Below are 120,497 nucleotides of genomic sequence, written 5' to 3'. Positions count from 1 at the left end.
AAAAAGCTCTGGACCCAACCACTCCATCTTGTTACATGGCCTGCAACCGTTTACCCAGAGGGAATGCAAATTCGAAAGGAAAAAGGTTCTCTACCCCCCTTTTGTGCAATGAAGAACTTAATTCTGTGATGCTTTAGCATTTTAAGCTTAAGGCAACATGAGCAGCCTCAGCCTAAGTCAGGTGATTGTCTGTTGGGTCAGAGTCGCCTCTTCCAATTGGCAGCCTCTCTCTAGGGTCTCCTGTCCTAAAATCAGTTGAGGACATAACAAATGAAGAAAATTATTCTGATTTCTCAGACAAGAGAAATAGTGACTGGTGGTTTCAGTAACTGGGGTGCTGCTGTGGAATTGATACTTTGCCAATATTCTTTGGCTCCTTTGGTAAGCAGGCTGTGTGACTACACCCATGGTCTTTTTTCACCAAAGCAGATTGACGTAGTTTAGGGATAATCATAGAAAGGAAGAGTGCCCTCTGAAGAGTGTATGGATTTGGTGAATTACTGGAGCTAAAGATACTGTAATTGCTTATTCAAACAGGCTGGTGTGGATGTGACCAGTCTCTGGGTGAGCACTAGTCCTGTGGAATAACTCCCACACTGCACTCTTCAGAACCCCAACTGTTATATTTTAGGTGTATTTAAAAATGCATCCTTTTTTTGCCCTTTCTCAACAGGCAAAACTCCCTAATTCTTTTAATAGATTTTTTTCACCCTGTAATAGTTTTTGTAATTGTTGTAAACTGCTGTGAATAAAAAATAGTATCCAAATGTTTTATTTGCCAAGTAATAAGCTAGCATCATCTTTAAATACAGATTAGGGAGAAAATCCCTAATGGGCCTAGCTGAAACTACACTAAGTCAAATGATGGTGTGAATTGGTAGATTCTGCGAACTGTATTGATGGTTTCGAATTATGTATGTACAATACTTTCTAATCCAAGAAACATCACTTGGTCTCAGTGGAGACTGCTCCACTGGAGACTGTACTCTGTTTCTAAATTTTAAATATAGAAGTAAAACTATTTTTTATTTAATTTACATTTGATTGGAATCTTAAGGGTTGGATATGGCCTGGAAACTCAGACTGTGCCCTTCTGGATGTATTTTGCCAACCCACTCAACTGTGGTTGTCACTATGATTAAAACAACACATTCTAACTGGTATATGAACCTTGGCAATATGTGACTATGGAATTGGAGCCATGGCCTGCCCAATTCATAGCTGGTTCTTTTAACTGTAAGAGTACATAGTGGAAAGCTAACAAGATCCTAGTTTCAAATTACAGAGAGCAAGAACACCCTCAGAGGTTTTTGGGGGGGGGGTGTGGCGGTGTGTAACTTTGCTTTCTTATTATATTGTTGTGTATTAATTTCACCTTGTAACTATTCTTTAGCTTCCATTTGGTAGGACGATCCAAAAACCATAATACGAGTGGTTTGGTTTTGATTCAACAAAATGTATGAACCACCATGGTCAGATAAACCTAAATGTCTGTTAAATGTGAATGGAGTTTATACATGTAGTGAACCCAAATGAATGAATGAATGAAGACCTGAAGGGTCAGTTTGAGGACAGAACATTCTGGAAAAGATTTGTCTATGTGGTTGCTAAAAGTCAATAGACTTTGATAGGACATAATCAAAACGGTGAAGAGTTTTTTGTCTGTTGCTCCCAAGATTTGACAAATCTGTAATAGCTCGGGCTACTGGCTGCAAACACACAGAAGACCAGTAGATTATAGCAAAAATTAGTGGCTGCCCAGATTTCTGCAGCTGAGACCTGGTACCTCTGGTTAAACAAAGCCATATTTTAACAAAATGATCCATGGGGTGACATCCAGGATTGCCAGTGTGTACCTTGACACCTTCCTTAGAGCCCATACAGTTCCATGGGTCATCTGACAATTTTTGAAAAACCATTTAATTAAGGTAATGCACAATGGGCTTGCTGCATAGCAAAATGCCAGCTCCAGCAGAAAAGATGGCAAATTGCATTTGCATGACTTAAATCCCTCATGTCACCTATTTTGTGCGTAAGCAGCCTCTTCCCCAAAGTCATTTTGTGAGAACATGTACCATATTCAAAATGTGCTCTAAAAAGTTAGAGAGGATCCCTTGCTTAGCACAAGATAGGAAGCCAGACTGCTTTTAGTTGGGTCAGGGTCACCAAAGACTCTTCTAAGCAGGTGCAAAGTAGGACTCTACCAAGACATGATTATACTTCTAAGACAGCCAGTTTGGTGTAGTTGTTAAGGCACCAGGCTAGAAACTGGGAGATGGGGAGTTCTAGTTCCTCTTTAGGCACCAAGCCAGCTGGGTGACCTTGGGCCAGTCCCTCTCTCTCAGCCCTAGGAAGGAGGCCAGGGCAAACAGCTTCTGAAAAACCTTGCCAGGAAAACTGCAGGGCCTTGTCCAGGCAGTTGCCAGGAGTCAAGACTGACTCAAAGGTGCACGCGCACACACACTCATACACTATACACACATACAATCAGATTACACTTCAGGAGATAGAAAACTATTTTTAAAGCCTCCAGCCTTACTACTTGCCTAAAAAAGTAAAAATTTAAGGCAGTGGCTGCTTTCACACGCCATAATGTGCCATAATTTCAAGCCATAATGTGGCTTGAGTTCGGCATAGCATTTTCTGTGGACCAGCCAAAACTGAGTCGCGCTTGTACTAAACCACAATTTATGTAACGATATGTTGAATAAACCACAATTGATACGTTTCATCAGATATGAGCCCCGCTCCCCCCCATCACTTTGCAGTGTATCTTTTGAGTACCGCAAAAGTTACCAGTGAGGGCTTTGCGTAAATAAATGCTGAACCTGTTGGTGTCAGCCCCACCCTACCCCACTTATTCCTTTTGTTGAAATATAGTTTTATTGCATTTCTGCCAAATTTACAAAAATATGACAAAAATAACTTAAAAAGAAATTGAGATTCTCCCTCCCTCATTGTCTCCTTACTCAAGTCACATAAATAAATTAGAATGCAGCAAATTAATAAATAAAAACAACAGTCCCCTTTGCTTTCCTCCCATTAAAAAAAAATCCTCTGGTACAGTTAATTGCTCAGAAGAGCCAGACGTTAAAAAGACCAGTGCTTATATAGGTACTCTGAGATCAATATCTGAGTTGGGCCCTAGGTGCTGCAGAATTGGAGGGGCATGGAAAGGGAAGGGCGCCTTCCTTCCCACCTCATCTCCAGCTTGTGAGGATTCTTGGTGCATTCACATGGTGCCTTTCTGGGAATTTCCCCCGCTTCACTAAGCTTTGGTTGGCTGACATGGCAAATATTAATGAAGGCTGGGTCACCGTGAAAACACATTCCATGGTTAGGCAATGAAGAAGCAGGAGAATGGATGGATTATCCCAATGACCTCTAGTATTCCAACCGTTCGGCAGAATGGAAGTGGCCCATTTCAGCTAGAGAATGAAACTGCAGGCGTGTAAGTCAATAAACAGAATAATCCTTGGTGCCACAGCTAAGACCTGCAGGTGGGATTCTCTTCTGCCAACTTGACAAAAGACAGAAAAGCCATGTTGAAAAACCCACATGCTTCCAGGACAAGTCCAAGCCAACATACCAGTCTTTCTCCCATGGCTATTTCCTTGGCATCCATCGATGGAGCTGGCAAGCCGCCGGCAGACAGAAGCTCTCCCTGGATTGCTGCTAGCGTTGTGTTATTGCTCTTGCGAAACAGCTTGAAAGTGATGCCACCGCAAAAAAAGAGAAAGCTTTGAGCATCAAAGCCATGCAGGTCAGTCCCGCTTTTGCATTCTGGCGTGGGTGAAATTACAGCTAGGCCTTCACTTGGCTTCACCATCGGACAAAGGAGTGACTTGGATGACAGACATCAGAGCTTGCTTCCCCCCACCCTTCCCTTGGAGGATTTAGTGGTTGAAAATCCTCTGAGGGGCTTTTTCGGGAGCAGGCCAGAAAGTTGGCCAGCACCTGTTGCAAATCCCTCTCAAACCTTATCACTGCAATGGCTTTGAGGGAGCAAAGGTACTAGCAGTCAGTTATGGATCGAGTCGACGCAAATTGCTCCGCAGAACGACAGTATATGAGATAGAGAAATCCCTTCCTTTAGAGTCACTTCTTTTCCATCCTGCAAAGCGACCGACTCCTTTGGACTATTAAAGAAAAGACAAAGCAGTTTTTCTTTAATTTTGGGAAGCCAACAAACCCTGAGATGCTGCCGGGGAACTGTGGTGCTAAGCTTGCCACTTCCTGTTAGGTGAAGGGGGGAAGGGGCCATGCCTGTTCTCAGCACTGCCTCCCCGCTTAGCAAAACTACATTCAAGGATTCTGCAAGCTGGAAATCAAGGGTTGTTTTTTTTTTGCTGGGGGGGGTGCAGTTGTTTTTTTAAAGGAACAAAATAAGACACAGCAGGTCTTTTGACAGTGATCTACATACTAAAAGCTGCTGCCAGATCAAAGGAGGATTTTTTTCCCTTTGCTCTCCAGCCCAGTTGTGAAAGATTTTGGCCACCAGGCAAAAATACATTGCCTGATATGCAAGCCCACCCACCCCATTTCCAAACTGTTAAAACACTCCCTAAGATTATAGCTATAGCTATTACCTACTTGGAACAAATCAATGGCAAAATTCCATTCTCCCTCCACCCCCGCCTTCTATTTACTCCAGTATGAATTCTGGATTTTTTAGCTCAAACTCTTCCCCTTATCCCAGCAAGTGGATGCACCTAAAACTGATTCTGATCTTTAAAATGCCAAGCAGGGCTGAACTGGTTAGTCCTTGGGACAGAAATGACCAGGAAATCCCTGGTGTGCGAGCTAGACTCGGAATTTGTAAGAAGTGCTTCAGAAGGCGGTGGCAGCAGCAAATCACTTCCATGTTTTCCTCCTTCCTCCGCGGCTGGTCCCAATTGGTGTTGATAGGGGGCGAGAAGTCCAGCCTGCGGCCCCTGCTTTACAGGGTGACGCAGAGCTAGGTGCTCTCTCCACTCTTTTTAACGTCTACACGAAGCCGCTGGGTGAGATCATCCGTCCCCCCTCCTGGATGAAGTATCATCAGTATGCGGATAATACTCAATTGTACATCTCCATCCTGGGTGAACTAAGTGATGCGTGGATGTTCTTTCGTGGTGCCTGGAGGCTGTGGGGGTCTGGATGGGGAACAACAGGCTTCAACTGAATCCTGGTAAGACAGAATGGCTATGGGTTCGGGGCTTTTCTGTATCTTGGGGCTTACCACCTTTGGTCCTCGATGGGGTTGCACCGCCCCAGATGGACCCAGTGCATAATCCGGGGGTCCTCCTGAACTCACGACTCCTGCTCAAGGAGCAGGTGGCAGGTGTGGCTAGGAGGGCCTTTGCTCAACTTCGAGTTGTGCACTAGTTGCACCCTTTCCTGGATCAGGAGGCCCTCCTCTTAGTCACTTATGCCTTGGTCATCTCCTGTATGGACTATGCAACGCGCTGTACGTGGGGGCTACCCTTGAAAAGTATCCAGAAGCTGCAGCTGGTGCAGAATGCATTGGGTGAGCTGCTTTGGGTGCCGGTTTGCTTCCGGGTCCAATGCAAGGTGTTGGTTATGACTTTTAAAGCCCTTCATGGCATGGGCCCAGTTTACCTGAGGAACCATCTCATCCTGGTTACATCGACCCATCCCACCAGATCTGGCAGGAAGGGCATGTTAAGGACCCCATCGGCTAGACAATTTTGACTGGTGGGATCTGGGAAGAGAGCCTTTTCTGTCATCACCCCGCCCTGTGGAACATCTTGCCCCCTGAGGGGAGATTGGCCCCCACTCTTCTGGCCTTCCGGAAGAGCGTCAAAACCTGTCTCGGTCAACTAGCATCGAAACCCAACGGGGGTTCACAGTACTGGGGGTGGTTGGTGGCTTGAGGATGCTCCCTCCATCTTTTAGCTTTGTATATTTTTGTAAAGATTTTTTTTTATCGTTTTTATCACTTTTACTTGTAAGCTACCTAGAGTCACTTATACAGTGAGATGGGTGGCATATAAATCTGATTAATAAAATAAATAATTAAATAAATATTCTGGCCAAGACAACTACATGGATTTGTCCATGCAGCCATCAAAAATGAGCTCAACTTCTCTGCTTTCCCCATTAAGCAGCAAGTTCAGAAAAATCTCCTCCTTGGCGCAGGCCATCACAGGACAAGGTCCTTATTGCAAGAAAATAATAATAATAATAATAATAATAATAATAATAATAATAATAATAATAATAATCTGTTCCAAGTAAAACTGCCTTTTGCAACTGAGCATTGACAAAATCACCATCCGTCAATTGCAAAAGGCAGCTTTACTTGGAACAGCTTCCATCCTGTGACGATACCTTGAACACCATCAAACAACAACTTCTGACTATTCCAGGTCCTTGGGAAGGACTCGATAGGTGGATAAAAATGCCAAATCCAGTCTAAACTTCTGGCTGACCGTGCTAATAATGATGATGATGATGATGATGATGATGATGATGATGATGTCCCCCATCCCTTTATTTCTTGTTTTCCCAACCACTAATTTTTGTAAAAAGAAAACATGTGACAGATCTTTGTTTCAAGAACTCTTAATGATACTTGCCCCAATTCTGGTTTTTTTGAGCAACGACTGCCACGGCTTTTGGATCTTCGTGTCTCAGAAACATGAAAGTCACCATGTTTTCAGTTTTAGTGCAAGAAATGTCAATCATGCACGGACAATGTTGCATCTTTCCCCCACCCAGCCTCCTCAAAATCCTTTGCTTTGCTGCTACGTGAGGCTGTTCTTCAAGCAGAAAGGAGGTTGGATGGGGAGCGTCTTTGATTTTAATGGGAGGAGGAAAAAATAATACAAAGCATCCTTGCCTCAAATTCTAGTATTTACGGCTCTCTTAGAAATATTTACATCTAGGGAAAGACTATACTAGCTATTGGTAAAATTGTATCCAACACCAATCTGAAGGGGCTCTTGCTAACCAAAACTCTGGAGGAAAAATAAAAACACTCCAGTGAAGATTAGGGATATTTTCAAAAGGTTGTAAACAAGAAATTGCACTAACTTTACCAGTGTTATCCATCCATGTTAAAGACAGATGAGCAGCTGGGAAGGGGATCAATTCTGAATGTGTGTGAAAATTTAGAAAACCAATCTGGGCTAGGATGTTCTCCTGGTCCCAGCTCTGATAAAATAAGGGAAAAGACAGTGGGGAGGAGAACAACATGTAACTCAACTTGTTAAAGGTTAGTGGAAGTCACCTTCACCTCCTGCCCCGTATCCTTCACTTCTAACTTGCTCTTCCTTTGCTTTCCCCATTCTTGGAGTTCTCAATTTGAAATGTGACTTAGATCGATGGCCACCAATTTTGGAACTGGGTCTCCAGGTCCAAGCCATCAAACGCCTCTGGAACCATCTTCAACTTCCTTTTTCCAGACGTAAATCTCAGCAAGGGATTATCTTGAACTTGCCTTGAGGAAGGCTGATAGACCCAGCAGACCTCTCCGAATTAAACATAGAGGCTGCCCCAATTCTGCCTGAAGAATCAACCAGCAGCTCATGCCTTGCTCTCCATCCCTCCCCAGGTCTCACACTCAACCAGGGGGTTAGAGTTTGTGGCTTGGCCCCTCCTCCTCCACCATTGTTCGGATCTCCAGTTGCTCAGACACTTCCTCATCTGCCAACCCGTTGAGGTGTGATCTGCTGGCCAAAGGCTTTTCGCCTGCATCTGCCGAAGGGCCGGGCCGAGGTGGGGAGGGCGCCCCATTGCCCCCTTCGGATTTGCTGAAGTTGAACAGTTTGCTTGGGTTGAAAGGCTTAGTGGGCGACTGCACCTTCTCAGTGTTGGCTTCCCGTTTTGTCTCTGGGGACTTAAGGAACTTGAAACTAAGGAACCCAGGTAGTTTGTTATCAGTACTAATGGGGGACTGGGGTGAACGGGCTGTCCCAGTGCCAGCTGCCCCCGTGCTCCCTGATAAAAACTTGCCCTGTAGAGGGATGATCTGCTTGAGCTTCATAACATTGTTGGTGGCCAGGAGGGAGCTGGGCCGTTTGGGTTTCTCGGATCCATGGCTTGACCCTCCTGGACCCTTCCCTTTGGGCTGACTCTTCTCGTGTCCAGGATCCTGCCCACCACCATTAGCCTTGCCTTCCTCCCGGCTGCTCTCACGTTCTTTCCGGGCATGATATTCAGCGTGGCGCTGACGCTCCTCTTCCTCCCGTTTACGACGCTGTTGTTGTTGGAAGTGGTGCTGCGCCTGTCGCTCGTGTTTCTGGGGTGGAATAATGACACAAGAATTAATTATCCTATTTACTGTGGTCTCCAACAGCTTCCCCTTTCTTCTCTGAAGAATCTGTGTCCTTTTTGACACTGTAAACTCACGGGCATAGGCCTCTGTCCTCTTACCATTATTTTTAATAATAAATTATCATTCCAGAGGATGAGCTTGTGGGGCAGGGACACATCCTTTCAAAAATATCATGTGCACATGGATGCCATCATATAAGCAGCCATTATGCTCCCTGCTTTGCTGGCTTGAATTGTTTTTCAATGTCATATTTTTAATGAAACATAATGATGGGTATTTTGCAAATAAACAAATGGAATTATCTGGGAATGGGAACAGCTATTTGCAAAACACTGCAGGGCTGGAAGAAATACACATTCTTTCTCTATCTGGCAAGTTGGAGGCAATATCCCCCCTGCATCAAGAGCCAGTTAAAGAGAGATCAAAGAGGATCCACCTTAGCATACTCACTGATAAATGGAGGCTAAAGTACACATTTCCAGTTTCTAGGATTTTTTAACATAACTCTTTTTTCCTTTCAATAAACCTGACTACAGGTAGTCCTCAACTTACGACCATTCTTTCAATGACTGTTTGAAGTTATGACAGCACTGAAAAAAAATACTTAGACTGGTCCCCAAAGTTACAGCCCTTGCAGTGCCCCCGCGGTCACACGATCAAAATTCTGGTGCTTGGCAGCCTATCCACACTTATGACTGCAGGGGCACTTCAGCTCCACTTGCCTATCTCCTCCCATTTATGCCTTTTGGCCACCCTGCACAGCGGGACTCCTCGGCAGCAGCAACAGGGCTGGGGCTAAAGTAGGGCCTGGGGCCTTCAGCAGTGTCAGGCAGCTGCCACTGCCCCCAGGCTTCTACTTCAGCCCCAGCCCTTGTATAAGGCAGGCCAGATGTGCCTCGTCAGCAATGGGAAGAAGATAGTGGGCGCGGCAGGGCCTGCGGAGTGCAGGGCGGCAGGGCAGCTGGGGCTTTGTGCTGTGGCACTGAGGTGGCTGACTGTGGCGTGGGGCTTGAGGTGGCACTCTTCAGCAGTGGTGCCAGCTGCACTGGGGGTGAAGTAGAGGCCTGGGGCCAGTGGTGGCCGGCTGAGACTGCTGAAGGCCCCAGGCCTCTAATTCAACCCCAGTGCTGCTGCCGCCACCACTGAGGAATGCCGCCGTGCAGGCCAGCCAGAAGGGCAGAGATGAGGGGGAGATACAGTAGGTGAGTGGGGGGAGTTGAAGCGGAGGCAGAGGAGACAGTCCAGAGGAGGCTCTGGGCTGGGAGGGAGCAAGTGGAAATGACTTGGATCGGGGTGGGTCCTTGCCTAACGACTGGCGCGTCTTGGGGTTATGATGGCAACCAGGATTCCCCGGGATTACTGTCGCTAAGCAATGTGGTCATGTGACATCACGCTTCACGACTGCATCACTTAGTGATGGAAATTCCAATCCTAATTACCATGGTAAGACAAGGAATAGCTGTAGTGAGACTTTCCAAGAATCTAGCTTTAATTATGATTTATTTCAGTAATAAATCTAGCTTCAATTATTATTTATTTATTTATTTGAATGTATTAGCCGCCCAGCTCCAATGGACTTTGGGCAGCATATTTGAAAAACCATAAAAAACAGATTAAAAACCTTAAACCAAATGGACAGCTCAGACTAAAATAATCTTACAGATAATAATCAAACAGGGGCCCTAGGCAAACCCTAATCCATTAACCCCAGGCCTGGGGCCAAAGCCAGGTTTTCAGAGCTTTCCGGAGCCCTAGGAGAGAGGGGGCCATCCTTACCTCTGGGGGGATGCTGTCCCAGAGGGTGGGGCTTTTCTTGGTTGGGAGTCACTGTTGGGGCGGGACAGCAACATTTGCACCAAATATGGTATAAAAGCTCTAAAAAACTACCTTACTTACCCTGACCTTGTAAGGTAGGCTGGCATTGGGCTTGCAGGTCACATAAGGAGAGCCAATGCATGTTTATTCAAAAACGAGAGCCCCAATTGTGCGTCTCTGTTGTGAAACTCACCTTAAAGGCCTCCCGCCTCTGGTATTCAAGCTTGGCCATCTCTTCCGCGACCCAGGCTGGGATATCAGGAATTGCAACTTGGATGATATATTTGAGCAAAAGGGCAAAATGCTGTGGAGAGAAGAGAGACAGGCTGTAAAGAGTAAGGAAGATTACCTAGAGATATTCAAGCTCCGTCACCCAAACGGGGGGAAACATAATTTACCGCATAGACTTGTGCATAAGCTGAGAATTTTAGCTGCTAAAATGCACCAAAAAATCAAGTTTGGCTTATCTGCAGATGGACTTATCTGCAAATATATACAGTAATACTTTTTTAAAGGACCCTCAAATTTTTAACTAAAATACCATGAAAAATGTGCCATCCGCAGATAAACCAACCCTGGAAATGTTCATATGTTTTAATTTTCACAATTGGCTTATCCACAGGTGGTGCATTTTTCATGGTATTTTGGTTAAAAATTTGAGGGCCAGCTTATACACAAGTATATATGGTAAGTCCACCAGAGACAGATAATATTCGGAAGAGGCTTAGACAGACACCTCCCTAATTCACAGGAGTATAAGAACGGGGCAGGGGGGGAGGTACAGTACATATGTTGGACTTGCAAGATTCTGTTATTACAGCCAATCTCAGTCAAAGTACTTTCAGCCTTCCTATGGAGCTAATTTCCTGGTCTGGTCTCCCTAGGGGGTTGAACAGGGGCAGAAAGCAAGTTGTGTTCAGCACACAACTACCCAGAATACCATTGAACAGATTCTATTAGAAGAAATTAGTTTTTTAAGATAAACTGTTATCAAACTAGAATCAACATTTTTGTTCCACCATAAGAGGTTTTTTTTTTTAAGTTTTAAGCTAATTTGCTTATATGGAAATTTACATAGCAAAATGAGCTAGAGGAAATAATAAAAATGCATGAGCACCTACAATAAAAGGTCACCAGCAGACAGTACCTGCAGGCACCAGGGCATCGGTTACACTTCCAGATAATATCTGTATCCCTCAAAACGGCCTTCAATGAAAAACCATACATGTAATTTTAAAAATGGGCTAAAACCTTGCAAGGTCTCAGACAAGAACACTGACATTTAATTAATTTCTGTCTCTTTCAACTTTTCAGTGTTATCACATGAGATCTTATTCTAACTCAGCGTGAGACTGCTGAACTCAGATCTGGGGATAATGCACACTTCTGGGACAGGAAGCAGATGGTTGTTGAGTCGTTTCTGACTCCTCGTGATAGAACAGATATCATTTCACCAGGGCTGTTTAGTACTAACTGCGACTTGGAGTTCTTGTAAGTATGAATCATCAGTGATCGTATCTAGTCTTCCTGTCTTCACTGGCCTCTTTTTCTGTTGCCTTCAATGTTTTCAAGCATCAGAATCTGGGACACATCATGACTGATGTATCCCAAATATTCCCACTTTCCAAGTCTTCCAGAAGTCTCTTAAGATCTGGCTCTGTTCCCAGGCCTGGGGTTAGGGTGTTTCTGGGGCTCCTGACAAATCTTTTTGAATGTTATTGTTGTTGTTTTGTCAGGGAGGTTGTATATATATTTTTTAAAAGTGTGTTTAAATACTGTAAGCTGCCCAGAGTCTTTGGAGATCTGGCAGCCTCAAAAAAAATTGAATTAATTGGCTTCATTCTTACTGCTTCCAGTAAGCAGTCTGATTCACTGAATGATTTGTTCTTCTTGCAGTCCAAGGTATTCTCAACAACTTTTCTCCAGCACCACAATTCAAAGGTATCCGTTTTAATTTGTTCAGCATTTCTGATGGTTCAGCTTTCACGGCTGTGTCTTACAAATGGGCAAATTACCGCTTTGACAATATGTACCTTTGTGTCATTCCTGTACTTTTCTTTGTCCAGATCTCATAATCTTTCTCCCAGGTTGTAGCTACTCTTTATTTCATGGCTATCACACCCATCCCTGTGAATTTTGAGCCTATTAGGAAGGTAATGTCCATTATTACTCATTTTGTCAGCTTACACTGGGTTGGTTTTGCCTTGACATAATCTTGTTTGTTAATAATGAGCAACAGACCACCTCTTCTTTGACTTTCAACAAGAGAATCCTTACATCTTCTTTGCTTTCAGCCCTCAAAGTGTCAGCATATCTGAGGATGTTAATGTTTCTCCTAGTAACTTTAATTCCAATTTCTCTTTCTTCTACTCCAGCATGTCTCATATAGCCTGTTTATAAGTTAAATAAGATAGCAATATCCAACTTTGGTGCATTTCTTTCCCATTTTCAAAGAATTTAGTTCTTCCATGTTTTGTTCTAACTATTGCTTCCTGATCTCCACACAAATTCTTTGATAGGCAGATGAGATGGCTTGGCATGCCCAAGTTTTTAAGGACCATCCATACTTTGTTGTGGCCTAATCTTTGTATAATCAATAAAAAAAGACATCGTTTTAGAACTCCCTTGCCTTTTCCATTATCCAATGGATGTCAGCAATGTGATCTTGGGTGTCCTTGCCTCTTCTGAATTCAGCATGTACATCTAACAGTTTTCATTCTATGTATCGTTGATTGTTGCATAATCTTGAGTGTTAAATTAGTAAAATGACTGAGTGTTAAATTAGTAAATGACTGTTATTCCTTAGCACTGCTCTTGTTTGGTACCATTATCTATCTATCTATCTATCTATCTATCTATCTATCTATCTATCTATCTATCTATCTATCTTGATCTTTTCCAGTCCCTTGTCCACTGTTGCGTTTTCCATATTTGTTTACAAACCGCATGCAACACTCTAACTGCATCATCTTACACTGTTTAAAAACAGTTCCCCTGGTATTTCATCAATTCCTGCAGCTTTCTTGTAAGGAATATTTTCTAGGGCTAATTTAATTTCACTTCCCAGAATGTCTGGCTCCAGTAATGAAACATTTGTACAATTTGGGGACCTTTTTTGTACAGTTCTTCCATATATTTGTGCCATCTCTTCTCTGTTTTCAGTAGATCTTTATCTTCCTTCTCTTTTATTGTGCCCATATTTATATAAAAGGTTCCTTTGATTTTTGTAATTTTCTTAAAGAATTCTCTTGCTCTTTCCATTTGTTATTCTCAACCTGCTTATTTAGTTATAATTCCTTGTTTTTTTCTTGCTTTTCTCTGGAACTCAGCATTTGAGGAAAAGTTCCTCTGAAGCTATTGTCTTTTGCTTTCCACATTTCTTCTATTTTCAACATGTCAGCAGACAGCCATTTTTATTTTGGGTTACTGCATTTTGGGATATTTTTGTTCGCTTCATCTTTAATGATGTCATGAATTTCAGGATAGAGTTCTTCAGGCACTCTATTTATCAAATGTAATCCATTGAATCTGTTCTTTATCTTCACTGCTTTACTGTGGAATGCTACTCTGGTTGTATCTTGTTGGCTTAATACATTTATATCTTTTATTTAGTTTGTGTTATACTTTTGCAAGGAGTTTGTGATCTGAGCCACAGTCAGCACCAGATCTTGTTACTGCTAACTGAATAGAGCTTTTCCATCTCTGCTTGTATATTGGCAATTTGATTTTGGTCTTGTCCAGCTGATGAGGTCCATAGAAGATGCTATAAACATTGGATCTGGGTTGGTGAATTTTATTATACAGTGCTTGGTTATTGTACTATATTTAATGTTAACTTTGTTTTCAGTTTGGCTTATAGAGACTTTATTATATTGTTTCTGTTGATGTTAGCTACCCAGAGTCCGTACGTTAGATGAGTAACCATACAAAATTCCTAAATAAAGAAATACATTTTCTTGGCAGAACTCAATTAGTCTGTCTCCTGCTTTGTTTCATACTCTCATAGTCGTAGTCAAATTTTCCAGTTAAACCTGATGCTATTTTATTTCCAACTTTAGTTTTCCAGTTTGCTGTACTTTGTCTGATGTTTCTTTCTGATATTGTGCCAACAAGGTGTTGCACGTTGCCAAAAAACTGCTCAACTTCCACGTCCTCTGCATCTGTGGTTGAACATAAAGTTGGACTACCATAATATTGACTGGTTTGCCTTGGTTTCATATCAAGATAATTCTCTCATTTGGGGGGTTGCATTCGAGCACTGATTTGACCCCTCTTGTTAATAATGATGTCTACCCATTTCCTCTATGATATTCTTATCTGTAGTACAGGTAGTCCTTGACTTACAACCATTTGTTTAGCGACTGTTTGAAGTTATGATGGTGCCAAAAAAGTGACTTATGACCAGTCCTCGCACTTACAACCGTCGCAGTGTCCCCATAGTCACATGATCAAAATTTGGGCACTTGGCAACCAGCATGTATTTACAATGGTTGCATCGTCCAAGGGTTATGTGACTGCCATTTACAACCTTCTTAGCTGGCTTCTGACAAGCAAAATCAATGGAGAACTGCATGATTCACTTAAAGACCATGTGATTCATTTAATGACTGTGGTGATTCGCTCAATGACCGCTGCAAAAAATGTCATAAAATTGGGTGTGGTCACATGATGCCTTGCTTAATGACTGCACCACTTAACAATGAATTTTCCAGTCCCTATTGCGATTATAAGTCGAGGACTATTTGTGAAGATCTGATGCTCCTCTGATGTGAAGCGACTCTTGCCAGTATGTTGAGTTTGCTGATTCTCAAAAGATCAGTGTTCAGTCTTCACATTTTTGCTCTGACAACATCAGGTTGATCTTGGTTCATGGTTCTGATTTTCCACATCCCAAAAATATTCCTATCTTTGCAGCATCAAGTGTTCCTTTTGCCAGCTGGGCATCCTTTTGGCTTTAATCCAGCGACATATAAATATCAGTGCTACTTCTAATTGTCCTCTGTCCTTCCTCAGTAGTTGGTTGAATATGAAATATATAGAAAAGAGAGTTGAAAAATGTAAGTACACCAAAGAAATAATAGAGGAAGAGAGGAATAAGTTGATCGCACTCTTACCTCTAGCACCACCACAGATATAATAGCGCCTTCAGGACTGAGCCAGGGAAAGAGGCGCTGCAGCTGCCCACACTGGCCTATCAGGTAGCAGTTGACCACAATGGCCAGGACACCCATTGCCTCCATCACTTTCTGCAGAGGGGGGAAAAGGCCCTTTTAAAAAATGAGGCACTTTCAGTGACGGACTTAAGAAGAATCATCCTGTTTTAGCAACTTAGGAAAAAGAAGCTGTATAATATAGAACATCACAAAAGCAAGCCTGAGGGAAGCAACAGGAGTGAGAAGCAAAAGGAGGTGTCCTTCATACAATGGATAGTTTGTTTGTTTGTTTGTTTGTTTGTTTGTTTGGCTTGTCCCTGCCCATCTCCCCACAATGGGGGACTCTGGGCGGTTTACATCAAATTAAAACCATAAATACATAATTAAAAGTTATAAAAAAAGAACCACACTTACACAGATAGAAAAAAGATAAAAAATCCAAGAGGCCGATGGAGGCCACACCAGGCCACTAAGGGGCTAGCCAACCCCATTTCTGACAACCTCCCTCCCCACCCCAGGCCAGATGGCAGAGCCAAGTCTTCAAATCCCTCCGAAAGGCCAGGAGTGAGGGGGCCTGTCTCACCCCGGGGGCAAGATGTTCCAAAGGGCTACAGAACTCACTGCCGCATGATATGGCAATGGCTACCAAGCCAGATTACTTTCGCCAAAAGGGAAAAAAAATACTAATTAGTGGAAGAGGAGCAGCGAGCTGTCAATTAATGGCTATTAAATAGACCTTCCACAATCAGGTGCAATCTACCTCAGAATACCGTTTCCCCACGGCAGAGAGGGAGAAACGTTGCCTTCATGCAAGTCAGAATGCATCTATTAGAAAAGCCAGGCTTACCTGCCATTCTCCGATGCTTTCCACCCGCTGCCCAAAGGGCCGTTGAAGCCCTGTGCACAATTTGAAGGCATCGCTCCGGATTTCAATGATATTGTTGATCAGGGCACACATTGCAGCCAAGGGAAAAGCTGACGAGAAGAGGACCACGTAGCCAAATTGGATGAACATCTCCTGGTAATCTTGAAAAGTGTCCTGAATTGGGACAGGATCAAAATGTTGGGATGTCTTGTGTCAGCATGTGCAAGAGAGAACTAAAATGCCCATATCACACTTCATTCATTTGTTCTTTTCTCAACTTTTATTCTGAAGTTTAGTGCTTGCTCTCTGAGGTCATATTGTTTTCCTTTGCATGAAGATGTTCCAGAGATAGAAAACATGATTAGCTTCTAGAACCCACTGTTGGTCTTTCACTTGGATAGTGTTTTAAAGAAAGGTCCAAATGCCAAATAATTAATTAAATAGACTAATTAATTAATAACCACACTGATAACATGCTTGTCTAGTCACAGCAGCACATATGGGGCTTACCTCATATTTTTTCATGCAGCTCTCCACCTCGGCTTGGGCAAGCTCCGTGGTGTAGTTCTCCTCTGGTGGATCGATCCAGGAGGTCCTGGCATGTCTTCGATTCTCATAACTGTCTTCCTCTTCTTCCTCACCTTCTGTGGGGTTCTTGCCTGCCCGTGGCCTCCGAGTCCGCATGATAACAGCTGGCTCCTTAGTTTCTGGCAGGTCCTTAAATGGGCTCTCTGAGGCTTCGTCACTCTCATCATCATCCTCACACAGTTCAAAGACAGAGGACGGGTCCATCCCTTTTTCCACCATGGTGGGACTGCCTTCTTCCAAGAAGCGCACCTCCTCTAAACTGGGCTCCCCCGTCTTGCGGTCAGCCTTTTCAATAAAGCTCACTTTTTTCAGCTTCAGCCCACAGTCAATGATGCTCTCGTCTTCAGAGTCTGATTCTTTCTTCTCCTCTTCCTCTTCTTCAGGCACTCCACACCCTCCATTGAGGCATTTCTTCTCCCCCTTGGCTACCCCCTCTGGGGCCTCATATACCTCTGGCCTGTGGCCCGCCGGCGAGTCACCGTGCCTGGGATGACGAGGGTTGGTGCCATACGATGTGGTGAATGTGTACTTCTGGGTCAGCAGGCGGAAGAGGGTGTGGGTCACCTCCCGAAGGTTTTGCATACTGAAGTCACCACGCTTGAACTTGCTATATAAGTGGGGCTGAGAGACTTCCTTAATATTCTGCAAGAACTGGCGGGTAATGAGGAGTGTAGCCAGCATCTGAAAAAGGCAGGAGGGAAGAGAAAGGCATCCGGGTGTCAGCCCTTCAGAGTAGACCAGACTAGGAAACCAAAGTCATGCAGGTCAATATTACTTTTATTATAAGGTTATGGTAACAGAATCTTACAAGTCTGAATGCGCTTCCCCCCTCCTTCCCTTTATCTTCATGAGAGAACCAGGGAGGGTCTGAGAAGTTTTCTCAGATTACAGTTCTGCCTCGGACTCAGGTTTCTTTTATCTGACTGTTGTCTTGGTAACGGCTCTTCCTCTTGTTCTCAATATTATTCCTTCTGCCCATTACACCTGGAGAGAACCCTGAGATGGGTCAGTAAGCTGAATACACCGAAGCATCCATTTTGGCCAACAAGGTGGGATAAGGTGCTTCCTGCCTGTCATTCTCTTTCATTCAGTTGTTCCTCAGTAGCAACAGCTACTCACCCTCTGGAGCTGAATAGCTGGCCACTGTATAAATGTCACCCTAAGGCAGTGTTTCTCAACCTCAGCAACTTTAAGACGTGTGGACTTCAACTCCCAGGATTCCCCCAGCCAGCATGCTGGCTGGGGGAATCCTGGGAGTTGAAGTCCACACGTCTTAAAGTTGCTGAGGTTGAGAAACACTGCTCTAAGAGATCCTTGATCCTTGGCCACATTGCAACCTGGCCAAGACAGTTGCCTGGGCAGACGGTCAGGGAGAGAGCAAGAGTCTCCAATCTTTTTGTTCTAATGGACATATCTCAAATTTTGAGAGCGTGTTGTGGATACGGTTACAAAATGGCTGCTGTGATGGCCACGAATAATCATAAAATATCAGAAGACAAAAGCAGTGAAGTTGCCCCCCCATTGTTTATAGTTTCCCACATGTTCTTTACGACCTTAGCTTATCTTTCTGTTTCTCTTTTGTCTGAATAAGTGATTCCACTTCCAACAAAGTTGTGACAACTCACCAATTTTTAAGAATTCCTTTGGGGACTACGTGGAGTCCAGGAACATTGTTGGAAATGTCTGCCTTCTTGTTACTTTGCATCCTTATCAGTCGTAAGAAAGTTTTCCTTTGTAGCTGGGGTCTCTCTAGATACTTGCGTGTTTCAACTCCTTTTGATCAACATTCTACATAAGATCTATATAGCTCTTTCCTTGATCCAGCTGCATGCAAGAGACCAGTGACTCCCTGTAACTTACTAGCTTTGAAATAATAAAACAATCCTTGGATCCTCACCAGTTGATGGCGTTTCTTGGGCAGTTTTCTACAGCAGGAAGGTATGATGCTTGAAGTTGGTGCTTTGCTCTGAAGCATACTAGTTTTCTATTCACTTTTTAAATTAAAAAGTCAAGAAAGGTGTTGACAGATACACTAACAACCGTGGGCCTTAGGTTGAGAACTCAGAGTGAAGAGCAATGCTTAGAGGGCAAGTGGTGAGATGGGAAGCCACTCTGGAGAGTTCTGGGCATTTACTATAATGGAAGGACATTAGGTGGGAATAAATAAATCCCCCCTTGTCTTTTTGTGGCCTTCAGAGTCCCCTTTACCGTGACTATTGAAAACTGATGGCAAAGTTCTTAACAAGTCAAAAAAGTAAAAAGGGCAGGATTGAAGCCCTGCCCTCTTTACATGTGTGATGCATGTAAAACAAGGGTGGGGCTTCCATTATGCCATTGCAGCCACTGTATTGATTTTATGGACCTCTCCCCCTGTGACGGCTCTGGTTCCTACCTATAAGGAATAGATAAAAACTGTACAACTTGAAGTAGGCCTATCACAATTAAGAGTGAGCCCACAACATTTCTCCAATTCTAGTGCTGTCCACATATGTGATGCAGCCCCACCTCTTTTGTGGCCCCTCCCTTTGAATGCCCCTCCCTGCCCTAAAGGGAAAGGCAGAAGTTCGTTCAGCACACCCAGTAGACCAATTTTCACACCCTGATCCCCTTGAGATGCAGGGAATGGTGGACATTGTAGACCAATGTTTGTCAACTTTGACAACTTGAAGATGTGTGGACTTCAACTCCCAGAATTCCCCAGCCAGCCTGGGGAATTCCCCTGCTGGCTGGGAAATTCTGGGAGTTGAAGTCCCTCCATCTTCAAGTTGCCAATGTTGAAAAACACTGCTGTAGATCCAGTGCATCTGGAAATCACAAGTTTAGGGAACCCAAGGGAAACTTTTAAAGATAAATAATTATCATCCAAACTATGTGAGAGATTCTTGCCAAAACAGTATACCCAGGGAAACAAGCGAATTTTTCTTGGATTAAAATTTGGTATTATTCCCGCTGAACTATATAGAATCTCTCAGCTTAGTTTTGCAAAACAACTGCTGACGTGATTTATATGGGAGTACAATATAACAAACATTAAAAAATGGAGGAAAATAAACTGTATGAATAATCATTACTTTTTCTTAAATTAAAGGTTATATTCATGCTGAAGGGATAGCACAGAAAAGATGAGGCAGAATTGTTCAGTTGCTCCAGAAGACAGAATTTGAAACAGAAACTTTAAATTACAAGGAACAAGAATTCAGTTGGACATTGGGAAAATTTTCCTAATGGTAAAAACTGGTCAGCAATGGAACAGACTGACTTAGGAGGTGGTGGAGTATCCTGTCCTGGAGGTGTTGAAACAATAGATGGATGGCCTTGGGGATGCTCTCTAAAAACCTTCCAACCCTTCTATGATTCTAAGCTTCAGAAATAAAGAAGTCAAAATAATATATTTGTGAGAAATAGCCAAACGTTTATAAATTATTTAGACGCTGGCTTCACTTGCCTGTTAAAAGTAACTGTTTAAATAAATTAAACATCAAATGCTGATGTTATTTTTCTAGTTTCCTTTCATCTATGTTTGTATCTGAGGTTGTTTGCAGATATAAATCTATTATCATCATCTTAACCAGGCTTCATCATTTGGAGAAAAAAGCAAGGTTATAAAGTTTACTATTCACAAAGAAGTATAAACAATTTTTTTTATGAAAAAGATGCAATGGTCTGAAACTAAACTCTCTCAGAGTCCGCACTACTTAGATATAATAAAAAATAAAGCAGGAATTTAAATAACAGGAACTAGATGCAAGTCCTAGGATTCTAGTTTAGTTGAAACCAACCTGTCCTGTCCTTTGGAAAGTCAAAGTAAATCTAATATTGAGCATGCAAGTTTAGGAACTTTCTTACTTGGTCAAACCTATTCATGATGCCCTGCAATCAAAGTTGCAATCATGATCCTAATCTTCATTCTGATGGTTTGGAAATACAGTGGTACCTCTACTTACAAATGCCCCTACTTACGAAATTTTCGAGATACGATCAGCTCCGGCCCCAAAATTTACCTCTACTTACGAACTCGCCTCAACTTACGAACCGGATCCGCGGCCATTTTCCGCCTGTTCCACGTGGTCCGTGGCCATTTTCCGCCCGTTCCATGTGGTCCGCGGCCATTTTTCCGCCCGTTCCACGTGGTCCGCGGCCATTTTCCGCCCTGCTGCGTGGTCCGCGGCCATTTTCCGCCCATTCCACGTGGTCCACGGCCATTTTCCGCCCGTTCCACGTGGTCCGCGGCCATTTTCCGCCCGTTCCACGTGGTCCGCGGCCATTTTTCCGCCCGTTCCACGTGGTCCGCGGCCATTTCCGCCCGTTCCACGTGGTCCGCGGCCAGTTTCCACCCGTTCCACGTGGTCCACGGCCATTTTCCGCCCGTTCCACGTGGTCCGTGGCCATTTCCCGCCCGTTCCACGTGGTCCGCGGCCATTTTCCGCCCGTTCCACGTGGTCCGCGGCCATTTTTCCGCCCGTTCCACGTGGTCTGCGGCCATTTCCGCCCGTTCCACGTGGTCCGCGGCCATTTTCCGCCCTGCTGCATGGTCCGCGGCCATTTTCCGCCCGTTCCACGTGGTCCGCGGCCATTTTCCGCCCGTTCCACGTGGTCCGCGGCCATTTTCCGCCCGTTCCACGTGGTCCGCGGCCATTTCCGCCCGTTCCACGTGGTCCGCGGCCATTTTCCGCCCTGCTGCGTGGTCTGCGGCCATTTTCCGCCCGTTCCACGTGGTCCGCGGCCATTTTCCCGCCCGTTCCACGTGGTCCGCAGCCATTTTTCTGCCCGTTCCACGTGGTCCGCGGCCATTTTCCGCCTGTTCCACATGGTCCACGGCCATTTTTCTGCCCCTGACACATGGTCCGCAGCCATTTTTCCACCCCTGACACGTGGTCCGCAGCCATTTTTCCGCCCTGCCGCGTGGGCAGCAGCCGTTTTTCCACCCGACGCGTGGTCTGCAGACGCCAGAACGGATTAATGGTGATTACATTGAACCTTATGGGAAAATTTACTTCGACTTGCGACCAACTCAACTTGCGATCAGAGTCATGGAACGGATTAAGTTCGTAAGTAGAGGTACCACTGTAAATTTATTAGGAGTTGCTCCCAGGAAGTGATCATAAGACTGTAGTTTGATATGTGTGATTTCACATCGAAGGATGTTTAAGTCTTAGGATGGAGTGGCATTTTGGATCAAAGGCAAAAAGATGCTCTAGAGGTGCAGCTCCTTAAACCAGACCTGATTTTTCCCAGTATGCTGTTTCTCTGCAAAGGACAGCCACGCAATCTTGCCAAAATCAGAGTTTCTTGAAGGAGTTGCAGGCAGGTATTTTGTTGAGCACCCAATTACTCCAAAACTCCATTTTGCTTTCCATTCTGAAGGCCTACTCAACCCTAATGCTGGTTTCACGACCATCATTTTTGGCCAACCCTAAGCAACCCTTTCTCTCTCTTTTTTCTTTTGGGTAATGGGGAAGCAAGTCATCTTGCAATACACTGGACCAAATCATGGGATTAAAACTGAGGTTCCTGTAGCCTGCTTATTCCTCCTCACCCCCACCCTCGCACCCTCCCTCCCTCCCTCATTGGGATCCTACTTTGGAGACGCCCAGCTGCCAGCAAAAACTCAGGAAACCCTTAAAGGAGATGAGATAGAGGTGGAGTTGGAGAGTGATGGAGGGAAGGAGCGCGTCTTTAAGCTGACGCACAAGGCTTTGGAAGAGAGAAAAGATGACCAGGAGCTGTGGAGGGCAATACGGACAGACAGAGACAAAGAGAGAGAGAGAGAGAAAAACCATGAAAAATTAAAATAACCCATAAAAAAAAAAGAAAAGAAAGAAAACCATGTTAGGAATGGATTCAAAGTGATTGGTAATCCCTCATGGGATGCAACTTTTTGGATACCCCAGGGACATTTTTAGTGCTAAACTTATCCTGATAAAAATGGCATTTACCTGGCCAAACACTATTTCTGGTTGGAAGGGAGCCCACTGTAATTCACCCCCTTCCCCTCTGCTGTAACCTCCCCAATTCACAAAAGCCATACCTCCTTGAGGCGGTCCATGTCCTTGAGGTAGAATCCAATGTAGAAAAGACTTAGGTATGAATTTACAAATTGAAACTGTTTGAAGAAAGGAGAAAGAGAAGCAATAAGAGAGAGAGAGAGAGTTGATGTAACAAAATAAAGACAATCTTGCTGTTTGTCTCTAGCATTGGGCAATTCACAGATGAATCATTTAACAAAAATAGTCCCGCTAAATCAAAACAAAACGGCCTTCACTGAGAATAAAAATTCCACATAAAAGGAAGAAAAAGCGTACATTTTTGCACACCCGGTCACCATCAAAATTCTGGTGGACAAGTATGATTAGCAGCATTAAATAGCAGCATTAATGGAGAGACTTTCTTGCCAAGGCTCACCAAAGAAAGCCAGTCATCGGAAGGAGTTGGGCCCTGTCTGGAGAAACTCCTGCTGGATTTTTGAGACTGTGTCCTGCTTGCTAGAACTGGGACAGGGGTCTCAAAAAGACTCAACTTACCAAGACCATTTTGATGATGAGGTGTTTTTCGTAGGCACTCTGCAAGCGATAATTTTCTGCAAGGAAAAGGAATGAGAAGGAGGTCGAACGTAGCAGTTCTGGAGCTAGACGGATCTTTTCTAGAACCAGAATAAATTCGCTTCCCAATGGCAGCGGTGCACCTCTGTGGGCACCATGTCTCGACAATTTAGTGAATACTGGTATATCTGGCAAACATTCTCTGAGTAGTAACCTTTTTTTTTTTTTAAACATCTGATGATGTATTTTGTGGCTGAGAATTTGATATGGGCCAGTATCTGCTGTCTACGCAATGGTGCCTAAAGGCTGACTCTCTAATAATTGGCGTGAGGGGGTGGCACGGTAGTGACACTTGACCAGTGTGGTCAGACTTGCTGGATCAGATCCAGGTAGGCTCATCTAGGACCATTTCCTACATCAGGCAAATGCCAGTGAGAAACTCAGAAGAAGTGCGTAAAGCGAGGGTCCTCTCCAGCTTAGCCTTTTGCTAAGGGTACTTTTGATGATGTGCTTCTCTATCTTTCATAACTGAAGTTTCACTATTCTATCAAAGAACCTGCGCTCTACTAAGCCGGAAACAAAAACCCCTTTTTCTAAGAAGCAGATTTACAAGCACTTGGTTACTATCTTCATCAGTTATTGTAAGGTTTAAAATAACCAATACATTGCAACCAAACTGCTGAAAATAATCTCTACTGCTATACCTCTAAAAATAAGGAGCGTTTGCCACAATGAGAGCAATTTTCCCCCCAATTTTTTTTAAAAATCCAGTAATGAGACATGGAGGGGGAGAGAAAATGCCCACTAGCGTGCAAAACTTTATTTTATTTGGGTTCCTAAGCTCAAAACTTCTGAAGTTGTTCCAATCCTAGATTGCAGGGACGTACTGCTGAGGTGCTCAGCATCCTCGGTTTCACAGCACTCAACTGGAGGCTGGCTGTTTTGCCCCTTCTCTGCTCTTCTTTTCTTGCGGGCCTTTTCCTGATTTGGGGAGCAAAGTCATATACCATCTAGACCGCTTCTGCACTTGAGGAACTTAAGAGTTTCCATTGGATCAGAGGATGTACAATGTGGATATTTACCCATGTCGTTTAGCCAGTAGGCAATTTTTCTGTAGACTTCATCGCAGGCAGTGACGATGACGGCCAGCATGATTTTGGGCAAGAAGCGCACGAGGCGTGGCAGCTCCTTGATGCTCAGCACAAATTCCTGATCAAGGTGGGGGAAGAAACAAATTGGATAACCATGATTGCACCCCAAACCGGTAAATACAAATGTCTTTCCATAAAGGCAGAGGTTTATTTCTATCATGACCAACTGCTGTTGCTCAACTATTTCTGTTCCATGAATCTGAGCATTTTCTAAAAAAAATCTCAGCTAATTTGGCTATTAACAAATCTACCCACCCACCCATTCATTCACTCAAGACTCCTGGTGGTGAACGAAATGCATTTAAAACATTGACAGTAAATTGTATAAAAATAAACATCCATGGTAAAGTAATAATGTAATAATGTGTCAATCAATATCGATCAATAAAGTCAATTACTAACACATCTCCACCTGATCAACACTGCCCTTCAAACAAGAACCCAATCAACTCAGATGGTATCAGCTCAGTCTAGAAATGCTCCACAAAAGAGCTCAGTTTAAATGTTTTCCTAAATGACAGCAGGATGGGGGCAAGTCGAATGTCAGCAGGGGCTGTTCCAAAGAGTGGATACACGCCCTAGCTTCAGCTCTTCTCGCTTCCCAGAAGTAGGGCACTGTCAGGTCTAGCCCGAAGAACTCCAAGAGACGATGCAAATTCAGTTCTACTGTGTTTGTAGCTAATAGCTACAACCTCTAGACAGAAAATCTCCCCATACTGAAACCTAGCTCCTAAGCCAGCCAGCCACAACACCATGAATTCCTCAGGGAGGTGCCAGCCTCATCCTCTTGAACTTCCCACGGTCCTCCGGTGAACTAAGAACACGCTTATCTCCCTGAGCCTGGCCTTCATAATTCCATTCCATCACAGGCATTAATTACTGCTTTTCCTGAGATGACCACATCAGCCAGGCTGATCTTAGTTGTAATATGCAGACCATACCTGACCACTGCAAATTAATGGTGTAAACGTTTGCACCCCTAGGACATCTTTAAGATGTATGGACCAACTTCAACAGAGTTGAAGTCCACACATTTTAAAGTTGCTGAGATTGAGAAACACTGCTTTAGAGTTTTGCTGTCTCAAAATATCAGTTTGCTAGGATAGTGATATGCTGCCCTAACTTTGGTTGCTGGCCAGGCCCACATCATCCTCGCTGGGGAAACAAGGGAAGTGCCACTGGTAAGCTAAGAGAAGTTAAATATTCCACTATTGTTTGTGAGTCTCATGGTGGAACTCATGGTGCATTTCAGCCCTTGCTGTAAAATATTAATATAACATCATGGCCAAATAGTGATATATTATCCAGATTCACACTGCAGCCTTGGCTAGCTATCAAAATGCATTGTCCTCATTGGTAGTAGTGGTGGGAAGAATATTCTGAAGATGGTGATTAGCTGATAAGTAGCCAATGGCATTATTGAGGATGGTGACTGGCTGATGAGCAGCCAATGGTATTATTTCACACCCTTCTCATAAGAAATGACCGCCCCCTCTGTGATTGGTCAAGGCTGAATAAGATGAATACATCTTCCCTGAAAATGTAGGAAGCATAATAAAAGTTACACATCATGGCTCTGAGGTGGCTGAAGCACTCATTTTCTTTCCAGAGCATTAAGGGTCAGCATAACATTGTTTAAATCTTGGGCTGGGGCAAGATAAGGCCAGTGTTGTGTGATGAACGGCAGTCCTGGAATTGCCAGGATGTCTGATGTAAACAGCACATGAGAAAAGTCACTTGGACACTTTCACCAGGAACACCTCACCTGCAGTTCGAAGCAGCCCAGCATGGTAAGGAAGACAAAGGAGAGGCAGAAGATGCAGATGGGCAAGCTCACCAAACACTGGAAGAGCAACCGCTTCCAAGGTGGGTAGTAGAACTCTTCCGTGTTGGTCACTGGGCTGATACGCTTCACACCCTACAAGGAAAGGAGATGGCAAAGTTGACATCACAAGAGTTGCCTCTGGGGACTGTCCCTAGGCTCATTACAGGACCAAGAGAACAACTACTGATCTTGTTTCAGAATTAGGGAAGCAGACCAGAGATTTAAAAGTGGCCTGAAGCTGGTTGATATTCAGTACCTGATTCAGACAAAGATGCTGAACCATCTTTGTTATGGACCCTCTGTTTTCCCATAGAGAGAAATTTCCTAGGGGTTTATATATGCAAGTAAATTAAAACTGGACTGAATTCATCACAGAAGATCTCCAGCAGGGGTGCAGAAATTCTTCTCCTTTTTTAAAGAGCTGATTAATTTGCCTTCTTTTTCACAAGTTTAGGAAAAGAAATTGAGGAGTTTTCTTCCTTTGTGGTTTTGCCTTGCTTCCTTGTGATTCACGATGCCAGCTGAGAAGATGTACCCAAACTGATGCAGAAGTAGCCAGTTGCTCTGCCACTTTCCCAAGTCCTTTAGCTACACATTAAATCTGGGACTGATCACACCACACTTGTTAAGGCTGGTGAAATTAACAACCGTCCCAGCTCTGTGGTCATCAATGATCTCAAATTCACCTATTTAACCTTGCTTTATCATTACAGTTAAGAACTGGACTATTACTTTGAAGCGCAGCCTGATGGGACCTTGATGTTTTCCATGCTTCTCTGCGCTGCTGATGCTTTTAAGAGCATCTGCCAGAACGCTCATGCACACTGTGAGGCCAGTGCAGCAAGAGGAAGGAAAAATGCCTTCTGCTGGGCAATTCTACTGCTAGACAGAGAAGGCATAATCTTTCAGGCACAGCTGGTATGGCCTTCCCTAAAGGCATGTCCTTTGGAGTAAGGACATGCTGTGAGGGAGGGCCATACCAGCTTCTACCATTACAGGTAGTCCTTGTTAAACAACCACAAGGGACTGGAAAATTTGTTGTTAAGTGGGGCGGTTGTTAAGTGAATTGTGCCTGATTTTACCTTTTTTGCAGCAGTCATTAAGCGAATCACCGCAGCCGTTAAGCGAATCACACAGCCATTAAGTGAATGATGCAGTTCCCCATTGATTTTGCTTGACGGAAGCCAGCTGGGAAGGTCACAAATGGCGATCATGTGACCCCAGGACACTGCAATCGTCCTAAGTGCAAACTGATTGCCAAGCACTGGATTGTGATCATGTGACTGGAGGGGTGCTGTGACAGTTGTAAGTGCAAGGACCGATTGTAAGTCTCTTTGTTCAGCGCTGTTGTAACTTCAAACGGTCACTAAATGAATGGTTGTTAAATGAGGACTACCTGTACTTGCTTTTGTTACTCCTGCCATCATGACTACAGGTGCACCTGCAATTGCTTGCACTCAATTTTTCCCTCCCCCAAGAAGGATGGGACATGTGAGAAGCAGGAACTACCCAATGTGTTCCCTGATCAAGCGTCACATCAAATGGCATCTGGCTGAGCTGGTTTATCTGATACACATTTCTCTCACTTAGCGGAGGCATATGCCACACAAAGTAGAGAAGAATGTGGGAAAACAATGGCTCCCATTTCCTCCTCCACAGAGAAATGGGAGAAGTCAGAAGAGTAGCTGAAATGATATCAGTTATATAACCTAAGCCTTACCCCCTAAATTTATCAGGCTAACTGGGTTAGATGGGGGGACTGGATCTAGGCCTTTGGGCAAATCTGTCTTCCCAACCTTGATGTATAGAGTTTTCTCACTCCTGCAAGTAATAGATACAATGACTGGTTAAGGCTGAATAAGATGTAAGATGAAAACATCTTCCCTGAAAGTGCAGGAAGCACAAGGAATACCATGTTGGACACAACGAAGGTCCATTTTGAGCAGTTTCCTTTAAAGTAGGTAGTAGGCAGATCTTCTGGGTCAGTGCTTCTCAACCTCAGCAACTTTAGGATGTGTGGACTTCAACTCCCAGAATTCCCCAGCCAGCATGCTGGCTGGGAAATCCTGGGAGTTGAAGTCCACACATCCTAAAGTTGCTGAGGTTGAGAAACACTGCTCTGAGTGATGACTGGCAAAGGTTAGCAATTAAGCAAAGGAAGACTTTCTCCACCTTAATCAAAGCTCCCACAATGAAGACAGGTTAGTATAACCAGGGATCTATTTCTGTTTTGTGAATTTTGAGTTTTTGTGAACTCTTGTCTTGTTCCTTCCTCCCACAATCCCAGGAGTGCCTGGCCACTTCCTCCCATGAAGCAGCCTAACATGGTGAAAGTGAAATGTGAATAATCCTCAGATCAGCTCTCTTCATAAGCCCACTTGAGATGCTGTTCAAGTGATGGCTGGCTGCAGCAGAAAAGCTTTCCTGTGCATAGATGGACATGTGTGGCTATCATATCAGCCAGGACTGTGTGGATGTCTGCAGGAAGCCAATGTCATTGGAGTGATTTCAGAAGAGCTCAGTGCAAAGCCCTGCTCCTCATTCCAGCTATCTAAGACACACCTGCTATTTCCATCTGCAGCATCTTCTCTTTACTCTTCCTAGAACTAAGGGAGGCCCATTACAACTGTTCAGTGGAAAACTACCTAATTTGCACACAGATTCAGCCTCAGACTCAGAAATCTCCAGTTCAAAGAATCTCAGAAATAGGCAGGTGTTTAGGAGAGCAGGGCAGAGCAGAGCAGAGCCTCCTGGGTTAAATGAGAGGCTGACAACAGGATGGCTTTGAATGTCAAAATATCTGTGTGACACTCCTAGATGTTATCCACCAACGCCTCCCCCCCAGTTATTTATTTTTTTTAAACCTGTATTTTCTCCTTGAATTTCAAAAATAAAGTTTTGCTGTTGGTGACTAATGAGCCAAAGTTCACTTGTGGATAAGCCAGGTTTGACATACTGTAAGGGCTACCAGTTGTGGAGTTTCCATCACAGGTCAAAGTTCAGCCTGAGTCTAAGACACAAATGCCACCCCAGCCTAACACCATTTTTCTGAGCTAGATCAGACACCACTGACCCGGAACTGTGGCCGAGGCTCTTCAATGGATTCTGCTGGTGTGTCCAAAGTTCCCCACTTGTATGCAAATTCAGCTCCCCGGCGTTTCCACTCCTCCAGGAACAGCGTGGACCAGATAACATTGAAGATAGCAAATATAACACAGCAGATGTCCCGGCTGGTCTAATTAGGAGGGGAAAGAGTGATTAATGAAGAGCAAAGAAGGGCTGGAAACTCCACTGTTTTATCAGCTTCTAAGTAGGGTTGCCTTTCACAGCTACCCATCAATCAGAAAAATCAACCCCAAAACCAATCATCTTGTTCTGTAATTCCACTCAAAATTCATTTTCTCACAATGGCCAGCCAGATACATCTAGTAAGACATTAAGGGAACAGCCCTCCCCTCTACACCTGAGCAGTAATCTGCAAAACATTTCACTCCAAAACATTTCTAGCACAAAATTTCAGACATGTCCCATTTCAAGTGTGAACTGTGCTGATTGGAGCATGGAACTGTTCTGACTGCAAATGCAAGTGTTTCAAGCTTGCAACATCTTTATTTTTGAACTTGAAATCTTTTCAAAATGTTCCAGACAGCCTATTCCACTCAAATCAGGATGCTGCACTTGAAACATTTCAAAATGGGGACATTTTGCACACCCCTTGGATTTTAACATCTCAGGAAGACTTCCTCTGCACAAAGAGATTCCTTTTGTTGTTAGTCGTACTCACACCTAGTAACTATTAAACAAAAACCCCCAAAACACCCTTTTTTCTCTCTGAAGCCAGAAAATAGGGACTGCCTTAGTGGTAGAATCCTTAGGGTTGGTTGGTGATCAGAAGTACCATGGTGGATCAGAATACAGGAGCTTACCCTAGTAAAGGTAGACTGCCTTTGAAGCTGGAGGGCTGAGTGTTAGCCATGGATCCTGGTGGCCACTGATAGAGAAGATCCCTTCTGAAGAGATCAAATCATCCATCTGATCTAGCATCCTGTTCTTAACAGTGCCCAGACAGATGTTTCCCGGAAGCTCATCAGCGGGAATGAAAACCTCAGCCTTAGATAGCTTTCATCTAGTTTGTTATGATTAATAAATGTTAGATCCATCTTCCATTAAAGTCTGATCATCATTTAAAGGCAATGGACTTTGTATGTGTCCATGGGGAATGGATAGGTAAAACATACAAGAACTAATTAACATTGTAATGGTATGTGGGAAAGAGGGCCAAGAGATGCTGCCGAGGGAATGGTCAGTAAGAGAAAGCATAGCCCACAGCTGGATAGCGGGTGGGGCAAGAGGCTCAGAAGGGACCCTCCCTCATTTCTCGGGCTGTAAAGGAGATGGGGCTGGATAATTGGACTTTCAGACTTGCAACATTCTCTTAATGTAGCTTTACAATAAAGTAAAATTAGCTCATCTGGTGGTGTTTCCTGTCTGGTCTACCTAGTAAAGCTGACACTTATGGAATCAACTGCCACAGATTGAATTAGGGTCCCTTGGTTACATTTAAAATACTGACAAATTATAGAGAAAATGTCAAACGATTAGCCAGGATAGTAAGAAGAATTTCTGTGAATAGAGGTAGGTAATCTGAATACAAGACCCTGAAGGGAAATGGAAAGGACACTTATGTCGTCTTCTTTGTAGAGAAATAAGGCTGTCCGCTGTTAGAATACTACAGAGTGGGCCTTTGATATGATCCAGTAAGCTCTAACTGATTTCAGGCATTCCCTGTTCTATTTCTGCCTAGCTTCAGGTGGTTTGCCAAGTATGATCTGATTTGGAGGAGGAAGATCTTGCCTTAAGTGACACAGGTCTTGATGTTACTGTAACACACACCATGTAATGGTATGTTTAGAGCCTCAGAGAGAGTCACAACTGCACCATTTGTACATTCCTCAGCTATCAGGTGATTGATTAGCCTCCTTGTGTATCCACAGAGGCCGCTAGTAAAAAACTGAAAAAGTCTTCACCGTAACAAGCTGAAAGATAAATTGGATTCTAAAGCAACAGCAATCCAGTTACTGAGATTTTTGTATTTTTATTCCCTTCCTTTTCAATAAATCTCGTAATTGACTGTCAAAAGCTTAATACACCATGGGTGGCTGTCCTTGAAGGTGGTACAAAAAGCTTCATTGGGCAGAATGTGACAGCAAAAGACTCACAAAAGCTCAGCGCTTTGATCATATTACACCTTTTCAACACATCTACATCCACAGTCTATTTAGTTCCAGGCCCAAAGAAAAATGGTTTCAACCTTTATAACCCTAGACAGATGAGGCCAACTTAGGGATCAGTTGCGTCCATCTCAACTTGCCAGAATTTTACCATCAATTGCTGAGACCCACTGGCATCTGTGGGGTGGAAGGAGAGGACAAGGCATGGGTGGTGACATCATGGCCCAAGCCACTGACTTCCAAACTTGCACGCAACATCATGCTGCAACTACAGATGATCATGTTTTCATCATGACATCACAAGGCATGTATCATCATTTTCACATCATCATGGTTTGTACCAGATGCCTATGCTGAGGCCCAATTCTATGGTCCCTCAACAAAAGCCTCTTGAGGTAGTGAGAATTGGCAATAGGGCCTTTTCCAATAAGGTCCCAATTTTCCAGAAATCTGTTCCTGGAGAGTTATGCATGAGTTTCCTGACTTGTTTTTAAGGCAAACATCTAGTTTCTCTTTAATTATTGTAATAGTTTTATTTTTAGGACTGTTTTATCTTCCTTGTGTTTTTCATTATGATTTCATTTATTTATTGTAATTTTATACCACCCAATAACCAGAGTTCTATTAGGATTTTTAAACAAAATTATGAGCTGCCCTGGCAAAGATAACTCTGAAAAGTAGCAAATAAAGGAATGAAAATAAAACAGCAATACAGGTAGTCCTTGACTTACGACCACAATTGGGACTGGAACCTTTGTTGTGAAAGGATGCGGTCATTAAGTGAGTTGCATCCAATTTTACAACCTTTTTTGTCATGGTCGTTAAGCGAATCTAGCTTCCCCCATTGACTTTGCTTCTCAGAAGCTCCCTGAGAAGGTCACAAATGGTGATCAAGTGACCTCAGGACACTGCAACCATCATAAATACATGCTGGTTGCCAAACGCCTGAATTTTGATCACGTGACTGCAGGAAATGCTGCAACGGTTGTAAGTCACTTTTTTCAGGGCCGTTATAACTTCGAATGGTCGTTAAACGAATGGTTGTAAGTCGAGGACTATCTATAAACCATTCTGAAGAAACATATATAAACCCAGCATGGCCAGTGGTGATGAACATGGCAGTTATAGCTCAGCAACACCTGGAGGGGTGAGATTCCTTAACTCAGAAAGAGGAAAAGAAAACTTCTGCTTTTATCTATCCCTGCACCCTCCTTGTACAACATGGGTCCTCATATTTAGAAGATGAAGATGCTGAAAATGCTGATACTAGTATCTTCATCCTCTTCCAGCTTCTTCTTCGCAATTCCTTGCCTAACAAGATTAGGGGCTTCTTGGCAAGAAAGAAATTGAAGCATTAAATGATCAAGAAGCAGGAAATAAGGTGACCCTCGAGGCAGAGGCTCATTGCAAATTTAAACTGTGTGTTCCTGCTCCTTCTTTGTTACCATAGGAATTGGCAACCTTTGCAGGGAATCTAGGGAGTGCATCGAAGTGGCAGGGATAGACAGGCTTATATGTGCATAGAGGTAAAATAGACACAGACAGAGGAATTCCCGTTCCACGCATCCCACCACGAGTCTGCCTGCATTTGGATCTTCAGCTGAGTCTCCTATTTCCCAGTGATTACTAGCAGGCGAATATGGCAATTTTAGGCAGCATCGAATCTGTGAAAAGGAGCTTCTCCGATTCTCCCTGCCTCCAGAACTCTCAATGGAGCTTAAACAGCATGTTTCCCCACCACCACCAACTTAATCTGCATGGACATTATTGGTAGCAAAGACCAAGGAGGGGAATTGGATATTGAAGGTAGAGGGGCTGCAAAAAAAGTTTTAGGGGTTGTGTGTGGCCCACAGCTATCCATCCACCCCTTCTGTAGACCAGCCCTTTCTTTTGCTTTCTCTCTCTCTGCCCTTCTTTCCCCCTAAGTTCTTAACAAGGGCCTTTGTTTTTCCAACTCGGCCATATAATCTGCTCCCTTCGAGGATGCCAAACAATCTGCCTTAGTGACTTTTAAACCCAAAACAGTCTTCCATAGCTTTCTTGTTCTCATAAACAATTCTACCTCTTCTTTCTTTTCCACCCTGCTGACACCTCCAGTCTTCCTTTGCGCTCAGAACCCTCCTTTTCTGTTAAATTTCTGCCCCTTCCTTCTGCTCTTCATTCACACATGAAAACAGTCCCTGAATTCTGGGACAGAGAGTTCCTCAATCAATGGTGAGAATATAATTATAATTCTATGCGTACTTACTTGGGAACAGATGCCACTGAATTTGTTCTACGTCTGTCTAAACAAGCCGAGAATCAGATTTCTTGTAGGTATATGTATATATTCATCTTCGCTCTCTCTCTTTTCTCTCACTCCATTATTTCTTTCCTTCCTTCTCTACATCTCCATCAATAATAACAATTAGCTTGCAAGATATTTGGCTTGTACTGTAACAATATTGACTATTTCTCTGTACTCTACATTTTAGTTCAAAATGTGCAGGATATTTAGGGGTTTCTAATGGATATTGGTGTCTAAGTTCCCTTTGTCCAGAATGCCACCATGCCACTGCTATGCACTTCAACCCCTCACCTGATCATTCTCTGTGAAGGTGTAGAGGAGGGAGCCAAACACAGCAGGGTAAACCATGGCTGACGTGTAGAAGCCCAGCCATGCGAAGTACATGGCAATCTTCACACCAAAATAGTCACATATTTCATCTGGTGGGAGAAGAGGAGCAGTTTCAGGAGAACATATGGATAGAACTTGAAAGAATAGACAAGATCACTCTTTCCTGAAGTTGTGCTACTACAGAGATCTCTCAGTTCAATCAAATAGAAAATTACATTTCATTAATATGTGTTTTGCCACTGTGACAAAGGAACAAGGAACAAGAATGGCCTTCTTCCTCAGGTGTCAGATAGTCTATGCCAGATCCAAGTGACCGTCAACCCAACAATCTTATCTCCGTTCATTTTCCTGACTGTTTCTAATGCCCTGGGGCTACTTTGTCCAAACACTCTTTCTGGACAGGTAACATGAAAGCAAATTCGGAAGTACAGTACCTTATTTACATTCTGTCTGGACTACTGCAATGCACTCTACATGGGGTTGTCTTTGAAGACTGTTCAGAATGCAGTAACCATGCTGTTGACTGCAACCGTTTATATGAAGGATGTGACTCCCACATTACAGCAGCTTCACTGGCTGCCATTCTAGTTTCCAACACATTTCAGCCAGTTAGGTTTTAGAAGAGAAGTTTTTCTCTCTATTCTGTCAATGACTAAAGTGGACTCGGTGAGAATGTGATGGCTCCTAATGTACTTCTATCCAGGAAGGTCCTTGGGAGGGAAAAGATACAGCTTACCTGAAAGCCCAGCTAGATTCTGACAACTACAGGGCTATGTCCAAGTTATTTTCTTGGCAACAATATTGAAGTGATTTGCCATTATGTTCTTCTGAAATATTTTTGGAGTTCCCAATCTAGTCTGTAGAGCATCCTCCATCCAAATACAACCCAGCTTAGCTTTTTTCAGGGTCAACCAAGGTCGGAGAGATGCTATCACCTGCTCTGATCTTCTGACTTGTTGTTTAGTCGTTAAGTCGTATCCGACTCTCCGTGACCCCATGAACCATACTGCGCCAGGCCTTCCGGTCCTTCACTGCCTCCCTGAGTTTGCTCAGTTTCATGCTCATTGCTTCAGTGATGCTATCTAACCATCTCATCCTCTGCCGTCCTCTTCTCCTTTTGCCTTCAATCTTTCCCAGCATCAGGGTCTTTTCCAAAGAGTCCTCTCTTCGCATTAGGTGACCAAAGTATCTGAGCTTGAGCTTCATTATCGATCCTTCCAATGAGCAATCAGGGTTGATTTCCTTTAAGATTGACTGGTTTGACCTCCTAGCAGTCCAGGGGACTCTCAAGAGTCTTCTCCAGCACCACAGTTCAAAGGCATCAATTCTTCGGCGCTCCGCCTTCTTTATGGTCCAGCTCTCACAGCCATACATTACTACTGGAAAAACCATAGCTTTGACTATGCGGATCTTTGTCGGCAAGGTGACGTCTCTGCTTTTTAATATGCTATCTAGGCTTGCCATAGCTTTCCTCCCAAGGAGCAAGCGTCTTTTAATTTCATGGCTGCAGTCTCCATCTGCGGTGATCTTGGAGCCCAAATAAATGAAGTCTGTTACTGCCTCCATTTCTACCCCTTCTATTTGCCAGGAATTGATGGGTCCAGATGCCATGATCTTAGTTTTTTTAATGTTGAGTTTCAAACCAGCTTTCGCACTCTCCTCTTTCACCCTCATCAAGAGGCTCTTTAGTTCTTCTTCACTTTCTGCCATTAGGGTGGTATCGTCTGCATATCTGAGGTTGTTGATGATTCTCCCTGCAATCTTAATTCCGGCTTGTGATTCTTCCAGCCTGGCATTTCTCATGATGTACTCTGCATATAGGTTAAATAAGCAGGGTGACAGTATACAGCCTTGTCGTACACCTTTCCCTATTTTGAACCAATCGGTTGTTCCGTGACTGGTTCTAACTGTTGCTTCTTGGCCTGCATACAGATTTCTCAGGAGACAGGTAAGGTGGTCTGGTACTCCCATCTCTTTAAGAATTTGCCACAGTTTGTTGTGATCCACACAATCAAAGGCTTTTGCATAGTCAATGAAGCAGAAGTAGATATTTTTCTGGAACTCTCGTGCTTTCTCCATGATCCAGCGAATGTTGGCGATTTGATCTCTAGTTCCTCTGCCTCTTCGAAACCCAGCTTGTACATCCGGTAGTTCTTGGTTCATGTATTGCTGAAGCCTAGCTTGTAGGATTTTGAGCATAACCTTGCTAGCATGTGAAATGAGTGCAATTGTGCGATAGTTTGAGCATTCTTTGGCATTGCCCTTCTTTGGAATTGGAACATAAACTGACCTTTTCCAATCCCGTGGCCACTGTTGCGTTTTCCAAACTTGCTGGCATATTGAGTGCAGCACTTTAACACCATCGTCTTTTAGTATTTTAAATAACTCAGCTGGAATACTGTCATCTCCACTAGCTTTGTTGTTAGCAATGCTTCCTAAGGCCCACTTGACTTCACTCTCTAGGATGTCTGGCTCAAGGTCAGCGATCACACCAGCGTGGACATCAGGGACATTAAGATCTTTCTTGTATAGTTCTTCTGTGTATTCTTGCCACCTCTTCTTAATCTCTTCTGCTTCTGTTAGCTCCCTGCCTTTTTTGTCCTTTATCATGCCCATCTTTGCACTAAACGTTCCTTTCATATCTCCAATTTTCTTGAAGAGATCTCTAGTCTTCCCCATTCTATTGTTTTCCTCAATTTCTTTGCATTGTTCATTTAAGAAGGCCTTCTTATCTCTCCTTGCTATTCTCTGGAAATCTGCATTCAGTTGCTTATATCTTTCCCTTTCACCCTTGCTTTTCGCATTCCTTCTTTCCACAGCTATTTGTAAAGCCTCATCAGACAGCCATTTTGCTTTCTTGCATTTCTTTTTCTTTGGGATGGTTTTAGTTGCTGCCTCCTGTACAATGTTACGGACCTCCGTCCATAGTTCTTCAGGCACTCTGTCTACCAAATCTAATCCTCTAAATCTATTCATCACCTTCACTGTGTACTCACAAGGAATATGATCTAAGTCATACCTGAGTGGTCTAGTGGTTTTCCCTACATTCTTCAATTTAAGCCTAAATTTTGCAGTAAGAAGCTCATGATCTGAGCCACAGTCAGCTCCTGGTCTTGTTTTTGCTGTCTGTATAGAGCTTCTCCATCTTTGGCTGCAAAGTATGTAATCAATCTGGTTTCGGTATTGACCATCTGGTGATGTCCATGTGTAGAGTCGTCTCTTGTGTTGTTGGAAAAGAGTGTTTGCTATGACTAGCTTGTTCTCTTGACAGAACTCTATTAGCCTTTGCCCTGCTTCATTTTGTACTCCAAGGCCAAACTTGCCTGTTATTCCGATTACTCCTTGACTTCCTACTTTAGCATTCCAATCCCCTATGATGAAAAGGACATCTTTTTTTGGTGCTAGTTCTAGAAGATGTTGTAGGTCTTCATAGAAGCGGTCAACCTCAGCTTCTTCAGCATCAGTGGTTGGGGCATAGACTTGGATGACTGTGATATTGAATGGTTTGCCTTGGATACGCACTGAGATCATTCTGTCGTTTTTGAGGTTGTACCCCATTACTGCCTTTCCGACTCTCTTATTGACTATGATTGCAACTCCATTTCTTCTAAGGGTTTCTTGCCCACAGTAGTAGATATAATGGTCACCCGAATTAAATTCACCCATTCCCGTCCATTTCAGTTCGCTGATTCCCAAGATGTCGATGTTCAGTCTTGTCATCTCATGCTTGACCACATCCAGCTTGCCTTGGTTCATAGATCTTACATTCCAGGTACCTATACAATATTGTTCTTTGCAGCATCGGACCTTCTTTTCGCTTCCAGATACATCCACAGCTGAACGTCCTTTCGGCTTTGGCCCAGCCGCTTCACTCTTTCTGGAGCTACTTGGAATTGCCCTCCGCTCTTCCCCAGTAGCATATTGGACACCTTCCGACCTGAGGGGCTCATCTTCCGGCGTCATATCTTTTAGCCTTTTAACATTGTCCATGGGGTTTTCTTGGCAAGGATACTGGAGTGGGTTGCCATTTCCTTCTCCAGTGGACCACATTTTGTCAGAACTCTCTGTCATGACCTGTCCGTCTTGGGTGGCCCTGCACGGTATAGCTCATGGCTTCACTGAGTTACGCAAGCCCCTTCGCCACGACAAGGCAGTGATCCATGAAGGGGGATCTTCTGACTACTTTCTCCCAAAGGCAAAAATGCCTCACAAGAGACTACTTGCTACCCACAATCTTTCTGCCAGCATTTGCTCTTAAAGCTTCTCCATCCATTTCCCATCTTCCATAAATATTTTACCAAGGTGCACACATTCATCTAGTTTGCTGCCATTTATGTATAACTTCAAATCATTCTCCCTCTTCCAAAACAACTTTTTATTTCCACTGAAATTGCTCTGCATTTTCTCAGCCTCTTTTGATCTTAACCAGCCTTCTCTCTTTGACTATGTTTTTTTCCAACTATTTTTTTTCTTTCTATACATCTTTCTCTCTTCCTCCTCTTTTGCAGCAATAATTCTCTTCCAGGCATTTTTTTTCCTCATACATGGCCTCTTTCACTTCCACCAAGCATCCTTTTTCATATTTAGTATCAAAGCAACCCCACACACATAGAAAATGATGTGCGGCTTCTAGCTGTCAACTGATAGGCAACTGTATTTGAATTGCAAGATCTTGATAACCAATAGATGGAGGCAAAGAGATCCAGAAAATAACCCTTTACTGCCATCTTGTGTTTGCCTGGATTATAGCAGATCTGGTAATCCTGACCAAGTGCAACTCTGCATCATAAAATACTTATGCTGATCTGACTCAGCATAAAATAAATTTAGTTCCTTTATCACACCTACTGAGAGGTTGGGTTCAGGTTATATAGGAGAGCCAGGGCCTTTTTGCTGGGGAAGCAATCGCCCTGACCCACATATGCGATTTGTGATTTGAAATGGAAAAAAAGAAGAGCAATACTTTTCAACTCCAATAAAGCAAAATGAGTCCCATGTTAAGGCTTGGGATTAGAATGCAGTGAGAAAAAACAAAAGTGGGGCGGTAGGACTCAAATGACTGTTCTACCCCGGGACCTGTCCGAGTCAAGGGGCCATACCCAAAGGCTGGGCTTCGCAAATGGCTTGTACCCACGATTTCATCAGCCGGTTTAGAATCCGTTGCTCGTGGATGGGGAAGACTTGCTGGAGGATGCCACGAGCAGACAGCTCAGGGACTGTGAAAAGAAGGAAGGAAGGAAGAAGAACAGAGCAGAGCAGAAGACCAGAAATCTCTTCTCAGCTCTCCACACTAACAGCAGCCACTTGGGCCCCATTCCTTGGCACTGCCATTGTGGATCACATCCCTGGGCAGATAGCCACTGTGCTAGCAATATGCCACAAATGTACTGAATCTGAAAATGCACTCTGGAGCAAAAGGAGGCCCACCATTTTGAGCTGGATGGCCCATTCAGAATTTGGAGAATGTGCCGTGAGTATCCATCTCAAGCAGCTACGATGGGCTGCGGGTGTTTCTGTTTCAGTCTACAGGTAGTCCCCGGGTTAAGAACGCCCAGTTTAAGGATGACCCATAGTTAAGGACGGAGCCTATTGTAGCAAAATTCGAATTAAATACACAATGATTCGAGTTCATTATACAATACTACTTATACAGTATTATACAATAATAGTGTTCTGGCTTACATACAAATTCAACTTAAGGACAGATCTTGGGAACAGAACTTGTTCTTAAACCGGGGACTACCTGAATTTATAAAAAGGCAATAATTTACTGGAAGTCAAACAGGTGAGGATATTTCTCACTACAGGACCTCTTCCTGACCCCAGAGGCTTCTGGCTTGCTAGGGCTTGCCTAGGCCTTTTTTCTCCCTTACAGGTGTTAACTCTTTCAAAAAAGAGGTTACCCCCCCCTTCTTATTTTCTAACTCTGTTTAAGTCAGGCCCACAAACATGCTTGGTCACTTGGTGGATGTGGATAATCCATACAACTTGAGCTTGTCCTTGAATTTCAACACCACAACGTGAGAAAGGAACAACTGACCTCAGAATGCAAAAAAAAAAAAAAAAAGAAGAAGACATGAGAAAGAATAATAAACAGATGATGCGTTATGGCCCTAAACAGACCATATTAAGGGGCGATCTTTATCAAAAAGTTCCTTTATTTGTTTGCTTGTTCAATTTATAAGCTGCCTCAATCGTCCAAGCAAATCTAGGCACCATGCAACTTATTAGAACAATAAAACAAGCAGGAAACGGTGACAAACGGCAAAAAACAATAGATATATTACTGTACTGATTGGGGAAAGAAACACCAAGAACCGAGGAATAAAATCCCAGAATCGGTGGGGGATGATAAAATTGCTTTGCTCCAGGGCCGGCTGAAAGTGATAAGTTTTAAGGGATTTTCTAAAAGATAGGGTTAGGATTGGTTGCATGGACTTCGAGAGGATAAGCAGTTGTTTCTGCTTAATCTCTTTTATAGGGTGGCTGCTTTAAATTCAACATCATCTTTCTTTCAAGTCAATCCTAATATATAGTTAGGATATATTATTACAGTGATCAGGGTGTCTGCAGAGTATGGCAAAAAAAAAAATCAAGATGAACTTGAACTCTGCTTCTTTTTTATGCGCGTTGACACTCCTGACAGCCTATGAAGACAGACTAAAATAATGTGTGTGGGTCCTAACGCTTAGGCCTCTTATAATAAGCAACACATCTTTATCATTCCTCCTCACATTCGTCCCTCACTTTTATTCCATTTGCATTTTTGAACTAGGTACCGATTCCTGTTCACTTTCCTTCTATTCGGTGCTATCTGCTTTTTTCCTCTTATGATTACAATACTGTAATCATAATTTCCAGTCATTAAAAGACAACTTTCTCTAAGTTGACAGCACCACTCATCTTTCTTCACTGGCCAAGGGTGCTTTAAGCTGCCTGCCCCCCCTCCACCCCACCCTACCCCAAATGAAGGAGCTACAATTCAAGGAAATTTGTATGATTTGATTTCTATTGAATATTTCAGTGGCACCTTAGCTGTCCAGGGGTGAAGGAAGGTGAAGACAAATGTTCTTATGTTAACTTTCTTCATTCTCTTACATTTGCAATTCTATACTTTGCCCTAATTAAATTTTCACTTGATTAAAATTCTTTTCAGCATGATCAATTTCAGAGATGGCTTGAACATGGGAATTGGGGCAGGGAAGGGAAGGAACAAAAGCATCTAATTTGGGAAGCGAATATTAAATGTTCCTTTTAAAAACTGTCTTACTCTAAGATTCAATTTGCAAGGTGCCCCTTAAGAAGGAAGAAAGAAGTGGCAGTGGTGCCCATCCCAGCCAATATGTTCAGCTACAATCCCAATCACAGCAGTTTTATTTCAAGGTTGACAAGTGAGGATCTGAGACTGTCCCTTCAAAGGGCCAGGTTTGGCCCAAGTATTCTAGCTGCTGACCCCAATCAACCACTCTTCTGTTAAAATAGATCACAGATAAGACAATCCAAATTAATGGACATGAGCATGCCTGGATTTACGGAATTAATTATTATTTCAATTTAATGCATCCCCTATATCCTCTGCTGGCTTCTTGCAAGGCCCTGAAGACATGGATTTGCCAACAGGTACGGGGACCTGGGTGTGTGGTAGAGCTGGTGCAGTGGCTGTACTAATTGTTTTGATGAATGCAATTACGGGCTGTGAGTTTTATGTATTTTAGGATGGTTTTTATATGCCTTTATATTTTTTCCTTGTTTTTAAATTGTTGTATTGTTCTTTTTTGTTGTTTTCATATTGGTTCTAATGGTTTGTAAGACAGGCAGCTATATAAATTTGAATCATAAATAAATACTCAGAATTTGCTAGCGCGGAGCAAATGCAAAAGACACGGAACAGAGAAGATTCAGCATAACACAGAAACCTGTGCAAGAAACCAGTTCTGGTTTTAGCCAGCACATGCATGGCACTCGGTACGTTCCACCTCCTGGCCCAGTCCCCACTCACTGATTGGCTGCCCTTCCAGGAAGTGAACGTTGTGCAGCACTTCGCCCTGCTTGGCCCGCAGGTTCTCCAGCCAATACCTGATGATGTTTTGGCGTTCCTGAAAGCAGGATGGAAAAGCTGTGAACGGTGTGGGTCACCAGCCTCTCACGCAAGGCCATGTCCATGACTGGATGGTGCACCTACGGCTCTCTTGGAGGCCATTAATTCTCTTCGACTGGACCGCAATGTTCCAGCCAGCTGTGAACTGGGACACACAACTCCACCCAAAGCAAATACAGAGGACAGACTGTTCCAGGACTGAGGAAATAACTCCAGTCAACAAAGCTGTCCGTGCAGGAAATATTCCTTTGTGCAGTGCAGAACTGATCTGCAGAACTTCCCTCAAAAGATGTGACGAAGCTATTAGCTGGGAGCAGCCAAGTGCAACTATTGGGGGCATGGATAGGGGTGCCCTGTGACCCAGACTGACCCTTTTCTCCTCAGTTCTGCCTGACTTTTGGCACGGTACATTGTATGGGAAAGATCAGGAATTGGAAGGGAAGCCCAAAATGACAACGGGAACACCTGGCAATGAGGGGCTGAGAGGATGCTCCTGGAGGATCCCAGAGGGAGGAAGAAAGCTTGCTGAGACCAAGCAATCAAAAATGGGCCCAGGCCTGAAAGAACACGGGGTAAGAAAGGAGAGCCAGAGAAGGGTGTGTTGGTGTGTTCTCTGTATTCAAAAGTGGGTGAATTTGCCTACTAGGCTAATCAACATATTGTGCTAATTAGGCTGCCAGATTTAGAGGTCTGGATTATGACCAACCTAGCCATGAGGCATCCTTGGCCTTGAATGACATTTGATTTCATTTCTGCTGAATTCTATTGAATTTCAAATTAAATGAATGCAATCTTGTCAATATGATCATCCCTCTGTGCCTTCAGTAAACATTACAATTTGTGGGCAATGTTCGTAGGGACTTTGGATGCCTCGTCCAAAGCTTTGGGGACATGCATGAGTGCATAGCCCTGGGTCTTAACTGAGATCATTGTGGAAAGAGAAACGGAGGGCCATTAGCCACAAGGACTCTATGCAGCCTCCGTGTATAGTAGCAAACTATTAATAAAAAAACAGTTCCTTGGGGACAGATCTCTGTCCTCCTTTTCTGAGAGCACTGAAATAGTAGGTCTTTGTGGACCGTGGAGTTGGTCTGACCTAGCAAATCTTCGGTTTGACCCAGCAGGATCATCTTTAGAGACCCTTATTAATCAGCTGATTTTCTACCAAACAGCAACTAGAACCAAAGGGAAGAAGGCTTTCTTCTGCTGTTTCTTGCCCCAGGGGACTCACCTGAGAAGTGAAAAAATAGAGTTCATTTTCTATGTTCTCGTAGATGTAATCTTCCTCGCAGGAGAAACTGCGCATGCCACCCCCAAATTCAGCCTTCACGGGTTTCCGTAAGCCAATCTCGTCCGCCCCCCGGAGCAAACTGTCAAGAGATGGGCAAATAGAGGAATCTGAGAGAATGAGGTACACCCTGGGGTTTCTCATCTCTCCAGCTTCTGTTTTGTAGAGAGTAAGGAAGATGATCTTGATGGAAGTCTGCAAGAACTGTTAGCTAGGGGAGGGACAAATTCATGCCAGTAAAGTTTTTTATTGACCAAAAGATGGATGGAAAACACTTCAATTCAGCAATGGGGAAAGGCCCTAAGAAAATCCACTTAGAACTAGAACGCAGAACCTGTGGCCCTTCACGCCGTTAAACTACAGCTCCCAGCATTCCTTTCTCTTCGCTATGTTGGCTGGAGTTTCTGGAAGTTTAAAAGGAGGATCACAAGTTCTGCTCTGTCCTGTTTTGGGTTTTGCATTCTATATTTGCTGGAATAATGTGGCTTATCTCATGTATTGATTTTGATGTAAACACATCAGCCATTTGCAAGCTGGTGTCCTTCCATACAACCAGAAGACACCAGAATGAGAAAGATTCATCTACAACATTAAATACAGTAGGATCCACATACTGCATTCTATAACTCAGCAGGGAGTTTTAGCATTTGATTTTCACTTTGGTTAAGGAGAAACTGGACTCAGTGGGTGACCTCTAAGAGACTACCAGAATGTCACAGATTATATTACCTATGTTGCATTCTGCACTCTCTCTCCCACATTAAAAGCCCCAGGAAGGAATATATTTTCAGCCTTTCCTGTAAGTCTCACATTTTGCAGGCTTATGCTCTTGGCTTCAACTCCAAGCCCCCCAATTTAAAAGGTGATAGGATAGAAGCTGTCTGCCTGAGACCCTTGAGAGTTGTTGATGTTTGAGAAGATAACCCTGGCTCAAATGGACCAGTAGTGACTCTGCATACGCCCACACCATGTGGTACTGGAAAATATATCCATTTTCATAGTTTTGCTCCATCTCCAAGTCTTTAGACCCATGTTTGTCACAGGTTTAAACTTTAACTTTAAGATACGTGGACTTAAGATATGCTGGCTGGGGAATTCTGGGAGCTGAAGTCCACATATCTTAAAAGTTGCCAAGGTTGACAAACACTGCTTTATATTATCTCTATATTGCCTCCTCCAACAGTAGTTAAATTACCAGGCTCTCTGAGTCTCTACTGCCCATCCATCCCTGCTGCCAATCCCCAACAGGACTTACCTCTCATAAGTTGCTGTGACAAAGAACGCATAGACCCGGGTGTGCTTGTGGTGCCGAATCTGGATGATGAGCTCTGGGATCCCCAAACGGATGTGGTTCAGCAACCACAGCAATGTGTGGTCATCAGTTGTATCTGGCAGGATGAGATACAAATGCATGCAAAGACTAATTGAGCTTGCACCCTTCCTCCAGTTAGGAGGTAGTGGCATTCATTCATTCATTCATTCATTCATTCGTTCATTCGTTCATTCATTCATTCGTTCATTCGTTCATTCGTTCATTCATTCATTCGTTCGTTCGTTCGTTCGTTCATTCATTCATTCATTCTGTAGCAAAAAACACCCACATTCATGGTGCCAATACCTTTAGGCAGAGGTGGCAACCTGTGACCTACAACTCCCAGGATCCCTGATCATTGGCTATGTTGGCTGGGACTTCTGGGGAATACAGGTCAGCTATAATTAGGAGGCACTAGTTAAGGGAAGTCTACCCTATGTAAATTTAATGTTCAATATGACTTTGGGTAAGATTAACACTCCCAAGAGCAGAAAATAAATGGGAGACATGTGGCGATCACAAGCCTTGGCATACAATCATCATTTATAAAAACAGTCTTACCCAGGATTGGCCCTGCCAAGCAGCAAAACAGAACAATTTGCAATGCCACTTAGGGCTGGAGGAAGGACTCTGCAAAATATGGAGGGCTTTGTATTTATTAGCCATTGGTTGTATTTGGTGGCCACTATGATTTGCTGATGATGTTTCAGTGCCAGATCCAATTAAATACACTGCTACTGTGCCAATAATGTTCAAATAATTGAATAGAGGAACTCAGAATGAGCACCTCAAGGTAAAGATCAGAGAGAATGAATCTCTGTGAGATGTTACAGCTTCACCTGCAGCCCAAACCTATTAGGAAATGCAAGAGCCTGCCAAGGGCGTTTGCCTCTGCGAATAATCTCCACTGGATTCCATAATCGGTGTCCACGTAAACAAGACACCACATTTCACCCATTTAGCTCTTAATGCTTTTAGGCATGGTACCTCCATGTCACCAACCTAATCGGTGGCCATCCATTCATGAGGCAGCACTGTCACAAAGTCTCAAATACTAGAATGAATTAAAAAGTGCTCAGCATGGTGTACATGCGGAACAACTTACAAAACAATGCAGAAAATCTTATTCCCAGTTGACATCAAACGATATCTCCTACAGGTAGCAACTTCCAAGGGTTTGTGCATCAAAATCAGCAAGATGGCAGTGTCACAATGTGATGCTCAGCCCAATTTTGACACATTCACACAACTCTGCAGATGCTGCTGTCTACAGGGGTTCTCTTATATAGATTTTTCTGGGGTTCCAATTAGCCCAAGAACAAAGTGGCAATCAGTGGAATTCTTTCAACAACGGCATTTTAGGATAGCAGCTAGCCACATTGCTTGCTCTTGTTCCTTGCATTCCCTGCAGTTTTCAAATCGTGCATAAAGCAAGTCCCACATCAAAACTGACACAGCTCTTGAATCAGCCAAATGACTCTATCTCTGTCCAGGAATAACTTTAGCATACGTAGCACCCAAAAGTGTGGTGCAGCGTTCAACGTCAGGATCCCCTCTTTTTCAGCTGGCTGGACCTAAGTTCAAGCCTGCCAGACTCTCAACACAGCATGGCCAGGCAGAATCTTTATTGTTCACTAGAACTGAACACCCTGAACAGTTGATTGTTTTCTGACAGTTATGGTTTTGCTACCACATTCTAACCTTCAGCCTTTACCATCTCACCTTTTCCTCTCTCTTTTTCCACAGTTTAGTGGGTGCCCTGCTCTATGCTTCCCATCTCTGTGCAAGGTCACAGTGAATTATTTACACCAGTGTTTCTCAACCTTGGCCACTTTGAGCTATGTGGACTTCAACTCCCAGAATTCTCCAGCCAGCATGCTGTCTGGCTGCAGTAAATATCCAGGAGCAAACCCAACTTCATCATGACATTCATTGGTGGACTTGGGGTCAGTCATTGTCCCTCAACAAAACCAGCCTCACAGGATTGTCGCTGTGAGTAAGAATTGGAGAGAATGCTAGGTTTGCTTTCTTGAGTTCCTGGAGGAATGCCAGAATATAAATCTAATAAGCTTTGTAGGCCTCTAGTGACAATGGTTTCAGGATCATCCCCAAAGTACGCAGTCATGCTGAGGGAGTGCAGCCCAGTTAATGAAGTACTTATTTTCCCAGGACAGTGAACTGCCAATCTTACTTTCCATGAATCATTCTATTTACTGGCTCCCATTGCTGCAGTTTAAAACCTGCACAACCTCTTCTGATGCTCTGATGTAGTACTGTAGAGAAAAAGATCTGGCATATTGCTTCTCATTCCAATTCTCCTGCAAAACTTTGTGTCTTTCTGTCTCGAAGTTTCTAACCGTCATTTGTCTGTGACAGTATCTATGTCCCATTAATTAACTGATAGACCACATAGGATCTTGTTATGAACATAGTCAAGATGGATGCAAGCTTATTTTGGAGAAGGGCAGCTATTAATCTTAATATTAATACAAAGAAGATTAATGTCATTAATTAGCATAAAAATAGTTCAGGGTGAGTATGTGCTTTTAAATAGACCGCAGTTAGCGCTATCAATCATAGGTTATTGTAAAGATATTCCATTTTTCCCTGCTTAACGGATTTTCTGTGTTATGAGGAAAAAGCTGGAAAAAAAACAAGAGGAAAACAGAGGAAAGTTACAGGAGAAGGCAGTGGCATCTGGGCTTCATAAATGAAGCAAGATGATTGTGCAATACAATCCTTGAATACAGGCACTCTGGATAGATTCAGACCACATGCTAAACCAGGATAATGAAACAAGAATGGCTATGCTCACATAACATATTTTGCCCAAATAAACCATACTATGGATCAACATAATGCCTTGGTTCAAATCAAATGTTAAGACAATGAATTGGGGTCCTGCAGCACAATAAATCACAAATCACCAAAGCCCATTTTAGCCTGGTGTAGTGTGTCATGCGAACTCAGCCGCTGCGTTTTCTATCTATCACACTGTTTGAACACATTTTATCGTGAACAACTTGCACGATCTAGTTATAGAGAGTATAGAATTTCCCATTACATTCGGAACAGGGACACTCACATCTCTTCTTTCACAAAAACAAATCCATCAACACTACAACTAGTCTAGTCCTGGAACTCATACCAGCTTTACACATTTGTGTCACACTTAACTCAAAACTATGCGTACCAGCTTTTTGTTACAATTCTTCTGTTCGCGTCAAAACACGTACCTTGTTAACTTGAAAATATAGGAATATTGTATACGCTTCTAAATGGAACCCTGCACAACATTTACATGAATGTAGTATGTTTTTAGAGATCTGTGTTAAACCATAGTGTGGAGTGCTTGGATTTGGTGTTTAGTGTGACAGGGGGCTGTTAGTCTCTGCTAGAAGTTTTCTAGCACCCGCCCTTTGGAACATCATCTCCCCCCCCCACACACAAGGTGAGGTTGGCCCCAACCCCTGTCACCTTCTGGAAATCCCTTAAAATGCGGCTTTTTCAGCAAGCCGGGGGATCCCCTGCTAAGAGGAGCCCATGAGTTGGCTGCGTCATGTATAATATTTTGACATGTTCCCTTTCGTCACCTTGTTTTTTATTTATATTTGTTTTAAATGGATTTTGTATAATGTTTTAATTGTTGGTTTTATTGTACGCCGCCCAGAGTCACTTTGTGTGAGATGGGAAGCCATATAAATTTGATAGACAAACAAATAAATAAATAAATGGGGAATTCTCAATTAATAAATAAATTGGAAATCCTCTATGAATGAATGAATGAATGAATGAATGAATGAATGAATGAATGAATGAATGAATGAGAAATCCTCTCTAGGTCCAGATGGGGACAACCCATTACCATGGATAATAGCAAAGCATGCTGGGAGTTGCAGTTCAGCTACATTGGAAGAACTTCCATTTCCTCACCATTGCTCTGGGTAATTACAGTGGTACCTCGGGTTACGAACGCCTCTACTAATGAACCGGATCCGCGGCCATTTTCCCTGCTGCCACGCGGTCGCGGCTTCCTGTGGGCGAGGTCGCGGTAGCAAGGAGACGTTCGGTGAGGCTTGTGGTGTGTTTTGCGGTGTTTTGCGAAGGTTTTTGGTGTGCGTGTTAGCATGGCTCCAAAGAAAATGCAGAGCAGGCTTGGCGGGAGTCAGGCTCTGAAGAGAAAATTGCCTCGGGTTGCGACCAAATTCGGAGGGCGGAACGGATTAACCGGATTTACATTGAACCCTATGGGAAACTTTACCTCGACGTGAGACCAACTCGAGTTGCAACCAGAGTCACGGAACGGATTAAGTTCATATCCCGAGGTACCACTGTAGTTGCACTACTGAACTACTTGGACCAAGAATTTATCCTGATGTTCAGCCCAAATCTTGCAACTAAGATGCACAAGATCTATCCACACAACAAACATCACATACAGCCTCATGCCTGCTTGATGCTTTCCCTACACAGGGTTGGGGTTCTTTAACTCACAGTAAAGAAACAATATTATATCAATCAGTGTTTCTAGAAGGAAATGCTAATTACCCCATTATTCTTATATCATGGACAGTATCATGTTCCTCAATCGCACATTTGTTAGACGGCATCTCTTTTGGCTTGGGGCTATATTCTTTATTCTGCCGATTGAAAAACCAAGGGTCATCAATATTTTAGTTAAGGACACATTAGCAAAACACCGTCTTCCAGTAGGTTATTGCTCTGACTCAAATATGCATCTGCACCAAAACGTGGTGCAAAACAGCTGGATGCCCTAACGTTCATACATATGCATTGCTGTGGCTGTATCATACTGAGAAGATGCATCAATTTGCCCATTAGCAAATTAACTGCTAGAGGACCTGAAAGCAGTCCAGTTGGCACCTTGAAGACATCAGTCAAAGCTTGCAAAGTGGACAATAAAGCACACCCCTGAAAAAACAATCGAAGAGGAGCATTGATCTATCAATTATGAGAACTTTGGGCCTGCTCTGGACTCACGTTGTGTTTATTATTCTGACAGAACATCCTTAAATGTCATCACAGATCATCCTTTGCAGCAATGGCCGCAGATCTGCACAACCCAATTAGTCATTCGTTTTTAGCTTATTTTTGATGGCAATAGCCTTGGGGTGATGCAACCTCCTTTCTCCCAAATGGCATCTGTCTGTCAGTGCCTCCTCACTGGCAGCAGTTCAAAAGGGAATCTGAAAGCTGAAGCACATAAGTGTTCCTTCCCCCGCCTTTCCTGCACCTCCGTACTACATTACGGTTTGGCTTCTGTCCTGGGTCGGTATCTCCTTTCAAGCGCACATTCAGCTTTCTTCCTTCTGCTAGCAGAAGGAAGCAAAAAACAACTTCTGACACCCTGGCTAGGCTCACACATCATGCTAAGTCATGGTCTCGTTTAACCATGCTCCCTTGAATTAATCATAAGTGTCCAGTTCACACTTATCAGTAATCCATAAACCAGTATCTGAACCATACTGATTTAGTTCTATACGTCACCTAAACTGAGAGCCAGTTTGGGGTAGTAGCTAAGGTGCTGACCTAGGAACCAGAAAACTGTGAGTTCTGGTCCTCCCTTAGGCATAAAATCTGGCTGGGTGGCTTTGGGCCAGCCCTTGGCTCTCAGTCCAACCCACCTTACAGGGTTGTTGTTGTAGGAATACAGGAGGCAGGAGTATTATGTATGTTTGCAGCCTTGAGTTATCTATCTATCTATCTATGAAAAGGCAGGATAAAAATATAACCATAATCAAATCATCCAAAAATAAAGAACTCGTATTGTGGCTTAGTGGGATAGGCAATCTCACAGCACGTATTGCCATTTGTTGGTTTTAGCTTAATGTGACATATGATCCAAGCCACAATAATTTGGTTTAGAAAATCCTGACTTAGCTTTACATATGAAAGCCCCCCCAGAAGTGACCTGGCACCTTTTCAATTGGTCATTTTTTTTTCTTGGCTTTGCAGCAGACAATTCCTGAACTTGCAGATACCGTTCCCAACGGGAGCTGTTCTGCTAAACTTGGTGAACAGCTGATCTTCAATGACTTTTAAGTGCTGCTTAAAGTATGTTTGTTGCAATTGTTTTATGGGGTGTTTTTATGGCTGTTGTCAACCATCTGGTTCAGCATCCTTAGATTAAAAAAAAAATAGCCTTCTTATAGAAAGTGACCTAGTTAAAAAGTGGCTCCAGTTTACAGAGCTGAGATAGCTGTGGTTAGGCTGGGGGTTTTTTCCCAGTTGTCTCCTCTGAACTGAAAAACTCAGTTTGGGATGGGGAAAAGATAAACTGGGTGTTTGAAAAATACAGTTTTTAGATAGGATGGGGCAATTAATTAAACTGCAATTGACAAAAGCTAATAATTAAGTTGGGCTGCAATCCTATAGCTGCTTAACTTCAACATATACCCCACTGAACTCCAAGTGGCTTACTTTTGAGTAGAGGTATGTTGGACCTGTGGCAGCAGTGGGAACTACTTACATATGTTGAACTGTAACATATAACTGTAACTGAGCGCTGAAGAATTGATGCCTTTGAACTGTGGTGCTGGAGAAGACTCTTGAGAGTCCCCTGGACTGCTAGGAGGTCAAACCAGTCAATCTTAAAGGAAATCAACCCTGACTGCTCATTGGAAGGATTGATAATGAAGCTCAAGCTCAGATACTTTGGTCACCTAATGCAAAGAGAGGACTCTTTGGCGAAGACCCTGATGCTGGGAAAGATTGAAGGCAAAAGGAGAAGAGGACAGCAGAGGATGAGATGGTTAGATAGCATCACTGAAGCAATGAGCATGAAACTGAGCAAACTCAGGGAGGCAGTGAAGGACAGGAAGGCCTGGCGCAATATGGTTCATGGGGTCACGAAGAGTCGGACACAACTTAACGACTGAACAACAACAACAACTCCCATCGCTTTCTAGCCATGCTGGCCAAAGGCAATGGAAATTGTAACCCGACACATCTAGAGGTACTAGTATAAGGACGGTTGCTACACTTGTATTTGGAAATATGTGGAAAAATAATTATTGGGGGAAAAACAAGAAAAAGTAAAGATATAGGAAAATGTATAAACTCTATTCTGGTGTTAACCAAAACATTCCTGGGCTTAGCTTATGTTCTTTATTTGATCTCTGTCTTCCTAACTGAAATCACTGTGATTAGCAGATCTTAAATTCTACTGCAAGAATTCCCAACTTTTATGTGGATCATTGGACTGTAACAGAAATACATGCCAGGGCCTAGTAACGTGATGCCTTCAGGCACCATGACACATGGGACCTTCTCCCTATATAGCTTGAAAATTAATTTAATAATAATAATAATTTTAAAGATAGCTGAAAGCATGTGTGATCACCAAATCTCCAAAAATGTTGATGTTCCAACCTGGCATCTTGCAACATTTTCCACAAGAACGCAACATCTTGTGAAATTTGGCAATTTCCTGAGATTGGGTTTATTTGGGACACTGGAGGCAAGGGCAATCCACACTACCTTTGCAGATTCTCAGGTTGGGAAACATTGTTCTAGCGACAGAATAATCTCACCAGGTTGAAGTCTGCCATCTACGTCATTCTTCACAAGAAGGGGGGGAAACTATATGGCGGCTGTCACCAAGAGTTAAGCTCAATCCAAGGATAGATATTTTTTTTTATTTTTGCTGAATCATTTCGTTTTGATGTCTCACTTGTCCACCTTATTACTTTTATTCAAAACAAAAGTTGACAATGAGAGTCTGGTTGGATACACTGAATAAAATTCCCCTAGAATAACATTTTGGGCTGATGTATTTGATATCTACTCTCACGTAGGAGTTTGTGACCTCACAACAAACAGGGATTGTCACAGCAAGGTGCTCTGGATTCTAGCCAAGATTACTGCTCCCCATTTAAATGGGGCAGCTGCAATTTTGTCAGTTGTCAGCTGATAGACCCCTGGATAAATCATTTACCCGGGAGTAGGATTAGATTCAACCAGCCATGTTGCACAAACAGTGGCCACTGATTGGTTCACTAAGCCATGAATTTTTAAAGTACTGTATGGTTTAATCAATGACTTAAAGTTGGATGGGTCCATCCAACCTGTTAAGCCCATACAAAGCAGTTTGGTGCATTTATTTATTAGATTTATATGGTTGCCCATCTGAAAAACATGACTCTGGGTGGCTAACCGTGTTAAAAAACATACAAAAAAACATAAAACCCCTAGCAGCCAGGGGAAAAAAGTATAAAAGCAATGTGTCAACACAGCCCTAAACTTGATCATCTGAATCCGACCCTAATTTGGTCACTGTGAATCCTGGCCACAGAATTCTGAGAATAGAAGGCTCAACATCTGGAGGGCGCCACGTCTAGGAAGATTATCTTCAGCTACCTCAGCAATCAGAACTAGATTGACTCCAGAGCGTTAAACTGCAGAAGTTCTTGGCCAGGGGAGGGGGTGGCTGGCAGAGAGAGAAAATTAAAATCACAGTTCTAATTACGCTTGGAAAGAATCAACAGAAACCACCTCTTTGACCCCACACACCTGCCAGAGTCATCAGCACATCACAGTTTTCTGTGGGGACCGTTTTCATCCACGATTTATTGGACATGATGTAACGCCCAGCCTGCAGTAGACGTTTCCCAAACAGCTTGTCTGTGAAGAGAGAAGTACAGATGGTGAATAATTGAGTGCATTTGGAACCTGCATCTTTACTGAGCTGAGATGCATTGAAATGAGACTTGGATGTCCTCTCCTTTCCATCCTGTGACAGACCCGCCCCTCAATCAATCAATATTTTATTACGGTCACAGACCAGAATACCCACTTCTCTTTTTCTTTGAATCTCAGGATGGTGTCAAAGTCTTGTGTCTTTGACACAGCATCCCACCTTATGAGAGACTCAGCAGCACATCTGCCCCTCATTCCCGAGCTGCAAAGGGGGAGGTGGGTCATCATGGGGCTGCTGTGAAGAGCAACAGAGCAGAGCAAATGGCAATTTGGCAAGCTTGTACCAGTGGGGCGTCTTGGGGACCCTTGGGAAGCTGACCCCCAAATTGTCTACATTGCGCCCTTTCTTTGACATGCACGTACATAAGCCGATTACCAAATGTTGGGGAGAAGGAAACAGGAAAAACAGTTGATGTCCTCCTTAAGAGATTGGAATGGGATGTTGGACTAGGTGCACCAACCTAATCTGATCCAGCAGGGCTTACAGTATATTAGTGCTACTAATAGTTAGAGTAGAGTAGAGCTAATAGCTAGAGTAGCTATATCAGTAGCTACTCTACCTTGAAAAGCCATCAGAGCTTTCATGTTCGGTGACAGTCCCTCTGAACACCAGATGTCATGGAAAATAACAGGGAAAGATTTTCCTCAATCAGGCACCCTCCAGTTAGGTTAGACTACGATTATTTCCAGCTAGTGCAAGAATGTTCGCCCTGGCTGAGTATGATGGGAGCTGTAGTCCAGAAAATCCAAAGGCACGTGGCTGGAGAAGGCAGCTTCTCTGTGATACCACCTAGCCTTCCTTGGAAACAGATCCTGAACAAGCCAGAACCTATGCTCTTAGTATGACAGGAAACCCATCAACATGAAACAGTACATTAAATTCTGAATGAACAATGCAAATCTATTAATATATTGCTCAGACAAACTTATGCAAGCACTTTAGTAAAAATACATTCCTATTCATCATGCTGATTATCGTTTTAATGCATGCTGAGAAGAAGGACTGAGGACCAACCCTGACCCCATGGAAACCTGAGTATTAGGGCTTGTTTTGAGAGGAGAAGCTGGACTCCTGTGGGAAATCTCACTTTCTCACTTTGCTGGAAAGATTCTATAAACACTTTGGTTACGTAGGAGCAGAAACATTTCAGTGCAGGAGTAAGGCTAAGGAAGAACCTCACTGAGGAAGTAGGGGTAAAGCTTGGTGGAAAACAATTTAGATTAAATAGTCTGTCTTTCCACTTTAACATCCCCAAACTGTGCCCTGGTTAAGTTTGGCTCCTTCTCCACTGCCAATCCTCTCCTCTGCAGAAGTATTGTGCCTATGCTTTCCTCAGCCACACCTATGCCCAGGCAAAAATTCAACAGGTGAAGTATTTACCATACCAGTCCACCTCAAGCTAGGCTTTATTTACAGTTTCAGCCCTAGAAAACTATCAGTCAGAAGTCCAACGCTCTGCCGCAAATTGAGCTTGCTCCAAAAAAGGAACAAAGCTGTTTTTTAAAAAAATACATCCAAAAGCCAGCATAATAACCCATAATACGTACCAATGCTTTACTTGTTCAGTGCCTGCTTCTTGCCCCACCACCAGAATAAAGGGGGCAGCGCTAGCCAATTCTTGCTAAATGTCATGGCGGGCCTATAAACCAGCATCTCTTCATGCAAGCTCCCATCTCTTCAAGGGACTCGGGTTTTCTTTCTCTCCCTCTGGTTCATCTTGATGTGCAGATCACCCCCTCCCCCAGCTTGCACAAAAGGGCCCCTTTTACCCCGTTGCAAGACAGCACCAGCCAGATGCCACCAGCAGCAGCAACCTTCTTACCTACACCTACCATTGGGAAATCTCCACTGCAAAGATGGAGAAATGGAGAGGGGGAGGGAATGGGAATTTTGAATAGACATTTCTATGGCAACCACCTCTGATGATGGATTTCCCAGTAGTTTGGGCTGTTCTCAGCATATACCGAGTCCATTGATCTACAGTCCCTGCTGTCCACTAACAAGCTATAAAACATCCAAAATTGGCAGTGGGCGCTCAAACCAGAATTTGGGATCACATCAGAGATACTGTGCTGGAAGCAAAGCCTTCCCCAGTGAGATGTGAGGAAACTTCACTTCCCAGAATCTGCAGCATGGTGGGTCAGGGGGAAAAACCCTTGGCAGGATCCACAGCTGGGGAGAACAGAAAGGCCACCATTGTGGCATCCTTGTCTGGGCTGCACAAAGTGAGGGTTGGAGACAACAGAGGCCAGTTCCTTTCTAGTAAAGTCCTTGCATGTATGAATGCCATGCGTATTTCTTAAGCACATGGGCTTGACATGTACATTTCAGCAGAGAAACATACTGTAGGGCTGGCTCTTTTAACCACTGAAACAGGCACCACTTAGCAGCATAGGAAGATAAGCCCTAATGGTCTATAGCAGTGTTGTCCAAATTTGCCCACTTTAAGATGAGTGGACTTCAACTCCCAGAATTCCCCAGCCAGCCATGCTGGCTGGGGAATTCTGGGAGTTGAAGTCCACTCATCTTAAAGTGGGCAAGTTTGGACAACACTGGTCTATAGCTTTGTAGAAATTTTTAGAATGGTTGAAAAATTGAGCAAACAGGTTGGCTACAGCGGTGAAAAAGTTACCCCTACTAAATTGCTAGGGTCTTTTTATTTTGTTATTTTGTTATTTTACTTTATACCCCACCTCTCCTTCAAAGAGCTGCACATTGGGTACCTAGTTCTCTTTTGGTCACACAACAGCCCTGTGAGGTAGGTTAGACTGAGTGACAGCAATGGAACCAATGCTTTTCTTTTGTTTGCTTGGGTAATATAACTTAAAAATTAATTAGATTATCTGTTGGATGGGTGTATATTATCATACTTATAAATTTGGTTTTGTTCATTGTTTCCTGCATATTTTTTTAAAGGCAATATAAATAAAAATAAAAAAGCAATGGAACCAAAGATTCCCAGGTGAGTTAATCCTGGCTTGGTCATAGCCCTGGTTATAGCCCAGAGCTCCTGTTACATTACTTCCCTAATCTCTCACCCTCTAGATGTGTGGAATTAGGTACGTTGCTGGCACTGGATAAGGTTGATGCAAAATATTTGGAGAAATTGCACAATTCTGTCTCTTTCTACATTTTTAGCTCTTTCTTGGGATTGTACTGATTGCTATTGCTTTGTTGGTATGCTTCACTATTATCACTGGAACATCCTGGATTTTCCAGTAACATCACAGCATCCCTGGAAGGTGGTGAGGACGCGCTGCAGCCCCCAATTTTCCCAATGTCATCCACCTCTGGCTTATTGTGACGGGGAGCCCAGCCAGAAAGTTGGCCTAGGGAGGGAAGAATTAGGCACGCCACCGGATCTCTTTGGAGAAGAGTTGGCTATAAAAGCAATTAATTACTCCTTTAATCATCATCTTTAGGAATGTTTATGCCAAAATTGTCTGGTTACTCGAGGGCAGAATTCCATCCAGGAACACTTGTAGGTCTGAACTCTAGGACAGCCTTCCCCAGCCAAGGGCTTTCCAGATATGCTGGGACATCAACTCCTAGGATATCAGCTAGTATTCTGGAGCTAGTCGTTCCATACATCGAAAGGGCACCCAACCTGGAAAGGCTGGGTTGTTGCTGCTAAATGTAGCAATGAGGACTGGAAGCTTGTGTGGTAAAAATCCAGCTAGACTGGAACAGGCAGAAGCTGAAAGTGGGCGTGAATGGCAGAATCTGGCTCAAAGCCAATGGGATACAGAGATCAGCAGATCTGGAAGCAAACATGTCAAAACAAGCAGGATGTGTTTCCTTCAGTAAGTTGTTAGCTTAGAGAAAGAGTCCAAGGGTTCTCCGGAGTGTGAAACATACCCCACCATTCTGGAATAGTTTTATCTGGTCCTTTTTCTGAGAAATAAAAGTTTCGCTGCTGGGCTAAAACTGGGGAAAGAGAAGCCACCCTTTCATTTTCTGGTGCCTTCGAGTCAATCTGGCAACTTCACGGACAGGTCCATGTGGTTTTCTTGGCAACTTTGCAAAGTGGTTTGCCGTTATCTTCTTCTGGGACACATGGGGTCGAAAGAGAGCGACTGGCTCAAAATCATCCAGGTGACTCTGTGCCCAGCAGAGGACCAGAACTTGCAGCTCCCTACCCAGTCCACCGCCTTAACCGCTATACCAGGCTGGCTCTCAGGCTAGATCAGCTGCCTCAGGGTTTCCATAAGGGCTACGCTGAAAAGCCACAGCAAAGCCATAATTAAAACAAAAAAATGAGACAGCCTACCCGGCCACCTCCTGTGTATTCATCAGTATTTCAAATGCAGAGATATACTGCCTCTGCCCATGGAAGCTTTGAAATAATCATGGCTTATAGCTATTATCAGAACTGGTCCCTCAAATCAAAGGACAAAGATCCATCTAACTCAGTTATCCCCAACCATGTGCTCTCTGGCTATGTTGGATTACAACTCTCTGAATGCCTAGTCAGCATGAATTTGGAATTATGGGAGTTGTAGTCCCAATTCGTCTGGAACCCACAGACTACGGAAGGGTAAAATGGACCAGCCAGCTACTATGGGGAGCATTGTTGAGCATTATTTGTTTCCAAGATAGCAAGAACAAAGCATTGGGCAACATTTTCCCCATCCCCACATTGTTTGCCCAGCTTCCAGCATTGGTATTCAGAGGTATACTATGCCTAAATATGGAGGTTCTGTTTAGTGACCTTGATATAATTGATATTAACCCTTTGTATGAATATAAGAGCAGCCCGCATGGATTAGATGAAAAGGCTTTCTAGGCCAGGAAAATGTTCAGGACCAGAAAGACTGAAAGCTAGACGATGAATGTGAATTTATCTAGTTATGTACAGTAACCATCATCACTTCTTATGGCTCCTTTTAAAAGTTACACTTCTTAGGGAAGTCTAGGCTGCCTCTCTCTTCAGTCTGTGACTTGCAACAAGCTTCTCTAAAAAATTCTTCTTTGTTTCACGAGCTTTGGTTTAGAAACCATTATGCTGAAGCAACTTAAAATGCTAAGGGACACGTCACCTTGTGTGTGCCCCTTCTGAGATTCCAGCATTCATATTTGGTTACTGGCAATTTGGGCTCCATTTCAAACAAGGGCAAAATTCCTCTCTGATCTGGGTGAGACCCAGTGGAATGAAATTGGGAAATGCCAGAGATAAAGCTAGCCACAGTGATGCTCATACAGTAACAGCAAATAAATGAAACTCCCTGTCCAAAGGCAGTCTATTCCCAGTTAACAGATTCGTGCAGGAAAATAACACAGGGAGGGTGGGTGAATTTCATTTCTTGCTGATGGGCTTCTTGGAGGCATCTGGCTAGTCATTTTGGAAACAGGATGCAAGACATCCTGTTTACAGATCTAGTAGATGTTCCTTGTATGTTGGGTACATTTCAACTTGGCAGATTTCTTGGAATCTTTTGAGCCAATTTCCCCCAATCTGGTATCCTTCAGAAGTGCTGGAAAACAATTCCCACCCCCCAGTACCCCCCCCCCAATAATTGGAATTATTGCCCAATATATCTAGAGGGCATCAACTTTAAAGTTGTAAGGATGAATCCTCTATTTCATTCTGGAATACCAACTGCTGACGGGAGAGGGAAACATCTGTTTAGGTGTTATCAAAAGCAGGATCTCAGACTTTGGTCTGATCCATTTAGCTAAGGCATTTATCTACAGCTAGCCCTCAGGATATCTAACCCAAATGGAACCTCCCTGTGCAGAGGCAGCCTATCATAATGCTACAAGATAAGGGGCTAAAAACCAGGGGGAGCTGGCAACGTCAAGCTATCAATATTTGCAGCATAAAATACCTAACCCTATTTCTCTCTTCCTAATTCTCAGGGTACCACTCTCTTTCCCCATACTAACAGTTTGTACAAGTTTTTCTACTGGGCTACACTAAGATGTTACACAACACCATTTAATCAGATTCAGGACTGCAGACTCCACTTGTTGGGAAAATTCTGGAAAAAGGATGAAATGGTACAAGATTTAAAAATTCTCCCCCCCCCCCAGCCAACCCAATGGGAATTGGGATTTTGACAAAGGAGTCCTGTCTTTGCTGATTGTAGGCGCTGACTCCAGGCAATGAAAGAAACAGGCTGGGCATTGTGGGTGCCCAAGACCTCCTTGGCACAGCTGTAGTGTGGGCCGAGGTTGGCACTACAGTGAGAATATATGCACATGCGCGCACACACACACACAGCAGGCTTTGGTGGAAGGGTTAAGTTATAACCCAGAAGTGAATGAACTCGCTACAGCATAGCTGGGTTCACATAACATGCTTAATCTGAGTCCTGAGGTAACTCGTTTTGGGGATTATTACAATATATCGAATCAAAACGGAACCAAAAGGCCAGGATTCTCACAAAACACTAAGCCACTAAAATGTTACACAAGGTTAAAATCAACCAAGCTCAGCATAGTTTGTCAGTACAGCTGCTATGCTTTATTTGACCAGTTAAGCATTTTCATACCTTTAAGTAGCTAGAATCTAGGTAACAAAAGCATTCTCCTATTTTCACCAATAGATTTAGTTTGTGAATTAATTAATTTACATATTAATAAGCCATATTTCTGGGCCAAATCAACCCAAAGGATTGGAGGATTTACTTAATCTGCAAGAGTGCACATCCTTGTAGGCAGCAATTGCAAAACTTATCTTTCCTGTTCAAGCAACCATCCACAGGCGCAAAATCTCTGCCCAAGAGATCATACTTCTCCTCCTTTTTACCTAGTCTGATTCTACACTGTTTTATTCAGAAAAGATAGTTTTGCAGTTCCTTCACTAACTCACAGAACTAAATACATACTGTGACCTTTGGGGGGGGGAGTGAAAACCCACTAGAAAAAATGAGGTGGGTAAGAGAGAGCTAGTAATACGATCCTAATGAGGCTCTGTCCTCAGAAATAGCTGTTTAGCCTTGCTGGTATTTCCTTCATCTGATGAGACAGGGATAAAACACTTTCTTCTCTCCAAAATCCAGATGTATCTATGCCTGGGCAATTTAATGTAACTCAGCCACATTTAAACTCTGGACACATATTACTGTACACTAAACCATAACAGGATTGTGGGGGTTTGGTTTTTCAGATATGAGATAAAATTCAGTTTGTCAACCATAGCTTAGGGCTTAATATGTTGTAAGAACCCATCCATTGTGGCTTATGCCACAAATAATGGTTGAAACTACCCGTGGTTTAGCACCATGTCTTTAATAATTTAATGTATTGTGTGAAACCAGCCTAGTGTGCTTTATTCAACAAACCGGGGCTAAAAACCATGGTTTAACTATTTTTGAATCCAACCAATGTGTTCAGCTTTATTACACGGATTTCGGTTCAGTACTGGCTGCAGTTTGTTGGAACTGAAGCCCAACACCATAAGCCATACTAGTTGGGAATTAAGGGAAGAGGCAGCAGATTGGGAAAAGCTGCATTCAAATGGTGGGAACTGGATATTAGTGAAGATGGTAGAGCAAAACACATGCCAAGTGACCCATACAGCACAGTGATCCACCTCTTGTCACTGTCTCTTGCAAGGACTCCCAACGCATGTGGGCAGTAGATGATCTGGTCTCACCTCTCAAACAGATCATTCCCACCCCAAACTCTTTCCCACAGATTTCCCCCAAATTCTTCCCAGATTTTCCATTGCTAACCTTGAGGATACTAAGGAAAGGTTAGGCCTACCACAGAAATAATTTTTATTATTTGTTAGATTTATATCCTGCTTTTCCTCCAGGAAGAACTGTTATCCAAAGACCACCTCTGGGGTGGAAGCAAGTGTGTGGGTGGGGAGGGGGTGAGGGTGGGGGTGGAAGCTGTATCTAAATCACATTGGGGCAAAACTCACCAAGGACACGAGCACTGTTGCAGCCCCAGTGACCGCTGTATGTGCAGGACCAGCAATGAGCCTTTTGTGGAAACATTTTAAAATATCTAACAGTGTATGAACTCTAGATTTTCTAATATTACCCACCCCCCCGATACACACACACAGACACACACAACTCTTGGAGCCTCTTTCGATCCAAATAATCAGTTCCGAAGGACACGGGCCAAGGAGGGGAGAGGGGGGGGGGGGGAGACAAAGAGCCTCATCCTGCACAGAGATTTCCAACAGGTACAGAGAGGCGGGGAGAGGCCTCCTTTCCTATCCCGTCCCGTCCCCCCCCCCCCCCTGCAATGGCTGGGTTTCCTCTCTCAGCACCACCTCAAGAAATATTTCAGATTCTTCCCACCAGCGTTCCGGAGCCGGCGCCCTCCGGACGCGCTCCACTACAAGTCCCATCACCCGCAGCCCACGCTTCTGAGGGTCGAAGTCCTGCGCGCCTGGAAAGCGCCGGTCTGGGAAAAGCTGCCGCGCGACCTTTAAGGTCCCCTCGCCGCGGCCACGCCGAAACCAGCCTCGCCGAAGCCGGCGTCATCCAAAGGCACGGCGCGGATGGCCTCCGCCGCAGTGGACCTGCAGGGCCGGTCTTCTCGGCCTCCGCCGGCAGAACGGAGATTTTGAAGGGGCGGAAGGCGCCGCTCCCACCTGCACCCCGAGACCGGCCGACCTCCGGAGGAGACGCGAGGTCAGGTCCAGGCGCGCGTGCAAGTCCACGAGGCGCCTGGCTCTGCGCGCTGGCGTCGTGTCCAGCCCCCTCCCTACGAAGCCTTCGAGGACGCCCCCCAATCGGTGGGTTGCTTGGGTCGGGGGGAGTCACGCCCGGTTGCGAGACAATAGGCTGGCGGCGGCGGCGGCGGCGGCGGCGGCGCGACTGCAGCCCCTTCTACGCGCGCATAGACGCTCCTTCCCAGCCGGCGCCCCCCAGCCGGCATTTCCATCGGGCGGGCGCCGAATGGAAGGGACGCAGCCGCCCTCCAGTCTTCCCCAACTTCGACAAAGTCCGCGCTCGGCAACATCTACGGCCGCCCGCTCCGATTGCGGAAAACCCGCCGGTGCGGTCCCTGTTTGTCCACGGTCCCACGCGCGCCGCCATCGCCATCGCACGGCCCGGGACAGGAGCCCCGGCAGCGCCTACTCACCCAGGACCCCGGTGGAAGGTGGCGCGGCCGCCTCCCCATCCATCGCGCCCCCGCCTCGCTTGTTCTCCTGGGCGCTCGCCGCCGGTCCTGCCGCCCCAGTCTCCGGCATCGCGGCTCCTGAGCTCAAGGTTGAGGGCTGCACCACGAAAGCAGCATCGCAGTGCGGCGTCGGGATGCGGGCGGCTCATCCGAGCCAAGAAAGCAGCCGGGGCTGGTCTCACAGCCGCCAGGACGGGAGGGTGGCGAGCGCGGGACAGGAGCTGAGCTGGGGCGGCAGCCGGCGCGCCATCAGGGCTGGGCTGGAGCGGCGGACAGCTGGGAGGGGGCTTCCCTGCTCGGCCCAGGTGAGCAGCACCTGCCCGGGTGGCCCTTCCCAACGCATCCAGCGCCCCAAAGCGCCTCGGAGCGAGCCAGCGCGCAGGAGGAGGGACAAAGGAGGGGGAAGCGAAGAGACGGCGAAGAGCTTTTAATAATCTGGTTGGCCTGCGTCTCCCGAGCGCCATCTGCCAGCAGCGTGCCCGGGGTTGAACTGCGATCCTCTGGCAGAACTGAAATACTTTCCTGATTCTCCACAGCACACGGATAGTGCCTCAGATCACGTCTCCTCATTTTGTTTTTTAGCTTTACGTTGAATTTGTCCCCTCCCGCTCCACAAACTTCCTCCCCGAGGAACATAACTAGTGATGGATATTACTGGGTTTCAGCAGAGGTGAACTAAAAGAACAGTTAAATGAATACATAAAAATAAAAAGCAGCCTTTAAGAACAGGAGGTTAAATCAGGACAAAGCCCAGAACCCAGAATCAAAATGGAAACAGTAAACCCATGATTGAGAACAACGCAATGACAAATGGAGAGAAAGAGTTTTCGTCATCTGTTCCCATATCTGGGGAACTCAGAGATTGGCTGCCTTTGAACATGGATGTTCTACTTCCTAATAATAGCTGAGGATAGATCTTTCTTCTGCTACAATACTGAACCTTTCATAGTTAAACCCCCTGCATTTGTGTCTGTTGCATCTTGTGAGAATGAACCCCACAAACGACAGCTTAGGAAGCTTGCAAGAGGGGGGCAATCTGGAGGTTTCTCTGTTCTTTAAAAAAAAAAGATGCTCAACATACTTCAGGGGCTCTACTAGAGTTTTTATGGGTTTCCTATCTCTGCAGTGGGTTGTTGGTTCTCAGTAAAGGATTAAAAAAAAGTGGCTGGATCCACAGAAAAGCACAATGGGGAAAGCATACAGCTTCTTGGCCCCAATTCTGAATTAAAATTGGATTGTTAGATTGATATCCCATTCTTTTAGGGAATTCTTTAATCTGCACCCCACCTATTAGCCCACTTCCCTTAAATCCTTACATTTCATCTCCTTCTCCAGCCTTGTTTTCCTGCCTTGTCTTGACTTCAAATTATTTCATACCCTAAAGGTCAAGCTGTTATTTCTAGAGTCCTTCCAGAAGAGGTGTAACTAGAGATAAACATTCCTTCTGCCGGTTTTTTTTTAAACAGACTTATAAGTACCTTACAGTAAAAGTGAAGGAAGTGAAGAGAGGTCCCCACAGGGGTGTCCCACTTTGAAGCAACTGACTTTTTGCTGGATAGGAAACCACAAAACACCACTTCATGGCAATGAATGGAGCAATGTTCATCTGGTGTAGATATAATTTCAAAAGCCACAGAAACAAGGCACTGTATGTCACAGAAGGCACCAAGGCCCAGCTGATTTGACTGACATCAAAAAAAGCTAAGCAGGAGTGAACCTAGCTAGGAGTTGGATGGAAGACCACGAGGAAATCCCTAAACTGGGAAGTTGAAAAACCAGTAGCAAACTACTTCCATATTGCTGCCAAGAAAACTAAATGGCCATGACCGTGCAGTTAGCAGGAGCCAAGCTTGACTCAAAGGAGTATTTACCATAGTTTTCCTAATATAATATTGCATAAGATTTTGTGGGTTACAGTTCATAACAGCTTAGAGTATCACACTATGCTACTATATTATATTGTCATAAATGTCAAGGTAGCACAGGTAACTTTATTGTTTAACACACACGGGGGGAGGTAAAGGGGGAACCAAATGATGGCTGATCTGTTATGATGTCATAATGCAAATAATGTGATCTATATGTTTACATCAAGCTGTGATGCAAAGGCTAAATTGCATTCTTTGTGTAGTGACATCATGAAACGTATGTTGGCATTCTTACATTATCATGTCTTGTTACAAAAGCCAATGCTAACATAGCTAGCTTTTTGGAAATAATGTTTAAAAGCTTTTCACTTTAATGTATGGGGACGCGGTGGCGCAGCAGCTTAATGACGCTGAAAGTTGCCGGCCAGAAATGGTCGATGCTTCAGCGGTTCAAGTCCAGCCTTCACGTTAGCAGGGTGAGCTCCTGTTTCCTCCCCAGTTCCTGTCAACCCAACAGTTTGAAAACTCACGTAAGTAGATAAATGGGTACTCTCACTCCGGTGGGAGGAAAAATGCTGGCGGCGCCTTGCAAAAAAGGAGTCGGGAGCAGTTGCCGGTAAGCGCGAAAAACCGCGTGCGCCTGAAAAGGGCGCGAAAGCAACGGAAACCCCGCCTCCTGCGCTCGCTAGCTGGGCTCTGCTCTAGGAAGGAGGCTCTGGCAAACCACTTCCGAAACAATTGCCTTGAAAACTGCAAAAGGACTCGTCCAAGCAGTCACTGCAGAGTCGGTAACGACTGAGCGCAGATTAAAAAAAAAAAACAACTCTAATGTATGTGGGACTTCTTTAAAATAATAACACTTGAAGACCATCGGCATTGACAAAATCACCATCCGTCAATTGCAAAAGACAGCTTTACTTGGAACAGCTTATATCCTGCAACGATACCTTTAACATCATCATCAAACAACATCTGCCTATCCCAGGTCCTTGGGAAGGACTCGATTGGTAAATAAAAATGCCAAATCCAGTCTAAATATGTGGCTGACTGTGCAACCAACAACAACAATAACAATTATTATTATTAGGCTTATAACTGTCCCCATTTGCTAATCAAAGCTCCTTGAAAGTACTGTAACCAGATATAACTTTTTATTTAACTTCATCAACTACACACAGTGTGCTTTTCTTTCAGACAGAAAGAAGGTATCAGTACAAAGGAATTTAGTACAGTACAAACAATTACCAAACTGGTTGCATCATCATGATGCAAACCCCAGCCTTTCATACTTGTGTTCCAACCTTTGCTCTGTGACGTTTGGTTATTAGTTCCTCCTCCCCACATCATTGTTGTTGTTTAGTCGTTAAGTCGTGTCCGACTCTTCGTGACCCCATGAACCATATTGCGCCAGGCCTTCCTGTCCTTCACTGCCTCCCTGAGTTTGCTCAGTTTCATGCTCATTGCTTCAGTGATGCTATCTAACCATCTCATCCTCTGCCGTCCTCTTCTCCTTTTGCCTTCAATCTTTCCCAGCATCAGGGTCTTCTCCAAAGAGATCTCTCTTCGCATTAGGTGACCAAAATATCTGAGCTTGAGCTTCATTATCGATCCTTCCAATGAGCAATCAGGGTTGATTTCCTTTAAGATTGACTGGTTTGACCTCCTAGCAGTCCAGGGGACTCTCAAGAGTCTTCTCCAGCACCACAGTTCAAAGGCATCAATTCTTCGGCGCTCGGCCTTTTTTATGGTCCAGCTCTCACAGCCATACATTACTACTGGACATCATAAATGCCTGTATATCAGCAATTGCAATCTTTTAGGATTAGGAGGATACTAACAAGAGAGAGAGAGACAGTTTGGTGTAGTGGTTAAAAGGCATCAGGCTAGAAACTGGGAGACTGAATTCCAGTCCCACCTTAGGCACAAAGCCAGCTGGGTGATGCTGGGCCAGTCACTTTGTCTCAGCCCTAGGAAGGAGGCAATGGCAAAACCAGTTCTGAAAAATCTTGCCAAGAAAACTGCAGGGACTTGTCCAGGCAGTCTCTGAGAATTGAACACGACTGAACCGATGAAAACATAAAGAAGTTTCTAGCAAAATTTCAGCCAGACTTATTTTAGTCACAAAACCTCCTCCAAAAATACCAGTTTGGGAATTCTGAGTTCCATTATCGCTTATGCTCCGCATTCATTAGGTAGTTCTATAGGCAAACCACTTTATTCATTAAATATCTGTATGCAACTTATGCCTTTCACAGCTCAAGGCAGCTCACAAAAAATACAATTAAAAGAGCAAAAGAACATTTAAAACACTGTAGATTTCATAATGGTTCATTTAATTCATTTTAAACCATTAAAATTGCCCCAATCTTGCTGGCGGGGGAATTCTGGGAATTGAAGTCCACACATCTTAAAGTTTCCAAGTTTAAAAAAACACGGTTCTAGAATAATGGGGATAACCAGGCTAGTCCCCCTGGTAGAATCATTGTGAGCATTTTCTGAAGTCATGGTCACAGGCACTGGCCATATTTCGGCCTGGTTCAGGAAACGGTGATGTATGTTATTTGATTGTAGTTTCATATGGCCAATCATGGATTATTTGATAACCATGATTAAGCAAACCGTGAAATAGCACCACATGCAAGCCCTTTCCCTTCCAGGTGATAGAAAAGCTATCAAAATAGACGTTGAGGCAGAAGATCTATCTTCTTCTTTAGGAATGGCACAGTATTAATAAAATATAGGGTGCTGTATACAAATAATCAGTACCCTTCTTAGTCCTGGCTGGAGTTTCTACTTGATTTAAAAAGGAAAACCAACCAGATTGTTTGCACCTTACACTGGATTTACACTTTCCTAAATCAGACACTTTCCTATCTCAGTTCTGATGGCACAGCTTCATCTCAATTGCCTTGACTCTTTCTTCATTTCCAAACTTTACCTTGCTCCCAAAATAATTTGAAAAGTTAAGGAAGCCAGACACTTTTTTTTAAATTTCCTGTTATCGTGCAGTTTATCATGGAACATAAAACATCATGAGGCATAAAACCTGTCTCCTTTTCTGCAATAGGGAAGAACTGGCCCACCTTACCAGCTTTTTATTAGGTTAAAACAGTGTTTCTCAACCTTAGCAACTTTAAGATATGTGGACTTCAACTCCCAGAATTCCCCAGCCAGCCTGGCTGGGGAATTCTGGGAGTTGAAGTCCACATATCTTAAAGTTGCTAAGGTTGAGAAACCCTGGGTTAAAAGATTACATCTCCCTTGTATTACCCTTGTCATCTGATAATTACAAGCCACACAACATGGAAGTGGCTTGCCTTCATTCTTCTTCAGCTATTCTTTATTTCCTTGTCCAGCTTGTAGCCCTTGGATTCTGTGTGGTCTCCTATCCAAGTACTACACGTCTGATCCTGCTTAGTTTTTTCACCATCAGCCAAGGTTGGCTACATGCTGAGAATCTTTGTTACAGAGATGTTAGTTAAGTTTCCAAAATTTCTGCTCAACTTTACTTCAATCCTTTTCCTATCATGTGAACTCTCCGAATTTCACATAATCTCTCTCTCTCTCTCTCTCTCCTGTATATCTATCTATCTTCAAATGGTTTTAGCAAGTTTTAAAAAGGAGCGTTAGAGTAGAAAAGGGAGATTCCAGCTCAGATGTTCACAGCCGTAAAGTTCGCTTTGGGCCAGTCACTTTCTCTCAGGTCTAACCTACCTGAGATGGTTGTTGTGAAGATAAAATAGGGTGAGGTGGAGAGGCTGGAATGCAGTTTGAATTCCTTGGGAGAGCATAAATAAATACTGATAAAATGAATAAGCAAAACAAATACAGCCTGCATAGGAAAATAGTAACGGTACGGTAGTCAGTAAACCTTTCGTCCAGCTTACCAACTCCCAGAATTCCAAGTCAGCTAGCCTAAAGCAGGATGGGGGGGGGGGAGATGGGCGCCATACAAATTAAATAAATATAAATAAATAAATATGAAGTATGTGAATTGCATCAGAGATTAAATCAGGGTGGCATGCAACATAAATAAATAAATAAAATGCATGCATATTGCATCAGAGATTAAATCAGGGCCAACGGCCGTTTTAAGCCCCCCGAACACGAACTTCTTTATTATTAACTAACAATCATCCCCTAAATGATGATCTGCCTCATTTCCACTCTCCGGTTCGTGTGTGCATGAGAAAGGGAACGCTCAACTCACGCTGCTATTATATTTGCACTTGTCAGGTGGGAGGGAGGCTGCCTGCCCATGTATCCTTTTAACCAAGGGTTAACCACAAGCAGCCTTAGTGCCAAATCCGCGGAGGGCGCTCCGTGTCAACCCTCGGCATCCCGTCTCCCGCCCGGCCGCGTCCTAGGCCGCCCCTTCCGCGGCTCTACGCCTGGGGAAGGCGAAGATCCGAAGCGTCCTTCTCCTGCAGCGCCGAGCGGCGGCGGAGACCTCGGAGGATAAAATTCATGTTTCTTAGGCCCGGCTGTTTTGCGGAAGGGTGATTTATGTGCGTTCTCTTGCTGCGGGGGAGGCGGGTGCTGCCACGTGGTTCCCGGAGCCAAAAAGGCGCCGTAGTATTGTAGTAACAGATTTAAAACAAAGCAACGAGAAAGCTATACCGGCTTCTGCTCTTCTGTTTCAAGGGCTACCTACTTGCTGCCAGGGACCTCCAAAGAGCTTCCCACCACGCGGAGCAAGGCTGCTACGTCATCTCCCAGCTTGCGGATGCGTGCATGCCTCTTCCACCTGGGGACGCGGCGTCCAGAGGACTTAATCGCCTGCAATGCAATGCAAGACAAGACAAGCCTGCACCTGAGCATACGAAGAGCGCGTGTCAAACCCCCTTGTCCCCAGCAGCAGCCGCGTTTTGATCTCGCTTAAAAATCCTTCTTCTCGGCTTCCTTCCCCCTCTAATCGCTCCTTCGATCATCATCTCGCCTCCCCGGATTAATTTTTTTTAAACACGGCACGCTCCTCCCAAGAGGAACCTCACCTTTGAAAAAAGAGAGGCCGAAGGTTAGGTTGAACTAGGCAAGGTTACTCTGCGTGTGGCTTATCGCCCGCGTAAAGGACCGAACTACACGCCCAGCGCAACGAGGGCTGCGCCCGGCAGACTCCGCAGTACTGTAACGGGAGAGCGTGGCGCCCCGCCCCTCTCCGAAGCCCCGCCCCCTCCCCTCCCGGCCAATCACGTTGCAAAAGGGCACGTTGCCCTCAGTTGAAGCCAGAAGCGAACGTCAGGTCGGGGTGGCGAAGGAAGCGTGGGGATTTTGCTGAGGGGAGACGGTCGGGCGGGATGGAGTTGGGGGAGGCGGTTGGCGGGGAAAGGTAAGGAGGATCTTGCTCTGCTTCCTTCCGGGGAGCGATGTGGCTTTCCTGGCAGAGAAGGCTGTTGCCTGTAGGCAGTCGAAGGGTCTTCAAGCTCTTCTGCAGGTGGGTGGCTCTAAATGCGGGGTTCCGCCTCTGGGGAGGCACGTGGGTGCGGCGTGGGTGTGGGGTTCCCTGCGGACCGGGCTGTTCGTTCTGCCGACTTTACCGCCGCCTCCTCCTCTTCCCCCCCTCCAGAAGGCTCACTCCGTTGTAACAGCTGCCTGGAAGGCAGGAGTTCAACAGGGAAAGTCGCCTCTGCACGTTGTAAGAGCTTCACGAGCATATTTCACTAGCTTTGTCGGCCGGCTTTCTAGTTTTTAAAGATTCAGGAGCTCCATGGAGTGGACTGGGCAACCCTCATTTGTACAGAGTTGATGAGTGCCCATAATACAGTATGTAGTCTAGACCAGTGTTTCTCACCCTTGGTGACTTGAAGATGTGTGGACTTCAACTCCCAGAATTCCCCAGCCAGCCATGCTGGCTGGGGAATTCTGGGAGTTGAAGTCCACACATCTTCAAGTCACCAAGGGTGAGAAACACTGGTCTAGACATACTTTCAGTCTAACTTCCCATGCAAGACAGCAGTGAGAATAAATGACATGTGCTTCTTTGGAAAGGTGGGGTCACAGTGTTACTGTCAGCCTTGCAAGGTAGTCCAGACAAGAAGCACACTCAGGACTACTAGCCCTCTCTTCATTGTAAGGTGACATTAACAGAATCTTGCACGTCTGAAAGTACATCTCTCCCCCCTCACCTTTACAGTCCAAGAAACTAGGGAGGGTCCCTTCTGAGAGGTTTGCCACACCCCGTTCCTTCTGTGGGTTCAGCTACCTCTTATCTGACCATTGCCTAGTCTGCGGCTCTTCCTCTTATCTCTCAAAATTATTCCCACATACCATTACAATTGCATATTTTATTTTATTTTCTCCTCTAAGAATCTGAGATTGGCCTCACTGACCCATTGTATTTATTTATCAAATTTGTATCTAGACTTTTGGTGATCACAAGTTGCAATAGTTGGGTATCCACCTCTCCCTACTTTATCTTCACAACAATCCTACAAGGTAGGAGGAAATTTGCTGTAAAGTTTGGGTTCCAGTAACTTGGACTCACATAACACTTCTGATCAAGTGTGTGATCACTTTATCACAGCGCTTTTGAATGAGATAATTAGGGATGCTTGATAAAAAAAAAAAGGAATCCTAGAACATTTCTAAGAAATGCCTCCTTTTGGAAAATGTTAACCATATCATCTGCCATATATGCACCATCCAAAACTAATCCTTTCACCTGCCAAGTCTGTATTTACTTGTATGCAAATTCAACTGATTCATTTGTTAATTAGCTAAGACCTACATGATTGTTGAATCATGTGATTTCTTTAATGAGATGGAGGGAGGGAGTGCTCCTTTCAACATTTTTCTCATTAAACTTAAATGTGCCAGATCTGTGTTGCTACCATTAGCGCCCTTTAGGTAGAAAAATGGAAACATCTCCCTTGATTTGAGCTTAACACTTAATGATTTAATGACAAGAAATGTCCAGGTAGTTTTCCTGCAAAATAAAAAGAAAAATCTCTTCAATTAAAGCAGTTCGACATTGGTGCCTTCTGGTGTTTCTTTTTTTCCTCAGTTTCCCAGTCTATCTTACAGACTTGAGATTTCCTTGTGGTCTCCCATCCAAGCACTAACCTGGTCTGAACTACTTTTTTGAATCTGGAAAGACTGGCTATCTTCTGCCATCTGTTTTGGATATAGCAATGGCATAAATAATAATAGAAATAATGTGCAACAGTGTGTCTTTGTGTATATGTATATGTGCATAATAGAAACTGTAACTATGTACTAGTTATTTTCGAATAGGGCAGCTTCCCTTCCAATGGAGAAAAATCCAACAGAAAAACAGTACTACCACATTTCTGTGTTTATGAGCTGCCCCAAGGCAGAAATGTGTAATCAAAAATGTGGATGTTTTGTGTGGGGTGATGCACGGGGTCAGGGCGACTGTAGGCCTATGAAAAAAAGTCAAGAGTTGGTTGAACTCTGGAATTGCAAAGTAAGTGTTAGCTTCCATTTCTTATTCTGGAAAGAAATAGAAAAGGCAGCTTTTGGCTGCTTTGTTCTGTTGGGTCACATTATTTATACAAGTAGTTGGTTTTAAATTCTGTTTGCTATAAGCAGTGTTGAGTCTATCTGCATGAACACCAAACGTGAGTTTTTGCTTGATTATTGCTTCTGTCTCATCAGCACATCCAATTTAGTGGACAGTGGTACAGTCTGTACAAACTTCCCAAAAGGCACCTGTTAAATTGAGTGCCATCAAGCTGGTGTCAACTCTTAGCAACCACATAGATCGATTTTCTCCATGACAATCTGTCCCCAACCTGGTCCTTCAGGCCTTAGTGCCCGCATCCAATCAGGCTGGGATACCCTGATATCTTCCTCTCTGTTTGTCAGGTTACATTGCCAGGCTGCAAAGAGGGACACCATCTTTGCGTTGTCTTCAGGCCAAGGAAAATGTGGAGTGGCTGTGATTCGAACCAGTGGGCCAGCTAGCTGTTCAGCCTTGCTCTCCCTAACAGGGACAAAGGAACCACCGCCTCCAAGAACTGCTACTTTACGTAGGATCTGTGATCCCAGCTCTTCTGAAACCCTCGACCGGGGCCTTGTGCTATGGTTCCCAGGTTAGAATTTTAAAGTACCCAAGCCTATGTGTATTGATCGTTGTCCAACATTAAATCTTTATCAAGTTTCTTATACATAGTTCTCTGTTTGTCGAGTTGGCAACGTCCCACTCGATTGAATAGGATTTATTTATGTAAAAAAATTGCAACTGTTTTTTTCCAAATTACAGGGCCAGAGTCCAAATGTGAAAGCATTTGAATAGAATGCTTATTGGTGGGATCAGAGAAAGAAGAAAAGGCTGGTTACAGTGGGATTTTTTTTAAAAAATTGATTCTATATATCAGTTATACAGCTGATCAGTCATAGAGTTCCAGCTACCCATTTCTAGAATTGTGTTATTTTTATTTGTTTTACACATTTATAAACACTATAGTTAATCCACATTTACCTAGTGCAGATAGCAATAATTCAACAATAAAATCAACTAGCAACTATGAATGCTGGCTGGGGAATTCTGGGAGTTGAAGGCCACACATCTTAAATTTGCTAAGGTTGAGAAACACTGCTCTAGATCCTCTCTCTCAAACAGCTGAAGAATGGCATTACAGCATATTATCCTAAAAGCCCTTCTCTGTTTTGGGACTTCTACTTGTGTAAGATACAGCACAGGTTATGCTAAAAGAGAGATTTGCTGGCCTCCTTAAATCAGTCTTCTGAGCAGAGCTGGCCTGTTTATATCCAATGGAGGTTAGGAAGAAGGAGAAAATCTTAAGGATGCTAATTTCACCATCTGGGACTGCTTTCATATAGATTGGAATCCTTCCTCCAATGTTAGAGGGGCTGGACCCAAAGGGAAATATGGTCATCTCAGTAACTGAATATCAACATCTGTATATTAATGTCCACTTTCCCTACACCACCTCAAAATGCAAGGCAGCATTTTTTTTATATAGCTGCTCTTGGGGTTTTTTTCCTTTTTATTATGTTATCAATCTTGCTACAGTGTATTGTTTCAACACAGTGATGTTTATACAACATTAATGGAAGATTATTGACATTCTATTATTTAGGTAAGTTAGAGTGTTGAAAATGGAGAAAAAAATTATTCTATCAATATTAATTACAATTTTGGATGTCAATATTACAAGCATAACATTATTGAGTATAACATTGAAAAAGGAACCACTGCAAATTGCAATCAAAGTATTTGTTGTATAATAAAGGTTTCGATCTTAAGCTGATTACTTAGTATTAAAATATCCATTGTATTGTTACATATATACATACATACTTATATTTACATGTTAACAAAAGGGAAAATAGATAAACAAAGCAAATTTATACACAAGCCAGCATTTGTGACCCAACAGAAGTCTGGAATGCAGTTCTTAAAGATTTGATTTGAACATGCTCCAGAGAAAAGCCCCCCTCCCCCCAGCACCCTAAGCATTGTGGAGTCCTTGGGGTTCTCTGAGCTTGGTTCTTTTCTTGCAAATGTTTCATTACCCGTCTAGGTAACATCTTCAGTGTTAAAATGGGATGGGGTTTGCTCTCTATTTATGTGCTGTGGCCTGCCTTGCCAGTGCTGGTGCCAAAGGAGCAAAACAAAACCCCCATCCTTACCAGCACTGGCAAGGGAGACCACAGCACATAAACAGAGAGCAAACCCCATCCCATTTTAGCACTGAAGATGTTACCTAGCCGGGTAATGAAACGTTTGCAAGAAAAGAACCAAGCTCAGAGAACCCCAAGGACTCCACAATTGTGAGAGCTGAGCTACACATATTCACCTCTATTGGTACCCTAAGCATTGTTGCCAGCATCTTTACTTCTCATATTTTCAGTAGAGCAGGAACCTCACCTAGATCACATAAAATTTAAAATAATAGAGGTACTCCCCTGGACGCTTTAAGAAAATAGAAGATAACTTCCTACTGCCAGAGGCATGAAAACACCACCTCCAAATATTTTGAAACATCTCACCTGTTCAACTGGATGCCCATCTGGGTGCCGGGCATGACACTTACAGTAAATCTCCCAGCAAAGATTGTAATTTTAGTCTTTTGATAATTTATTCCCAGTTTCTCCTAGCAGAACTGTATTAGGGTCTTCAGAGCTATTTTGAGTCCTAGAGGGAACCTAGATAATACAGCTGCGTTATGGTAGGAGAAATTAATTCCCCTCTGTTGATTTGTTTATTTGCATATACCACCCATTCTTGAAGGCTCTGGATGGGTATCAGAATGATAGTCTATATTATATAGGTATCAAAGTAGATAGGTAGTAATTAAAAAATAGAGCTAACTTTGCTTAACTCCATTTCAACTGATACAGCTGATGTTGAAAGCTGCTGGAAATCACATTTAATTTTCAGTCACCTGTCTTCATGAGTTCACGCTAAGAGTTACAGGCATTCTTCTATTGAGACTTCCAGCTTTCCCACAGCTTTCTGAGATCAGTATAATCAAATACCAATTTAAAATAATAAAGGCTGCATACAGAGAGAGGGTGGAACAATCCACTATCTACCAACAATTGACTGTATCTCTGTCAAGTATTAGAGCATTAGTTGTTGGTCTGTAGTAGAATAATCCTCTTGGAAACCAGCTTGTTCCTCCACCAGGAGGCTCTCCTGTTCCAATCAATCTCATACACACACACATGCCATCGCATTTGCAGTTAATTAAGCAAACTGATAAGTCTGTAATTTGCTGATCATCCCTCCTTTTGTAAAGATGGGAATTATCATTGCAAGCCCCCAGTCGCTAGGCATATAGGCATATTTATCTATAAATATAAACAGTGAAGCCAAAATCAGTGCCCACCAAGCTGAATTACTTTTAATTAACTCAGGAATTGAATCATTGTGGAGCCTTCCCTGGTCTTAAATGTGCAGTTAAGTCCTTCTGTAGCCAAGACCAGCAGCCAAACTGGTAGGTCCTCTATAAATGTGGTTTTGGGTCCAAAAATTCATCTTTCTACAATTCTTTAAAATGCTTCAGGTGGAATAGCACCATTTACATGGAATGTATTTATTTATATTTCAAATTTGTCACTGCCCATCTCACTGCAGAGCAACTCTGGGTGGTTCAGGTAAAATAGTGCCATTTTTAGGGTGACTTATGTGGTATGCTAGAAAGAAATTTACTTTCTGTTTCTGTTTGTACCAAACAATTCCCAAAATCCTTCATAGCAGCACATTTCTTATATTTAAAAAGTTGTTTATAGAGCTGCATCTCCTGTGAAAGATCCTGCAGTAGTGTTATGTTCTCATTAGCTTTGTGGACCTTGTTATTTCCAATAAGCACTTTTTTGTTTGCTGTTTATGCTCAGCTGTGTTCCTCTGGGGTAGTCATTTTTGTAATTCTTGCACAAAGTTGTTATAGGGGTCAAACATTCAGATTGGGTCTTGTTAGCTATGAAGAAAGAAGGCACATTCTGGAATCACTCTGAAGAAAGTTGGTTGTTATTGCTGAGTTCAACTGAAGCAGTTAATGCATCATGATCTTCCTTGAGGGAAAATGTGTGAGAGATAAAGACCTTCTACATGAGGCTGCCACACAAAAGATGTCAAATTTAATTAGGCTGGAAGGAGGTCATTTCTCAGACTACACAACCTCCAAACAATTTACAGATTCCAGCAGTGGAGAATCTATGTAGCTCAGGGTTGAACTGTTGAGTTCTTGGTGTTCTTCGAGCTTGGTTGATTTTCTGCAGACAATTCATTACCAGGCTAGATAACATTATCAGAGCATGGGAGAGTAATGACATTACCCAGCCTACTAATGAAACAACTGAAGAAAACCAATCAAGCTCAGAGAACACCAAGAACCCAACAATTTACAAAATGGAGCAAATTACCTGCCATAATAAAGGAATTAATAGCATTCCTTTTAGTCCTTACCCAGTCAATAAATTCTGCTGGGTGATCATTTTCAGTGGTGTCCTTTGGAATGTCCACAGTGAGATGGGCAGTGACAAATTTGAAATATAAATAAATAAAAATGTATAGGTTTTGTTTATTTATTTGTATTATTCTTGATATTTCTGTGCCACTCCCCTCCAAATGGCTCTGAGCAACGCACAGCAAAAATAAGGATGAAAACAATGGGCAAACAGAAAACCATCATGGCACAATCCAACGGGCAGATCGCAAACTTAACATCTCTCTAATGCTTTCTGCCAGAGCCATGTTGTCACTTCTCTGTGGAAGCTCTGTAAGGAAGGGGTGGTCCATATATGTAGCGAGTTATTCCACAAGAGGAATGCCACCATTGGAAAAAAACACTGCAGATGGAACTCCTTGGGGACAGGACCGTCAGCGGGGCTTCTCTTCCAGATCTCACAGGATGGGGAAATTCATTTTGGAGCAGATGACCTTGAGCGTAAGCAGATCCTAAGTCATTTGGACTTTACAAGTAAGAACCAGTGTCTTAAATTGCACTTGGAAACTGACTAGCAGCTAGTACAGTTCCTGGAGTAGAGGTGTTACATTAGTAAATCTAGAAACATTCATCACTACGTAGGCCACTGCAAGCTTCCAGATTGTCTTTAAGGGCAACTGCATGTAGAACTAATTGCTATGGTCCAATTAAAGCAGTGTTTCTCAACCATGGCAACTTTAAGCTGTGTGGACTTCAACTCCCAGAATTCCCCAGCCAGCACGCTGGCTGGGGAATTCTGGGAGTTGAAGTCCACACAGCTTAAAGTTGCCATGGTTGAGAAACACTGAATTAAGGTATTGGCCATCTGTCAGGCCTTTGAGGTAGGTAAGGTCAAGAAACAGACAGGGATTCCAATAATGCTATTGTTAGGTATATTAACAGAAACTTGAACATCTTTCCAAAATGTTCGCTGGTGCATTTTTAAGGACAACAAAATCAAGGTGGAGCTGTTCTAAACTTCTTTCTCATGCTTTCTACTTTCTTGAGACTGAGCAACCACTTAACCTCTTCCGCTTCTTTCTCAAGGCAAAACCTAAATTCCTCTACGTCATCTGAGCCAAACAAAATCCCACAGTTTGACTTCTTATCCTTCCGGTGCCAGATTGAGGGAAGAACGTCTGTTTCAGAATTGGATGGGCAGCCCTGATATCTAACATATAACGTGACATCATCTGTCCCTAATTTAGCATTAAAATCACCTGCCATCAATATATATGCATCTGGGAGAGCAGAAGGAAAGATTTTAAAAATAGGCTTCCAATTCAGACCAGTTTCTTGATCTACAGTCAGGTCCAGTAATATTGGGACATCGACACAATTCTAACATCTTTGGCTCTATACACCACCACAATGGATTTGGAATGAAACAAACACAATGTGCTTTAACTGCAGACTGTCAGCTTTAATTTGAGGGTATGTACATCCAACTCAGGTGAACAGTGTAGGAATTACAACAGTTTGCATATGTGCCTCCCACTTGTTAAGGGACCAAAAGTAATGGGACAGAATAATAATCATAAATCAAACTTTCCCTTTTTAATACTTGGTTGCACATCCATTGCAGTCAATCACAGCCTGAAGCCTGGAACGCATAGACATCACCAGACGCTGGGTTTCATCCCTGGTGATGCTCTGCCAGGCCTCTACTGCAACTGTCTTCAGTTCCTGCTTGTTCTTGGGGCATTTTCCCTTCAGTTTTGTCTTCAGCAAGTGAAATGTGTGCTCAATGGGATTCAGGTCAGGTGATTGACTTGGCCATTGCATAACATTCCACTTCTGTCCCTTCAAAAACTCTTTGGTTGCTTTTGCAGTATGCTTTGGGTCATTGTCCATCTGTACTGTGAAGCGCCGTCCAATGAGTTCTGCAGCATTTGGCTGAATGTGAGCAGATAATATTGCCCGAAACACTGCAGAATTCATCCTGCTGCTTTTGTCAGCAGTCACATCATCAATAAATACAAGAGAACCAGTTCCATTGGCAGCCATACATGCCCACGCCATGACACTACCACCACCATGCTTCACTGATGAGGTGGTATGCTTAGGATCATGAGCAGTTCCTTTCCTTCTCCATACTCTTCTCTTCCCATCACTCTGATACAAGTTGCTCTTGGTCTCATCTGTCCATAGGATGTTGTTCCAGAACTGTGAAGGCTTTTTTAGATGTCGTTTGGCAACCTCTAATCTGGCCTTCCTGTTTTTGAGGCTCACCAATGGTTTACATCTTGTGGTGAACCCTCTGTATTCACTCTGGTGACTTCTTCTTTTGATTGTTGACTTTGATACACATACACCTACCTCCTGGAGAGTGTTCTTGATCTGGCCAACTGTTGTGAAGGGTGTTTTCTTCACCAGGGAACGAATTCTTCGGTCATCCACCACAGTTGTTTTCCGTTGTCTCCCGGGTCTTTTGGTGTTGCTGAGCTCACCGGTGCGTTCCTTCTTTTTGAGAATGTTCCAAACAGTTGTTTTGGCCATGCCTACTGTTCTTGCTATCTCTCTGATGGGTTTGTTTTGTTTCTTCAGCCTAATGATGGCTTGCTTCACTGATAGTGACAGCTCTTTGGATCTCATCTTGAGAGTTGACAGCAACAGATTCCATATGCAAATAGCACACTTGAAATGAACTCTGGGCCTTTTATCTGCACATTGTAATTGGGGTACTGAGGGGATATCACACACCTGGCCATGGAACAGCTGAGAAGCCAATTGTCCCATTACTTTTGGTCCCTTCACAAGTGGGAGGCACATATGCAAACTGTTGTAATTCCTACACCATTCACCTGAGTTGGATGTACATACCCTCAAATTACAGCTGACAGTCTGCAGTTAACGCACATTGTGTTTGTTTCATTCCAAATCCATTGTAGTGGTGTATAGAGCCAAAGATGTTAGAATTGTGTCGATGTCCCAATATTTCTGGACCTGACTGTATGAAGACTGCCTCAAGAGGGATAGATCGATATTAATTACCAACAGGATACTGTATCTAAAATGGATTGCCACATTCAAGATGTTTTGTTTAAATGAGGATTATCTTACATCATACCCAAAGTAGTGGAATCCAGAACCCCAAGCCCTTTCTTCCCCTAGCTCTGCTTCCAGTGAGTACAAGGTATAACCCTTGACTGATAGCTCATGGTATACCAGGTTTGATGGACTTCATATTTACCACCCAGAGTCCCTTCCTTGTGAGATGGATGGTGACCGAATTTGAAAAATAAATAAATATTTAGAAATGAGGTTCAAAAAAAGAACCGTCCTTGCAGCTACAGAGCCAACCTATAACATTCCTTCTAACTCAGTAAGGAGACTTTACGCTGATCTTCTAAACTTCAGTCTGTGGTTTTGTTAGAAGAAGATCAAGAGAAGGTTGTCTGTGGGGCATCCTGAGAAGGAGTACGTTAAGTAAGAAGCGTATCTAAGTTGATGTGACTTGTTTTTAAATACTGATGGAGCTAGCAACACTAACCTTCCAAATGGCTCCATCAGATCTGCAGCAAATAAATATGGCATCTGTGACTCTTATGACAAGGTGCCTTCATCAACTTCTTATGTGCATTTTTTTTGTTGGGCCATAAGTTGTACAGCTTTTCATTCTTCTACCATCCATTGAGGCCTCCAACATCTTGCTGTTTCTGCTATCATCTGTTGTAGCTTGACCATGCTGGCTAGATGACCAGACTAGCTGACTGATTTTCCAACTGTTTTTCAATCATATCCTCCAAAAATCTTGTTATGAGTTACCACACCCTTTCATTTAATTATAGTGTCATTATTTGTAGCCATACATGGACATCAGTTGATTGTGCTGTCATATTTCTAAGCGCTGGGGGCCAGTCCACCCTGGGATAAGACTGTGTGGTCATTAATTGCTACTCTGCTTCTTTTACCATATTCCACTGCCCATTTTCTGTTCTGCCACAATCTTTGATTAGCATGTTAATCCTCTGAAAGCAGTCTTTGAGATTGATCTGAAGACTGGGCAAATTCATACTCCAAAATAGGATCCAAAAACAAGCAGGAAACGAAATCTCTTCCCTTCCAGGAAAGGCATTCCTGAAAAAGAAAACACTAATGGAAAAATAGTTTAAGTTGGTAAAACTGTTTAAAGAAATTATAAAGAGAGACATTTTTCTCCTCTTACAATACTAGAAGTCAGTGTTTTCTGATCAAATTATTTGGAGTTGGATTCAGGATGGGTGAAATTATTTCTTTACCTAATGTGGTTAAATCATTGCCAGAGGATATGTTGTTGGTCACTGGCTGAAAAAGTCCCATCATCCACCTGAATTTATCTTACCGTCTTGGTGACTAAGTCAGGATAGGTTAAAGGACCCTGAATTTCAAGGGTGATCTATTCTTGAATTCCAATCACTGAGGTGCTTGTCAAGTTTTTGGAAGTATTTCTTGAGCCACCAGAAAAACTCTTGATTGGATGAAGCAGAATCCTCCTTCTGAGGAATTGAGTGGACCTTGTAATTTATTGCTCCCTCTTTGGAGGGAGGGAGAATTAATTCCAAACTTTGTTATTTTTCTACAGGGCCAGGTAGTTTCACAGGTGAGGACAGTGCCGAGTTCCATGTGCATGGTGGCCCAGCTGTGGTGAACGGCGTCTTGAATGCTTTGGGTGGGTCTTTCAATATTTTGGCTAGCTTCTGAACAACCGGAATTCTTCTTTCCCACAGCCATTTTTTAGTGGTGTAAGGGAAGGGTACCTCTTAACTGGGGGAGCAGTAAAGAATCCCAGTGTGAAAGTCTCTTCCTGGTTTCAGGTGCACTTCCTCAGCTGCGCTTTGCTGAACCTGGAGAATTCACCAAACGGGCCTTCCAGAATGGCAAGCTAGACCTCACGGCAGCTGAAGGCTTAGGAGACCTAATTCACGCTGAGACGGAAGGCCAGCGCCGGCAGGCCTTACGTCAGATGGATGGGGAATTGGGTCAGCTCTATCAGCGCTGGAGCGACACCCTCACAAAGGCAAGGAGCAGGCTGGATTGGGGTGTGTTTAGAAGTCTTAGAAACTGGCATTTCTCAATTTGCTTTATGGCTCTACAAACCGTATACAGCATTTGAATGAAGGAAGAGAAGAGGGGGTTGCATGCAGGGTGACAGTCAGGAAATAAAAAGGACATTAAGACCCCTCCCAACCCATCTTCTGCTTCCAGCAGGAGCTAAACCAGATGCTTCCATGAAGCTCACAAGCAAGACCAGGGGACCATAACTTGTTTGATATTTAGAAGCTAGCTGCTTCTGAACCTTAAGATGAAATATGTATAAGTCTTATCCAGTAGCCCTTGACAGTTTGAGTACCCCTCCCCCCAAGAATTTGACTAATTTCCTTTTAGAGAAGAAGGGTTTCTTCCCATAGATACTTGCCTCAGCTTTTCAGTCATGCTCAGAGGCCCTCCTTCTGGTGTCCCTACCAAGTGAGGCGGGGTTGGTGGTTACAATGGAAGGAGTCTTCCTAGCTGTGAGGCCCTAGTCCCCATGTATAGTTAAATGTCTTGTGCAAACTCTACCAGCTGTGAGTAAACAAGCTGCTTCAACACAATGCATGCACCTAGTTACTCAGTTCACACAAACATCTACCTCATAGAATTGTCAGCCTTTCCCATTTTTTTTTAATATTCTAAAATGCCCTTTTGGTGTATTTCAACATCTGAACTTGTCCAGATGTTAACATTTGCAGAACAGGCCCTTTTTTTTTAATCTGGCAAGCATGAGAAGGTCTCCTCCTCCTTCATCCCCAACTATGAATGCATTCCCTTAGAAATTGCATTTGGTTCTCACTCTCTCTGCCTTTAAAAGGACAGCCAAAAAACATTTATTTTCTCAGGCTTTTAACTGTTGGCAAGGTGTGCATTTATTTTAATTTCTTTTTTGATGCTTATTTTGTATTCTCTGTTGTAATTATTGTTAGTATTTAAGAAGACAGGAGGGGGATAAATCAATAACTGGCATTGCCCAAGCCTGTCTGAGATACCACATTTCCAAAAACCTTGCTCAGAAATGGAACGGAAATCACTGCACAATAGTTCTCCAGAAGCAGCGGGTCCAAACTTGATCATTTTGGCATGGATTTTGCCTTTTCCTTTTAAGAGTCATAGGCATGAGCTCTCCAAATGATGTATGAGTTGCTCCAAACGTCCATACAACAAGGAGCTAAGCATAGCCAGAGGAAGCAATGATCCAGCATAAAATGCTGGCTCTTAAGCTTTCAGGCCACTCATCGACATTCTCAGATTGTGCGAAGTCGCCCAGACACATTGAGCAGATGCTGCTGTGGTTTGATCAAAACCACACCATCCACATTTTATGGATGCCAACACTTGTATCGGTGAAACAGCAATACAAATTGGTCAGAATGGCCCTTGGAGAGATACGTCAGCTGTAAATGTCACCCTACCTTGTCTCAGCCCTTCTACATCTTTGCAAGGGATGGGATGTGGCTCTGGGGCAACCAGACAAGCTACAGAAGTTTTGGAAGTGTTTCTCAGAACCTTTCCAAAAAATGTTGGCAAATACTATTTTTAACGTGTCTGAATTATGAATACATGGAGAATAATCATATTAATTTAAATCAAGTGTAATTTTTGTTCTGTCCCTGCCAACTTTTTCAGAACAGTCTCCAAGTGCAGAAGCTCCTCTTGGCCCAAAAATGTGGTGCATATCTCTTTCACCCCCGTTACTTGGTACTTAGAGCAGTGTTTTTTTCAAACTTGGCAATTTTAAGATGTGTGGACTTGAACTTCCAGAATTCCCCAGCCACCATTGGGGAATTCTGGGAGTTGAAGTCCACACATCTTAAAGTTGCCAAGTTTGAAAAACACTGTTTGAGAGCAACCTGATAATTTTTTATCCTGAAGAACGGGGTATCCATTTCAGTAAATGAAGAAATGCTTAAATATTTGGAGGGAGGCTAAAAAAAGGCATTAAGTGGAGGCAGGAAAGCCTAAAGTGTGAATGCATATAGGAAGGAAAGGGAACACCATTCTTTCATGTCTGAATTTTGCTTAATAATAAATACTATGTATGCCTTCATTTTATTATCTGGAACATTGCAAATTTATTATTGTCAAATTTGTAAAACCATCTGGCTGTATAACTCTGGGAAGCGTCCAGCAGTAAAAAGAATTGAAAATGTTATAATCACCCCCACAAAAAAAGATGAATGTCCAGGGAGATTAATAAAACATAGCCCTCAACCCCATATATTCCCAAAAAGGGGTCTGCCATACTCCATAATCCAAGGTTTAAGGAAGAGCCAAGCCTTTAAACTTTGCTTAAACAAGGTCTCTGTAGGGGACATTTGCATCTTGGTGGGGATGTTGTTCCAGAGGTAGGTGCTGTGACAGAAAAGGTCCGTTTCCTGAGTCCCATCAGATGGCAGATATTCCTTCTCTCTTCTCCATTCATGGAGAAATAGCTTTTGTGTTTTTAAATGTACAGATAGTCCTCATTTAACATCCACTCATTCAGCGACCATTTATGACAGCGCTGAACAAGGAGACTTACAACTGGTCCTTTTGGTTATAGCTGTCACAGCATCTCTACGGTCACGTCATCAGGATTTGGGGGCTTGGCAACCAGTCTGCAATTACGTGACGTCACACCTAATGACCGCCATGTTGCTTAATGACGGAGTTGCCAGTCCCAATTGCCATAGTTAAATAAGGACTGCCTGTACTTTTACTGTCAAATGGTTGAATATTGACTCTTTGTTTAGGCATTGTAGGAACAGACCTGTATGGGTCTGTGGGGGCGAAAAGTCAGGAAGACTCTGGAAGCAACTTTTCCAATTAGCCAATTTGAAAGGCATAAACTTTGGGGAGCTGCTGCTCCCTTCATCGGATGCATAGAATGACTAGACCAGTGTTTCTCAAATTGTAGATATGTGGACTTCAACTCCCAGAATTCCCCAGCATATTGGGGAATTCTGGGAGTTGAAGTTCACACATCTACAAGCTGCCAAGGTTGAGAAACACTGGACTAGACTGATGCAGGAGTTCACATCAGCTCACAAAACCTTATGCCTTTTAATAGAATTTGCCAGTTGGACAGGCGCTACCAGACTCATTTATTAGATTAGAATATTACTCATTTATATGGAACTACCATCAAATATTCAATAAATATTTAAATATCCTTTGTCTGCAGCCCTCTCCCCCTCCTCCTCTTTTCCCCTGAAGAAAAATAGCTCTCAGTCCTTTTCCTCTGCAGGCCCTGGCCCATCTGGAGGCTTACATCGACTTCAGCGAAGATGACAATATCGAGGACAACGTCCTTGCTCAAGGCGAGTCTTGCTTCTGCTCAGGAGGGTGGTTAGGGTGTGGTCACAAAAGGCAAGATGTCGGCCACGACAGCGCAATCGAAGCACTGTCGGTTTACGTGACAGACATTAAAAGCAGCCAGAGCTTCAGTCACACTGTTGTGGCCACCACCTTGACTTTTAACCACACCCTACAGACACCTGCGACTTGCGCACCCCTGCGTCTGTTCTCTTCTTTTTCTTTAGATGTTGCCGTTAGAAATTCACTGATGCCAAGGTGCCTTTTGGTGAACAAGCTCTTCAGAACAGTGGCAAGGAGGGGAAAATATTGGAGAGAAGCAGGTGGAAGAGGAAGGGGTGGCAAACTCATCTGCCATTTTGGGAAAAAGGTTCACAGCGGTCTTTTTTTTTCCTCCACAGTGGAAAACGCTGTCGAGGCATTGGAGACGGAGCTGAGGGAGCATTTGCAAGATGGCCGCCGTGGGGAGAGGCTGAGGGATGGGGTCCATGTGGTGATCGCAGGGCCTCCTAATGCCGGGAAGAGCAGCCTTCTCAACCAGTTGTGTGAGTTGCACTGGGGGCGTGTGGGAAAGTGGAACGGGTGTTGGTTGGTCAGAGAGTGGTCAAAGGATGAAGGCAGGAGTCCTTCAGTATTTTGCTGAAAGGTTGATAAGCCCCCTTTTAAGAGAAACCTTCCCCAGACCCTGAACGACAAAGCTAAGGCCATAAACACAAAGGAACAGTTATGGCATGAGCTCCCTGAAGGCCGTGAATATGTTTTAATTTTTATTTTGCCTTTATTTCATTAAGTGGAACAAACTGAAACAATAGCAAAAAAGAAACAAAATAAAGGCATATCATGCATGTATATATGCTATATATATGTGTAAGTATGTGTGTGTGTAGGTAATCCTTGGTTAATGGCTGTAATTGGGACCAGCAACTCCATTGCTAAGTGACGCAGTCATAAAGTGCAATGTCACGTGACTGCGCTGACCTACAACAGCAGTTGTGGCAGTTCCAACTGCAGTCGTTAAGCAAATCCTGCGCATTCATTAAGCACAACATACGTGATCACCATTGGTGACCACCTGCCGAGTTCCCCACTGACTTTGCTTGTCAGAAGTCAGCAGTGAAGGTTGCAAATGGCGACCACATGACTGTGGGAGACTGCGACAGTCATAATTGTGATCTGGTTGCCAAGCACCCGAATCGCAATCACATGACCCCGGGGATGCTATGATGGCTGCAACTTCGAGGATTGGTAGTAAGTCTCCTCGTTCAGCACTGTCATAACTTCAAATGGTCACTGAACGAGTGGTTGTTAACTGAGGACTACCTGTGTGTGTGTATATATTCAATGAGGAAGCTGGCAGTGAAGGTTGCAAGTCACTGGATAAGTCTCACCCACCCGCGCACCCTTTCCCAGCCCTTCTGTGCTCACGGCAGGCACTTGTACACCCCTGCATACCCTCCCTGACCCTTGTTGCACCTCCCTCACACACCCCCTCTCATCCCAGTGAACCCTCCCCGAGCCTGGCCACACCTCCCTTGCGCACCTCCTCCCACCCTCCCCCATCCAGCAGCAGCCACTTATCTGCCTGCTGGACTGCTTGCAAGCCACCTGGGACTTGCAACTTCCTGCCAGCTTCCCACTGACTTAGTTGTGGGAAGCCAACAGGAAGTTGCCTCACCTAATGACTGTGGGATTCAGTTAATGACAGTAACTGGGACTTCAGTGATTGCCATCGCTAAGCAATGCAATTGCACTTTTCAGTCGCATCACTTAGTGACAGAAATTCCAGTCCCAATTACCATTATAAGCAGAGGACTATCTGTACATACACATACATACTTATATACTTTTAAGTTTCAATAGAGGGTGACCATATTTTATTATAATTGTTTTTAGATAATCTTTGTCTGTAAGCAACTTGTTCATAAGTTGCAAATAGCACCCAGTCTATTGAATAACTGGGGCCGTAAGTTCATCTTCCCAGTGTTAAAGAACATGGCTGTTAGCTGTAAGAAGGACATGAAGAATCCCTTTCCACTATCCAACTGTTGATTTGCATATAGTAATTATGTAATCCAAAAGAATATGGAGAACCTGATTCAGACCAAAATAAGTAATGATTTCTTCCCAGAATATCATGATTTTAGGCCATTGCAAAAACATATGTTTGTATGAAGCATTATTTTCATTGCAAGTCCAACAACATAACGATTTACTCATTCCTCTTCTGTATAAATGTGATGGAGTCCAATAAGTCCAAAATATTTTTGTTGATAAGCCATAGACTAAGATCTGTGGAAATTTTGGTACAGATATTAAGATAGTCTCTTATGGTTTAGACAAAATGGAGAACTCCCACTCATTATCTGATTCATTCTTTAAAATGTGCTTATCAAATTGATTTTTTAACAAGTATTTATAAAGACTAATTGTGGGATTTTTAGTCTCATAAGATTTGGTAATTACTTTGAATGATCTCTGAAACTGAAAATGCATTGGTCCAAATCAAAAATAAATGTTGTGGTTGTAAATATTGCCAGTCAATGACATAAAGAAAATTATATTTGTTCTTTAATATGAAATAATAAAAACGTATCAATATCATGGTCTAAAGTAAAAATCCCAGCATCTATCTAAATTTTCCTTATAATAGTTTTTAAAATCAACTTTAATGTCTGGATTACCCCATAATATCAATTTAGCATGGAAAAAAGGATCAAAATGCAATTTTCCAGAAATAGCATACTACAATAGCAAAGCATGTAAACGATTCCTCAGGAAAAAAATATTGTTAGAATATTAACAATACTACAATTTGTTCTGAGAGAATTCAAGGAAATAAAACAATAACAAGGAAATCCATTTAAAAACACTACTGTCCTCCGAGTAACAAAGAAGAGCAATCCTAAGACTGCTTCAGTTATACAAAACTACTAAAAAGGAATAAGAAATTGTAAGCAAAAAAAAAAAAAAGGCATGAGATAAGAAAAAGAAAAGGAAATCTAACTAAATGTATTTTACACTGATACCATTCACAGTATTTCTCATCCTTTTCTATCTTTACAACCATTCTTGCTTCCACAACAGGCACATTCTACTTAACACACTGACATTTATTCTTTGAGCGATTCATCTCTTTCTTTGACAACTGTTTCCGAACACAGGTCTACTGGTCTTCTGAAAGCCCAAGTGACAGAGAGAATGGTAAACCTGTCTATCAGTCTTCTACAACACCAATAAACCTCTGTCAAAAAGTAGTCTGGCCAGCAGGTTGGTGGAATGGAAGAGAGAGGTCAGGTTAAACTCTTGGTGGTTCTCCAGCCCAGAGAATTCTGGGAGTTGAAGTCCACATATTTTAAAGTTATAAAGGTTTAAAAACACTGCTTTAGTCTGCCAACCTGTCAGCTGGGCTATTGTTTAGATGTAGGTGAAAAGTGAGCAGCTTTACCGTTCTTCCAGTCTTGGCCTGGAAGGAGAAACTAGCAGGACTCTCAGCAGTTTCACACTTAAATGTCCCAAATCAGTAAAAGTTGCAAGGGAATGAATGAATGAATGAATGAATGAATGTGTGTATAAATATAAAATTTGTCACCGCCCATCTTGTTAAAAAACAACTCTGGGTGGTTTACAAAGCAGTTAAAATCAATTAAAAATATAATATAATATAATATAATATAATATAATATAATATAATATAATATAATATAATATAATATAATATAATATAAATACAATATATGATGGTAGCAAGTGGCCACAGCACCCAAACCTATCCCATGGGGTGTGCTACAAAGGTAAATACAATGAATTGTTAAAAAACTATAGACGAGTAAAGGCTGTCAGATAGGAAAGGTATTTTTTAGAAATTGAAATCCTCTCTGTTGCACATCAGAGGAAGATCCATTTGGACAGAATCTCAGAAGTCAACATGGCTAGGATATGAGAATAGTTACCAAACCACGAGCAAACCAAGAATATGCCAAGCAAATGTATATTCACCCAAAGCATGCTAAGATCTTCGCCCTTTTGTCATTTTAATTAGCTTTGTGTTATTCCATGAATAGTCAAGGAGAGTTCACTTTTAATCGTTTAAATTATTTTAAGGAGGGTGGTTTCCAGACACTGGAAACGTCTTCTGATGTCTTTCAAAAGAATTCCTGTCTTTCAGCTTTAAGGGAGACTATAGTCATATTGTCCTTTTCTATATTGTGGCAACCATTTATGGTCCAGGAAACTCTTAATGGCTTGAGGTTCCTGATACAAGGATACTCCCACACAGTTTTTTTCCCCCCTATGTTGTTTTAAATTTTAAAAAAAACCTAAAAGGAAATGAGTATGCTGCAAAAGAAATCATTTTTACTTCCAAGAATTACATATAAGGTCTCTGCAGGGGGATTGGGAATTTATAGTTTACACTCACGGCTTGGATTAGTTTATGTAGCTTGACCAATTCAGCTAAAACTTAGCAGCCTCAGACAACATGCTAAGCTTAGGTGAATGCATTATACCTTATATACCATTATACCATCCTTAGAGGTATACTCTGCTTTTCTTTAGGAGTTTTTCTAAGAAGGTACATAGCACTCCTTCCTCTGATTTTTCTTACTGCAACCTTAGGACAGAGGTTGGGCTAAGAGAGAGTGACTGGCATACAGTCACCCAATAAGCTTCCATGGATAAGGTTGCATTGGATCTGGGTCTCCCTGGACCTGGTTCCACACCATCCCTACCATATCACTGGATCTCTAAACAGAATCTTGTTAATCTTGTTTTGGGGTGTTGGCTTAGCCTGTTTTGAGTATCCAGACAATTGGTTAGATCAGTGTTTCTCAGCCTTGACAACTTTAATATGTGTGGACTTCAACTCCCAGAATTCCCCAGCCAGCATTTTGAACATGGTGATGGCCAGATGTTCTGTCTGGACCACATTTATCATGGCTCCCAATTGATGGATTTTTCTTCTGCATCCTTACTAGGAAAGCAAGCACCAATCACTTTTCTTTTGTGGGTTAGTGTTTGAGGTCATGTAATTTTTACTGTTAGCCCATAATATGCTGGGGAATTGTGGGAGTTGAAGTCCACCCATCTTAAAGTTGCCAAGGTTGAGAAACACTGGGTTAGATTATGGTTCATTGTACTGCATGAACCCAGCAAGTGGGTAAATTCAGTAACCAAGCCAAGCATATCATGTGAATGTAGCCACTGTCTCTCTTCCCCTTCTTGACTGATTCAGTCTTCCCCCTCTAGGTCAAAAGCCAACTGCTATAGTCTCTCCAGTGGCAGGGACCACTCGAGATGTGGTAGAGACTGCCTTGAACATTGGTGGCTTCCCTGTGGTGCTAAGTGACACAGCAGGCCTGCGACAGACCACCGACGTGGTTGAGATGGAAGGAGTGAGCCGGGCTCGGCAGAGGTGAAAGGAATTGTGGAAGGGGAGGATCAGAAAGGGAAGGGACTATGCATTGGGAGCAGTATTTGGACCCTACACTTGCCATCTGTCGCCACCCAGCAAATATTGCAATACAGGACATGAAGATGTAAGAAGGGAACCCAGCATCCAGTTTCCAGTAGTGGTTGGCTAGGTGGCTGTAAGAAGTAAAAGTCTGCCAGGCAAAGATAAACTGGCTCAACAGATTTCACTGAGTAGTTATGGTTAATTGTGGTTGTCTAAGGGTCTTCCCCTCTGCTGAGGAACAGTGCTACCTGTCCATCCTTGAGTCAACAAAAATTTTTACTGGCATGAAATTGGCCGTCTTTCTCGTCAATCCCTTTCCTGATTTGATTGCCTCCATCCCCATCCAGTCCCAGTGCAGTCTTTCTCAACCTTGGCCACTTTAAGATGGGTGGACTTCAACTCCCAGAATTCCCCAGCATATTGGGCTCACAGTAAAAATTACATGACCTCAAACACTACCCACAAAAGAAAAGTGATTGGTGCTTGCTTTCCTAATAAGGACGCAGAAGAAAAATCCATCAGTTGGGAGCCACAATAAATGTGGTCCAGACAGAACATCTGGCCATCACTGTGTTCAAAACAGAGGAAGGGATGGAAATTCAGAAATGGATTTCTTAAGCTGGCTTCCTTTCCACTCCATGTGTGTGGGTGTAGTAGTTAAGGCTGCAATGCGAAAAAGGCCTTAGCTTCATTATGAGATGCATCCTTCCAGTGGGGACATCTCTTACAATAAACCCTAAGATGGCTCTCAGAACTGAAGCTTATAATCAGGAAGCTTGCAAAGATTCTTGGTGCTTAGGAGAGAATTAAAGCCTTTTTTTTTTTTTTTATTTACTTGTAGGGTGCATGATGCTGACCTTGTTCTGGTCATTCTGGATGGGAAAGTAGCAGCTCAGCAGCCTGACCACCTAGCTCTCTCCGTGGCAGATGTTCGGTCTCCCAACGAGCCCAATGGGACACAGCCCTACCTTCTGGTTCTGAACAAAATAGACCTACTTGGAGAAGAGGACCAAGCGGATCTCCTGATGACCTGTGACAGACTAGGTGTAGGCCCTGCCTGCTTGTTATCCTGCAAAACTGGAGATGGGATTGTGGTCTTCCTGAATGCATTGCAGGAACAGCTGGCTCACATGTGAGAACAGGAGAAGAGAAGGCAATGGGGAGAATTGAGGGTGGACGTATATATTGTAAGGAATGTGTATTTAAAACTCTGTGGCTTGAATTACTTATGCAATATGGATTTTTCTGTGATGTTTTTAGAAAAAAAATTGCAGTTCTCAGGGAGAGGAAATCTTGCCATCAGGAGAAAAAATTCATTTTTTCCTATGCCATGAAAATTCTCTCATAGGGATAAATTATGCCGTGTAAAAGGATGTTTTCCTTATGTTTAATAGTTATCCTTCCCACCTACTCCATCTCATGTATCAGAGCACTGAGAGATAGGAACTGGAGCCTATTCCCAAGAGCCCTATTTAGCTTCTCACTCTGCCTTTGCAAAATTTTCTTTTCTTAGTGCAAAATTACAGTATACAGTATTCTGGACAAAAATGAGTCCCAAGCTGAGTATCTCCATTAATAAATGGAGTTGGTTCCTAAAAGTGTTCTGTTACATCCACATGGCTTCCTTGCCCTAGGACAATGATGCCTTACTAATTCTCTCCAGAGGATACATACTCAGGTCAGCAGCCCAAAAACAGCTTTAGATCTTCTGCTTTGGAGGTGGTGTTTTCCTTCTTATCCCAGCTCAAGACATTCCATCCAGACAATCCATGGTCATTGAAGGAGGCAGCTTGAAATGACCCAATTGTGGGAGGCAGGGTAATCTGCTCAGCCCCATTTGGTCTCTGGGTCTGCTGGGGAACCACTCCCATCCATCCATTCCTTGGGTTTGGAGCATGTTCTGCAATGCTGATTGGGTTGCAAAGGAGGTTAGAACCCTAACTTTGGCATCCACTTTCTTCATTTCTAAATGGATTTGTCCATTTAAGAGTATGAAGGCTTGAAACTGAGTAGCTTGCTCCTGGATTAACAAATGTGATTGAAAGAAGTCATATTTCTTGTACTTCTGCATCAGGGAGTTCCCTTGCCAGTGGTTGCTGCTCCTATGGAAGCCCCGAGTCCTCGCTTTCTCTCCTTGAGTAATGTGCTTAGGTACTTCACAACTTCCATACTGATGCCCAAGCACAGCCCAATTCTTCAGCCAAAGTTACCCATTGGCTGAGTACTCAAATCCAGATGACCACAAGTTGGCAACCATGAGATACAACAGATTCTTTACTTATTGCTGGCATCTAGTGGTCAGATGGTTGACCCATAATTATAAGGGGGGGAAATTAATGATATGACTGGAAAGAAAAAAGAAAAAAAATGCATTGTGCAGAGTATCCAGAGTATCATGCCCACCAGTTGGAAGAGACTTTTTACATGGAGGATGATGTTGGGTGGAGCTGAAATATCTGATGAGGGGACTGCCAATCATGGTCCTTAGAATGTGGTGCATTAAAGTTGTACAGAGAACAGCACAGTGTGGACTTGTTCTGGGTGCATGGTAAGGGTGCCCTGTGGGGGCAGCAGAATAAAGGGCAGCATGATTTCCTGCCAGCTGCAGAATGGTAGAAGAGTACATCAAAGAAGTTGTGTGGACGTGGCCTTAGATAATCTCTTTAAGGAGTTGGGGATAGGACCTTGGACCTTAGGCATACATACATATTGAGGCATTCTTCTGTGTATCTCGGCTATAGATGCTCAGATGTTGCACATTTCCTTTTAATACAAGTAACACCCCAGCACAATTCCATGCCTGCCAATCAATCTTCTACTTAAGAACTGCAAATCTCATCCTCTCGCCCTGCAGGTGTGGTGACCCCCGGACTGGTTCCCCCAGTCCAACAAAAGCACGTCACCAGCTCAGCTTGCAGAAATGCCTGGAAGCCCTGCGATGCTTTGCTCAGTACCAGCCTACGGATCTTGTGTTGGCTGCTGAGCAGCTGCGACAGGCACGGCGACAGCTAGGACGGCTGACGGGCCAAGTGGGGACCGAAGAGCTCTTGGCAATCATCTTCAAGGACTTTTGTATCGGCAAGTGAAGGAGAACTGCAAACTACGAACTAGTCAGCACAGGGTGCCCCCCAGAAGCTGAAGGTGGTTCTGCAGTGAAAGTATTGGTGGGACAGGCTGCCCGCAAGCTTTATTTAGGGTGGTGTTTTTCAAACTTGGCGACTTTAAGATGTGTGGACTTCAACTCCCAGAATTCCCCAGCCAAGTCTGAAAAACACTGACAGGGTTAGAAGTTGCACTGGTGACGAGGAAAGGGTTTTTGCAGAAGGATAGAAGAAGTGCTGAAGTGGCCTCTCCAAATGACATATCGGTCTCTCCCACTGAGCAGGTGGCTAAATGGTTCCTGCCAACTTTACAGTCTAAGGTCTTCTGGAATAAAGTTTTCAACAATCATCTGAAGCTTGAAGAACTGAATTCTGTTTACAGAAGAAATGGTTATAAAAGGGATCAGGCAAATTAATGGAAATGGTTAGGTTTGTTAGTCGTTGTTCTTGTGGTAGCAAAAAAAGGAACCTCACGTTCAGCCGTTTTCTACCGGTGAGTGTCAAATGCTGGGGATGAAGGAAAGGTTACTGTCTTTGGATCCTGCATATGAACATAGGTGGGTGGGCATCTAGGTAACTATTAGAGGAAGCAGGATGCTAGACTAGAAAGATCCTTCTTCTGATCCAGAAACGCTCTTCTTACTGACTGCTTCCCACATCTTAATATGGCTTATAACCACCCAGCCACTGTGGCTTTTAAAACACTTGCTAGCACAATCTATGAAGCCAGACAATTGTGTTTTATTCAGCAACCTTAGCAGAGATGCCCTTCTGTGAAGCTCCAAGGTGGGCTTGCAACAGGCTTTTCAGCAAGGCCTGGGTAGAGCTTTGCTTCCTCTGTTCTCTTTCATTCTCCAAATTGGGAATCCCACCCGATTGGTTTGGGAAAAAAAAGGATGTGGCCCCCAAACCCTCCCCAGTCTGTCTCTCCTTCCTGGCAGACCTTTCTGCATCAAGGCTTCTCAAGACTCACTGGGAAAACAGCCACATTTCCTGCTGCTGGACGCTGAGCGGAAAATCAATTCAGGAAGCGCCTGGCTGGAGTTTCCCTTCTCAGGCGGCTCTAGGCCCATCTGTAATCATAAAGACAACTGGGAAGCAGATATTTCCTGGGGAGCGATCTGTGTGTCCCTCCAGCCTTGGCAGGGGCGGAGTTGTGTCTGCTACAACAGCCTTCCCTAACCCGGCGCCTTCCAAATGTGCTAAGAATCTGCCAGGTGGGCTGCGTACTTTGCGAGTTGTGGTCTCAGCACATCTGTCCTTGACCAGGTTAGGGAGCCTACAGCAGAACAACAGGATTTGCTTCTAGGATCTTTTTAAAAGAAGATCCTTAGTGCTGGCGGTATCCCTGATTAGTCTGAATGGGGTGGGATCCTGTTTCATAGTCATAATTGCTATAAATGATTCTGGAGTAACTGGCGTGTCAGCCAGAGGAAAGGATTTAGAAAGCTGGTTAGGAATTGTTGAGACTTGTAGCTGGCTAAGAGAGTTGATTGTTCATAGCCGGGTCTGTCTTGCTTCAATAGCTGAAATTTGATCCAAAGAGATACTCCAGGGATTTTCCTTTCTGTGCTATGGACCCCTTTGAGAATCGGGTGAAACCTATGCACCCTTTCTCAGCTGAATTTCAGGTAGAGGGTAGTGAAAATAAACTTGTTATTTTTTCCCATCCAAGTTCACAGAGCCCCTGAAATCTATGCATGTGGTAAAATAATAATTTGTGTAACTCCCTTCCCGTGTTATTGCTGGCAGTGGAAGCCGCCACGCCAGTGTGCCATTTTTCCAGCAGCTATCGAAAGCCATAAATCTACGCTGCATTCCCCTTCCTGTTGCCTGTATGTAGCCCTGGGGCATCCATGGGTAGGATCAAAAAAGTTAAGATGGCAGCCCACCCATATGATCAAAGCTTTCACGGTGGGCTTTGATTGCATGGTTGTGGCTGCCATCTTGACTTTTTGACCCCCCTCCCTGTAGACACTTCTAGTGCAGCCACTTCTCCCAGGAGTTCTTGTTCTGCAGATGCTGTGCTCCCATCCAACTTTCTCTGGACACTTAAGAGCTATAGAGGTGTTGATTTCAGACCTTGGCTGCATTTACTCAACATGGAAAGCCATCATGTAGGTGGCTTGCCTATTGGCCTAGCGCGCTGGGTGATTCCAGCTTCCCCCCCCCCCATTCATTTCCCACCCTGAATAAAATCTCCAAGGTAAATAGCAACCAGATGGCCCCTCCCTTCCCCTTCTTTCCCAGGCTGCCTCCTCGCCTTGCAGATGTGATGAACAAGTCCTGGGTACCTCATAGTTTGATGGTACCTTAATCTGCAAATGGACTTTCTATATTAGTGTAACACTATACACACTTACACACACACACACACACACATATATATAATTATATATAAAATAAAAATTACACACACACACATATATACATATATATATATATATATGTGTGTGTGTGTGAAATATATGGGTGTGTATATACGTGTGTGTATATATGTATGTGTGATGGAATGGACTTAGGAAGGCCATGCTCAGGGAGATAAGTGTGTTCTTAGCCCCCAACAGGAGCGTGGGAAGTTCAAGAAGATGAGGCTGGCACCTCCCTAAGGAATTCACAGTGTTGTGGCTGGCTGGCTTGGGAACTTGGATTCAGTCTGGTGAGATTCTGTCTTGAGGTGGAAGCTAATAAACGCAACAGAACTGTATTTGCATTGTCTCTTGGAGTTCTTTGGGCTGAACCTGACATCAATCTCACCAGATTGAACCCTAGTTCCCAAGCCAGCCAGCCACAACACCGTGAATTCCTTAGGGAGGTGCCAGCCTCATCTTCTTGAACTTCCCACACTCCTGTTGGGGGCTAAGAACATGCTTATTTCCCTGAGCATGGCCTTCATAAGTCCATTCCATCACAGTGTGTGTGTATATATATATACATTATCAAAAGCTCAAGGCCCCATCCCGCTCCAACATTCAACAGCGAGGCTCAACTTATTCCAAAGTGATGAATAAAATCTGGGTACCTCACAGTTTGATGGTACCTTATTCTGCAAACAGACTTTCTATTGTAAGGTTTTCTAGCCCAGAATCTATAAATCCAAATGAGACTCTAGACCGAGGTTTTTCCAAAGAAAGTTCAGCTTTTATTTTGGCCCAGAGAAAAGCAGGGTGGACCACTGTCCGTCCGACTGGCAGCAAGGAGACAGAACAGCCACACCTTAAAACAGTTTACAACAGCTTTTATACCTTTTCTGTCATCAGAAAGCATAATAAAGATGAGTTTTTATAGCCAATCAAAGAAACTTGAACAAAATACATTATTCTCCGCCCTTGTTTGTTTATATTAATTCCAGAATATATTATTCCCCTACCCTTATATTAATTCAAATGAGTTCCCTCCCATGAAAGCCCCTAACTCTTATTCCTTATAAGTCCCTGTAGACCCCTGTTCTGGGTCATTCTTCCCTTTTTCAGGCTAAGGTCTAGCTGTGGGAGGCACTTTCTTATTTTCCCCTTTTCAGAACCTTTGATATGAGCAAGCAAGACATTTGGGGCTTTTAGCTTAACCACATTTCCCCCCGTTTCCTTTTATAACCTATTACCATCAGCCTAATCTCTACATGCTCAGCATCTTGTGACTTTCCTGAGTTCCCTATTTGCAAAAGAAGCCTTTCTAGTTTCCTTAATAGCATCTAGACTGACCCTTAGCCACACAGTCACTAGGTCAGCAAAAGCTTGAGGTACAGAAGCAAAATAAGCAGTTAGTCTAACCATTCCTTACACTATATTAGTGTGACACTATACACACACACACACACACACAATATATAAATATATATATATAGTATATATAAAATAAAAATTACATATATATATGTAATTATATAAAAAATATATATAAAAATTCCCCTCTCACCCCTACGGCTGGTACGTGTCTTCCTCAATCTCGGGTCCTCTACCAGAGGCCTGGGAGTTTGAGGGTTCTGCGCAGTATCTTAGCTGTTCTTACCACTGTACTCTTCTGGACAGAGAGCTCTGATGATGTTCCTGGGATCTGTGGAGCTGCTCTTCCAGCTTAAGGAGTCACAGTCCCAAGTGCTCCTACCATCACTGAGGCCACTTTGGCCTTTTCTTTCCACATCCTCTGTAGTTCCTCCTTCAGCCCCGGGTACTTCTCCAGCTTCTCATGCTCCTTCTTCCTGATGTTGCTGTCACTTGGCACTGCTATATCTATCACTATCACTGTCTTCTGGTCTTTGTCTACTACCACGATGTCTGGTTGATTGGCTAGTACCTGCCTGTCCGTCTGGATCTGGAAGTCCCACAGGATCTTAGCCCTGTTATTCTCCATGACCTTCTGTGGAATCTCCCATCTGGACTTGGGGGGGTCTAGCCCATACACTGTGCAGATGTTCCTGTAGACAATGCCAGGTACTTGGTTGTGTCGTTCAGTGTATGCTGTTCCTGCCTGCATCTTACACCCTGCCACTATGTGTGTGTATGTATGTGTGTGTGTGTATAGTGTGTGTGTGTGTATATATATATATGAAATATGTGTGTGTGTATATGTGTGTGTGTGTGTATACATACACACATACATTATTGAAAGCTCAAGGCCCCATCCCACCCCAGCATTCAGCAGCGAGACTCAACTTATTCCAAAGTGATGAACAAGACCTGGGTACCTTACAGTTTGATGGTACCTTATTCTGCAAACAGATTTTATAGATTAGTGTAACACACTAAACCTGCTTACAGAAATAATTAAAATGGTTCTAATATAAAGCCCTAGCATTAAAATAATAAGCTGATAAGACATTGCAAACGTTAGTTTGCTAAAGGTAAGCCCAAGTGTATACCTGTGGGACAAGGCAGAGGCAGACAGCAGGAAGGAAGGAAACAGGAACTGCAGTTAGAGAAGCTGCTTGAATGAGAACATGTGGAGTAAATGTAGGTTAGCTGGGGTGTTAATGGGTTTATGTAATCTTAAATATGTTGGATATTGCTGACAATTGCAGAAGAATTTGTGGGAAACAACTAAAACAGCAGTTTGTTGTTCAGTCATTAAGTTGTGTCCGACTCTTTGCCACCCCATGAACCATATCGCACCAGGCCTTCCTGTCCTTCACTGCCTCCCTGAGTTGGCTCAGTTTCATGCTCATTGCTTCAGTGATGCTATCTAACCATCTCATCCTCTGCCGTCCTCTTCTCCTTTTGCCTTCCATCATTCCCAGCATCAGGGTCTTTTCCAAAGAGTCCTCTCTTCGCATTAGGTGGCCAAAGTATCTGAGCTTGAGCTTCATTATCAATCCTTCCAATGAGCAGTCAGGGTTGATTTCCTTTAAGATTGACTGGTTTGACCTCCTAGCAGTCCAGGGGACTCTTAAGAGTCTTCTCCAGCACCACAGTTCAAAGGCATCAATTCTTTGGCACTCAGCCTTCTTTATGGTCCAGCTCTCACAGCCATACATTACTACTGGAAAAAGCATAGCTTTGACTATGCAGATCTTTGTCGGCAAGGTGATGTCTCTGCTTTTTAATATGCTGTCTAGGTTTGCCATAGCTTTCCTCCCAAGGAGCAAACGTCTTTTAATTTCATGGCTGCAGTCTCCGTCTGCGGTGATCTTGGAGCCCAAATAAATGAAGTCTGTTACTGCTTCCATTTCTACCCCTTCTATTTGCCAGGAATTGATGGGTTCAGATGCCATGATCTTAGTTTTTTTAATGTTGAGTTTCAAGCCAGCTTTCGCATTCTCCTCTTTCACCCTCATCAAGAGGCTCTTTAGTTCTTCTTCACTTTCTCCCATTAGGGTGGTATCATCTGCATATCTGAGGTTGTTGATGTTTCTCCCTACAATCTTAATTGTGTCCCTTCTCTGCACAGAGTAAAGTTGGCTTCAATCTTTACCTTGGTGTGTTTCTTTGGGCATTTAGCACACCAGGACCAAACCCAGACATGGACTTGGTCAATAGATGGGTCCTGCCCACCTCCCTTTCAACCCACTTGGCCACACAGACATTTGCAACTCTCTTCAAATCTTCAGGTGATCACAGTTTGAGAAGACCCTCAGATAGGCAAAGAAAAGGTCAGAGGAATCTGGATTCAGGAAAAATGGATGTCAGGGGGCAGGCCTAAATCTGCAGAGCAAGGCATCTCCCACGTGTTGCCTAAATTCTCTGCTTGAGAAGGTCTGATCCTGCCTACTTTTCCCCCCAAGTGTTCTGTCTTTCCTCTAGTAGCTTCAGTTGCCTCCAGGAGAAGATAGCAGTAACTGAGCATCTTCAGTTGTATCCTGGTTAGAATCGGTTGCCTCCAGCTCTCCAGAAGTTTATGCCACCTGCAGATTCTGACTCTGAAGAGGTCTTCTCCTCATCAGAGGCAGGAGACAGGCATTCAGTTTAAGTTGTTGCTGAATGATCTGTCACAAAATTTTCAAGGATTTTAGCCTTTTCTTCTCAAGGTGAGTAACTTTCCTGTCAGGAAGGAAACCTCCAGAAAGCAGATGTATTTAGAACATAAATATAAGACAAGTCCTTCCCTTTATCCTTTTATAAAGAAATAAAAATAAGTTGGCTGTTCTTCTAGCATTCCATAACAATGAAGCAACACATGCATAAAATATTAATGGCATGCAAGAGAAAATAGCTTCCCCAAAGGTTAATAATAATAACTATTATTATTACGATGATTCTGCAAAGGATCCAGAAGAGGTTCTTCTTAATGCACAGGGTTGTGGCTGTGCACACACACACACATGGAGTTGGGAACAGTTCCTGAAGCAGCTGTGCAAGCCTTGCAAAAGACATGACTGCTTTAATCAATCATTAAAGGAGCCATGGTTTTTGCAAGGCTTCCTCTGGGTTCACTTGTGGTGTAAAGCAGTGTTTCTCAACCTTGGCAACTTTAAGCTGGGTGGATTTCAACTACCAGGATTCCCCAGCCAGCATGGCTGGCTGGGGAATTCTGGGAGTTGAAGTCCACCTAGCTTAAAGTTACCAAGGTTGAGAAACAATGATGTAAAGCACCTGTTCTGGATGCTTTGCACTTTTACATTATTATTAGCATCCCAGAACAAGCAGGCAAGAAAAGCAAAGTATTCTTTCTACCCATGCCCTTCTATTCCTCTTTCCTCTATTTTTTTCCTTTATCGAAAGCTCAAGGCCCCATCCCACCCCAACATTCAACAGCAACACTCAACTTATTCCAAAGTGATGAACAAGACCTGGGTACCTTACAGTTTGATGGTACCTTATTCTGCAAACAGATTTTATAGATTAGTGTAACACACTAAGCCTGCTTACCGAAATAATTAAAATGGATCTAATATAAAGCCCTAAGCATTAAGCTGATAAGGCATTGCAAAGGTTAGCAATGGGACAAGGCAGACTGCAGGAAGTAAGAAAATAGGAACTGCGGTTGGAAAAGCGGCTAGAATGAGAACATATATGGTAAATATAGATTAGTTAGGTTGTTAGAAATGTTAGATATTGCTGATGATTGCAGAAGAATGAACAGGAAACAGCTAAATCAGCAGTTAGAGATCCCCCATGTAAGGAAAGGTCAAACTATGACCTCAGGCAGCTAGGTTTGTGGTAAATGTACTATAAATGTACTATAACGACCAACAAACCACAAAAGTGATTACACAAGCTGTGAGAGAGATCCCTTTGTGTCCTTTCTCTGCACAGAGTAAAGTTGGCTTCAGTCTTTACCTTGGTGTGATTCTTTGGGTGTTTAGCACACTGGGACTGAACCCAGACTTGGACTGGGAGAACAAAAGTGCACATTTCATGTTTTGATTAAGCAGGATGGGCTCTCAAGAGCAATCCTTGCTTACGCCTTGATGGAGTTGGCTTTCTCTCCAGCTGGATCACGTCACAAGAAGAAGGGAGCTGGCACGATCTCCTGTTTGTGGAGTTCCTGTCATTTCCACTTTCTCAGGAATAGGCCGCACAATACCTGAAGAAACCCACACATCCTCTGGCGCCTGTCCGGCGCCCTTGTCCCTCTTTAATTGATTGGTATTACTTTATATTGTTTTAATCAAGGAAAATAAACAAAGGAGAATCTGCCGTGCTACAAAACCCCCATATTTATTTCCAAGAATGTCACTGGTCCTCACAAGTACTAAAAATGGGTAACTGCAACCCAGAGCTTTGTTTGGAAATCTGTCCACCTGCTGGAAAAAGATGTTAAGCTGAGGTGATAAAGTGTGTGTGTGGGGGGGGGAGTGGGGAACAGAGAAAGGCAGAACCCCACCAATTTTCCCTGTTACCTGGCAGCCACTTAATGGGAGTGCCCATAATCAAGAAGCTTAGTTTATTCGTGCTGTGCTGCAGTGAAATGACCGCCGCTAGCCAGAATCCAATGGAGTCCGTCATATTAGCAAGCCAATTTCATTTGGTTTATATTTATATTGTTGTATCTTCTTATTGTTTAAATTCTCCTTTCCCTAACTGTTAAAAGTGTACTGTATGGTTAGGCTAAAGAAGAGAAGGCTAAGGGGAGACATGGTAATCACTTGAAAGGCTGTCCCTAGGCTAGGAAGAGGGTGGGGTTTTATTCTCTATAGCTCCATAGGGGGTAGGAGTAGGATAAGAATCTATAGGGGGAAGCTTTACAGAGGTAGATCCAAACTTGAAATAAGGAGGAATTTCCTGATGGTGAGAGCTATTAAGTGGTGGACAGGTTGCCTCTCTCCTGGAGTTGTAGAGGCTCCATCTCTGGAGATCTACAGCAGGGCAGGAAGATTCCTACTGTAGCTGGGCAGGTGGTGAGTCCCTTCCATTCATACGATTCTGTGAAACAACAGTCCCATCTCAAAGAGCGTTGGCTTCCCTCTGCACTCAACATGGATGTTCTGATATGTGCCAGCTTGCATCCAATTGCTTTCCAATTACTTTGGCCATCTGTAAAATGATCTTGCTGCTGTTTCTTCATTTCTGCATATTGTAACTGACGGCTAGTTTAATGCTACCAGTTTATTGGGTGACAGTACCCCTGCTACAGTCTTTGTACTTACAAACAGGTTCATCCCATTCTGTTTGTTGGGAAGTAACAAAGGGAACAAGAAGGGTCTGAGAATCAACCCTACAACCTCTTGGATTGTGGTATGAAGCTTTGCACCAGCTTTTGTGAAGGCTCTGTGCCTTGGGGCATTCAATGGCATTTTCTATACTTGGGGCCTCTGCCTGGAGAAAGGAAGACCAAGCAGACATTTCCCGCTCCCCACCACTGCAAACTCTGGGGAGGAAACAGAGACTTGTAAAATATTATTTATAGTGGCTCTAAGGACATCTGCCATAACTGAGTTACTTTTCTCCTTTCTTGGGGAGAGTGCGTGAGCATGTGTCCCATTAAATACATCCTGGCTTTTGTTCCATTCCATTTTATTATTTTTATCTCAGGACATCAGAGGGCGAGCCAGATATTGCCACAATTTATGAGTCATTAGAAAGGAAAAAGGTGGAGGGCCAATCAAACCCACCACCCCCAAGAAACATTTCAACATATCACAACCAAATCCCCATATAACTATATACACAGATGACAAAAGTTCAAACAAACAGGAAAGGCTCATCGTGGCTAGATGAATGACAAATGAAGGGTTTCCAGCATTACTTAGACCTCTGCCAGTACACAACTAACAAAGCAGGATTGCACAATGGCAAAATAATTACTCAACTGATGCCTGCGCCATCAGTTGGTTTCACAATCCTTAGTCACAAACAATCCGAAAGGAAATATGGTGGGAAGACAATCTGGTGGGAATGATCCTTCCTTCATGGTTTTAGGAACATAAGTCCTGGAGGCTCAGCCAACAATTTGCCTGCATACTTACTTTAGCAGCTGTCAGCTGCTAAATTCAATATACAAACCCGACAGTGGTGTCATCCAGCAAAGGAGAATGGTGGGGAAATTCAGCCCAGACAAAAGGAAGGTCCTTTTCTCATAATATTGTTAACCTGTGGAATTAACTTCCAGTAAATATAGTGAAGGACACCCAAACGCGAAGAGGGAATGAGAGAAATTCATAAAGATGACAAGACCACCAGTGATGTGGCCACTTCAAGTAACGGATGATCGGGCGGCTGGTAGTGATCTGATTTTTAGTATTGCGTGTGTACTGCCAGGACAGATGTGAAATTTTCTCCTTGTCAAAATAACCGGGCTGCCTGTGGACAGCACGCACTTCAATTTGGCTGAGATGGCAGGAGAGACGCGAGAGGGCTAGTGGGAGTCACACACATTAATGAACTCTGTAAAAAAAAGGCAAACTTTGTACAAAGGTATTTTTGTGTTGTGTTTTATGGGAGCAGGAATGCATGGGTTCATCAGAAAAGTATCACCAAAAATAATCTGAATTATGTAATGTACAATATGTATATGTATATTGTACATTATTGGGTCAGTACTGGCAATTTTGTAAAAGCAGCCTTGATTTACATCACTCGTACATCGGGGAAACCCTGCACAGAAAGAATCTTGGTACAAGAATACAAATGCTTGTACATTATTTCCACGGCAGCGGAAAAGAAACCATAAAGGAGCCTAGATACAAGGAACCAAATGCACTTCTGTAATGTGCTTGCAGTACTTTTCTCATTAAAACTGGATTTCAGGAAGATTGGCGCAAACCAAGACCATGCAATAATAAAAAGAACAGGAGAAGTGTCATCTTCTGTTTCTGAAGCTCCTGGAAACAGAAACTTAAGCAGCTCCCAGAACTACCTTGTTTCAGGTTCTACCCAACCCCGTCCTGGGCCTCCCAATATTTAGTCTTCGTCCAGACGTCATGGCCCCTGAAAAGGAGAAATCCATCATTCTGAACTGCATCTTTCCTTCTAAGAGAAAAGAGGGGGGGTGCATTCTTTATCTGGTGGCAACACCAGATTTCTGCTGCAAGCAAGAACAATGAAGGTCACAAAGACCCTTTCCTGTCTGACTACGCGAATGAACATTATTAAGGAGCTTGACCTTACAGTTCTGGCAGGAGAGGAAAACCTTAATAAGTAGAATTTTCTATGGGGAGGGAGGAAGAGGCCAATAATTGCAGGAGGGTTCTAGTAACAAGCACGTCATTTGGATTTTTTTTTTCCTGTGGTTTTTAAATGTTCCTTAAAATATTCCATCTCCTCAGTTAAGAGAAAGATTTAAGATAGGTAATGGGACATTTGGACCTGAGCAGCAGAAGACAGAATTTGAAGTTGAACTATGTACAAATGATGAGCACGTAATTGCTAAAATGTATAAACTTGTATTGAATTTTGAAATGGAAGAAGAACAAGCGAAAGACTATGATAAAATAGCTTAAGAATTTTGGACACAAGATACTAATGGAACAGTGGGGAAATATGTGGTTGAAAGGATTGAAATTTACATTATGTTATAACTTAAAATTTTTATAAAATGATGTATTGTTGGTATATGACTCCAGAAAAATTGTCTAGGATGTATAAAGGTATTTTAGATTTATGTGGACAACATGAAGGGTTATTTTACCATACCTGATGGACTTATAAAAAAGCCAAAAATTTCTGGGTTCAAGTACATATAATGATACAAAGAATTTTAAAGATCAACATTCAGCTGAAAATTTCTTGCTGGCATTAACAGACAGGAAAGAGCCATGAAGATCATTTTTATATACGATTACTGCGGCGAGGCTATTATATGCGCAAAGATTGAAAGACTCTGAAATACCCACCACCAAGGAATGGTTGGTGAAGATGACAGAACTAGCAGAGATGGCAGAATTAACGTGTTTGATTAGAGAAAGATCAGCAACTACATTTATCAGTGATTGGAAACCCCTTATGGACTTTTTGCTGAAAAAAGAGAAAAATTATCTTGTGATTTATGGGTTTGAAGATTAGAAAGGGTAGTTTATGGAAAGAAGGAAATTAGGGTAAAATATAAATGCATTTAAGAGAGAGAGGGTAAAATATAAATGCATTTAAACATTATAAATGTTTTCAGGTGGTATTTTTGCATAATGGATATCTCACACCTGTGCACACCCATCTAGCTGCTTATAAGATTTGAAAAGAGGAATTGGAATTGTAAGAAGCCAGCCAAAGCACCCATGGAGGGAGGGGGGCAAAATGGGCAAGATGGCAGGTTTTTGCACACATGTACAAAAGCGATGGGGGTTCAGTCACATCAAGGCGTCCACCGTCTTGCCAATTTTGATCCACCAAGAGAACCACGAGAAAGCTTGAAGAGGATGGCAGGTCATCTTCTGCCTACATTGTTTGCTGCCTGTCCATCTCTTTTTCCTCTCTTCCATCCCAGCTTTTCTCCACCCAATGTCCATTTTAACTGGTTTTTAATGGTTACGTTTGAATTGTTTAGCTCTGTGTTTTCATTGTGTACGCCGACCCGAGTCACATGCATGAGATCGGTAGCTGTCTAAATTCAATAAATAAATTCAGTTCGATAAATACATAAATAAATAAATAAATTGTTGACGGATGAAAGTTCTGGCTATGTTCACAGAGCACCCTAAGCCTTGTTTTGTTTATCCGTGGCTTGTTCAAGTAAACCCAAACTAGGTAGACTCATATAAAATATTAACTATAAATTGTGTTTTACAAACCACAATGATTCGATTCATGGAGGTTAAATCAAAGCCAAGGAAACTACATTGTGGCTTAGCAGCAGTGCCCCCAGCGAACCACACTGGGGTCAAAATGACAACATGCGCTTGATGTCATCCACAGAAATGCTGCCATCATGTACTCGCCACCTGACATCTGATGAGAGTATGTAAATTGCGGCATCTGCCAGATAACCCATGCACACCATCATTTCCCCTCTCCCCTGCCCGTTTCAAAGGCAATGCTCTGTGGCTGAGCCGTGGCCCTTCCCAAGAGTCAAGACAAATCCACCACTGATTCCCATGGAAGAGAATTTTTTTTGCAATTCAGAGGGCACACAGAGCTGAAGAGGTAGACATCTATGTGAAATGTAGGAAAACCAAGGCAGGGTCTATTGGAGATTGAGGAGCTTTAATTGTTGGGGCTAGGTGGAGCGTCTCTCTAAAACAAGGAAAACCCGCAAATTGAGTTCAACTCCTGATCAGTTCATGGATGCAACCATGTCACAACAAACCAATGTCCTTTTCCATTCTTTCTTCTATAATTCCCCGCCCCCCCACTTCCTTACCTAGCTAACCACCATGGTATTTCCAGTGGCTCTCCATTCAAATATGAAGTGACTCTGCTTCGCTTCAACTAGGCACTGTCATCTCACATTCTTTGCTCCTCAACTTACCCCCTCCCTTTTCCAACACGTTATTCTTTGCTTTCAGGCTTTTGCTAAAAAAAAAAAGAACGAAGCTAAATTGTACTTATTATAAAACTATGCTTCTTAGGCTCAAGCCTTAGGAAAATTCTTTCCAAAACCCTAACCCCAGCTTTTCAATTTTGGATTCTTTCTTTTCCTGCTATTGCTTTTATTGGTGCATGTAGATTCGGATTTTCTCAGAAACAAACTTAATCCTCCTAGACCACAGTTGATACTCCCTTGATGCAGTGTTTCTCAACCTTGGCAACTTTAAGATGTGTGGACTTCAACTCTCAGAATTCCCCAGCCAGCCATGCTGTCTGGGAAATTCTGGAAGTTGAAGTCCACCCACCTTCAATTCTTGAGCTGAAGTCCACCCATCTTCAGTTCTGGGAAGTGAAGTCCACCCATCTTAAAGTTGCCAAGGTTGAGAAACATTGTCTTGATGCAACATCAGCTATCAAAGCTTTGCTTCCTAATATCAGGAGTGGAGTGGGGGGAGAGACAGCAGTATTATTTCAAGAAATGCAGCATGGGGAAGTGTTTACCTCTTCTTCCCAGCATAATCAGAGCCAAGGCCATCCACATATCTCAACTGCCTAGAAAGGAAGCCTGCATATCTAGTAATTTGCTCTTGCCCTATTTGGAATTTCTCAACAAGAAATCTTGCTTGCCAGCAGAAAACTGAAACTCTGTCATGCAACATAAAGATTTTTGTGGGCAGGAGGTGGGGAAGTTGACAAAAGCAGTGTGTGCTGTAATGCTGGGTCACTCCTGTTCCTTCTCATAAACAACTCACTTTCCAATGAGTGTTCAAAGAGGCAAGAAACACAGCTCTATCAAAATCAAGCACTATTCCTGCTAGATTTTCATATGATGTTTATTAGTCGTGCACCTTCCATAGCCCACATTATTCCTCTTAATCATTTGAATGGAATATATTTAGTAAATAGCACTTTTTTCTTCACAAAAGGATTTGTTATTATAATGGAACAAACATAGATGGGTTTACTGACCAAACCAAGGCCTATCCAAACTGTTTCTAACCAGGCCAGCCTTGATGCCTCCAGAAATCCCAAAACAGGGTCATAGAGACAGAGAGTTGCCCTCACTGATAGGCCACAGATCCACCCTGCTTGGTACTATTTAGTTCTTTAGGGTTTCAGGGTAGAGAAAGAGCTTTTCCAAATCTGTTATCTGACATCATTGTAATTAACCTTGGTGGGACAGCACAGAGAAAGACTTTGTTCTTGAGCACTGGATAATCAGATGCCAGTGGCAAACATGGAGTCTCCGTCCCAGCTAATAACCAAGAGAAACACAACTTCTCCAATATATGTGTGCATGCCTACATAAAGCTATATACATAAATGTGCCATAGTATCTTACAAAACTGTAGGAACAATAATTCTTCTTTTACATGAAGAGTGCATTTATAATTTCCATCCTTTTTGTTTTCATTTTGAAAGAGTGTAGTGGCTGTGTGAAATCACTGAAAATATTTACGGGTTGCATTCATATCTCACCTAGCTGAAGTCACAGGGATTACATTCTATCTTCACAATAACTCTACAAGTAAGAAGTCTGAGATAGAACGACTGATGTGGAGGGTTCACCAATGGACCACTCAACCTGATGAAGATGAAAAAATAAGATACTTGAATGGACCAAAAGCTACTGCAGGAAATCAATGTTGGATCAGTGAAAGACAGCAGTCTGCAAGACTGAGCTAGAATTAAACATCAGTTATGTTAGAGAAGAGGGCAGGACCAACTTGGGATCTGCCCCACTGCCCCCAAAGCTCTTCTAGGGCTTCGCTTTTCTATTTCTGCTTGAAGTCTGTTCCACAGAGGTGAATGTTTTCCAGTCATGGATCCCCCACTCAACACTTCAGTCTTATGCCCAGGAGCTGTTCTTGGATTCTTAATGGCCTTTGTCATCATTTCCTTTAGGTTCTGGGATAAGAAAAGCAAAACACAGGGAAAGAATTAAGGGGGTTGTCAGAATAACTTGACCAGTCATTAGAATCGGGACACATATCAAGGCTGATATTAATCCCACATCCTGTTCCTCCCAGCGACTAGCTGGATGTTCCTGGGAAGCACACAAAAACAATGTATGCACTCTACAGCAGGGCTCCTCAACCTTGGTAACTTTAAGATGGGTGGACTTCAACTTCCAGCCTTGCTGGCTGGGGAATTCTGGAAGTTGAAGTCCACCCGTCTTAAAGTTGCCAAGGTTGAGGAACCCTGCTCTACAGCCTTTCCTTTCTCAGTACCTCTTAGAGATGGTCTGCTTTTGATTCTGGAGAGTCTGCTTAGCCATCATGTGACTAACTTTGAACTAATCCAAACCCCTTTCTCTTCCTCCTCCATGAATTTTCAATTATCTTTTGAAACCTTCTGAGATTATGGGTATCATCCCCCTATGTGGCTTTACTTCTCATAAGCTGATTATCTGAGATCCCTAGCTGCTATCTTTCACGTTTGTTTCTGATTTTATTTTCACCTCAGAGTCAGGTTCAGACATGTTGTTAAGGAGACCAAGCATTTCAAGTTAAGGAGGGACTATGTTTTTATGCCTCTGGTACAAAACCAGCCAACCCTTGCAGAAACTCTGCTCCCTAACCCACTTAAATTAACCTGATTCTGCCCATTGATCAGGAAACTTGAAAACCACAGATTCATGACTATACCTGGGCTGCCCCACTGGGTTCATTGCCGGCTTTGACAGCTTTCCAGTCTCTGCAGCAGCCTTCAAGATCTCATGGATTCTGTTTTGTTCTAGAGAAAAAAGCAGATACATATTTGCACATGCTAATGAAAGGATCATCACCCTTCCTACCACAAGCACGAGACTTACTTTTCCCCTCTCTACAATATTTGGGTAAAAAAAACTCTTCAGTAGGTGTATCCCAACACATCTGGAAGTCACCAGTTTGCAGAAGACCACTCTAGTCAAAGTGGCCATATCAATCTTGAAGAACAATTAGTCTAGCAATTCACATTCACGCGTTTTAAATATGTTAAGGAAAAACTGGGAATGAACTCAGGGTAGTGGTTTAATTTGGAACAAGAATCAGAAAGCAGTGGCTGTCCAGGAGAAATTGAGAGCTGGGCTATGTTCCATTCCCCAATTTGGAGCTTCTAAGTGATAATAAATCCCAGTGTGTCTCATACTCTACCTCCCCTGCTTTAATTAGATGCTGGTGTCACTTAGGTTTCTTATTGGCCTGAATTTGACCAAAATTACAATGCTAAGTCCTTCCTGATCTGCTCTATCCTTTAAGCTAGTGGTAGCCTGTAATGAACATCATTAAACTTTACTACCTCTTCACAGATCACTTATCAGAGGATGATGTCAACTGTACCCAATAAGTTCATGAAGGAAGAATTACTCCTCCTGCTTTATTCTAGATCAGCAAGATCTCCTGTTGAGCATCCAAGAGTCATTCCATAAGGGTCACTTCCAAATTCTCAAGTAGAAGGTCTAGAAAATCTAAATTCTGTAGATGGGCTGCTGAAGAGCCTTTCTCTGCTTCATTAGTTAGTTGGCTGTCTGTTTCTTTACCTCTCTCCTTTTCACTTTGATTTTCAAAATAGCACTTTAAACAGCTTTTGGGAAATTTAAGCCACAGTTTCTGCTGGTAAAAGACTCTGACTTACTACAAGATCCACTGAAGGAAAATTCAGCTGGGGATCTTTGGGGACATATTGTCACTTAATAGATTAGTCAGCTGTTGAACTGCTGCTGGAAGAGATTGGAATATCTTCCAGCTCACTTTTCTAAGAGCTTAAATATATTGCTTAAATGGAATAAATCATTGTCACTTGCATTTATACACTCTTAAACTGATGGAAGCCCTCAAATTTCAGTATTTTGCAATCTTTCCAATGGCTCAGCTGTCTGGAGTGCATTCTTAGTCTATTCTTCTCCTTCTTCCTGATTTTTATTCATCCCAGTCATGGGTGATTCTCTGGCTAGGGCCACTAGTTTGAAATTAACATTTATTTTCTGTTATCTAAGTTACCAGACCAAACTAATAACAACTGAGTTTGAGGATTATCTATTGGAATTGTTTCTAATGTACCCAAATTCTAATTTAATTCTTGCTGGTAACTTTAATGCTAGATTGGGCCCTAATAATGAAATCCTTTGTTCTCATTTTCATACAGTAGTGTGACATCTGCCCAGTGGTCTATACCTCCCTATGCTCTACTGTGCAAACAATAAGGGAACTAATAATGTGTGTGGATGTGTGTGTGGCTCGCCTAAATGGAGAGCCAGAATGGTACAGTAGTTGTTAGAGAAGGAGCAAAGAGACCCACATTCAAGTCCACCCCCAGGCACAGGGGCTCCCTGGGTGACTTTGGGCCAGTCACTCTCTCTCAGCCCAACTTATCTTAGAGGGTTGTTGTTATGGGAAAAAAATCAGATGGAATAAGTGCTATGTTCACCATCTTGGTTAACCATCTTGAGCTCCAGAATGAAAGTGGGGGATAAATGTAGTAATTAAATAATCGATTACCAAATTAATTCTAGTCTAAATGGGTTGGTGAATGACCTCCTGAGGTCAAAAAATCACATTTTGCGGTTTTACAGGTACTAGGACCATTGACTATACAATAATATCCCCAAATTTAACCAACAAGATTACGCCCTTTAAAATTGTTTTCACCCTAACAGCAATCATTCCATACTTTCTGGAAGATTAGTCTCCAGCTTGACAACTAGCTGGCTGGAACATAATTGTGTGGAGAAAATCTTTCTGGAGAGGAATGACGAGATTACATGTTACAGAGAATTTAAAAGGGGTATTGCCCATCATTTTCAATCACCAATAGTTTCCCACTTTAACAGCTCATTGAGTCATAAAAGATGAGATAGAAGTATTAGACATTTTGCACCAAATAACTGACATTACCTAAAAATGTAATGGCTAAGGTTCCAGGTAAGAACAGTAGAATTAAGTGTAAAACAAAGTTCTGATACAATCAAGAATGGGTTGAAGTCAAGGCTAAACTAATTTCAGTTTACAGGGCCTTTAATGATAATTATGGACACTGAGTGATGCGGTATTTGATCTGGAAAAGTTCTATAAGGTCCTGCTTGAAAGGTAAAAGCTGGAGGCTAGGATGGAACAATCAATTAAAGATAAGTACAGCATTTGGTAGATTGAGCCTATTTTTTTCCAAAAGTGCTTCTGGGGTGGGTAGGTTAATCCCATTTGAGAGATGGGTTCAGCAGTACTGTGCTATATTTAGCAATGTTATACATGATCCAACCCCTCTCAGGCTGATGGCAGAATGCTTTATCTGGATGACCTCCTGTGTCCACTGCTGAGATCTCTAAACTTTGCTTGCAATTGCAGGTTTCAGCTATGGGGGCATTGGGGGGTGGGGGCTGGAATCTGATCCAAGCTGAATTCTCTTCAACAAACTCTGATTGGTAGATAACAGAATTGACTTCTCTACTGGATTTACCGATATTGGTCATTTCTTTCAATTGCCTAAGGAGCGGAGTCAATATTACCCTATTTGTCACCCAAGTAAACTTAAGATGGAGCCCTCAAGTCCTTGCTGTGTATCGCAGTAAGGAAAAACTGCTCATGAACTATTTTAAAACAAAATAAGTACTGTCTGCCAAAAGGCACGTGAACTGCAATCATAGCAGGAAAATAAGCTGTATCTCTTTAGAATGAGCTAAGGACTTTAAATATCTGAAGTTTGCTTTCAAAATAATCCGTAGCCTGAAAGAAACTTACCCACGATGGTACCCTTCAGACTCATAAGACTGATAATACAACCATACAGTTTGCTAGCAGCCGAAGCAATAATTCCATCCCTGCAGTCTTAAATACATTCAAAGCTAAAGCACTGAGCGCCTTGCTGTATCCTGCAAAGGTGGGATCTCCAGCTGTGAGTGGCAGGACATGAGTTCTCAGGCTGGTGTGAGGCATCTTAGGGAACTAACCCCCATTCTTTCCAGGAACCGATTACTTACCAGCAGGGCTTAGACTTCTCGGAGACCCAGAACTTGGCTGAGCAGGTGAGCTTGGCCTCCCCCATTGGCTTGGATTGCTGAAGGGATTAGGGTTTGCTGCAGCTCCTCCAGGATTCCCGAGACTTCCCGTGTTCCCAAAACTCCTTGGATAGGAGCCAAAGGCATTAGGTGCACTAAAAGGTGTCAGACCTGATGGGTTCCTCACAGCTGTGTTGCCTGGAGCTAAAGTGTTGATCTGTGGAACAAGCAAATCCTGTGTTGATTTTTATTTAGAATTGAATGCATAGATCCAGGGAGGAGAAATGGCAACCCTCCCTCCTTTATTGTGTGAATGCTCAAGAGGAATACGCTGTATTTTCTTGGAAAGCGTAAGCTCCACTGAAGGTCCATTTCATCCAGCATTCTGGGTCCAGCACTAGCCAGACATGAGGAAACGCAAAGCAAAGCAAAGCAAAGCATGGATCTTTATCTGCTTTCCCTCTCCAAAAACAGCTGGCCTTCAAATGTAGACTGCCACCAAACATCGAGTTTCCATTTAGCCCTAATTTTAAAAGCCATCCGCCATGAATTTACCTTATTTCCTTTTATAATCTCAGGGGCCTTGAGCCCCATAAGAGAATTCTGCAGTGTGAAGTTTATTTGTCTATCTTGAATCCACTGCTCTAGTTAACTCGATGACTCTAAATCCATAACCTTTTTGTGACAAGTGCCACGATTCTGCCCCTTAAAGTTTTAAGCCTGTGTGTTTTATTTTCAGGGAGTTTTTTTAAAAAATATTTAAAATAATAGGTGTGTTAAGCTTTCCAAAACCTGAATGCACCCACCAGCAACCTATTTTTTTAAAAAATGAAAAATTACACCACTCAAAATTGACAATTCATCTCCTAATTTCAACAGCATGATCATGTAGTTGTAAAAATCAGGCCAGTCAATTTAAACTGGGCCTCTAATTACAGAAATAGACTAAACAAATGAGAGTAAGTGAAACCTCTATTTGACTTCCCAGGGCTCATTTTTCTTAAAAAGTTATCTTGTTTCATATTTTACATGTTTTCTTTTCCATCCATGCCAGTAATAAAAGATGTCTTTAGCATCCTGAAATCCTACAAAGAATCTTGTGGCATTTTCCAAATTCAGAGACAGCCCCTCCTAATTTCCTCTTCCTTTATTATCTTTTTGTTCTATTGCCACACTAAGCCCCTTTTCTAGTTTAGAAAATTCTTTAAGTTTTAAGGCAGTGTGTCTCAACCTCGGCTACTTTAAGATGTGTGGACTTCAACTCCCAGAATTCCCTAGCCAGTCATGCTAGCTGGGGAATTCTGGGAGTTGAAGTCCACACATCTTAAAGTAGCCAAGGTCGAGAAACACTGCTTTAAGGTAACGTAAGTGAGTGGAATGCAGGGGAGGTACAGGATAGCAGAGATACTGGATTAACATAGACCCAAAAGATCAAATGGGCATTTCCTAAAAAATAGATTTTTAAACAGATTTGCTTATTTCTACAAACCATCTATAGTACTTCAATGCTAGCCTGCCCCAGCCCTAAATTATTCCGAATCCTTTCTCCCTTATAGGAGGAGATATTCCTGGGCTTGGATTCCTAGTCTTGTTCGGACCAGTCCTTCCAACCAGAAGCGTCTTGGGGGCAGGTGAGAAGGTCATGATGGTGCTTCCAGTTATGCAATTGAGGACCCACTCCTCTTTTACACGGGTCACTTGGACAACACTGGTACAGCAGGGCTTCTATCTCACAGCCTCAGCCACCATCCTGACTTTTTTTTGGCAGCCCCCATCCCTTGTAGATGCTTCTATAGCCCAGGGCCATCTATTCAATCTGGCAGAAGCTGCCTCCAGAATCACAGGGCTGCTGAGATCTGGTCTAGTGGAGATGCCAGGGGCTGAACTCTGCCCATGAGGAGCAGAAGTTGGGGTCTTTGTTTACCCTCATGTTGATGCAGGCCTGCTTGCTCTGCTGGAGCTGCTGCTTCAAGCTTTCGTTCTCCTCAAGCATCTTCTTGTATTCGCCTCTTATTTTCTGGGTTTGAGACTCTTGAGCTTCTTGGAGGGCCTGCTTCTGCCACTCGAACTGCTGCTGTTGCAGGCTGATCTGCTGTTCCCGATCCTGCAAGTTTTGCTTACAGGCAGCTTTCTGGCTTTGCAACAAGGCGTTCTCCTGAGTCACCTCGCTGACCTTCTGGTCGAGATTCTGTGCCTGAGTATCAAACTGGGTCTGTAGACTTCTGAAGACAGAGCGGAACGTGGTTTCAATCTCATGACGGTAACAGCCACGGATCTCATAGGAGGTAAAAAACTGCTCTGCTGAAGTCCTCAGGTTCTGAAGAAGAGGTCCTAACTCTTGCATCACTGTAGACTTCAGCTCCTGGTACTTCTGCTCCCGCGTTTGCAGCTGGAGTTTGGCTAGCTGGCATTCATTCTTCTCTCTTTCTGCCTTCTCGGCTTTGTCTTGCCAAGACTTGCTGTCCCGACTTAAGCTGTCTCGCTCCATCTGGCTCTTCAGCTCCAAGGCCACCAGCTTCTTCTCCAGAGAGCTCACCTGGGCTGTAGAACAAAGTATGAGACAAGCATGAAAGCCAGCCCGTCAAAATTGCAAACCAGACATGTTTAAGAACTCTCTTCTTCCACCACACCACCACAGATTTCTTTGCCATCATAATCAGAAGAATATATATATAGACTACATATAATTGACCTAAGTCACTATGTAGAGCTACAACGTCACATAACACTACTGAGAAGGGCATGGTCAGACACCAGAATTAGGGAGTGGAAGATTATCACCATCGCTTGTGGATGGCATAAAATCAGTTCTCTGGTTTGTTGGCCCACCCACCATCCAAACGTTCACATTTTGCACCAAACAAACCTCTTGAACTGTTTCAAAGACAGCCCAAAGAAGTCTCAAACATTTTGTACTTGAAAGGAGAAATCAGAAAGAGATACCGATAGAAAAACATCACTGTAGAAGGGATCACTGAAGTCTCTGTACGTGCGTTACAGAGCCACGACTAAAGATGGGTTTGCGATACTCACCAACACAAGTGATATTCAAAAGCTGCAAGCTGAATCTACAATCATTTGCTGATATGAGAGCTGCTGTATTGCTCTGCTGTTGTTCCTTCAGCTTTGTCTGGAGAAGGATGGAAAGAACATTAAGTTCCTTAATGGCTGATGGGGGATAACTGGAAAGCCACTGACTTGCTTTCCAGCCTTCTGGCTCTCATCTTCAAAGCCTCCTCTAATTAAATAGATATGAACCAATGACTTGTATGAGTTTTAAGAAATTAATCTAGTAAGTCAGCCTCAGTAGACACACAAATACAACTCTGATTGTGAAAGCATATGGTTTATATAGAATCTCATTCAAAAATATCCAATCCGTACATGAATTAAATGTCACAAGCTACATGAAGAAGTCATTGTCTCCAGAGAAATGCAGTGGGAAACACCCTGTCACAATGGTTCTTCCAGGCCTGGTTGGGCACAAATGCCCCACTGCCCAGACAATCTCATTGGCTGTTTCCCCACAAGTGCCATTCTCCACTCTTTGGGAGAAGATTGTTCTGAAACTGACCACTCCAGATTTTTAACCTTCTCTTGCAAGGAGCTGGTCACTTTCCATGGGTCTGTGTATCTCTACCTCTTGGAGTCAATCTACTTGAACTCTGCCTTCAGAAGTATTCTAAATACCATCCCTCTTGTCAAGAGTTTTGCTTGTCAGCAAGGGTTCAATGTCCTAGAAGGGATTTTCCCCCCAAGTTCTTAGGACTGGAGAAAGTCTGCAGAAAAGTTCTGAACAGATCTGGGGATTGCAGAGTATCTGCTGTGCTGGTTAAGTCCCAGTGTTATCATCTGAAGCTCAAAGAATCCAGCACAGCATCTTATTTCCAACTATGGCAAACCAGATGCCCAAAGCAGAAAAACTACTTTTCCTTGGCATTTATTCTCTGGTATCTGCTACTTCTAGAAAGCCAGTTTGGTGTAGTGGTTAAGGCATCAGGCTAGAAACTGGGAGACCCTGAGTTCTAGTCCCACCTAGGTACAATGCCAGCTGGGTGACCTTGGGCCAGTCACTCTCTCAGCCCTAGGAAGGAGGCAAGGGCAAACAACTTCTGAGAAAACTTGCCAAGAAAATTGCAGGGACTTGTCCAGGCAGTCTCTGAGAATTGGACACGACTGAACGGACCAAAAAAAAAAAAAATCTGCTACTTCAGCAGCTGCTTCTGAATATGGAAGTTTAACATAGCAATCATGACTAATAGCCTTGCCCTTACAAAAGTGTCTCTCCCAAACCCCTCACCTTCACTGAAAGTGTTGGCTTTACATCTAAGCAAGTAATTGTCACCAGAAATAACAGCAAACTCCATAAAGAGATGAAATCAGGTTAAAAAAATTATTATTTAATTAATTTATATTCCCCTATTTAATAGTCTTCCATATATTTCATAATCCATCCTCATTGTCTGTGCTCTTATTATCATTTTGCCCTGCCTTTAGAAAAGGAACTCACTCTCATGGTGATAAATAAATCTGATGCTCATTGCAACTTGAAGGCCATCTGTCTCTATGTTCTTCCTCCCCCAAGGACTTACCTTTTCATTATTGCAAAGCCTCAAGGTGGTGTTTAACCTGAACATTTGAGTCTGTAACAGGCGGGCATCCCTCTCAGTGGCATTAACCTGGCGCTTGAGTTTGCCAATCTCTTCATTGAGGACTTTGATCTTCTTGTCGCTCTCTTGCAGCTGGTTCGTCAGCCCCTGGAGATGTTTCTCGGTGCCCTCCAGGGGATTGCTGTAGATCATGAAAAGTACCAATCCCAAAATGATAAGGAACTGGATGAGGGAGAGGAAGAGGAAGAAATATTTCATATAGAAGCCACAATCCCGCTTTGGTTGAAGGCCATTCTTGGCCTCCAGGCCCAGGGTGGCCATGGTGTATGCATTCTTCTCCATCATGTCATCAACTACCTTGGTAACTTCACGATTCAGCCTTTGGGTTCAGCTGGGTGGGGACATACATCTTGAACTGTTTATATTACATCTGATTAATACTTCCTCCCACTCGGCTCCTTGCTTCCTTCCTGCTTTGTTGGAAGAGCTAGTGGTTATGGGTTAGCATAACACAGTCACCTTTCCAAGAGAGAAGTATTGTTATCAGTGAATCAGAGAATGCTTCCTCTTTCCCTGTTTGTTTTGCTCTGGCCAACTATAACCCCCTTGTCAAAACAAGGCCAACACTGCCTCCCCTTCGCTAACTCGGTCTCAGAGGACCCTCTGAAAGACGTCAGCCACATCTCTTGGCAGAGAATGGAACTGACCCAAAGTAATGTTTATTACCTAAAGACATGATTGTTTGTTAACAGCACACACGATTCTGCTTTCAGCACAGCAGCCAAACAGACTAGAGGAACCATGTCCTGTCCAGCCCTTCCTCCTCCTTGCCCTCCAAAATTAAGTCACGAACAAGAGAGCCGGTGTGGTGTTGTGGTGGGTAAAAAGATACGAAGAATCCTGATGGCTCCTTAGAACCAGATGTAACTAGTCAAGTGATGAGTCACTTCTGGCCACCAAAGCAACATTTTAGTGGACCCACAACCTCTCTGAACGCACCGCCAAATTCAGTGACAACATGGCTATTTTGGATGGTGTGCTTTTTTTTGGGGGGGGTCTTCTGAAAACCTATTTAAGACTTAAAATAAGATGCTAAGTCTCTTGGAGACGTCCCACCCTTATTTTATATAAAAAACCCCATATCCCATTCAATCTTGACAAAAACAATTGGACTGAACACTTTGGTGTTGGAAGTGCCAGCAATATCTCTGTACAACTGACCACAGCCCTAGTGATCCTAGAGTGGGAGAAAAAAGAAATTAAAATGCAATGTTTAGAGAAAAAGTTCTTAGAGAAAATCAGGTCCAGCATTTTATCAGGATGGTTCCAAGGAAGCAGGAAGGGTAGCTGCCTTGTGCAGCAAAGGTTAGATGTGGGCAGGAATCAACAATTCTTCCAGCCATTTTCCCTAGATCCCTTTTCCTGAATTAAGTTGGCCATGGGTCATCCTATTACACAGCCCTGGATGAAAGGCTGTTGGAAGACAGTCCTCTGTTAGAAGGCTTTCCAACCCATGCCTATTTTACAAGCTAAGATCCATGTAAAGGGCACAAAAGGGCATTTTTTAGACCCTGGAGACTAAATAGAGAGCAGGCACATTTTCCTTACTGTCACAAATAGAAATGTCATTTCTGCTTCACTTCTATTCCATAGTTGTTCCTTTGCATCCAAATCAGCACAATAATTTTTCTGGCCAATGTCTTCCAATTTCGTCCTTTTCAATGATGGGTTCATCCTTGTGAATGGGTTCATCCTCTTATCCCTTTTCCTGAACTGCATGCCAGCAACAGCATGTCAATAATGCTCGTTTAAAATCAGTAGGATCTTGCTGCTTTGATCAAAATGGCGAAAGCAGTGTCACAGCACAAGCTCCACCCCTTTTGGGTGTCCATGTGACTTCACTGCCCACATAGAAAAGGGGCAGAGCCTGTGCTCTGATGCCATAACACTGGCCTTGTCAGTCTGAGATCTTCCCATAGATGCTGCTGCTTAGAATGATAGAATGCATGAGTTGGACAGGATGTTAGAGGCCCTCTACTTCACCTCGGCTAATACAGGCGTCCACCATGCTTGACAGGGACCCTCCAGCCTCTTTGTGAACACTCTTTTGCTGGTCAGACCTGGTTATCTATCTAACCAAGTTTCCATCTCTCAATTGTGTTCTTGGGAGAGGCTGTTACTGCTGTTTTGGTTGTGCCCAATTTTGAGTTGATTTCATTTCCCTCTTTCTCTGCTTTCAAAACAGCAGTCAAGAAGTATTTCTTTTGCCAGAGCTTTATAATTTTTTTTTTAAATCTAATTTGGATTTTAGTTACAGTTCATCTTCAGTAATTTGACTGTATAGAAAGGTAAGATGTAAATCAAAACAATCAATAGTCCCACAGGACTAGGAGAAATAAAATGATTTCTACCCAGTATATAATTGTGTAAATGTCTGAACAATTTCTCATGATCATCTTTCTTTGTAGAAGAGGAATACTGGGGAAAAGTAGCCACAGAATGTTGGAGTTCTTGGTTCTTAATGGAAACCAAAACTGAGTGGGGTCAAAACCTATATTGGCTCCTTTCTTCTTTCCGTCTTCTTTTTTATGGTTTTGTTTTTGTGGTACTATAGGCACCCTAGAATTCTTCTTCTTAGACCAGATGGTTTAGACCAGTGTTTCTTAACCTCAGCAACTTAGGATGGGTGGACTTCAACTTCCAGAAGTCCACCCATCTTAAAGTTGCTGAAGTTGAGAAACACTGGGTTAGATGATAGCAACAAAGATGTTACAGAGGCTTGAAGACATGCCTTGTGAAGACTGGTTGAAGCAACAGAGGGTGTTCAGTCTGGAGGACAAGAGGAGACATGATATACATATTCAGATACATAAAAGGTTTCCATAGCGCAGATGATCAGGAACTGTTCCACTGCCACTAAAACTAAGACCAGGAATAATGGGTGGCAACTATCTTGATGTCCTTTAAATATAAGAAAAATACTTTCTGACAACAAGATCTGAACAACAGTAGAACAATATACCTATGGAAGTTGTGGATTCTCCATCTCTGAAGGTTTTTAAAAAGAGCTGGACAGCTGCCTCTCGTGGATGGTTAACTGAGTTTCCTGTAGACAGCAGAGGGTTGGACCAGAATCAGTGTTTTTCAGCCTTGGCAGCTTGAAGATGTGTGGACTGGCTGGGGAATTCTAGGAGTTGAAGTCCACACATCTTCAAGCTCCCAAGGTTGAGAAACACTGAACTAGATGATCCTTGTGGTCTCTTCAAATTCTACAATCCTGTGATTGTATGGATTTAATGAACAGTCCTGTTCAATAGATTTCAGCATCAGCTTCAGAAACTAGTTGAATGACCTGTTC

At 43.2% G+C, this 120,497-nt stretch overlaps 3 protein-coding genes and 1 pseudogene across 9 annotated transcripts; 1 reads left to right on the top strand and 3 right to left on the bottom strand.

Moving 5' to 3' along the window:
* Positions 1-2,845: 2,845 nt before the first annotated feature.
* On the bottom strand, positions 2,846-69,200 carry ANO8 (anoctamin 8). Of its 7 annotated transcripts, none has more exons than XR_015797642.1 (18): positions 62,534-63,077; positions 53,296-53,406; positions 44,707-44,839; positions 43,395-43,533; positions 42,065-42,161; positions 39,165-39,281; positions 34,027-34,154; positions 29,291-29,452; positions 26,158-26,310; positions 24,324-24,450; positions 23,224-23,279; positions 22,731-22,805; positions 16,625-17,383; positions 16,097-16,288; positions 15,211-15,342; positions 10,290-10,400; positions 6,582-8,245; positions 2,847-4,139 (listed from the first exon to the last, which is right to left on the bottom strand). XR_015797642.1 is itself a non-coding variant. In XM_088149548.1 (18 exons), the coding sequence occupies exons 1-18, from the start codon at positions 62,640-62,642 to the stop codon at positions 4,099-4,101; spliced, it is 2,928 nt and encodes a 975-aa protein (XP_088005674.1). In that variant the 5' UTR covers positions 62,643-63,077; the 3' UTR covers positions 2,847-4,098. The 7 variants fall into 7 exon arrangements, 5 of the variants coding, with proteins under 5 accessions (XP_025026658.1, XP_088005672.1, XP_088005673.1 ...); XR_015797643.1 differs by having other exon boundaries at positions 7,211-8,245; XM_088149548.1 differs by having other exon boundaries at positions 7,960-8,245.
* LOC103050813 (small ribosomal subunit protein uS8 pseudogene) lies at positions 26,656-27,219 on the bottom strand (annotated as a pseudogene).
* A 481-nt stretch (positions 69,201-69,681) lies between the features above and the next one.
* GTPBP3 (GTP binding protein 3, mitochondrial) lies at positions 69,682-95,108 on the top strand. The gene is made up of 9 exons (XM_015889188.3): positions 69,682-69,874; positions 72,268-72,494; positions 80,923-81,009; positions 81,155-81,357; positions 84,601-84,673; positions 85,070-85,213; positions 89,913-90,078; positions 90,962-91,252; positions 92,975-95,108. The coding sequence occupies exons 1-9, from the start codon at positions 69,807-69,809 to the stop codon at positions 93,204-93,206; spliced, it is 1,491 nt and encodes a 496-aa protein (XP_015744674.1). The 5' UTR covers positions 69,682-69,806; the 3' UTR covers positions 93,207-95,108.
* Positions 95,109-107,370: 12,262 nt separating this feature from the next.
* PLVAP (plasmalemma vesicle associated protein) lies at positions 107,371-117,543 on the bottom strand. Its single transcript, XM_007437888.3, has 6 exons — positions 117,122-117,543; positions 115,563-115,659; positions 114,454-115,070; positions 112,512-112,746; positions 109,204-109,291; positions 107,371-108,463 (listed from the first exon to the last, which is right to left on the bottom strand). Exons 1-6 carry the CDS (start codon positions 117,482-117,484, stop codon positions 108,457-108,459), a joined length of 1,407 nt encoding a protein of 468 aa, XP_007437950.1. The 5' UTR covers positions 117,485-117,543; the 3' UTR covers positions 107,371-108,456.
* Positions 117,544-120,497: the final 2,954 nt, after the last annotated feature.

The sequence above is a fragment of the Python bivittatus genome, unplaced genomic scaffold (assembly GCF_059951505.1).
Source record: "Python bivittatus isolate LINGU-HERP-01145 unplaced genomic scaffold, Pbiv_v1 ctg000580_np1212, whole genome shotgun sequence".
Lineage (NCBI taxonomy): Eukaryota > Metazoa > Chordata > Lepidosauria > Squamata > Pythonidae > Python > Python bivittatus.
The sequence above is the reverse complement of the archived record's forward strand: the minus strand, read 5'-3'. Positions and strand labels throughout refer to the sequence as shown.

Coding starts and splice junctions, on each gene's coding strand:
- GTPBP3 (XM_015889188.3), top strand. CDS start 69,807: ATGTGGCTTTCCTGGCAGAGAAGGCTGTTGCCTGTAGGCAGTCGAAGG. Junction 72,495..80,922: donor CCTTGTGCTATGGTTCCCAG/GTTAGAATTTTA, acceptor ATTTTTCTACAG/GGCCAGGTAGTTTCACAGGT. Junction 91,253..92,974: donor CAGGAACAGCTGGCTCACAT/GTGAGAACAGGA, acceptor CTCGCCCTGCAG/GTGTGGTGACCCCCGGACTG.
- ANO8 (XM_088149546.1), bottom strand. CDS start 62,642: ATGCCGGAGACTGGGGCGGCAGGACCGGCGGCGAGCGCCCAGGAGAAC. Junction 39,282..42,064: donor CCTGGAAGGGCAGCCAATCA/GTGAGTGGGGAC, acceptor TTCTTTTCACAG/TCCCTGAGCTGTCTGCTCGT. Junction 16,289..16,624: donor GCTGCATGAAAAAATATGAG/GTAAGCCCCATA, acceptor GTCCCAATTCAG/GACACTTTTCAAGATTACCA.
- PLVAP (XM_007437888.3), bottom strand. CDS start 117,484: ATGATGGAGAAGAATGCATACACCATGGCCACCCTGGGCCTGGAGGCC. Junction 115,660..117,121: donor GGCTTTGCAATAATGAAAAG/GTAAGTCCTTGG, acceptor ATCCTTCTCCAG/ACAAAGCTGAAGGAACAACA. Junction 109,292..112,511: donor GAGAAGTCTAAGCCCTGCTG/GTAAGTAATCGG, acceptor TTTTTTCTCTAG/AACAAAACAGAATCCATGAG.